Raw genomic sequence first — 114,513 nt, 5'->3', positions numbered from 1 at the left:
TGTAATTAATATGATATCAACATGCGCAAGTTTACTGTTTGAATAATAAATAAAGTTTTTAATATTTGTATTAGTTCTAAATCTTGCCCAATGCTAAACTAAATCGATAATTATTATCCCCTAGCTATATATGGGCTTAACGAAATCGACAATAGTTTTGGGCTTGTCTACATAAGTGATTGATTAAAATAAATGAAAAATAAAATTCAAAAAAATCGACCAATAGAATTATAACAATTTTTCTGAGAAGCTCTATATTAATGTCATGTCAGCAGAATTCACTAAAGTGACTTCTCTTTTAATGTATAGGAGGACTAGGTGTTTTGCCCGCGATGCGGGCTTAAACATTTTCATAAATTTTTGAAAAGTTCTTTGTATACTATATTAGTTATATTGCGTTTTCCAAAAAGAATTCTTGCGATCAATTTAGTATCATCTATGCATTGACTACTCTCAAATATATAAATATATATATTTCTGAACAATTAAATATTAAAATATATTAGTGGTATAATTTAAAGTTGGGTCTCTAGTCAAAAAACAAAACTTGTTTCCAATTTATGTAAAAAAATATTATTTTTTTGAATGAGCAAAGATTTAAGGATGGTTACTGTTTTAAAAACATTAACTTGTTATTTCTGAACAATTAAATATTAAAATATTTTAGTGGTATAATTTGGGTCTCTAGTCAAAAAACAAATCTTGTTTCCATTTTATGTAAAGAATATTTTTTTTTGTGAATGAGCAAAGATTTAAGGATGGTTATTGGCAAATAAATGTTTGAGAACTTTAATTTTTTTTTTGAGATTCTACTGCTATATTAGTTTAAGGATTTTTGAAATATTACTAATTAATTGTTATTGATTCGAAGATTTTCAAATTTCATCAAAATTCTTTATTTATTTATGATAATAGTTTTTCATTCTATTTTAACAAAATTTAACATTATTAAAATATAGTTTATCTTTTTTATTCATAAGATACAACTTTCAAAATATTTTGGCAATTAAAATAATGGATGTAAGATTTAAAATCCACTATGTAATTTTTTATCTGAATATCACAACAAAAAATTACATAGCGGTAGAGTATAGGTTTTTTTAGCTTTAAGTTTTGAGATTATTTTTTAGTTTAGGGTTTAGGGTTAGAAAGGTTTAGGGTTAGGTAGGGTTTTTAGGGTTAGGCAGGGTTTAGGATAAGGTAGGGTTTAGGGTTAGAGAGGGTTTAGGGTTATCTAGAGTTTAGGGTTAAAAAGGGTTTAGGGTAGATAGGGTTTAGGATTAGGTAGGATTTACGGTTAGGTAGGATTGGTAGGGTTTAGGGCTAGGTAGGGTTTAGGGTTAGGTAGGGTTTAGGGTTACATAGGGTTTATGGTAGGTAGGGTTTAGGATTAGGTAGGGTGTGGGGTTATGTAAGGTTTAGTGTTAGTAGGGTTTAGGGTTAGTAGGGTTTAGGGTTAGGTAGGGTTTATGGCTAGAAAGGGTTTAGGGTTAGAAATGTTTTAGGGTTAGGTAGGGTTTAGGTTTAGGGTTTAGGGTTTGGCAGGTTTAGGGTTGGTCAGGTTTAGGGTTAAAAGGGGTTTAGTGTTAGGTAGGGTTTAAGGTTAGAAAGGGTTTAGGGTAGGTTGGGTTTAGGGTTAGGTAGGGTTTAGGGTTAGGTAGGGTTTAGAATTAGGTAGGGTTTAAGGTTAGGTAGGATTTAGGGTTAGGTAGGGCTTAGGGTTAGAAAGGGTTTAGGGTTAGTAGGGTTTAAAGTTAGTAGGGTTTAGGGTTAGTAGGGTTGAGGGTTAGTTAGGGTTTAGGGCTAGAAAGGTTTTAGGTTAGGTAGGGTTTAGGTTAGGTAGGGTTAGTAGGGTTTAAGGTTATGTAGGGTTAGGGTTAGGTAGGGTTTAGGGTTAGTAGGGTTTAGGGTTAGGTAGAGTTTAGGGTAGGTAGGGTTTAGGGTTAGGTTTTAAGTAGGGTTTTAGGGTTAGGTAGGGTTTAGTGTTAAATAGGGTTTAGGGTTAGGTAGGGTTTACGTTTAGGGTTTAGGTAGTTTGAAGGGTTTAGGGATTAGGGTTAGGTTTATGTAGGGTTTAGGGTTAGATAGGGTTAAGGTCTAGGCTTAGGTAGGGTCTAGGGTTAGGTAGGATTTAATGTTTAGGTAGTAGGAAAGGTTTAGCGTTTGGTTTAGGTTGGGTTTAAGGTTTAGTTTAGAATAATGCTTAGGATTATAGGGTTTATGATTTGTTTGTTTTTTTGTTTATGCATTTAATGCTGAGTTTTTCGGATAAAATTTTATATTAATATTGTTGATTTATAATTTTTCTTTAAATGTTAAAAAATTTTAACGTGATTTTTAATGTCCTTAAAACAAAGTATGTATTTTTTATTAAGTTTTTTTGTGACAATAAGTTGAATATTTCTTAGACCACAAATCATAAATATTCGTAGTCTTATACATTTTGTTCTTCAAGTTATTGTTACTTTTATTTCTATTTATACATTTCTCTTAATATTTATGTATGCATCCATAATATTTTTTAAAAATGATTTTTCATTAACTAATGTATTTATTGTAGTTTTAAATATATTATTGTTTTTGTGCACTTGATTAAATTTTTTTGGCGTTGGTGGTATTTGAAGTGGTTGAGAACTTGAATAGATATTTACTTTCATAAAGTTTTTGGTGTATGTTTAAAAATAAAAATTTATAAAAGCTTTTAAATCATATGAATATAATATTCAACACATTACTCTTGACTATTTATATACTTAAAATTCTGAAGTAGGTAATTGCAAATTTGCTGAACTCATAGATTCGTTGCTACTTTATAAATTATCACAGGATGAGGTACATATGGTAAAAATTTCTTTGATGATAATATAACGTTCATATCGTAATGTGTGTTTTTTTTTGTTATATCTACTATGTATTAACAAATAATTAACACATTCAATAATATTAAAAAGTAAAAAGCCCTATCAATTGTTCATAGTATAAGCCCAAAATTAAACTCAAGTCTAGCCAAGGAAATAAAAACCAGAGACACGTGTCGGCCTCCCTAAGAGTGACTTTCCACGTGGATAGCTTACGAGAGAGGCAAACATATTTTTATATATATAGATTCATTACTAAAATAAATCTTAAAATAACTCAATATTATATTTTTAATTATATAATTAAAAATATTTTTTGATTAATATTTAATTATATAATTTATGTTTTTAACGTTTTACTAAAATACTTTTTCATATAACAATACAATATATATTTATATTATCTTTTTAATTATAATTTTTAGATTTTGGATAATTCAATATTCTATTTTTAATTATATAATTAATAATTTTATTTAATTAATATTTAGTTATAGAATTTATGTTTTTAACTTTCTACTTAAAGACTTTTTCATATAACAATACAATATATACAGAAGTTATCTCTTTTTAAATTATATTTTCAGATTTTGGATAATTCTTACTATTCTTAATACTAATCAATTATCTAATCAAAATCAATTAAAATTTCGTTCTTATTTTTTAATTTATTTATACATTTTATTCATTAAGGATTAAACGATATTAACCACTCTAACTTTCAACGTGAGAACTCCATTGCGAAAATTTACTTCGCAAATAATAGTTTTAAATTATATAATTAAAAAAATGGTTTGATTGATATTTAATTATATAATTTATATTTTTAACGTTTTACTAAAATACTTTTTCAGATAACAATACAATATATATATATATAGAAATTATCTTTCTAAATTCTATTTTTTGATTTTGGATAATTCAATATTCTATTTTTAATTATATAATTAATAATTTTATTTAATTAATATTTAGTTATAGAATTTATGTTTTAAACTTTTTACTTAAAGATTTTTTCAGATAACAATACAATATATACAGAAGTTATCTCTTTTTTAAATTATATTTTCAGATTTTGGATAATTCTTACTATTCTTAATAATAATCAATTATCTAATCAAAATCAATTAAAATTTCATTTATATTTTTTAATTTATTTATACATTTTAATCCTTAAGGGTATAAACGATATTGACCACTCTAACTTTCAACGTGAGAGCTTCATTGCAAAAATTTATTTCGCAAATAATAATATAGATTGTACAACATCATCTTATCCTAATCAAAATGTATATTGTTTGGTGCAAAATCAAAATATTTAGTATTTTGAAATTTAACTAAGAGATTTTTTTTGTTGAAAATTTTTCTTTTTTTTACCTAAGGGTATGACTGGTTTCCCTGCTACCACCCGCATACGCAGCTTTCGCGGTTGGTAACGGTTGTTGGTGTTTTGCAATAATCGCTCAAACCGCTCTAAATCTCATAAATTCAAAAGTTGGTTACAAATAGCGTTTGCGGTTGCGGGAGGATAAATTTTTTTTCTTTAAAAAAAATATAAATACAAAAATAAAAATATTCAATAAAATTTTTAAATTCGAATTATAAAAATATAAAAATATATTAATTAATATTATAAATTTTAAAATAAAAATATTTTCTATAATTTTTAAAAATTTAAAACTATAACTTTCTAAATATAATTTTTATATTTATTATAATATTATGATTTTTGATATTTTTATAATTATAGAAAATGTAAATATTATTAATTTATTATTTAACCGCTATTGCATTTGGTAGTTCACCCGTCATAAGTATTCGCAAATGCATCAATTTCTAACCGCATAATCAATCGTATAAATTTTTTAAACCCGTTAGAAACCACAACCACATGCATCCACAAATTCTCACAACCATAACCATTGCGTTTAAACCAGTCAGACCCTAAGTGGTGGTTAACGACAAAACGAGGGTCCAGCCACTGCTGCATATCAACCCACCGCTCTTGAGTTAGCAATATACCAAAGTGGCTTTCTGTTTTTTTTTCATTCATTTATGTGAACGTTTTTGGGAATATCATTTTTAGGAACTTATGAAACAAAATGAAAAATTCACGACTAATTTATTTCCCCCTTTCGTAGAAGAAAACAACAACAAAAACTTAAGAAGTCATGTTATTTTTTAATTGGATTTGTGAATGGTGGTGGTAAATTATATTTCAAAAGAAATACTAATCACGTTAATGCGTTCCTGTAATTAAACTTAAACGTATACTAGAGTAGAGGACGTTCAATGGGGAAACCACTAAAGATAGCAAAGTGTTTTAAGTTTGTGTTTGCCGACGCGCATTACGATACGAGTTACCTTATTACGTTTTGGGATCAACTGGTTTGCCAGAAAAAAATTGGGTCAGATTTTAGTGGTATATATATACCAAAGGACAAATCTTATGAAATTTGAATTCTTATTAGCTTTTGGTTCCAAACTCTGCTGTGGACCATGAAATCCTCCATTCAGTTGGACCATAGCACTATGAACTTCAGGACAGACTGCCTCCAGGTAGTCAACCTCCTGGAAGAAGACAAAGTAGACAAATGGCCATCCTTACTGGCTGAATTCGATGAGTTTCATCTTATTCTTTCTTTGTTTAATTTTTGCTCCATATCTTTTATTTCCCGTTCTTTGAACTTCCGAGCCGACTACCTTGCAAAAGGAGCTAGGTCTCGAGGTCTTATTTTCTCTCATGTAAACACTCAACTTCCAAGTTGGATGGCTCATGAGGCCAACCTCTTGGTAGTTTCTTAATAAAATATGAAGCTTTCGATTTCGATGTCAAAAAAAAAAAATATTAGCTTTTGGTGAACAATGTTTAAACCGATTACATCAAACTGGAGCCAAACAAATAAAATCCAAAACTGGTTTACTATTAAAAACCCAAAACTGAATCTACACAAAACCTAGAAGAGAATGACTTGAGTTCTATGTTGAAAAAAAAATCAAACCTTACCACCTCAACATATTCGAAATGGTTGCATTATTTTAGAAGAAAAACAAAATTTACCACTTTGTTAAAAAAACATACAAATTGGCCTTTTCCATTTGTTTTTGGGCATATCCGGTTTAAGGTGTTTAAAAAAATTAGACCGGTTTAAATGGTTCTAGCCAAATTAAAATTTTAAAGTTGGATACGGAAGGAATTAAATGGATTAAAAGTTCATTTATAAATATATATCTTAAACTTAAACTGTCATTTACATTGTAAAACAAAAGTGTTGAGCTGTACTAATATGTATTTACTTAAATACTTTCATCTTTGTAAAAGTATATTTCCTGTTGAACAAAAAAAAAAGGTATATTTCCATTCAACTTATTTGTTGACAAAAATGCCAACCAGATATTTTTTATTTGCCATTTTAGTATTTTCCTATTGTTTGGATAATTCCAAAAGACAATGTACGTTCTCTATATACGTTTTCGGTTACAATAGAAAGTATCTTTAAAAAGGAAATTTGCTTTTGCTATAAGATAAAACAAATTCGATTCACTCCAAAATCTCACTATCTATAGAAACGGTATAGCCACAGCTTTTTCTTTTTGTTTTTTTTTGCTTCTATAGATCTCAAAAACTTAAAAATAAAAAAAAGAACAAGAAAACATACTAGCTAATATCGTTTATCAACTTAAAATTAAATAAAGGTTTAAATATGAATTATTATTTTTTTTTGCTAAATTTTTTTTTTCTTCGAATCTTAGATTAAATATGAATTATTATATATACATGGCAAAAATTTCTTTTTTTGTCAACCATGGCAAAGATAATATCAAAAGATGGACAGTATATAATCTTTAGGATATCAAACCCTTAAACCAAAAAAAATAAAATAATCTTTAGGATATCAGTGTTGAATACGACTTAATTATCATGTTGCCAAAAATACAAAATAGGACAATTTAATTTAGTCGTACACTTTATTAAACTTTCTGTTGACTATGACCAAAACAGTTGATTAAATATTTTACAGTGATATACTCTACATTAAATATTTTCGTGAAACACGGTCAACCTTTTTAAGAAAATAGAAATTACATTTTTACCAAAAAAAAAAAAATAGAAATTACATTTCCTTGTGAATTAATTAAAAAAAACTAACACCGTGATAATCATGAACCGAAGCAAGAATAAAATAAAAGAGAAGAAAGAAGGCAAACCAAACAAGGCGTTATAAAAGGAGGAAGAAAGTTCCAAAATAAGGAAGAAGCAAATTAGCAAAGCCACCAAAAATGGAAAACTGCTACTTATAGTAACTCCATCTTTTTAAATGCAATACCCTAATTTTGGTAATACTTTTCTTTTCCTTCCTTAGCCCCTCCCTCCCTCCTCCTTTCCCAATTGTCATCATATAATCAAAATCAAAACTCCTTTATATATATAATAATAAATACACAAAATCTCTAAAAAGAAAAAAGCAAAGGGCTTTACTAACTTCCCTCTCTCTCTGTTTTCGATTGATTGTTTTCAGAGATGGGGAGAGGAAGGATAGAGATAAAGAAGATTGAGAATGTGAACAGTCGCCAAGTCACTTTCTCCAAGAGACGCAACGGGCTGATGAAGAAGGCCAACGAGCTTTCGATCCTCTGCGACGCGGAGGTCGCCGTCATCGTCTTCTCCAGCACCGGCAAGGCTTACGATTTCTCCAGCGGAAGGTAAAAAGACGAGTCTTTTGTTGTTTTGTGTTCATTTGAGATTCGTGAAAAGGTTTTGGCTTTATGGGTTTTGGTGTCTAAAGAAATCGATTTGTTCTTAGGGTTTTGTGTTTTGTCTGAGAAAGATCTGAGATCGAGAATAAAGAAGCAATCTTTAGAGGTTTTTGGTTGAAACTGAGAGTTTTTTTTTGTTTTGTTTGGTTTCAAATGTGTTCAAGTATGGAGCACATTCTGTCTAGATATGGGTACAGTGCTGTTACGGCTGGTCATAGACAAAGAGAAGAACAACAACAGCTTCTACTTTGTTCTTCTCAAGATAATGGTGATGTGGTATGTGTATCTATCTATAAGCAGTGATAAGCTTTTTGTTATCCCTTCCTTGACGTACATTGATTCCTTTGTTGCAGTTGCGGACAGATGAACCTTTGAGGAGCGAACTTGAGAGGCTACAGCTTGCTATTGAGTATGTCTCTCTCTCTCTCTTGTAAAGACGTGTGTTTGTTTCTTGTGTTAAAGCTTCTGCCTTTTCATTTTTTGGTTGATTGTTTTTAGGAGACTGAAGGGTAAGGAGCTTGAGGGTATGAGTTTCTCGGATCTTATTTCTCTTGAACACCAGTTGAGTGATAGCTTGCATAGCGTCAAGGATCGAAAGGTAAAGAATAGCTTTTATTCACAATCCATCTGTGAATCATCTCTGACTTGCAAAGTTTTTGTTTTGATTCAGACACAACTCTTGCTCAACCAGGTAGAAAGATCTCGGTTACAGGTAAAGAACAAGGCTTCTCTAATTGTATCATTCATCAAGTCTTACTCAATGTTACTTACATCTCACGATCTTTGTTTCATTTGCTTATAATCAACCAGGAGAAGAGAGCTCTGGAAGAGAACCAAATCTTGCGTAAACAGGTAAAGACTTACTTTAAATCCTTACACTAACTTAGTATGATCCCAAACTATATCTCTACTGAGTTCAAAGCTAATGTACCTTCAGATAGACATGTTGGCGATGTCAGGACCAAAACCATTGAGTGAAATACCGCAATTCTCTAGCCCGCAAGCAGAGCCTGAGAGCTCTTCATCAGACGATGATGACGAAAATGACAACGAGGAGCACCCTTCCGACACTTCCTTGCAGCTGGGGTAAGCTGCAAACACAAACCCTACCTTGTGTTACAAGCTTTTCCTCTTCTGTTGAGAACTCTGAGAATTATATACTGAAAACTTGTGTGTTTTGGCTTTTCTTAGGTTGTCTTCATCAGCGTATTTTGCAAAGAGAAAGAAGCCAAAGATCGAACCACCCTGCGATAACTCTGGAAGTCAAGTGGCGTCTGACTGATTGAGATATCAATCATTCTTTCTAATTATGGTGTTTAGTAGAGGTTTTATTGTGCATTCTCCTTTTGTTTCATGCTGCCTGGTCTTTTGGTGTACATTCGTATCAAGTAGAGTTTATTTTTTTAGGGTAATCAAACATTAGTTACTCTGGTTAAAGTTTCTAACAGAGAAGAAACAAATCACATTAAACATGAAGATGAGAATGATTTAAGGAGACGACCATTCAAAACGTGCGTCCAGTTTTTGATTTCACTTCTACAACAAGGGTAAATGGTCCTAAACAAGGTTGCTTGATTATAAATAGTCTCAGACGAAGTTCGAAGCCTAGCCCAATATGTCCGGTCAGTTACATAGTGGGCGAAACAATGTGTTTTCTTCTTTTTTTTTAGCTTTTGGGCTTTTAAAACTCGATTTTAGCTCAAATGTGTGAAGGCCACCGACAAATCTAGACAGCTTGATGGTTTAAAAACAGTCTGGACAGGCTGCACAGACCCATGCAATAAATAAAACTAATGAAAGTTTCTGATTTTTATTGAAAGGAATAGATCACCAGAGGGTTTTTACAAGCGGCCAAAAAGTACCAAGTTGATTTATTTCCTGTCAGTAAGTACTCAAGTCGTAATCTACCAACTTTTAATGGGCAGTAAAATTTTGGTTAGATTAAAGCAGTGGACTAGTGTAGTTGAAAGCTTTCACTTGTTTTTCCATAAAGATTAATGGGCTATATTCTAGGAAATTTGATACTTTATCAGCTTTTTAGTTTATAGTTAGTAGCTGATAAGCTAATGGTATGACTAGACGACATAAAATTTGGTAATTATACATTTAAAAGAAATAATTGTGGAAAGAAACAGAATCATAAAGAACAAAATCTGCAGAAGAAGAGATACCACGTGTGCAGTAGCATCGTCAGAAGGTTCCAATTATAAAATTAGATACACCACCGTCAGCATTCAACACACCCACACACACACTTGTTCTCATGGAGTCGGAAACAAAAGTCAAATCATCATTTAATGGGCCTAGTTTTTGATTTATATACAGTTAATAATAAGTTGCTCAAAAAAAATATGGCAATCGTTAATAATAGCAAACGTTAATATGGACATTCATTAAAGGGTAAAATATCCCTAATATCCTTGGTTTAAAATTAAATAAATAAATAAAAATAAATAAAATAAAAATAAAAAAAAATGAAAAAAAAATAATTTTTTTTATAGTTTCAGATTATATATTTTCAGATTCGAAATTTTTATAATTTTTTTTTGAAATTTTTTTTTGAAATTTTTTTTTATTTTTTTTCAAATTTTCTTTTTATAATTTAAAAATACTTTTTGAAACTGTTTCTAAAATTTTTATTTTTTATTTTAGTATTTACTTTTTATAAAATTTTAAATCCTAATTTCAAAACCCGACCCCTTAACTCTAAACCCTAAAATTTGGATTAATTAACCCAAGGGGTATAAGTGTATATTTACCTCTTTAATGAAACCTATTTTTGTGACTTTGAGCCTTGAGTGTTACTTTGCGAACAAAAATTTGGTTTGGTGCTATCCTAGTCTTTTTCTCAAAAAAAAGTTAATAATAATAGAAGAAGGCGAAAACCCCGTACTGTACTCATTACTCTCCTCATAGTTGTACCGTCCGATCACGGATCCTAGCTGTAATCAAGGGGGCAGATTTAATGAACTGGGCCTAACACCCTTCCAAGTACTTTTTCAATCACGTATCTCATTTTTTTGTATTTTCCTTTCTTGTATTTTGCCATTTCAGGAGGAGGATTATAATCCAAAATTCTTAATAGCTGATTGGCATAATTTGTTTTCAGCAACACAAATCAGCTTCTTTCGAAACATTTTTTCTGTTTGAAAAATTCACTCAGCTCCATAAATTAGTCACCATTTAACACAAAGATGTACGTCAATACTCCATTCAATCAGTTTCATTACTCCCATTCAGTTGTTGCATTCAGCTAACTATTTTGTCCTTCAATTCTTAAATGCATTATAATTGTCTAACTGAAGATTAGAAGTCCATAAGTGAAAATCATGGTTTTGATAACAAATCGCTTCGAAAGTCCTAGTAAAATGCCTTTCAAATAGTAATGTAATGGTTAAACCTGTGAAGGTAATTGCCTAAACTTTTCAATGTCTTCGGACTGAGTGAGAACGGTCAAACTTTTGGGCTGCAGCATCTGAAACCGAAGACTGTTACACGGTGAGCTACATGGTGACGTCTTAGCAGCGTCCATATTCACTTCGATCTCTAATCTATACCATTTCGGTGGGACCAGGATACTCGGTTAGCAAAATTTTTTTTTGTTTTTAAGAATATTATGCACACCCTTTAATGACGTGGTAATCAAATTGATTTTATTGATAACACAAAATCACATAAGAGACTCTTTTTCTAAAGGCTCGATACAATTAACCAAGGACGTCTGTCTCGTGATTCATGAAAATGAGTTATTTTATCTGCCAATAAACATGTGATCGTATTCATCATAGCTCATAACATTTACTAACCGTATAATAATTTATTATGAAATTATTAAATATCAGGGTTTCCAAATCAGATTAATCAACATCTCCTGTTTATCCAACCCACAATTTTGTTTGTTTCCAAACAAGTATCTGACCCCGAGGACCCGACCCGGCACATCGTTATCTTTGTTGCCAACAAATAACAATAAATAAAGGGACCGATAAATAAATTATAAACAGATTAATTTAAAAAAAAAAACTGTTAAAAAGGCAAATTCGAGAAGAAAGCCAAAAGAGAAAGCGAATGCTCTTTCCTCACCACTAACCAGAGAAACTCGCAGTGATAGAGAAAAGAGAGAGAGAGAGGGAATGGGATTGATATCATCAACGAAAGAGACGAAGAACAGTGGAAGAGGAATGGGATTCCTCTTCGTCTTCTTCCCTGACCACAACAACGACGACTCTCCTTCTCCTTCTCCTTCTCCGGCAACGACTCTCTTCCGCTCCAGATCTTCCCGTCTCCTCCTCTCCATAGCCCAATCCACAATCTCCATCTGCATCCTCCTCCTTCTCCTCACCCTCTTTCTCTTCACTCTCTCCACCTTCGAACCTTCCTCCGGCTTCCCCGCCGTTTCTCCCCGTCGGTTCCTCCTCACTCGCGACGTCGCCGGAGGAGCTCGAGGTTTTATCAACCGTCGCAACCGCTATGCTCTCCAGGGGATGGGTACTTTGTTTCTGAGAGGAACCAAGAGCATGCACGATCTGATCGTCGCTCACATCCCCTCCGATACGACGGAGGACGATCTCCGCCTCTTCGTGCGGTTGCTTCACCGCTCCGGAGTCACTTCCCGATCCGACGTCGTTTTGCTATTCAACTCTCAGAGATTCAATAAATTGATCGAAGAAGAGAACATCTCGTTCTCGAAACTAGTTAATCTGTACCGGAACTCGAATCAAACCGAAACCGACTCGGTTTGGGGATTTAATCTAACCCGGTTTACGAAGAACCAATTAACGAAGAAGGACACGTCTGAGCCTATCTGGGGGAAGAAAACACACCGAGCTAATAATAACGAGTCAGACGAGTTGACTCACGGCTCCGTAGTGGGCTTCGACGTGGCCGAGCTGGACCCGGAGAACTCGCTGTCCGGGTTCATGGACCACGTCCCGGTAGCCTTGCGGAGATGGGCCTGTTACCCAATGCTCCTCGGAAGACTCAGACGCAGCTTCAAGCACGTGATGCTCGTTGACGCGAAGATATCGTTAATCCTCGGTGACCCGTTAACCCGGGTTCGTAACCGGAGCCCCGAGTCAGTCCTCTTCTTCTCGGCCTCTAAACACAGCAGTAACAAGATTAACCCGGCGGTTATCATCGGTGGAGCGAAAGGGATCAGGAGGTTGTCGAGCGCCATGCACACCGAGATCGTGAGAGCGATGATGCAGCAGCAGCAGCAGCACAAGAGAAAGAGCTCTGTGTCGGAATCGGGAGTGCTGAGTCAGCTCGTTGGGAATGTTCATATGAGGAAGGGCTTTGAGGTGGTTGGTCCGAGTGAGGTGATTGCGGAAGCGAGTTCGACGAGAAACTCCGCGGCGTTGTCGTTAAAAAGTCGTGATATAGTACAACGCGGTAATAGTAATCATTTCGACATTACGGCGACTATTATGAAACGTATTTGTTCGTCTGAGTTAGATTCTTCTGTGTATAGTTACTGTTAGTTAGCATTATTATATTTTTGGATTTTTTAAAATAGTATAAAACAAAAATAGAGAGATTTTTCGTTTATAGATTTTTTTGTATACATTGGATAATTAGACAAGAATTGTATAATATATAAAGAGATGTCCAACTCTAATAGTACGAGGCCTTTTGGGATGGAAACCAAAAGTAAATCCATGCGGGCTTGCCAATTAGGCCCAAAGTGGACAATATCGTACTAATCGGATAATATAGAGTTGGACACGGGATTTCACAATCCCAACAATTGGTATCAGAGCAGTTGACGAGAAATCTGCAAGAAGACCGAAATACCCTTCGAGAGATGAATGGTATTCTATGAGTTAGGAATGAGAGGTGTGTGGCAGAAATCAAGTCAGAAGATCCTGGAAGTCAGTTGTGGAACACGAGATGAATGTGATCCTTAGTTTGAAGGAGAGAATGTGATATAACAAACTAAGTCCCACATTGGATAATTAGACAAGAATTGTCTAATATATAAAGAGATGTCCAACTCTAATAGTACGAGGCCTTTTGGGATGGAAACCAAAAGTAAATCCATGCGGGCTTGCCAATTAGGCCCAAAGTGGACAATATCGTACTAATCGGATAATATAGAGTTGGACACGGGATTTCACAATCCCAACAGTTTATTTATGTCCACGTTCTGTATTCATTATTGATTTGGTATTCTTCCGATAATCATATAAAAACAGGGAAATAAGAGTATTAATGCACCATTTTCATTATTTATACTAAGGATATATTCGTATCTTTTTTTTTGTCAAGGATGTATACATATATATCTTGTGTCTAATTATCTTTGTTAGTGGTATGTATGAATAAAGATTACTGTTAACCTGATAATCATAGATTAATGTTGTTAGAAGCTTCAAATTAGGGTTATCTTCAGTCAAAAAAAATTTTGTGGTTATCTTCTGAAACGATACATTTAAAATTTTAAAGTTACAGACGGCAATACTTTAATGAGAATTTCCTTTACTGCTAAGAATTCATTTACATTTTCAGAAAATGCCATAATCTTTTGGAAAAGGTTGAAAACTGTTACAAAAAATGAGAATCGATTCCTAGAACTTATCTATAAACTTTTCTTATATTTTTTTACAATAGTGCTCTACAGTGTTTCTCTTTACCTAATTAGAAACCGGAGATACTGCATAATAGTGAAGATTTAGGAAAATAATTTTAAAGCCGAACTTTAGTGACATACCACGATAACCTATGACTCCGCCGATTAATCAGCATAGGAAAGGAGGCTTTAAGAAAACAATTAAGGTTATGATGATATCACATGTTCATAATTAGAAATTTTAATTATTTTATTAAGTAGCATGTGATTATTTGGGTCTTTTGAGCTGGTTAAAGTCAATTTTGGCCACCACTTTTACTTTTGAGTTGTCTTAACAAGAATTTTTTTTTGGAAAACGTCTTTCTTCTTCGATTATTGAAACTATTATGTAACAATACAATAATGCCATCACGATTGGAATCGGATTTTGTCAATATCGCGCCAATTATCATTCAAGGCTCAAAAGGTGGCATGAAAAAGAAAGCTCATAATCTAATCACTTGATTCGGTTGAAACTTTATATCTCCGCTCTACTCATTACAATCACTGGTTACTACTATATCATTTTTAGTACATTAGTGATATAATTATGTACTACAATGGTCAAAACTTCGCTCAATTGGTTTGTCTAATTAAAACAAACAGTTTAGTTGAACTATTGACATTTTTCTTTCTGTGTTTACTGTGTAAAACTCCGTTGAATGTTTTATCATTTATATAGCTAGTTATATTAAGCTTATAACGTTTTATTGAGTCACAACATTATTACAACATATATCAGTAATTGTTTAGGATATAGATGAAGTCAGTATCTTTATATTCCCACACACCGTAAAAGCGTGAGGTTGTGAAAAGATATGAACAACAAAAGAGAACAAAGGAGAAAATTTAAATAAAACGATAAGGTGGGGGTGACAAACCTTTGTGGGTGTAAAATGTGGGGTGACAGACTTATAAAACTCATTTAATGATTCATGAAGAATTTGGCCGATAAAAGTTGATTTTCTTAAAAGTAATGCTTAGGTTATGATAATGTTATATGACCCATTCCTACTAAATTAATAGGAGTTCTATATTATATGCATGCAAGTTTGTTTATTCTATAGTATGCTCTTTGCAGAAAAATCGCCTCAACAAGAAACTTGAGATTTTCAATTGTATGTTAATATATAAAGAAAAGAAACAATGAGGGTTTCTTATTTATTATTTCCTTTCAGTTTCATAGTAACTTCTTAAATCGTACAAACAAAAGTATTTGTTATTGTCAGCATAAAACGAGTAAGCTGGACAAGAAGGAACCGACACTCTTTTCTGCCATACACGTGACACTAGATCATCCGTTATGGACCTTCTAGCGTAAGCAGAGAGTTCGTGCAAGACTATTTTCTGATTTACATGTGGGTTGCTGATTTGGATTTTTATTTATTTGTTATTATGTCGGATTGGAAGATTTTTATTTATTTGTTATTATGTCGGATTTTTAGATCAATGCTAAAATAATAAACACGCACACGCTTATAAAAGTTTCAACTCAGTAATTTACAAGTTGCAAAAAGGGAATTTCTTTTATCAATTTAGTTTTATTGTTTTATAAAAACAAATCTAGTTAACCATAAATGATATTAATGCGATTCTGACGTAGAGTATGGTTCAAAAGGTTAAGTTTGCGTAGTTACTGCTTACTAGTGACTTTAAATGCAGTGGGTATATAGGCAAAAAAAGGAGCAAAATTCGAAAAAATCGAGAAGGAAAGTCCCAAACATACGTAGGTGAGTGGCAGCGATATTGTCTCCAAGAGATTAGTATTTCATGAGTTAAGAATCAAACACTGATACATTTGTTCATGAGTTTACATGAAGACATTGATCATTAATAATCAAATAATGAGAATCCACATAAAAGAATTTACAAACCACCACCACAAGACTATGCTAGGAATACGAAGAATCAAAACACTGAACCCAAACCCACTCATGACAGAGCTGTTTTTGTGAACAATGATGTGGTTATTGTCTTTTTTGAGAATCAAACCCCTTTAGCTCACTTCGATCTGACCGAGTTGGACCCGGAAAACTCGTTATCTGGGTTCATGGACTACGTCCTGGTAACCTTGAGGAGATGGGCTTACCCTATGCTTATGGGAGGAGTCAGACCCAACTTCAAGCAGGGGCGGCTCGATGAATCTATGAGCCATTTGGCAAAATAATTTTAATATCTTTTTTGCATATATTTATAAGTAAATTTAAAAGTTCTAGGGCGTTAGAGCATTAGTGAACCCCATGGAAGGGGTTCACAAAGTATTTTTTTATTATTTTTTGTTTGATTTTTGTTTAAAAAAAAATTAATTAATTAATCGGATTAATCGTGGGTCAGCACGTGTCGTGAAGCCCGCGTTACAGTGATGATCCGGGTTCAGTGCAGTGACCCCATGAACACAAATTCACTTCTTTTGTTTATTTTAATACTTTTTAAAAAAAAAACTGTGTGAACTCCCCATGGAATTCACTGATGCAGATGCTCTTATATCTAATTTTTTTTTGAAAAAAAAAGTGGACTTCCTTTTAGTATTATTTATGGAAAAAATTTTGGATTCCGGAGCCCATGCCTTCTTGCCCCATGGTGTAAGCCAGCCCTGACTTCAAGCACGTGATGCTCCATTGCTCCTTGCACGAAGACTTCATTGTTCCTTGTAAGGCTGGACACTTTTACCCGATACCCGAATCCAAATCCGAACCTGGCCTGAAAAAAAATCATAACCAAAATAGCAAAATACTCAAATGGTATGGAATTAAGAAGATTGAATATCAAAACCCAAACGGATAGCATCTAAACCCGAATAGATATCCCAAGATAACCGAATATATGCATATTTAACCATGTTGTACATGGCTCAAAATCATATGATATACATATAGTTGAGCATAAAGTCATTTATACACTTAATTTGTTTTATGTGAACTTCCTTCACTACTAAGAATTCTTTTACACTGTTTTTCAAAAATGACATAATCTTTTGGACAAAGTTGAAAACTGGTACAAAAGTCAAGAGTCTATTCTGATAACTTGTTTTTTTTAGATAGTGCTCTATAGTGTTTCTCTTTACCTAATTAGAAACCAAAGATAATACATGCATATTAGTAAAGATTTAAATTACTATTTTTCAAGCAGAACTTAAATTGACATACGATGATGTTAACCTGTGACTCCGCCAATTAATTAGTCTAGGAAGGAGGCCTTAAGAAAACAGTTAAGGTTATGATGATATCACATGTATCATAATTAAAATGTTAACTATTTAGTTAAGTATCACACTTTTACTTTTGTCTAACACTAAAACTTTTTGGAAAACGTCTTTGCTTCTTCAATTATTGAAACTATTATTTTAACAAAGACAATAATGCGATCACCAGATTCATCGTTGGAATCGGATTCTATCAATATCTCACCAGTTATCGTTCAAGCCATGACATAACACACAAAAGTTCATTATCTATTCACTTGATTCGGTTGAAAAAATCTCCACTCATTGCAGTCACTGGTTACTGCTATGATAATCTTTTTAGTACATTAGTGATATAATTATGTGTAATGGTCAAACTTTGCCCAATTGATTTAAAACTTATAAATAAACCGTTTGGTTGAATTATATAGTGTAAAACTCCATTGAATGTTTTATTATTTATATAGTTATTAGATGATTTTCCCGTGTTGATATAAATATTTCTAAAGTAAATATACTATAATAATTGATGGAGAAATTTCATGTTTATCATTTTCATGTTACAATTTTTCATTTTACTACCACTAAATGAACATTTTCAAAAATATATTTTTCATTAAGTGGCAAAAAACTTTTATACTCTTGTTCTCTATATACATAATAAATAATTATTTAAATAAATAAAAAGTAAAAAAAAAAATATATTTTTCAAGTTCGAACTTTTTTAAAAAACAATTTGAACTTTTTTTCAAAATTTATTTTTGAAAATCGAAATTATATTTGAAACTATTTTTAAAATTATATTTTAAGTATTTATTTGATTAATTTCTTATTTGCATTTAGGTGGTTGTTATCTTAGATATGTAAATTTATTTTATTAATATTATGTATAACTTAAAATATATTGTGTTTAGAATGAAATAAAAATAAATAAACTTAAGTGTCTTATTCCAAATTACATAAATTAATATAACGATAATATTATGAAGTCTCATGAATATATATAATTTTTACAAAAGAACTAAATTGTAACAGTTAGTTAATATTTTATTTTCATTTTTATTCTGCTTTAAGTTGTCCTATGATTTTTACCCCACAACGTTTCGAGCTGGAGTTCCAAGCAGCATCCACACTGCACACAAGGATCTCTGGGGCGAATGAAGGTGACAGCGACCTTGCTATGTCCTTTGATTTTGCTTTGTGGAAATATATAACAGTGTGCTTTAGAAAATTTCATGCAAGAGAGATGGATTTTGATCAAGCTTCAAAGTATGAAGTACCTCAGGAAGGTCTTTCTTAATCACAGCCTCTAAGGATTTTGACTTGATTGAGTTTTCCTCCTGTTCTTTTTTTGATTCTATGTGAGGTAGAACTCCAACAAATGTCCAGTCTGAAACAGTTTCAGACTTTGTTGTCAATGGGAGGAGTCTCCACAATCTTTTTGTTCTCTCTTAGAGCTGCAACTTCTAATGGCCTATTGCCTTCCTGAAAATCACAGCCATATGAGGGTATGTGTTCATCATTAAAAAGCTAATTGTTACGAGAGTTCCTCGTCTTTCTGATTAGGATCACGTCCAGTTTAAGTAAACAGTTGATTAACACAAGATCTCCAATATCAGCAGCAAGGTGCTCCGCAGTTGCACCACCAGCAAAAATATAAGCTTTGGCACCTGCCTGTAATTAACAAAATAAGAATCAAGCTTGATTTAAGATGGATAGCAACTGAAACAGGACAACACTACAAATTAGGAACATCTAAAAACTTGACCAAAAGTTTTAAGCATGCCACAGAACCACTACCTCGATGGGCTCAACACATAGGAGAATGCTCCCATTCCATAACCCGTTGCCAGTCTTCCGAGATCCAGAGCCACTACTCCCTTTGATAAGGACACCATTTAACACAAAGAGAGAGATACATTATGCAAAAATTGAATACCAGCATATACATTTTGGTTTAGAATCTTGAGTCAGGCCTTAGCAAAGAAGATTGCTAGCCAACCGACGACACAAAAAGCAGAAGAAACTCTCATCGCCTGGATACAACAAATCCACAAGTAGTATAGGCATATATACTATCACAAAGCCAACTCTGATGGAAACTTTCAATTTTTTTCCCTGACACCTTTTCTTCCAACTAAATCAGGTATAGGCCCACTTGTGATAGCACCAATCATTGCACCAAAAGTCAGTAAAGAACCAAAGAGTGAAAACTGCAAATTTTGAGGTGATGGCTAAGCAAAACTTCAATGGCAATAGATGATTCAGTTAAAAAGAATTATGTATAACCTCAGCTATAGTCAGAAAAAGATCATTCCTAATTGCAGCCTGAGCAGGTGAGGAGTATCCCGGCTGCATCAAAACACATTTCAATCCAAAAAAAAAATCAATGGCCTAACAAAGCTATTGAGTTTCCATGGATATGTAAATTCACTTACACAAGAACCAAAAGCTAAAGAACCACAAACTACAACAAAGGTGCTAAGATTAACCATCCACGGCTGCTTCGGCTTTGATTCAGCCATATCCTTGTCCACCAATGGTTCCCTGACTTCTCTGCTGCCATCACTTGTGTTTCACATCTTCATGATTATATATGTCTTCCTTCTGGAGTTTTTGGTCTCCACAACTTTCCTCAAAACTGCAAAGAGACGAAACTTGAAGCAAGATTTGAGTAAGAAGGCAGAAGAAAACAATAGCTTCTTATAGTTGATAGTGACGATTTAGGCAAGAAAGCTTTGTGGTACCAAAGAGACAAAAGCTCTGTTTTATGTATTTTTCTTGGCATTATATTTTAGGGGGTAGATTAGTTTCCTCCTCTATAGCTAAGGACAGCGTTAAGCTAGTTGAGAGGGGATGAAACCAAATTGAGGTAAATATAAAACGAATATTCTGTATAAAAAGAACATCATCCTAATGCTTTTTGGTAAACTCACTTACAAAAGGATGTTTAAATAAAATTGGATACGGCAAGTGTATTCAGACACATGCAAGATGCAAGTGGCAGTCATGACCTCCTCTGGATGGATCTTCGACTACAAATTTCTATGCTTCATGGAATTGATCGTCGTAGGTCTGTGAAATTAGTGGATCGTGATCCTTTCTTCTTCTTCTCTACCCTGGCTATTTTCTCTGTCTTCACCATCTATGTCTCGCTCTATCGTTTCGTTTCCACAGAAATTATATAACATATAAAAAAACGAAAATCAGAAATCAATCATCATAAATAACAAAAAAAAAATTTATAGAGGTGGGGTCCACAAAAATGCACACGTGGACCCCTTTAAAAAAGAGCAAAGACTTAAATATTATAATATACTAGGGTCGGCCCGCCCTACGGGCAGAATATTAGTTAATTTAATATTCACTAAATGCTCGAGTTGAAATTTGTTTTAAGATTCAAGAATTTGGTTATCTGTTATGTGTTACTTATTAGTATGCGGTGGTATAGTTGTTTTTCGATTATTCTTACTTTGGTATTGTATCAAATTAACTAATTGTCCAACTCATAATTATAGATGTACAAATGTGGATTTGTGATAAAGTTTGATAACAATACTGGTTTTTTTTAATTCTTATTCATAGTGGAGTGTGCATGTGTCAGAAAGAGGTCTATATCAACGTTTATGTTTTTGCGTATGGATTTTAAATATATATTATTTTGTATAATGCATACTTGCTCTATAACATTTGCTTGTAGACTAAAAAAACGGTTTTCTATATTTTTAAAAGAGAAAATATTTAGTCTAGAATATAACATGGATATATGTATTGACTATATATAGAAGTTGAGTGTTATTTTAAAATGATATATGTATAGAGGTTTTTTAACCATTATTTCACTAGCACCAAACATTTATAACTGCAAATACCTTCTTTTAAAAGCAAAACTAATAAAAGCGTGTACAAAAAATGTATTTTGATATATATTATATGCATCAAGTTATAAAGGTTGGAAACATTGCAAAACTGTTTGGAGCAAAGTTTTTAACTTCACGATCTTCATCTTGACGTCAGTTCAGTGCCGGCCCTGGCCACAATCAGAAGAAGCATGAACTTCCAGCCAACACGATAATAAGTATTTTCGCGGCCACATATTTATAAAAAATGACTTTAGCCTAGTGGTTCTAAGAGAAATTACTAGTGCTGGAGGTGCTGGGTTCAATTATCCCTGACAACTTTTTGTTTTATTTTGATCCCAAATATAAAATGGGACACGTGTCACTCTCATAACGCACGACTTGATGACGTGGCATCACAGGAGGGAGGCGAACATAATTTTATACTAGATTCTAACCCGCACTTTTGTGCGGGATTACTTGTATTGGTATTTATAATTTATGTTTTTTTTTGTTAATTATTTTATGATTTTATGATATTTTATAAACTTCGATTTGCGGTAAATTGTATTTTTTGGGTTTTGTTTTGATTCCAATTCAGTTGTGGATTTTGATTTTTAGTTTAAAAAATATAGTAATAATCTGGTTATTTATAAATTTGAATTTGGTTTGAACTTTGTTATTTTAGTTTTTGGTTCGGTTCATCTAACTTTGCAATTATACTTTTTTATAGTGATCCATGCGCGTGCACGGATTAATTGTTATTTATATAAAGAATATATGATGTTTGTTATGTATTAAGTTATAGTAGTAGTCTTCATTTGGTTTTGATTTTCGGAACCACTAAATTTTAAAAATATAAAATATCATCAAAATTAGGGAATACCGAAGCATAAATTTAAAATATTTTAATATATTATCTTCGATATTTTTATTAATATCAAATGTTTGGTTTCAACGAAAGGTGATAATTTAAAAATATATTAAATGCACAGATTTATGGATATATTTGTTTCAAAGATATGTTCTATATTTTAAATAATAGATTTGAATTTTGAATACATTAAAATCTATCTAAAACTATATAAAATAATATTGTTGAAATCTGTATTTTATAGCATGGGAATAACACGTTGATGTTGTGTTTGGGTATAAAATAGAGATTTGGGTATAAAATATGCGACACATTTAAGAAGAAGAAGTCGATGTTATGTTGTAATCTAAACTACTACATATGAGATGGTGTTCATACAAAAATAAACCACAAATCAAACATTTAACAATTTTTAGATATTGATTTTTGAGTTCATAATCCATCTTTGGAAGTTGATCAGACTGATAAGTAACCAAACGTGGAGACAACAATAACTATCCCCTAATCTATCTATTAGATGAGATTTTAATAAGTTCGATTGATTTCTTTCAAATGAATCCAAACGGTATTTGTTTGTTTCGGATTTAAAAAGCTGGTTTGTTACTCAAATATTAATCCAAACCATAATTGGTTTAATTTAAATATACCAGTTACCATATAAAACTGTATAAGTAATGTGTTTTATATTAGTCACAACATATTTAATAAGTCCAAATTAAAAACATGCCATGGTAGAATTCAAATAGAACCCTCAATTAATAGATTAGATATATAGATATATAGACTAGGTAAAAATCCGCGCCTTGCGCCTTGCGCGGAATGAACATTATATATAAAAATAATTTTATATATTATATGTTATTACATATTCTGAAATAATAAATATATACTGAATAATTAAAAGAATGAACATTATATATAAAAATAATTTTATATATTATATGTTATTACATATTCTGAAATAATAAATATATACTGAATAATTAAAAGACACTAACTGTTACATATATAATTGAACCATGGATCACAAAATTTGAATGTGAGATTTTTAACAGTTTTAGTAATTTATAGTCATTTTTAAAAATTTAAAATATAACATATACAAAAAGTCTAATTTTTTATTATATGATTATTGTGGTTGTTTAATTTATTTTAATAGTTTAAAATTAAACAAATATGATAGAAGATATACTAATTTTTTATTACATGTTTCGAGTGGGTTTGAAACGTAAGTTGTCATCTCATATTTAATTCCGTTGAGACGTTCAGTCTGTTGGTTTGCTCGAGATGTGAGTTTTCGTAAAAGTTATTTCTTCTTACGAATTTTTGGGAACATTAAGATATGAACGGAGAGACATGTTTTAGGATCTCGTATCATTTTTTAAATATCATATTCTTGAGATGTTAGAGACCAATGTGATGGGTTTAGGGCAAGACCTAGGTTTACTCTCGATTTTAGGTTTGTGCGGTGACTAACCGGCTATCGATTTTCCTGTTGTGATTTCTAACTGCCTTGTACCGATTTAAAGTCCGCGATTCTCGGCTTATATGACTTGTGTGGCACGAATCGAGCATCTTTCCAGAGATAATTTTTAAGCCAACTGGAAATGCAAGACCAAAATTTCGGATTTTTTTTTGGTAGCGCGCTTTTATTGTTGTGTTGGGTGTTCGAGGATAAAGAGAGTGATCGGGTAGCGATTGTTTAAGACGGCTGGCGTGTTCGTTGGGACCAATCGACAAATGGGGTGTAAATATTTGTAGGGTTTTTATGGTCGTGTTCGGACAATTGTTTGCAGAGTGTTGAATTTTAACTTGGCGACATCTCGCAGTTGCTTTGAAGACTATACATATATTTTAGGTGCTGAAGAATGATTGCTTTGGGATTTGGGCCGGATAAGATCGCTGACAAGAGTCTAATGTTTGTAGACTTTTTAAGCGTGTCCTGAGACTTTTTGCGTTAATTGGAGCGTAAATGTTCAATAAAAGAAAAAATGGGTATGATACTAAAGTTGTTTTTTTTAACAAACTCGATTACAATGATGTGCATCTCTTCAAACGTGGGAGTATACGAGTATACGTACCCATTCTTCCCCCCCCCCCTTTTTAGAGAGGGGGATAGCTGAACTCGTCTTTTGACGAGCTGCCTACCTCTTTCGAGGATCAAGCCATCTCGTAGTTCTGTTTTTATGCCGCGAGTATTCTTACTCAGCGGTTGTCGCCGTACTGACCGCCTTGATCGTGGTGACCGTGGCAGGATCAATGTTTTTGTCCGGGTTTTCCGGTTGAGTCGTAGTGTCGACTTCGGAATCGTGCTGAGTTTTGATGTTCGAAGCGTTCGCGTCCTTATATGAAGTGTTTTCGGCCGAAGGTTGAGCTAACTTCGTGCGCTTGCGTGTTGCCATTGCGGAAGTCGCGATTTGCCTTAACTTATGCTCCACGAGGAAGCAAAGCCGCGACTATTTTTGACAACCCAAGGTTGCTGCGACTCCTCTCTGGGTCGGGAATTTGAAGCCGAGGTGGTATGTAGATGGAACGGTTTTCATGGCGTTGAGCCATGGGGTTCCCATGATCACATTGTAGATGGCAGAATTATCGACCACCGCAAAATCGACGATTTTTGTGATCTCCCTGGCCATGACTGGTTTTTCGGGGGAAGTATCGATGACTCTCGGATCGATCCAGTCATGGCAAAGGAAATCATGAAAATCGTCGAGTTCGCGGTGGTCGATCATCCTGCTATCTACAACATGATCATGGGAACCCCATAGCTCAACGCCATGCAAGAAGCCGTCCCGTCAACATACCACCTCGGCGTCAAATTAACTAGATGAGTTGTGGATTAACTCACTAGAACACTTATGACGCAGGGTTGAAAGAATAAGTTTAAAGAACGCTTTGTATAGCATTTGCGAAACTCTCAAATTATTTTGTTGATTCAAGTCTGTAAAAAGACATCAACGTTTCTTTTTAATTTTTTGTTCTCGAAACATGTGGGGGATTGTTGGGTATGTTTCTACTATTGGGATTTATTAATTATGAAATTGGGCTTTGTCGTTTCAAGCTTTGTTTTCATCGTTTAAGTTAATTGTTTTGATAAGAAAATGTTTTATAAGAAATAGAAGAAGTCAAAGCTTGCGGCTGAATTTTCTAAACGGCTTCCAAAATCTTTGTTAACGGAACTTGATTGTGGGAGAGATGGGATGGGATCTCTCCTGAGCATTACGATCTTTTGACTATCAAGAGAGAAGTTTGGAGCTTGAAAGAGAATACACAATTTCATCATCTCTTCTTCTTTCTCTAAGTTTCTGGTTTCTGAATTCTTTAAAGTATTACTTCTAACAAATTTCCAACTCAGAACGGAGTCGTGGCCATCTGGAGATGTCAAAAACAGTCATGACTATGTTTCCTCGCGGAGCATAAGTTAAGGCAAATCGCAACTTCCGCAACAGCAAATCGCAAGCGCACGAAGATAACTCAAACTTCGGCGGAAAACACTTCAAACAACTTCTATTGACGTGAACGCTTCAAACGTCAAAATTTAACACGACTCCGAAGCCGACACCACCGAACGCTCGGATGAAATGCTAACCCAGCCACGGTCACCACGATCAAGGTGGTCACGGCGACAACCGCCGAGCGACAACCGCCGAGCGACAACCGCCGAGTAAGAACACTCGCGGCATAAAACAGAACTATAGCTTGATCCTCAGAAGGGGTACGTAGGCAGCTCGTCCCCCTCTCCAAAAAAGGGGGGGGGGAGTGGAGTGGGTACGTATACTCGCACAGGTACGTATACTCGCACATTAAAAAAGGATGCACCATTGTAACCGAGTTTTTCATAGATTTTGAAAACATTTGAAAGTCTCAGGACACGCTTAGAAAATCTATACACGTTAAGACACTTGTCAAGCGGCCTAATCCGGCCCAAAATCGCAAAACAATCTTTCTTCAGCACCGAAAATACTTGTATAGTCTTCGAAACAACTGCGTCTAAGTTAAAATTCGAGACGATGCGAACAAATTATCCAAACGCGACCATAACAACCCGACACCTAGTTCGTCGATTGGCCCCGACGAACACGCCAGCCGTTTTAAACAAACGCAACTCGATCACTCTTTGGTCCTCGAACGTCCAACACAAGGACGAAAGCGCGCTACAAAAAAAAATCCGAAATTTTGGTTGACTTAAAAATTATCTCTGGAAAGATGCTCGATTCGTACCATACAAGTCATATAAGACGAGAACCTATCGCGGACTTTAAATCGGTACGAATCAGAATCGATCGCAATAGGAAAATCGATAGCCGACTAGTCACCGCACAAACCTTAAACCAAGAGTAAACATAGGTCTTGCCATAAACCCCTCGCATTGGTCTCAGACATCTCAAGACATGATATCTAAACAATACGAGATCCTAAACTATGTCTCTCTGTTCACACCTCAACGTTCCCGAAAATCGTAAAAATAAATTATTCTTGCGAGAAAATCACGAACGAACCGACAGACTGAACATCTCAATGAAATTAAATATGAGACGGCAACTCATGTTTACTTTAAACCTACTTAAAACAATTCGAAATAAACATCCATTATATATAAAGACCGCGTAAGCGGTAGGGATTCGAAGCCACCAACGGCCAGTCTCGGTAAATGATAAAGCCAGAACATGCTCATGCAATGTCTCGAAATAAAAGCCACACTCTGCAGAAAAAAGACCGATAAAAGCCATACTCGGCCACAAACGCAAGATATATAAACAACCTCGTCCCTCTGGACGTTCACTCAACCCCTCAAGGTTCAAAGTAAAAGTTCCCGACAACGAAGCTCCAAACGCATCCTCGCAATTACCGGGAAACTCGGTCGTGACCTCTTCGGTATCGGGAGAAACCGGGATGAGATCCCAGAATCCTTGGATCATCCCATCGATCGGGGGGAGTGAGCATGTTCCTTCATGCCGCCCTCCATTAACCTCATCTCCTTCTCAAAAACGTAGTCATCCGCCTGCGTTTTCCAAAGACTCCCAACCGAACCGCGACACTCACGGTAATCGCCTACCTAGGTGAAAGCATTCTTGAGGTTCTCGTACTCGATCTGGAATTGAGAGGCGCGAGTCTTCATCACCTCGACGATCTCCCTCTTACCCTTCCGTTCCGCCTTACGAACATCCCTCGCATGATCACGAGCGAGTTGTGCATCTCGCTCCAAAATCTCGCCTTGCATGCGAGCAAGATCCCTTTCCGCTTTCTCCGCTTTGAAGCGATAGACCATGGCCTCTCTATGGCTCGCCTCAATGGCCGAGCCAAGTAAGTTCAGGCCCTGCAGAACCAATTAACACGTTACAAGCGGAAAAAGGTATACTTAAAGACAGTCGCCAAAATTCTTGAGAACTAACCCTGTTGATACGAGACCCTTCGGCGACGACTTTCGGCCTCCCCGATTCGTTCGTAGGCGGAGGAGCATCGAAGCCTGAGGGTAGACCAGCAAAGAAATCATCAAAGTCTAGAATAGGGACCTCGCTCGTACCGCTTCCATCGCCGTAAGCAAGGTCCAAATCCCACTTAGGAAGCATATAATCGTCCACTGAAAACTCTATGTCGCCAAGATCAATATCTTTCCCCTTCGAAGAATTCAACCCCGTTGCAACCGTGGGAGCAGCATCGGGATCGGAGCCGCTTCCTGTCTCCGCGACCGAAGCAAGACCGGGTTGCGCAAACCTCAACGCGTTTCAAACTCCCTTCAGCGTAAAGGAAGTCTAGAAAACGGACTGTTCCTAAGATTATATCCTCAGGAAACAGAGCAAGCGGGTTGATGAAGGGACGATCATTCGGCAACCTCCGGAACAATGGGATACAGCTCTTTTCGACAGACGCAACGTCTATACGAACAAAGAAGAAAAAGTTCGTCCATAAGTTGAAGTTGGAAACAAACCCCTTGACCATTGACATGAAGACATGAAGTTCCGAGGGACCAGCCTATACTCCGGAAACGGAGCAAGCGGGTTTTTAATGATCTTCAACCTGAAAACCGCGCTTCGAAATGGTCGACAGGATCAGAACTCCGATGAGGTACACTAATCTCGTCCGAACTCCGAAGAGGGTTCAGTTGACTTATCGCCAACTCAAAACGATCCAACACGCAGACGATAATCTCGAGAATCGGGAACCACAAGCGGCAGCGCACTACGAATGCTTCGTAACAAGTAAAGTAACCCTCTGGGGACTACTACAAGCGGCAGCGCAGAACTTTCCTTGACGAGGAATCCGAAATTCCACCACATCCGAAATCTGATAGAACGACCGCATGGTCTCGAGAATCTCGAGAAATTCGCTTTTACTCCTACTTGGTGCGTCTTCTTCGACCAGGAAACGACTTCTCTTTGGGAGGTGTGATTGAACCATAACACGCAACCCACCATGCCTCATTCTCGGCCGGGTCTACCGAATGAGGCACAAATTCTACCTTCGGCACAAGGAGCTCTTCGTGAACGTTTGCGGACGAGGATCCTTTCTTTGCAGTCATTTTCTTACTCGACATTTCGTATTTTCTTTTGAGAATCAAGAAGAAAAGAATAGAGAGAAAAAAATAATTTTTTTCAAATGAACTATCTATAAGAATAAGCAACTGAAAAGATTATGAAGACTCCGAAGTTACCAACGGATTATAGGCATGAGAAATTACTATTTACTTGCGGATTTTCAAACACGAACTTCGCCTAAATACACTAATCTCGTCCGAACTCTCCAAAAGCGGTAGGGATTCAAAGCCATCAACAGCCAGTCCCGGTAAAATGATAAAACTGCCAAAACAGGCTCATACAATCTCTCGAAATAAAGGCCACTTGCGGCCACATCCCTCTCAGATCCAAAGTAAAAGTCCCCGGACAATTCTCTTTGGGAGGTGTGATTGAACCATAACATGCAGTCCACCATGCCTCATTCTCGGCCGGGTCTACCGAATGAGTCACAAATTCTACCTTCGGCACAAGGAGCTCTTTGTGAACGTTTGCGGACGAGGATGCCGAACGCATCCGCAGGACGATATACTTCCTCGAACGCATCCGCAGGACGATCCACTTCCTCGTCACCATCGGGAAACCAGGTCGCGACCTCTTCAGTATCAAGGGAAACTGGGAAGGAATATCCAGAATCCTTGGATCCTCGCGTCGATCGAGGGAATGAGCGCCTCAGCGTGAGCATGTTCGTTCATGCCGCTCTTCATCAAACTCATTTCCTTCTCGAAAACGTAGTCGTCAGCTCGCGTCCTCCAAAGACTTCTCGAACCACTACACTCACGGAAATCGCCCACCGAGGTAAATGCGTCCTTGAGGTTCCCATACTCGACCTGGAACTGAGAGGCACGATTCTTCATCACCTCGACGATCTCCCTCTTGCCCTTCCTTTCCGCCTTGCGGATAGCCCTCGCATGATCACGAGCAAGTTGTGCATCTCGCTCCAACATCTCGCCTTGCACGCGAGCGAGATCTCGTTCTGCTTTCTCCGCTTTAAAGAGATAGACCATGTCTTCCCGACTATGGATCAATGGCCGAGCCAACCAAGTTAAGACCTTACGAAACTGATTAACACGTTACAAGCGGAAAAAGAAACACCTAGGCAATCGCCAAAATTTTCAAAAAAAATATAACCCCTTGATAATGCGAGACCCTTCCGCGACGACTTTCGGCCTCCCTGATTCATTCATAGGCGGAGGAACATCGAAGCCGTAAGCAAGGTCTGGATCCCATCGCGGAAGCATATAATCGTCCATCGAAAACTCTATGTCACCATCCTTCCCCTTCGAAGAGTTCCACCCCGTAGTAACAGTGGGAGCAGCGTTGGGACTCTGATCATCGGGCTCAAAGTCGCTCCCCGTTTCCACAGGACCTGGACGCACAAACCTCAATGCCTTCCGAAGCGAGGCCTTCCGAACTCGCTTCGGCGTAAAAGAAGTCCAGAAAAACGGACCATTCCTGAGAAGATCACTCACTTCGATGATATCCTCGGGGAACAGAGCAAGCGGGTTGATGAAGGGACAGTCATTCGGCAACCTCCAGAACAGCGGGATACAACTCTCTTCGACAGACGCAGCGTCTATACGAATAAAGAAAAAAAACTTCTTCCACGAGTTGAAGTTGGAGATGAACCTCTTAACCACCGGACATAAAGCTCCGAGGGACCAGTCTATACTTGTCCGTATCCTTGACGAGCTGTAGCCTCAAAAGTGTTTCAAAGTGATCGACAGAAAGGGAGAGACCATGCTCGTAGCTCAGGATCAGGATTCTAATGAGATGCTGAATGACAAGGGGATTCAGCTGGCTTATCGCCACCTCGAAACAGTCCAACACGCGGACGATGATTTTGAGAATCGGGAACCACAAGCGACAACGCACTACGAACGCTTCGTCGCAAGTAAAGTAACCCTCCGGGGGGCTAGTCCCAACGCACTATTAGTGCGCTCCCCTCGATGGGGAACTCGCAATTCCACCGTGTCCGGAATATGGTAGAATGACCGCATGATCTCGAGAAACTCATCGGTACTCCTGCTTGGAGCCCCTTCTCGATTGCACGATGGGTCAGGACCGGGAACGACTTCTCTTTGGGAGCAGTGATCGAACCGTAATGCGCAACCCACCATGCTTCATTCTCTGCGGGATCTACCGAGTGAGGCACAAACTCTATCTTCTGAACAATGAGCTCATGAGAGCGCTTGCGGACGAAGACCCTTTCCTTGAAATCTTTTTCTTACTCAATATTTTATAATCCTCTTTTGGGAAACTAGAAGAAAATGATAGAGAGGAAAAGATTTCAAGGAAAGGGTCTTTGTCTGCAAGCGCTCATGAGGAGCTCCTTGTTCTGAAGATAGAGTTTGTGCCTCACTTGGTAGATCCCGCCGAGAATGAAGCATGGTGGGTTGCGCATTACGGTTCGATCACTTCTCCCAAAGAGAAGTCGTTCCGGTCCTGACCCATCGTGCAGTCGAGGAAGGGGCTCCAAGCAGGAGTACCAATGAGTTTCTCGAGATCATGCGGTCGTTCTACCATATTCCAGACACGCTGGAATTCCGGGTTCCCCATCGAGGGGAGCGCGCTAATAGCCCCCCAGAGGATTACTTTACTTACGAAGCGTTTGTAGTGCATTGTCGCTTGTGGTTCCCAATTCCCAAAATCATTGTCCGCGTGTTGGACCGTTTCGAGGTGGCGATAAGCCAGCTGAATCCCCTTGCCATTCAGCATCTCATTGGAATCCCGATCCTGAGCTACGAGCATGGTCTCTCCCTTTCCGTCGATCACTTTGAAGCACTTTTGAGGCTACAGCTCGTCAAGGATACAGACAAGTATAGGCTGGTCCCTCGGAACTTTATGTTGGTGGTTCATCTCCAACTTAAACTCGTGGAAAAAGTTTTTCTTCTTTGTTCGTATAGACGCTGCGTCTGTCGAAGAGAGTTGTATCCCATTGTTCTGGAGGTTACCGAATGATCGTCCCTTCATCAACCCGCTTGCTCTGTTCCCCGAGGATATCATCGAAGTGAGGGATCTTCTCAAGAACGATCCGTTTTTCTGGATTTCTTTTATTTTGAAGCGAGTTCGGAAGGCGTTGAGGTTTGTGCGTTCAGGTCCTGTGGAAACGGGGAGCGACTCCGAGCCCGATGATCGGAGTCCCGATGCTGCCCCCACTGTTGCGACGGGGTGGAACTCTTCCAAGGGGAAGGATATTGATCTTGGTGACATCGAGTTTTCGATAGACGATTCTATGCTTCCGGGATGGGATCCAGACCTTGCTTACGGCGACGGAAACGGTACTAGCGAGGTTCTTATTCTGGACTTTGATGATTTCTTCGCTGGTCTTCTCTCCGGCTTCGATGCTCCTCCGCCTATGAATGAATCAGAGAGGCCGAAAGTCGTCGCGGAAGGGTCTCGCATTATCAACGGGGTTAGATTTTTTCAAAAATTTTGGCGATTGCCTAGGTGTTTTTTTTTCCGCTTGTAACGTGTTAATCGGTTTCGCAGGGCCTTAACTTGCTTGGCTCGGCCATTGAGGCGATCCGTAGGGAAGCCATGGTCTATCGCTTTAAAGCGGAGAAAGCGGAACGAGATCTCGCTCGCGTGCAAGGCGAGATGTTGGAGCGAGATGCGCAACTTGCTCGTGATCATGCGAGGGCTATCCGCAAGGCGGAAAGGAAAGGCAAGAGGGAAATCGTCGAGGTGATGAAGACTCGTGCCTCTCAGTTCCAGGTGGAGTATGGGAACCTCAAGGACGCCTTTATCTCGGTGGGCGATTTTTGTGAGTGTTGTGGTTCAGTCAGAAGTCTTTGGAGGATGCGAGCCGACGACTACGTTTTCGAGAAGGAAATGAGTTTGATGAAGAACGGCATGAACGAACATGCTCACGCTGAGGCGCTCATTACATCGATCGACGGGAGGATCCAAGAATTCTGGGATTCCATCCTGGTTTCCCCTGATACTGAAGAGGTCGCGACCGGGTTTCCCGATGGTGGCGAGGAAGTGGATCGTCCTGCGGATGCGTTCGGCGCTTCGTTGTCTGGGGACTTTTACTTTGGGTCTTGAGAGGTGGAGTGATCATTGAGAGGGAGGTGTTTGTTTATCTGTTCTACGTTTGTGGCCGCATGTGGCCTTTATTTCGAGAGATTGTATGGGCCTGTTTTGGCCGTTTTATTTTTTTACCGGGACTGGCCGTTGGTGGCTTTGAATCCCTACCGCGTAAGCGGTTTTTATATATATGATGAATATTTTATTTCGAATTGTTTTGAGTAAGTTCGAATTAAATATGAGTTGTCGTCTCATATTTAACTCCGTTGAGACGTTCAATCTGTCGGTTCTTTCGTGACTTTTCGTAAAAATTACTTATTCTTACGATTTTCGGGAACGTTGAGATCTGAACAGAGAGACATGATTTAGGATCTCGTATCATTTAGATATCATGTCTTGAGATGCCTGAGACCAATACGATGGGTTTAGGGCAAGACCTAGGTTTACTTTTGGTTTAAGGTTTGTGCGGTGACTAGCCGGCTATCGTTTTTCCTGTTGCGATTTCTTCCTGATTCGTACCGATTTAAAGTCCGCGATAGGTTCTCGGCTTATACGACTTGTATGGTATGAATCGAGCATCTTCTCAGAGACAATTTTTAAGCCAACTGGAAGTGCTAAACCAAAATTTCGGATTTTTGTTGTAGCGCGCTTTCGTCCTTGCGTTGGACGTTTGAAGATGAAAAGAGTGATCGAGTTGCGTTTGTTTAAGACGGCTGGAGTGTTCGTCGGGGCCAATCGACGAACGGGGTTCAAGGTTTTGGTGGTCGTGTTCAGACAATTTGTTATTGTTCTCTTTTTCGATTTCTTATTTTATTATTGTTCTCGTTTCGTGTTCTGATTGCTTGGCGTGTGATATTAGCAGATATCCGGGATCTCTGGAAAACTAGGGTTCTCCTACTTTTCTAATTTAAACGGAAATCGACAGTGGGAATTTCGGTTTCCACAGTGAAAATATTTAAAATTTAGTGTTATATCTGAAAATATTTTGTATGGTTAGTAATAATACTTTTATTTTCTAGTTTACTTCAAATATGAAAAACTTCAAAAATTAGCATAAGTGACAAGATGTTTTAGCTTGTTTTTTTTTTCAAGATTTTTTTCCAAAATGAAAATATTTTGTTATTAATAGCTTTAGTTAAATCCAAAATGTGCAAAATGGGTCAAATGTTTTGTACGGTTATTAATACCATTATTTGTGATAATATTTATAATTTAGTGTTAAATCTGAAAATATTTTTTATGGCTAATCATACCTTTACTAGTGAAAATATTTAGATTTTAATTTAAACATCCGAAAATAAAAAGTGAAAGAAAAACAGTTATCATAAAAGAAAAGAAACAACCTGTGTGACGTTTTCCAAAGTCTTTATATCTTCTTGGGCCAAGACTTCAATCTCGAAGAAACTTCATCATCTTTCTTTGACAGAGATGCTTTCCTCGTATCGAAAGGTTCTGAGATAAAGCGAAGAGAGATTAAGCTCCAAAAAAAAAAAAAAAAAAAAAAAAAAGAGATTAAGCTCCTCTCTGTAATACATTCCGCAAAGCTTTGCTCGAGAATAAACAACAGTAATTATAAAGAAATTAAGGAAGACTCTCACCAATCACCATCACCAATCACCAGGGACTTGGAGACAAGCCAGAAACAAATGTTGCTCTCTCTCTCTCTGAACACATATCATTGTAGCTTCGTCCTTAGTTCTTTAACTTGCTCTCTTCCTACTACTACCAGTCAACAACCAGAAACGCATACAAAGAGATCGAGTTCAATTAAATCGATGAAGAAACACGATCTAATTTCAAAATCGAAATAGGAGTAAGAGATGGTTGGTACCAGAAAACAGAACCGTGGCGATGACGAGAGGGGAGAGAGCGGGTTAGCAAGCGGTATCTCCGTGGCGAAGAGTTTCAGACGAATATGTTTTTGAGTTGCGCACGGTGAAGACATGAATCATCTTCTCTCTGCACTTGTTGGTTCCTATCGGTTTCTCTTCTTTAACCTCCTCCATGGAGAAAATCATATAGAGTGAAAGACAGAGAGTTAAATAGATTATGATTTGAAAACAAAAAGGGCATTGATGACAACGGTCATATTTTGTATTACTGTGTAACGGTCGTATTTTGTATTACCGTGTAACGGTCTTATTTTTCTAATTGGTACAATTTTTTTTTTTTTTGCGAGTGACAACTACATTTCCGTTTGTCAAATAAGTAAAAAGAAGAAATTGATCCGTTACAAACTTACAACAGTCATATTTTCTTTAATGAGTAATAATTTATTTATCAAGGTAAAAAACAATTAGAGTGACTAAACCATAATTATGCCTTAATGGGCTTATTCGCTGCCCGTAGAGAGAGAATCATACCATCCCGCCAGTGGCAGAAACCTTCCTTCAAAAGCAAGCAAATCTAGAAGATGACGGAGATCGAATCCATCTCATGAATATCAAGATGTGAAGAAGCCCTCTCTCACGCCTCTGTTTCGGAGAGTAATCTTTTGGCTCTTCTCTAGATCTGCATTAGTTCGATTAACTAGCATGAATGAGAATCTCTAGATCTTACCTGTTCACAATACTGTTTTTGCGATTCTGGAATTTGAAAAATTTGAATATACCCAGACGCCATGAGAACACCGTTCTCAGGTCATATGGGGATCTTCCAATCTCGAGCTAACACAATTGTTGTGACTTGTAGTTCTATGTGTATATACTCTCCTTCACTCTCAACTACATTATACAAACACACTTGTTACACATTATCCATGAATCATGTGGCTTATTATTTAAATAACCAATATACTTTCGAGGCTCTTGTGCATGCTGAAGTCTAGTTGAAGATAGTTGTAAGCTTATAGTACTACTGATCAAATCAACCTGAGATCATGAAGCAGGTTGTTGAAGATGGAGAAAGTGATGGGGTTTGGCACAGGAGGAATAATTGATCATAGGCATGGCATTTGACCCAGATCCAAAGACTCGGACCGGAACCAACCCGAAAATACAGGTTGGGGTCCGGATCCGGGTCCTGGTCCATGCAAAAGTACTTGTTGGGTCTTTTTTTTTGGATCTGCGGGTCTCGGTTCGGGTCCGGGTCCTAACTTGGGATCCGATCGGATATCCGAAGCAGAGGCGGACCTACATGGAGAGTAGGGGTGTCAGCTGACACCCCTTAAATAATAAAGAGTGTCTTTGTAAGCCATTTACAGTTATCTATCTTAGCGCAGATGGTAAAAATCTCTTTCTTTGACACCCCTTAAATCCGCAACCCAAGTTCGATAGTCTTGGTTTGCACCCTTTTCTGATTTTATTTGTTTCTTTTTGTAACAGGCCAAAAGCCCAATATGTTTTCTACATTTTTATTTGGACCCAAATTAATATTTGGGTTGCACAGCTCACTTTAGTTATTGTTTTTATATATTTACGTGGGTTTCTAAGCCAAAATTGAAGATTTTTCTTTTTTTTTTTAACCAGAAGATTTGTATTTTTTTTAGTTAACAGTTTGACAATCCAATATTATATGTAATCAATATTTAATAAAAAAATTAATTTAAACAATTATTATTAAAATATATTAAAATTAATAAATAATTTATTTATGACACGGGTAAAATATATTTCTGGGTCCGCCACTGATCCGAAGTACCAAACAATTACTGTATATATGGGTGACTGGGTATTTTTGGTGTTTTAGATATATTTTTAAGTTTTAGGTTTGGGTTTTCGGGTATAATTTCATGTTTCGGATAAAATTTTAGATTTTCAGAAAATATAATTCCGGTATACAGGTATCTTTTGGGTTTTTGGGTCTGATTTTGGATAAAATTTTGGGTATTTTAGAGTTTTCGTGTATTTTTTGAGTTTTCGGGTCTAGTTCGGGTATTTCGGATCCTTTTCGAATCCTAAATATCCGAACCGACCCGAATTCAAAATATACCTGAAAATTACTAATATTTTACGAGTATTAGAATTATGGATCCAAACCGATCCGAACTGACCCAGACCATACAAGACCTGATTCGGAACCGACCCAAAAAATTATAGATACCTATATAGGTCTAAATTTCCAAGACCTGAAAGAACCGGATCCGACAAGAATCGACCCGAGGACCCGGATGTCCATGCCTAAATAATGAAACTCAACTTCCATTTTCTTCACTATGGCATGGAATATTTTGTTGTAATTATATATGCAGGGCCGCTAATTATATGAGCATAGGCCCTCAATTTTTTTAAAAAAGTCCCCAAATTTTCTTAAATTTGATTTTTCAATGAATTTTTTATAAAAGTCGTCTAAGGCCTCCAAAATCTAAGGGTCGGTCATGTATATATGTAAAGAAAAAAATGAGATAATTTGATAGAATAATCGTACAAATTGTTTGAAACTTGAAATCTACACACAATTTCCATGAGAAAACTAAGACGTTGCTGGAAGCAGGTATACACACAATATCACATCCCTTTGCAACCTTATGATTATATAGAGAAAATCTAAATTGTATGGCATGGTTAAGGAAGTGAAAACTAAGTATATACAATATAACCTCTTTAAATTAATACTCTATAAATTAATATACACTAAAAATCTCTATAAAATAATATAATTTTATAGTCCCAAATTGAATTTTTGGTTCAATTAGTATATCAATAAATTAATAAAAACATATAGTTTTGGTGTAGTCCCAACATTATTAATTTATAGAGGTTTCACTGTATATATATATGGCCTAGAACGCTACATCGATAAGCGGCTCTGTTTCTACTTACCCAGAAATAAGTAAAAGAAATTAGAGCCAAGGTTAGTTAATGACTAATCTTATAAATCCCATTTAAATTTCTTTGGTGACAAATCTAGTAAATGTGATATGCAAGAAGTTTATTTTAGATCTCAATAATAATGAGAAAATGATCAATTTAAATTGGCAAGTGAGTATAAATCATAAGTATCAAATTGATTTGCTTACTTAAAGAAAAAAAAATGGCGGACGAGCTAGTTTACCTTATAAGTAATTCAAATTTCATAATTTAAGAGTAAGCAATCTGAAAGTTTAAATATGTTTTAAATGCCATGATCATGAAGCAATATATAACATTATGCATTTAAAAAAGAATTAGCTAGATTGACCTCAAATTTTAAGCTAGGGACCTAGACAACCCAATAAACACACATACAAAAAGGGTTAATTTGTGTAATAACCAATTTTGGGAGCAAAATTAAAAATATAGTATTGATTTTGACATTATTAGATCTCGTAGCATTTGTGCATTTTTTCCCAATTTTGTCTTTCGTTTGAACCGGTTGCCAATAATAAAGAAAAAAATAGTGATCGATAAATTGCGGCGGTAGTGGTTAACGCAACGATGATAGTGGTTATCGCAACAGCGGTGACGGTAACTATGAAGATGATGAATACAGTAAGAGTGAATACAGATGAAACAAAGGCCATTAATCCAAGAGAAGCAGTCATCTTTCATGCAAAGATTACTACGACTGTGATGGTGGTCATGCTATGCTATGACTGCGGTGATTGGAAAAAGAGATAATGTTATGGAAGAAGATAAAAATAAATAGAATAAATCATGTTAAATGGTATAGCTCACAATAATGAAATTATAAAATAGTTTTAATATATTATACTACTATATATGCCCAAAATTAACAAATAACATAAAACATAATTTTTATAAACCCAAACTTTCCATAAACTAAACTCAAAACACTAATCACTAAACCCTAAAAAGAATTGTAAACCCTAATTCAAATATCAAAATATGCACATAATACATAATATGAAACATTATCAAATAGAATAATAACAAACAAAATAACATAGTACATATTTTTAAATTTTGAAGTATTTATGATTGCAAGAAGGAGATAATGCTTACCCACTTTCCATAAAATAAATACAAAACACTAATCACTAAATCATAAAAGGAAATATAAACCCTAACCTAAATATCAAAATATGTATGTAGTACATAATATGAAGCATATTAAATAAAATAGTAATAAACAAAATAGCATAATACATATTATCCAAATATCATAGTACAACCGAGAACTTAAGATACAAATGAGAGCGACCGTAACATCGTCGTGATCCGGAGATTTCATGGCTATGGTGATGGTGGTTTACTGATGAATGTGAATATGAATATGAATGAGGTGAAAATAATTATGAAAAATAGATATTGATTAGAAAAATAGATAGTGTGTAAAGAGACGATAAATACAAAACACACTGAAAAATTAGTGATGATCGTATTGTAATAGTGTCAGAGAAGAAGGTGGTAAAAATGAAATCAGATTGCTGGTAGTTGATAATAGAAGAAGAAGAAAAAGTATTTTCATTTTTCATTGATTGGTTACTACAAGTATTATAGTATATATTACATTAATAATAGAAGTACTTTTTTTTAGTTAGATATTTAATTATGGTTAATTATAATTTTCCTCCAAAAAATCAGTTGACAATAGTATATTTTTTGTAATTATAAGTTGATAGTGGAAACATGATATATGTTTTATTGCTAGTTATAATTTGACAATATTACTCCTAATAAAAACCCTACGTTACTGATTTGAATTCCAATTGTCTTAAAAGCAAGTCCAAAAAGTAGATGATATTAGTCCATCCATCGAGAATCTTTTAAGTAAACGCTTACTTTTCAAGCCACTTATTGCGGTTTCAAAAACACGCTTTTTGTCAACTATTAATTTCCTATTGAAACGTGGAATAAATTTGCTAACTAACCAATAAAATTTTTGAGAAGGAAGTTGTCAAGAAAGGCTAAACCGGTTCCTTAAAACCAAAAAACGGTAAATTTACATCTCAGAATAATATTTTCAGTTTCCCCTAATTTCGACCCTATACTTTATAGATTTATTTGCAGTCCCAAATTTTTTCCAAGAAGTTGAAATTAAGTACCCTAATAATTTAATATTTATCTGGTTTTTAAAAAGTGTTACTGTATATCTATAACAGATAAAATCTAAGATTAATATTTTTTCCATTTCAAATTAAACGTCTAGATAAATTTTTTAATTATATATCATAGTTTTTCACTAATTTATCTTTTATATAAATTAAAAATTATAAAAATTTATAATCAAATAAAAATAAAATTAAAGATTTAACTATTTTCAGTTTGTGTAAAAATATTTAAAGACAGCTAATTTAAACCCGAAGTAGTTAACTGCATTAGTCTCATTGTCTGGAAAAAATAACAGAAAAAAACGAAATAAAAACAGACTTTAGGGGCACATATGAAACAGAATAAAGATAGCGGATACTTCGTTCGCTTTTCCTACAACCTATAAATTTGACGCAACTTGGGAACGAAATCTTCATCATCATTTGTCTACATCTCTTCTCTCTCTTCACGAGAAAGAGAACAAGAAAAAATAAAAAAATAAAGATAAAAAGATCATTCAAGAATGGGGAAATACACGGAGATGTTGGATGCAGGGGTGAGAATAGCGGCGAGGTTTCATTCTCACTGTCCTCAGACGGCGCGTCTCTATTACCATCCTCCTTCCGACAGCCATCATCACCATCATGGTGTCACGGATTTAATGGGAGGTGGAGTTTTGGGTGGGTCGGGTCAAGATTCTACCGGGTTGGTTGGTGAGTTAGGAGGATCCGGAACTGCTTCTGGTTGCGGCCTCAAGGCTTCTCAAGGTCAAGGGTCTGAAGATGCCAGGGATCTCTTGTTATTCTCTGTTGTTTGATTGATTTATCACAAAAAAATAATATAAATATTATAGAATTATTATAACTTTTTTGGTTGAAGAAGAGATTTGATGAGCCAATGTTTTGATATTTTCAAGTTTTTTTTTCTGTTGTTTTATTATTGCAAAAAATGTTCTTATGAATTTTGTGATACATTGTAACAATCTCTGGATTCCAAAAAATTATTGGATGTTAATGAGAATTTGATTATTATTTTCTTTGTTTTACTTGTGTTTCTTGATTTTTTTCTTCTGGAGGCCTGGGGCTAACAATGATCTACCGATTCTGTATAATAGAGTCAACAACATGTTCATAAGCTGTCGGAATCTCTAACATATGAACAAGGGTAAGTTATATGCTATGATGATTGATGATACATGTGCTGTTTTGTATTAAAACGAAACGATAGAAGACAATATAATTAAAAAGAAGTTATGTTCTATGATGAATAAATGTTTTTTTTTGAACATATATGATGAATACATGTTTTGTTTTGTATTAAAACGAAACGATTCTAAAACTCTGTTTTTGAATGATAGATGATAAAGACTGTTTTGTTTACATACAATATTGTTTTGGTATATGAGTGTTTGTTCATGCATATGACCTTCTCAGAGTTTTAGCTGGCTCCATCCTTTCAACGACCCATAAAGTGGCTGAGACTTTCTGAAACCAACAATGTCTTCAATCTCTATGAATGGTGATGCAACTTCGTCTTTGTCAGACGCCATTTCCTTCAAATGTTGGCTTCCATAAACGCATATGCTCATCGATTTCTTCTTTGGTGCGTCTACTTTTATGTATGTGTCAAAGAAATCTATCAGTTCTTCCTTCTTTAGCTCTCTTAGTGCAGCCACCTAACCACAAAACAAAACCCTCAAGAAGTTCTGTCAATGGCTCCAAGACTTTGTTGGTAGACTAACAAATTTGGCGTTTGTAAGTCACAAGTTCTCATTTAAGAGCAGCTAATGTCTATTACCTCTTCATCTTTTCGGTTGAACTTGAATGTCCCGTTTTTAACCTCTCGCCAATAAAACGAAGATTCCTCGTTCAAGTTCTTGTGTTTCTCAAGCTTCATGTCTATCAACGCTGTTACATTGCTCTGAGTAAAAAGCATGTCAGTTAAAATCTTATAGTGTGGGAGGGACACCTCTCTTTACCACAATGTTTCTCTTAAGCAAATCTATATAGTATCTGGTTGGGCTATCTCACCTTGAATTCCTCATCGCTTAAATTGTAAAGTTTACTCTCAAGATCCTTGAGTAGTGACTCAACCCTTGAATCAATATGTCCAGGACCCTATTAACGGTAAACTCAAAAAGTCAAGTAAGTATATATGCATTAAATATACAAAGTTTTGAGTGATAGAGAGGCGATAAAAGTTGGTACCTTAACTGAAGACTGGATAATGAACTGTACACCATAGACACCAGAGTGGTTGCTGTGTTACAGAAAATGTGGTTACGCATAAAACATAATATTCACACACACAGAGAAACCAATGCACACCTCTGATTAAGTGAAGTGATGTAACCAAGTTGCTCCACTGATCTAAGCTGGTGAAATGTAGCTTGCTTTGCAATGAGACGGAAAAGCTGAAGTTTGATATTCATTGCAAATTCATCTTGATGAACCTGTTCATAACAAAGAATTTTTAAGTAACATGATCTACAAGAGAAACTTTATAAGCCATGCAAGGCTAACTATACCTGAATATAATGCACTAGGGCAGAGTTTTCATCACTAGGGTTTGAGCCTTCTTGATGGTAGAAGCACTTTATTCTTTTCCCTAGCTCTACAACCCTATTTGTCATGCTCTGGGATGGAAATATCGGACGAGAAATAGGTCTTGGATCGTTAAAAAGAACATCTTCAATATGCTTGACCATGGACTCAGCTTCATTTTTCTCAACGTTTCCTGAAAAATAGTTGTATATATATAATTGACACCACAATGTGTACAAGAACGTAAAAACAAAAGGACTAGAGACCAAAGAATCATACAGGAGATTAAGATTGGTACCTGATATGTAGCACTCAACAAATGTCCTTGATAACAACATGGGAACGAAGTTGACTAAGTCGTCAGCTTCCAAATGAGTAAGAGCATCTAGTTTCTCTGTCCAAGGCCAAGTGCGATCTTGTAACACCATTGAGCAGTAACTCATTGCTTGCTCATATGGTTGTTTGAATTTGATATTTTGGTATGTCTTGGTGATTGTTTCCTATTAAGGAAGCAACAAAATATGGATTCAGTGAACATGGTAACAAGGGTTATTGGATGCATCATGCTTTGAGGAAACTTTATAAGTGCTAATGAAGAAAAAAGGACAAGGTTACCTTGATAACAGAAAACCTGTCAGGTTTAACTTCGAATTTTGCAATCTTTTGCATGATAGCTTCCAACAAGATCCTCAATTTGTGGTTAAAGCCAACAAGATAGAGCTAGAGATGAGAAACACTTTAGTCAAACATGAAACTCATTAAGCAAAGGCAAGGAGACGTCATAATTCTTTAATAAACACACCTCGAAACCATTGCCCGAAAGACTTAATCCATAGTAAAGACCAGCAGCCCGAGCATAATAAGCTGAAACATAGAAGTAATGATGACATAATAGTTTTCATTTTTCTATGATATAAACAAAAAAAAAACTAGAAGTCTCATAACTTTACTCTTGTTGAAACAATTAAACTAGGAGGTCTATCTATAAATCTTACCATATTCATTCAAACAGTCCACTAGCAACCAAACAAAAATCTTTGAAAGAACTACAGCATCAGGAGAAGTTTTTGAAAGGGGGCAGTTGAAATCTATCTTAACATACGCCTTCGGTATGAAGAACTTTGTATCAGGCTTGTACCACATTCTTGAGAATGATGTCTTTCTCAACAAAACAGGAAAGATGTCCTGTTCCAGAAATTTGTTAAACAACATGAACATGCTTCATACACTAAAACATTATACGACATTTGTAATAAGTAACTAGAGTGATGGAACTAAACCTTATCTTTAACATCCTTTAGTGAAAAATCTGTTGGAATAAAGACATTAGGTACTGGTAGATGCAGCTTTACATCAGGGGCAGACTGCACCCATTCCTGTAATTGTTAAGCACAAGTATAGATTGAACTACTTCCTCCGTAGTAGTAGTAAAATATTCAATCAAACAAATAACAAATTTGAGCACATGAAAGAAACTGATATATCAAAAGCCAACCTGAATGGTGAACTCGGTTATATTCTCAAAAGAATAAGCAGTGTTGTACCATGGCTCAGTCTCGTCAGTTTGTCCTTCAAATTTCTTTGATCTCCAAAATATTCTACAAATATAATGGCATTAGATTCTGCAACACAACTAGCCTTCGGATTTACAATGCTTGAATGTAATTCTAACATAATACATTCAGGTCTAAGCGCTGCATAACTAAAACCGGCCAAAGAAAACGCTAGGTCATTGTTTTCTTGTGAAAGAAGCATTCCAACAAAAGAGACTTACCTAACATTGCTTGGAGAAAGCTCATTTAGAACCTTTTGTACAAAATCTGGATTAAATCTTGAAGGTAGTGATGATCCAACGAGCCAATGCTTGGTTGGGTATATCTAAAGCACATTTGCAAAAGGAAGTATAACATTTTTGTTCACTATAAAGGCCACACATATATCAACCAGAACTAGATATATAAGAGGCTTAAATGAGACCAAAAGAATGAGAAGTCATTGAACAACTAAAAAGATACTATTACCTTCATGTTTCTGGAAATAGCCATTGCATAAGAAAATGGGTCTCTTTTGGCTTGATAATGAAATTCTGCCTCACAAATTGCAGATAGCTTCAACAACAGAAAAATAAAAAAAAATTATCAAACTCTTTAAGGACAGTGAATGAAGAGGAGTATTAGCAAGATTAATTATACGAATACCTCATCAAAAATCCACTGGGAAACACCAGACTGTTGTAAATGCTTAATGTGTCTGAACAACAACCCTAAAATATCTTGCATATGCTCTGTTAACCAAGCAAGACACAAAATCAAAACCAAATCCAGATAATATCAGGTACTGAGTAAAAACATCAGGCAAAGTGGTAGCATCTGTCTTTCTTTTTGTAACAACAAAGTGGTAGAACATAAGAAAGTTGTTCCAAATTTTTGTAGAAATATCTTTAGAAAACAAGGAAGAATACAAAACCCTACCATGGCCAGCATCAGTAAGATCAACTGAGACATCGAAGAAAGAATATTCCATAGTCAAGTCTGATTCACCGGCATTCAGTCCAGTTGCCCAACCTGCAAGTATTAGGAAAAACCATAAGCAAGACTACTATATAGAGAGAAGACAACCCATCTTTAAGATTTTCTTGGCTATTAGCAGCAATAGCTTATCCTCCAATAGATGGTAGGATTTCATTTTGAGAATCAAAAACAAAGAGCTGAACACTAGAACTGTTTTCAGTTTATTACCTCTTTCGGATAGAATATGTACTAAAACATTTATCAGTTTGGCACCAAAGTAAACCTACCTAAGGTTTTTAACGCATGAAACAAACTTCCTTCGCCTTCATGACCAATTAGATGACCAAGGTAGCTGCATGGTGCTTCTTCATAATGATGGATGCTAGGTGTTACTGGCCATGAAACGGTAAGCTTGTGACCTTGCTTTATAGGTACAGCCTTCACAAGAACCTAGAACCAATGAAAAAAGCACCATCAAAGATACCATGTAAGAAGCATTATGGTAGCTGAAATAAATGTTGAACAGAAATAAAGAACAAAAACCTGCAAATGGTCCGGAGTACACGGCTGACCAGGATATATAGGGATACTCTTGTTGGTGTTTCGAATTTCCTGGAACGTCTCTTCCACTAGACCTTGAGTTTTATCAAGGTTTTCTGAAGACATCCAGAGCAAAAAAAGGTACAATGGCTATATATGTTACTACATTTTTATAATCAGAAATTAAAGAAACTTGAGGTTTGGGTTAGCTTTAACACCTACCCTTTCCATAAACAACCAGATGCATGATACTGGCGGAATAGTGCTTGTCATAGAACTTAAACAGTTCATTCCTTGTATCAATTCCTTTTGCTTCGGGCCATACGTGAAGAGTCTCCATGTTCCCTAAGAAATCATATTACTTTCTTAGCAAAATAGATACTGGTGTGTTAGCAAAATAGTTAACACACCAATCAAGAATAGGTCGGAGATGAACCTGTGCTAAACTTGTGATATGGATGGTCTTCTCTACTTAGATGCTTCTTTAACTGTGTGAACCAAAAAGGAGTACAAAACACTCAGCGTCAGATGCTAGATATACATCAACATGCTTGTGGGTTTGTGCAGGGCTTCTTAGATATGAGTACTATTACAAGTTCAAAAAAAATCCTCATTGTTCATTCTTATGCACCTTCCTTTCCATAGGTAATCAGTAAGATCAGTGCTAATTAATAACTAAATGGATACCTGATCCAATCGCCGAGAATCAGACAACAAGTTTTTCTGATACTCTGCATTACAGAGAACTCGTTAGAATACAAATTGTAACATGAAAGTCGTTATCAAGAAAATCAAGAAGCTAACCAGAGTCGACAGCGTTGATCTCCCTCATTGTGGCATCAGCCGACATCAGTGGTTTGATAAAGAACTGTGCAAACCTGGTTAGTAAATAACAAGGAAGTATAAGAATCCAACACTGTAAGTAGTACACAAAACAGGAAAAAAAAAATAATAATTGTACGTCTTACCTGTCCAAAGCCTCATCAAAAGAGTCTGTGTTGATATCGAAATGGTAGTTTGTGTTTTCACGGGATGTATAAGCATTTCTACTCCCACCATGCTACAGAAAAAAAAATTCCAATAAGCATATCCCAAAATACCGATGCAAGAACATCAAACTATGTTCAAGATTGTATTTAAGAACTGGAGAAGAACAATATTACGTACCTCAGTGACATACTTGGAGTAACTATCTTCCTCTGGATATTTTTCACTTGCATAAAACAGCATATGCTCTAGACAATGTCACCAACATTAAAACTCAACTTCTTCTTTTACATGAAAGAGTAGATAAATAACTGTCTATATAAACTCAACTTTATTATGTTAGAATGAAAGCAACAGAGCAATGAAACAGTTAAAAAGAAAAAACAGATTTCAGCATCAAAGTGATCGTTTTAAGAAACTTGGGTTGGTCGTTTAGATGTTGTAATGAGCAGAAAAAAACAAGTCTCCGTTCACTTAAAAACGTGGTTAGCCACTTCTAACGTCTTTTATAACCAGTTTCAAATGAATTTTTCTATTTACTTGTAACCAAAACCTATTTTCTTACGAGATATTGAATTATATTCTATTTCTCAATCTCATTTTCTCTATTCTTCTGCAATATCATAGTGATTGAATCTTTATACGAAGAAAAGCATTTAACGTACCAAGGAAATGAGCTAGCCCATCCAGTCCTTCGGGGTCAGAGAACGATCCGACGCTAACGTTCATTGAAGCAGCACACTAAGAGCACGCACGTACACAGACAATAAACTTCTTTTCTTTTGTTCTTTAAGCAGCAAAACGAGAACATGAATCGATCTTACCTTGTCAGTCTCTGGATCGCTGATTAACAAAACCTCAAGAGAGTTCTTGAGAACAATCCTCCGATATTCTCTCTTGTCCGTACGTGGCTTCAATATCTCGACACCTTTATCCGCGGGTACCGCCTCCATGTTCTCCGTTCCAGCCACCATCGCCTCTTGAGTGATTGGGAGTAGTTGAGTCTACGCTTAAGTCTTCGCTCTTGTAAGTCCAACTTTTTTATTTTTCTAAACTGTAAGACAAGGAAGCTGAGAAGAAAATGGCTAGTGGGTTTATAGTCTACGTCTGATTAAAATATCAGTGGTCTATCTTTCCCCTCACGTCATAGATATCCAACGACGATTACTTGTTATAGTTAAAAGTCTTCTTTCGTATACGTCCAACGTCTTTAATTTCTTTTTTTATACTCCCTCCGTTCTACGAAAATTGTAACATAGTGCAAGACACTGATGATATTTCTAGAGTCTACCTTAGGCTATTATTTCAACGGCCATAACGCAGCGCCAAAACTTAGCGCACGTGGTAGATGGCAACGCCACCGTTGATTTTGTTAAAGGTGGTAGTTCAATATGATATCCACCGGTTTATTGATAGTATAATTAGTACCCAATGTAAATCCAATTTTACACACGATTTCTAATATATTTCCTATACCAGAAACCCTGAACAGACCAAACGAAAACATATCTCAAAGAATGTGACTTTTCTGATTACTTTTTTTTTTAAATGGCTGGTGCAATAGTAAAATGACCACCGTTAGGGTATGATTAACCACAGTCTCTTAACCGGAGTTCTTAACTAATAATTTGATATTTTTGTTTTTACACTTTTCGGCTAAGATACGACTCTTATATCTCTTATTTAATAGACGGTTCTTAATTTTTCTTCATTAAAATCTAAAAAACCAAGAACCATCTCTTAGCCGAAGCTAAGAACCCCAGTTAAAAGACTAGGGTTAATCATGATCTTAGATTTTAGAGCATTAAACAATTTAACAATTTAATAAGTATTTTAATAAAAGTAGTAGTTTTAAAATTGTTTTTCTTTTAGATTTCAATCTAATTTCACTTGGTTATACTCAAAATTATGAGTGGACAAAATATACATAAAATTGATATAAGCCTATTGTCCGTTTTGCTAGATATTCATAATTTTACGAATAAAATCAAATATTAATATCTAATACCCCGTAAAATGAATCGAATCAACAATATTAGAATTTAAAAATCGAATATCCAATACGATCTGCTGTATATATATATCACATCTAAATAATTATATATATTATGTAATTAATATTATCTATGCAAGTTTTATAATATTATTATTCACTAAATTCATTATTTAAAAATATATTATTTTTTATTTTGTAATGAAACATACATTTTTATTTATTTTACTAATCGAACCAAGTATCTGTTTGAAATAAATATTTTAACGGATAATCGGTTAAAAGATATTTATGGTAGCAAAACAATAATAAGATTGGTAATCCAAACAAAACGAAGGACAAATAACTACAAAACCTCAGATATCCCATTCGTACCCAATCTTACTCAGAACCGGTATAGATTATACAGTTCGCACAAATATGTAATCACCTCACTTGCATACTTCTATGCTTTAGATGTACCTCAGATTCCTTATCAATATGCGTCAAAAGATATATCGATCACGAAAACCTCTTGCTCCATTTCCGTCAAACCCTCTTGTTGGGTTTAGAAGCCAATACTCTCTTAACTCATGCTCAAATATTTATGTAATCTGCCGATCCTTTTTTTTTATTAGTTCACCAGATTCTTTTTCCAATTTCTTTTTTTTTTCTGGTAAAAATTAGATATTTTGTACTGGAAAAAATTATTGAGCTGACACATTGATATATTAAAAATATATATAAGAAGAGGCACATATAAAACAAGATGAACAAACCCCACCATTGATATCACCTGACAAGAGTTTGCAGTCAAATAAAGACAAAGGCTAAATCTAACTCAGTTACTAGTGAGTTCATAGATAAAATGAATCTAAATCTAAATCTATGTATATGTACATGTAGTTATATTTTGTAATAATAAATGAATCTCCAAATTTTAGCAAATATATATATACTAGGTGATTTTTCCGTACTCATGGGTATAAATGTTTTTAAAATAAATATACTATAATAATTGATTGCTATTTAGTTTTAATTTTAAATTAATTAATAATTTGTATGCATCATTTATATTTATAATATTATATTACTTTAATAATACATATGATTTTCTATATGTTATATTTAATCGGTTTTATTGTTTTTACAGTCAATTTAGTTATCATTTGCGTAATTTGGATTGCATCTCTTAATTCAACTATAATATTTTTTATTCTAAATATATTAAAATTTTGATTAATTTCTTATTTGTATTTAGGTGGTTGTTGTCTTAAATATGTAAATATATTTTATGAAGATTATGTATAACTTTAAATATTTTGTGCTTACAATAAAAAAAATTAAAATAAACTAAAGTGTCTGATTCTAGTTTATATAAATTAATATAACGATAATATTCTGAAGTCTCATGTATATATATAAATTTTAGAAAAGAACTAAATTGTAACAGTTTTTTAATATTTCATTTTCATTTTAATATGTTTTGAGTTGTTCTATGATTTATATTTATAAAATAAATTACTTTTCTTATAAAATTATATTTTTTTATCGTAGTTAAATCTATGATTTTAGATATAAGTTAGATTAGTCGAATCACTCATGTTGTGAGTATATTGAGTTATTGTTATTCTTTCAAATTCAAATGATATATTTTTATTTTTATTATAACAAGTCAAATCAAATCACTTTTATTTATCGTTTAAACGTGCATGTATTTTCATAATATTTATCAAATTATTGATGTTTTTTAAAATATATTATAAAATGAAGTGATGCTCAATAGGAAGTTACATACATAAGTAGGTGATACATTTCTGGAAGCTCATGAACACATATTAATATTTACAATAATTAAAATATTCTATAAATTCTAAATAACTTTATGCCTTTGATTTATTGAATGGAAACTAAAATTTATTTTAAAAAATATTGAAAATGAGAATTCAGATTTGCTTTGGTATTTTGATTATGGTTATATTAAGTTCCACAAACACAAAATTTAAAAGAACATTTAATATTAAGAAAACAAATAATTTTAATAATGATAAAATATAATATATCTTTTTTGCAACTATTTGATTTATTTTTTTTTGTTTTTAATATCTCTTAAAAATAAGCAGTAAACAAAGTTGTAATTTTATTTGAAAATAATATTATATAAGTAAAATATAATTTATCGATATTGTTTTTTATGTAATTGGAAGCTATTATAGTCAACAAAATATATGAAAAATAAATAAAAAAACTTCAATAATACTAATTATAAACTATTTTTAGTCAATTAAACATATATCAATTTATTTTTCTCAATTATTTTGTGTAATCTTCTAAGAAAATAGATAGATATATAAAAAATACTTCTATTAGTTTGATTTTTTTTTGTATTGTTTAAAATTATGTTTTGAAAGAAATGTTATTTCTTTTTCTAATATCAAGATTATCTGTGTAATTTTGTTTTTAATAAAATCACATTATATACAAATTTATGTTTTTCATCTAAGAAAATATAGATATATATAGAGTATTTTATTACTTCAAAACTATATTTTATGTTATTTAAAAATATTTTTTAAATGTAATATTACTATTTTGTGAACTTTGCTTTTTTTGAAATCATATTATATACACATATATTTTCGTTTTCAATATTTCTTTTAACTTTATAAAAAAATTCCTTTTTATTATATATATATATATATATATATATATATGTTTTTGGAAATTTTTAAAAGGAAACTAAATAAAAAAATAAATAATAGTATTTAATATTTTTAATTCATTAAAGGTATCAGTGTAATCAACCATCGTGAGAGTTAATATGAGAGCGACACATAGGAAACTGACTTCTCAAATAATATTATATATATATATATATATATATATATATATATATATATATATATATATATATATATATATATATAAATCTCTGTATATATAGTTAAACCAAAAATATATTTTCTAGAAAAATAAAAATTAATAAAAATATTTTAAATATAAAAATAATCTATTTTTGTGGAACAATAATAAATTTTAAAAAGTTTATTTTCAAAAACGGAAGGAATATATAGTTAAACCAAGGATATATATACTTTTACTGTATTCACGATGATCACGTTTTATTTTGTAAGAATAAATAATGCTCAAATTTGAGTCAAAGGGGGCTTGACAAGAAGCAGACGAGAAGTGGCAGAGAGGGTAATTAATGTGTGATGGGACAACAAATAAATTACCTCTTGGTTTTACCAAATGCATGTGATTTTGGTTTTTACACACACCGAAAACAAGTTGGGAATTGCAAAATTTAACTTTATCACATACTTAGTCTTGTTTTCTTATTTTTTTTTAATTTTTGGATTATCCAATTATATAATTTGATGACGTTGAAATGAATCATGTGACGTGAATATTTGTTTTAAGCCAGTGCATGAGAATCAATTGAGTACATATAGAAAATCCTACATGAAATAAAAGGATATAATTATTATGACAATCTATACTATTAGAGCATCTCCAAGGGGACTCTATTTTTTCCTCTATAATTTACACTAAAATAGAGTAACTCTATTATAGAGTTAAATTTGCTCCAATGGTTCAATCTATAATAGAGTTACTCTATAATAGAGTGAAATATAGAGTAATCTTATTTTTTTACTCCAAATATAGAGTGAAAAACAAGAATATTCTATATTTCACTCTATTATAGAGTAACTCTATTATAGAGTGAACCATTGGAGCAAATCCAACTCTATAATAGAGTTATTCTATTTTAGAGTGAAATATAGAGAAAATTATAGAGTACCATTAGAGATGGTCTTAAAGCATGATCCTATTGTTTTTTTAACCTTAGCATGTCCTTTTCTTTACTAACATTGTATATTTCATTAAGGGCAATCAAGTAATATTAATAACACATCTATATTGGGTCATTTTTTTGGATCCAACCCACATCAGATTTCTCTTGGGTCATTTGGGTCGATTAAGAAATCATATCTAATTCTCACATTTTTTTTCTTTGGGCCATTGAGTCCAAATTCAAATTTTTTTTTTCAACTATTCTTAATTTTTTTTTTTCTTAATATAATTTAAGCATTTATAAAATAATTGAATTTTTTCATTGAAAAGTATAAATCTTTATTAAAAGTATATAATTTTTTTTATTAAAATATTAACCACATAATAAATTAATTTATCAGAGTTATACCAACTTAATTAGTTAAAGAAATAAAGTTTAATTTTTTAAACATAAATAGTCATTTAAAATGAAATACGATAAATAAAGATAAAAGTTTAAGTCTATTATAAAATAAAACATAAATATATGAAAATATGACATTTACTAAATATTTGTCAATTGAAAAAAATAAAAAATAAACCCGCGCTTTGAAAACGCGGATCAAAATCTAGTTAAAAGTTTAAAACCATAAGTCTGTAATGCTTTATTTTATTATAAAGTCAGATCTGTATAACTACTTAGGTGTGATTGAAAATCACATAGCAGGAAGATGCAGACCAGACCCATCCAGGCGAATGCAGGAAGATGGTGTTTCACAGATGGTTCATGGAAGGATAAGGACCTGTATTCAGAGCAAGGCTGGTTTAGCACTCTCCTGGGTTTTGATGGATTGTTAGGGGCAAGAAATGTACGGGCATGTCTCTCCCCTCTTCATTCGGAGATGGAGGCATTAATATGGACAATGGAATGTATGAAAAATTTAAGACAATTTCAGGTTACGTTTGCAACGGATTGTTCTTAATTGGTGAAGATGGTTTCAGAACCAGAAGAATGACCAGCATTTGAAAGCTACCTGGAAGACATTAAGCTTCTCAGAAGAAGTTTCTTTTTTTTTTTTTTTAAAAAAAAAAAAAAAAATCGTCTTTCGTCTTACATATGGATGCAGAGTTACCACCTTGGTTTACAGAGTTAATATGAATCTGTGAATATTTGCTGTCAGAAAAAAAAAAAATCACATAGCTATAACTTTTCTAGGGAGAATTAATTTTTCACTCAGCTCTACTTATTTTTGCCAATCAGATGAAAATAACTTTTATCTCTCTTATTCTTATTCTGCAAACTGATTTTGATTGATGAAACCGAAGAACATACCAGAATGAAAATCTAAATCCGGCGGAAACAATTTAACATCTCCGAAAGCATAGCCCATTAATTTAAATAGAGGTATATACTTAACTTTATTACTCACTGTTTTGGAAGTGAGAAGCAAATTACGCTAAACTTTTTTTTTTTTTTTTGTCTTTATTACTCTACTAGTTTTTCTCCTAATTACTGTACATGACTTATGGCTCAGTTACTCTATAATTAACCAGTCCACACCCTTAGGTAACAACACTCTCCACTTCCAAGTATTGAACCCTTACCTCCGCAAGCTCACCTGAAACTATTTCCCTCTCACTTACTCTCATGTTCGGAGTCACGACAAAACTGGATGATCTAATGGGTACCACAACCACGCCAACCACAATATACGTGGACCCACCTCCCCAAGACCAGCCGAGTCATAGCTCGGACCACCGTTCAATAGAAACACTCGTTGTCGTGTTAGCCGTCATCACCATTTTATCCGTTTTAGCAAGCATCTTCGCTCGGCTCTGCGGCGGCCGTCATTTATCTAACGCCGGAGACCACGACATCGAAGGTTGGGTCGAGAGAAAGTGCCGTAGCTGCATTGATGCTGGCGTCCCCACGGTCGCCGCACCTCCTCCTCCAGCGACGGAAGCAACAGTGGAGGAGCAGGGTAAGGCAGCAGCCGCGGAAGAGCAAAGCAAGAAGTGAAGTAAGAAAATGGGTATTCTTCGATTAAGCTCTTAACATTATGTAATCTCATTAACTTTTAAGATGTCATTTTGTATGTACCTTATTCTACAAACATTGATTTGAGATTTTTCTCTAATGTTTAATGATAAGTATTTGAAAAAACACACACAAAAAAAAGAAAGCAAAAGTTCTTGTCAACTTTTATGTTTAAACCCGTTGAGATTAGAGACCAACGGCATTATAGAAAGAAAAAAAGACATTAGTATCATATTGGATTATAATTATATACATCAAAAGTTTATTCAGTAGACCTTTATAGGAAAGTAGGCCACAAAGCAAGAAGTCACTGAAAACTAGTTATTTTGGTTAATTTTGGTATTTAACAGCTTATTTTATATAATAAGTATAGGAAACACACACTATAAATTAACATTTTAGTTTCAGTTTTTGAGGGACATAGGCACAAACTCGGGGCATGTGACTTGGTGTATAGACAACTATTTAATTTGTAGGTTTCTGTGGTAATTTTTATTTACCAAACTTTTTGTGGGACCTGACTTTAACGAAATTATTACTTTGAAATAATCAAACCACTTTACTGAAATTTTGATTATATTTTCACTATAAGTTTTTAACGAATATTTAAAATAATCTTATTCACTCCGTTCATGAAAAGTTGACAAACAATCAAACACTATTGATTATGTATATACACTAGACAACTGAAGATGCCGATGGATGGAATGACTAATCTTATCGCTTTCTCTACTCTTTCTCTTGTTCATGTAATTATATGGGCCTTGAAGTTTGGGCTTAAAATATTGTAAAATCTGTCACCAGTTGTAACGGCCAATAGGCCTTGATTAATGATATGATAGTTGACAAAAAAAAATGTATATACACTAGACAACAAATCTTTCGACTATTGTATATATATTAACCATATATTAGTTCTTTAATATTCTACATATCTCAAGAATCAAATATGTAAATACATAGTATATGTATCTATGTAAATTACATAATTTGATAATTAGTTAAGGGTATTGAGGGGAAACGGTGCCTTGATCCTTAACATTGACGACATTTTTGCAAGAAGCTGTTCCTCCTTTGATGTTCACGTTCTCAAGCACTATACCTTGGCATGTATATTTCTCACTGCAGTTAAACATTATCGCCACATCCGTTGCGCTCGTACCACTGATGTTCCGGTATACCACATTGTTCACTTGCACCGCAGATTCCTAATCAACATATTTCGCATTTCAAGCCGAGTGAGGCTAGCTTAAAAAAATGATTAATGAATCAGAAACTTGGCCAAATAAAATTAATCAATCAATTACTTGTTGCTCGCATTTTTCCTTGTCACACTAGTTCTGGTCGATTATGATCGGGTTCTTGACATTGTCCATACGAATGATTTGTAATTTAATGTTCTTGGCAGTTCCTGACCCTCCCTGAAATCAATAAGGGAGTCGTTATATATTGACAATTTCAAGTTCCATTATAGAGACTTATACATTTGTGAAAAAACAATAAAAACGAAAAGCAAACCAATTACCTGGTAAGTCATAATTCTTACTCCATTGTCAGTTTCAGAGAGCTTAGCACCATCCACATTTATTCCCGAGACATAAGCTTTGGAATTGTCATCCCCCAAGCTCCCAATGGTTCTCATATAAAAAAATTAAGGTCCATATGTTGTATATATATCCACTTTATTTATTTGTAACAACTATATATCAAGTTAAGATATATATATATTATTAAATCTGACTTTTTTTCTGGTAAAAATGTTAAGATTTTGTTACCAATTTTAGTTTTTGACAGAATTATAGAGAAAACAAAAAACAGATAATTAAAATACAACTAAACTAACTAGACATAAGCACTAACTGAACAAGCAAGGGATAATACAACTAGCTAACTAGTCCACACAGAGGACCCATCAGAGTCGGAACAAGTCGCTTGCCGCAAAAAGATGAACCGCAGTGAATACGAGATCCTGAACCTGGTAAAAGTTGGCGTACCCGATGAACATGTCTTTAAGATAAGGTCCATCTAAGAACAGCTCGCTAATGACCTTCGAATCCAAATCCAACACGCACAAACCGCTAGACCAGAGACTAAACACACCCACGAGACAGCCGAGCTTTATTCAACAGGCTGCGATGGAGACAAATCTGAAACGAGATCTTCGGATCCTGCCAAAAGAAAGGGAATAATCTGCTGAGCAAGCCAAGAGGCCGACCAAGCACTGGGATGACCATTCCCTAACCAGGAGACCCCGCCGTCCACACCACCGACAGACCCAACCGGAGCTACAAGACAACGACCTGATCCAAAACAAAGAACCTGCTCCGGTCTTTAAGCGCTTCACAAACACCCTTGTTAGAGCATGGCGAACATGAAGCGGAACCAACAAAAGCCCTAACCACTCACAAAGAGAGTAGAGCACACTCGACCAGATTCATGAGAGAGGAAGCAAAAGGAGAGCAACCTCGGTGACGGAGACAAGCAAGCCATAGACGACAAACCCTAACCACGCCACAGAAAATGCAGACACAAGCCCACATAAGAAACGATAGCCACACGACCATCCAAACCATGTGCACGAACCGACAGATAACCGTACATGTCGTCTCCCTTGAGCAGAGCAGACCGCATGAAGACACCAAAACCCTAGCGCCGGGAAGACGAAGAGCAAAACGCCCCTCTCCACACGAAGATAAACTTCGGATTCAGACCATAGAGACCAAGGAGAGAGCAACCTACTAAACACACGTCTCCACCGCACAAACACCCCACCAGATCTGAAAAAGGAGAAAACCAGATCAAAGAGAGGAATTTACCCTAAAATCCGACTACGCACACCCACTCGCCACACCGCCTCACCGAATCTCAAGAACGGAGGCCACCAGCCTCGGATCTGCAACTGCTCCGGGATATACAACCCCCAGAAGCCCAAGCATATCAACGGCGCAGACAGGGAAGGATGAAACGGAAAAAATTGGTTTTGTTTGATATCAAAAGACTACATTTGCTCTATCTCACATTACTGCATCTGAGGTCTAGTTTAGTGGTATTAAGGGAGCCTCGTTTTGGAAGAAGTGGCCTCTTTGATGGCATTGAAGAGGGCGGAATCAGAGCTGCTTGCTTATTCTTACAGCTCTCATGAAATCAATGCAAGACAAAGTTAAAGCCTCCTCTTTCTGTCTTTTTTCAAACTTGTGGCAAACTTGTGGTGTTGCGCTGTGAATGAAATGGACATGCATTGGTTTGTCTATATATATGGTTTTGATCCAGAATCTGATTTGTCTCTTTCTCATCAACAGCTAAACAAAAAAAGAGGTCCATACTCATAACCGCATGCTTGACATAATGGTATTTCCCAACTTTTTCTGCTTCTTCTGGCTCAGAGAGATGCAGCCATTGTTTCTCAACATTTTGCAATGTAGCAGGGTAATGATATGGATTTATCAATGTAGGGTAAAATCTCCCTTAGCCTAGCTTCACTATGTGTCTCTCATCTCTTTCTTGCAGGTGTTTGAGACCAAAAATAAGCTGAAGAATGCTGACACATGATCCCAATCCATGATATTTTCATTATATCTCTCTTTGCTCTTATTATCCTCCCAATTGAAGGCCAAATATTAGTATGAAAGTTTCATTTGATGGATTTTAAACTGCTTTTACTCCTTCGATGAATAAGGGAAATTAATTGATGCTATATACAATCCTAACACAATCTGAAACAGGGATTTCAAACATATAAAATTGCATTGAAAAGAAAGCAAATGTAGAGAAACAACATGGCTTTTGTATGCATTAAATCATGAGAAAACTACAATTGGAGTTTGAACTAATTGTAAACACTAAAAACATTTGCCCTTAGGCACAACCATGAAGTAGAGAGATTATTATCAGCACTCCAAAAATATCTGGTGCAGAGATCAAAAACGACTCTTCATCATCAAAAGTAATCTTCAAACCCCTCTGCCTTATCACTGTCATAGTTCTCTTTTCCTGCAATATTATTGTTTTACAAGATGAGAAGAAGGATGATTCCATTAACAATGAATTCCTTCTGCAAACTTTTTATTATATTAAGGATTTAAGGTGAATAAAGTAGGCAAGTGTTTTGACTTGGAAAAACAATTTAATTTGTTGTGTTCTCTATAAGTACCTATTTCGTTTAATAGGAAATGGGATTTATAGCTCCCATCATAATTATGCAGTTAGATAATAGATTAGATAATGCATGTTTATTTTTAACTGATATTAAATATTATTAAATTTTAAATTTTTGTTATAATTTGTTTACAAGTAAACAAATTATTTGTAATTTGGCTTAACTATTTTTAACTTTAAAAATGAATAATTTAATTTCAATAAAAATGTTATTTTTAATATTTTTAAATTACTATTACATCTAATGACTACATTTATTTTAATATCTAAGTAAACAAATTCTAGTAAATATAGTTTTTTTAATATAAGATACATTCAACTGAAAAACCAGTTTGTTAATTAATGTAATAAATTAACCGTTTGTTGTTCAACTTAGATATTTTAAATAAATTGATAATTTAAAATTTAAAAAATTTTATTTTCTTTATACTGTTTACGAGTTTTTGTTAAAAAGGTCAAACATTTAATAATGTCTTAATTTTGTATTTGTTAACACACTCTCAATTAATTTTGACAAAACATATTTCTATAAATTATATATTCTCTATCATGGAAATATTGATATATTTGTAAATATTTATTGATTTACTTTTAGTAATATTATGATGATATATGAGTTATTATCATATTTTTAGAAAATTTATCAAATATATAAATTATATAAATGCAACTGTTTATATCACAATTAACTTTATGTCATGTCATATTTTTATAAGTCTATCTCATTTTTATTTTTTAGAAAATCATTTTCCATAAATAATGTTTAGAGGATATCATATGTTATATTTTGAGAACATATATAAGCTGGGTAATATTGTGCACTGCTTTCACAAGACAAGACAAGACAAAGTAAGTAACGACACTTGTTTTCCAGCACATGTAAAAATATACAGAGAGTACAGAGAGGTCGGCATGTCCTGTGAAGACGTCTTGATGTAACTTGAATTCATCAATAATTTTACCTCCCATGTTTGTGAATATGATCTATAGCATCTTCTACAATTTCAACCATAAGACTTAGATATATAAATTGAGAACCGGATCATTTAATTATACTACAATGTATGAGACACCAAGAAACAATAAAATAATCACGTTTTATACGTATAAAATCATCACTTTTGTGATCAGATTACCAATTTCATTAATAGAAATTTAATACAACGATAAATGCTTAATGTATATACATATGTTTTTTGTAAACAAAATTAATACAAATATATGTAATTTCAGCAGAGTAAAAAAAAAATCAAATGACCATGCCGTAATCTATGATATGGAGTATGGGCTAGTTGAGTATGGAGTATGGAAGGAAAGAATTCCTTGCCAGCTTATGTGTATTCGACTGCATTTCATCCGTTTTAATATTAATCCAACAGATGACAAAAAAAAGAGAGCATGGGCTAGAAAATGCGATCATACGTGTATTAATTTTACAATAACTAAAATTAATACATTTAAGGGGATAATAATGATCACATTTTCAGCAGAGTTCAATTAACTAGCCCATATTCCATGGTGATGATTGGTTCGACTGTGGTTTTAAAAATTCTATAGATAAATTGGTTGTAGATGTAAAGTTGTTATTGTAGATTTTTTCTACAGATTTTATTGTAGTTAAATTTGTTGTAGCTGTAAGTTATAGGCTGTAGATATTTAAAAATAAAATATATGAAATATGTGTTGTATATATAAAATTATTATTTTATATGAATTAAAATAATTTATATTAATGTTTTTTTTTATAAATTATCAAAATTTATTGTAATTTAAAATGTGATATGTAAATAATATTTATATTATTTAAATATCTTAATAATTAAAAAACACTCAATTTAAAATTGAAATATTTATAAAAGTTTTTATTATGATTATATAATTTATTTGATATTATAGATATTTTTTTTATTTTACAGATTTTACAGCCTATAAAAAGATGTTGTAGCATTTTTGCCTAAAATACATAAAAACGTTTGGCTTTATATTTTTGTTGTAGCTTTAAAAATAAAGCTAAAGCATGATTGGTAATACTAAATAAAAATTTGATGTAGACTTTAATTTTTAAAAGTAAAGATACAACATGACTGATAAAATTTAGTGATTACTGCATGGTCATATGTAGATTTTTTTTTGGTTGTCATGTCATACAACGAAATTGACGGATACCAATAAGAATTATGATTGTTGGGAACTTGTCAACGTAACAAAAATCAAATGCTTGGCAACTTCGCATCCACAAGGAGACCAAGTCCTAGTCCACGACGTTGTCTCATACACATTCATGCAGTAGCGGCCTCAGTGCCGGTCCTGAGATATTTCGGGTCCAATACGAAACCAAAAATATAGGCCTTATCTAATAAATTAAAATTTTAAATTATTAAAATTCTAATTTACATTTAAGAATTACAATATCCTTAAAATTTATAAAAGTATCAATTCTGAAAATTATCTTTCAATTTCATTTTATATAAGAGAATGAAAAAAAAAACATTTATCATGTTATATGTTCAAAACACGTCCTAGAACTGATTTTTCCTTTCATATGCTAATAATAAAAACAGAAAATGCAAACCCAAAAAACCTATACAATTTGTAGACCCCATGCAAATGTTTCTTAGGTATCTGCTCAAGCCCGGGTCTGAGCGGCCTTGAAGGGAAAAGCTATGAAAGCATGTGTTTCCTGCCTTTTTTACAATAACTAAAATTTTAGTCACTAATTTTACAAAATTCTCTTGCAGCTTAGGTGGTTAATGACTAACAAAATATTTCGAGAGTTAAGGGTTCAGAGCGCTAAATCATTTACATCAGTTTTTATTATCTTTATAATGTTTTGGGTTTCCGGTCCAAAAATTTTCAAGACCACACCTGCATTCATCTTGTGTCACACATCATATTTTGGTTTACAAACAAAAGAAAAGCAATCAACCAAACAGAAATGGATTCTTTTCTGGATCACTATGTAACAAGTTTAGTTTAATTTTCTCTAAGGTAATATTGTTGTCTTCTTCCAAGTTCCATGTCCTAGAGTTTCATTCGTAGTACTCAAACCTGAATTTATAGCTGGACCGAATCTGGCGTCAACATCATCAGCTACCATATTCAAAAGCATATACATAACAAAATTTTAGCGAAACCTAATCTTTTAAGTGTAAGTAGTAAGTATATATACTGCTTTCGGCTTCCAATACTTCACCAACCACATCCTCTTTATACCTTTGCGTATGCATAATTGAATCGTAATTTATAATTCTTTTTTTTTTTTACTAAATTATGGCTGCTGGCTGCTGCATATTATTAGGTGTACTTATTTATGTCGATAAAATATAGGGCAATTGTCAATAATAGCACCTTTTGAAGTTTATGTCCCAAAAATAGCACTAGAAGGAGAAAGTCACAAAAATAGGTTTCATTAAAGGGGTAATTTACCCTTATACCCTTGTTATAAGAATAAAAAAAAACATTTCATTTCCTTCGATCGCGAATCCTGTCGTCTCCTCTCTGGAATCTTCAAACCCTCACCGGCACTGTCGTCTCCGACTCGGGAATCGTCGTCTCCGGCTCAGGAATCATATTCTCCGACTCGGGAATCGTCGTCTCCGGCTCGGGAATCATCTTCTCCGGCTCGCTAGTCATCTTCTTCGGCTCGCTAATCATTTTCTTCGGCTCGCCAATCATCTTCTCCCGCTCGCTAATCATCTTCTCCGGCTCGCTAATCATCTTCTCCGGCTATCTAATCATCAGCGTCACACTCTCTACTCTCAAAATCGGACACAAATCACTATGTAGCTTTTTAAAATTAGGTTTTTTGAATTAAAATTTGGGAAGCTTGCGTTTTGATTTTGATTTGTTTGTTACTCTTTCTTATTAACCAGCGAAGCAAATGAAAGACTTTTGAATTGTGGGAACACAAAGTTGTTGGAGCATAATTCATCTCTTTGAGGTATGTTGCAGATTCAACCTTCTGTGTGTTTGTACAAATTTATAAAATAAAAGTTTGTTGTCTCTTGCTGCATCTATTGAATGTTTTTAGAAGATTTCCAGAAAGCATTTGTTGCTGCATCTATTAAATGTTGAAAATTGAAACTCGGATGGTAACACATTTTGAAACTTTTTTGCTTGGAGTCTTGTTTTGATTAGGAATGTTGATATTTTTGATAGGGTCTTGAATTTGCTTATGAGTCTTTTGTTGCTTGTGAAACTGTCTAGTGTTTATAAGAATTTCAGGAAGCATTTGTTGTGTTATTTCAGGAAAGCCTTCCAGAAAAGTTTGAAATTTTTTTTTTCCTTGTTTACGCAGGATAGAAACAAGATGGGAGATTCAGTACCTCTAAAACTAGCACTGCCAGAGCTGAAGTATCCTATTGGTTCACAGCCAAAGGAAAAGTCAGCAATCAACCAATACTCTGGTTCAGATTATATCTCTATTGTCAAAAGCATCCTAAAACCAGATGAGATGATAAGAGTCCGAGGATCATTTCTGGGACCTGTAATGAAGCTCAGTGAGAGAGGATTGAAGTTATCAGCAAAGATAGTCTACGCCATTCTCACTAGAAGCATCGTTTCTGTCAAGGAGAATGAAGCCTGGTTCCATTTCGGTGCGCAGCCAATGAGGTTCTCTATAAGAGAATTTCATATGATGACAGGCTTGAAATGTAGTGGTGCATTAGAAGGACCACGAAGGGAAACCGAGAGATTTAATTGGGAATTGCTAAAGGGGCGTAGTCATAAGTTAAGTGACGTGGTGGACCAGCTCAGAAACACAAGAGAAGATGCTTCTGAGGAGAGAATATGCCTCGCAATGCTCATCCTGGTAGAGAGCATATTATTGCGGAAGAGCAAAGGAGGGAGTTTTCCTTTGGAATATGCGAAAAATGCACAGGATATGACATATCCATGGGGAAAAGAGGCTTACATTGTGCTCCTGAAGTCAATTCAAAACGCTGTCGCGAATCATTTGGAGAATAAATCCAAATTTGAGTTGCAAGGTTATCCTCTAGTATTCCTTCTTTGGATACTAGAGTCGATTCCTTTGCTAAGGGATAAGTTCAGTAAGTGTGTACCAACAGTTGAGGTTCCTGGGCCGACTTACTTGTGTGAAAAATACACTGAGGTAGAGAATCCATCACTTGATAGGGTTTTACAGGTTGAAGCTGATACAAAGGTAAGCTTTTCCAAGTATATGTTTCTCAGTTTATTTGGCTTCTTCTTTTTAATATGTTTCTCATTGGTCTTTTTTTAAATACTCTCAGCTGAAGGTCCATTGCATACTACCTTCTATTCCTCATGATCCAGAAGATGATATCTCCATTGAAGACAAATATAGTGACGAGCTGGAAACAGTGAAAGATGTAACAAAGAAAGGGTACAAGATTACAGCCGATGACTGGGAAAATAGGTGTGTAGACACATTTGACACATTGGATGCTCTTATTCAAATGATGGCAAATAAGGAGACTGGCCAAGCTTCTACTCCGATTGATGAGGATTCAGTAAATGAAAAAGTGAACAGGATCATCACGGTAATGGAGGAGAATCTGAAGAGCATGAAGGATCGAATGTCATTACTAGAAGAAGAAAACATACATCTTAGAGCTCGTGTGTCAGAGTTGGAAGGAAACAACAATGTTTTTCCCACTAACGTGACACAAAAGGTAAATTCTCAAAACATGTTCTTTTACATTTGCATTTTCAAGTATTTTTTTGAAGATCTTGTACATATTCTTGAATGCCTTCCTAATATTTGACAAACAGCGATCCAGTGAGACACCTTTATCTCCAATGTCTCACACGCAACCATCGAGTGAGACACCTTTATCTCCAATGTCTCAACAGCCTAATTTGACACATGAGGTATGTAACCAATAAATATTGTTGAGTTTTGAAGTAATATTTGGAAAGCTTTTGTACTTCTTGAATGCATTCCTGATTTTTGCAGGAGACAATGATTGAATCAGCTGCATCTCCAAAGTCTCAACAAAATGAGGTATATGCTCAAAAATTTTTAAGAAAATATTTGGAAATTCTTGTACAAAATCCTGAATGCCTTCCTGATTTTTGCAGGATTACACGCAACAATCGAGTGAGACGCCTTTATCTCCAATGTCTCAACAGCCTAATTTGACACATAAGGTATGTAACCAATAAAATATTGTTGAGTTTTGAAGTAATATTTGGAAGCTTTTGTACATATTCTTGAATGCATTCTTGATTTTTGCAGGAGACAATGAATGAATCAGATGATGAAACTCTTGCCCTTGATACTCAAGTATTCTCTCCTAATCTGACAAAAGAGGTATATGCTCAATGATATTGTTTTCACAGTTGGAGTTTACAAATTAGTTTTGGGTGATTTACATATATAGACCTTTCTAATTTTTGGCAGAAGAAACACAAACCTCTACTGATGAAACGCCACCCAACTAATCAAGAAGAAGGAAAACCAGATGATGAGGTAATATTTACTCTAGAAATTATAATTGAATGTATTCATGATGGCCTTTCCTGATATTTTTTGCAGATTGTGATTGAGTCACCTGCTGCTCAGACTCAAGTTTTGCAAAAAGAAACACTGGAAATGAATGAGACACCTTCTTCTCCAATATCTCCAAAGAGTATTGAGGCTCAAGTTTTTACTCCAATTCAGAAACAACAGGTAAATGTTCAAAAAATCTTGGAGATTTCAAGTAATGTTTGAAAGCTTTTGTACGTGTTTTTGATCCCATACCTGACTTTTTTTTTGTTTTTTTTGCAGACAGTAACAGAGGAAACGTATGAGGCTACACAGCCATTGACTGAGATCATTTCAGCAAACAATAAAAAGGTAAGCATAGAAATGTCTTTCATAAGTACAACTTGAATTTTAAATTGTAGAAACTTCTTCATAACTACCTCTTTTATTTTACTGTTATTACAGGAGGATACGCATGCTGTGCATCACACACCTTCCTCTCCATTGTCTTCACTAATTGCACTAGTTATTGAAGAAAATAAGAATGCTTTGGTAAGAAGAAATATTTAAAATGTTTATGTAATATTTTTCTATTCAACTAACTCTTACCATTTACTTTTGTCTTATAGAGTGAGACAGAAACTGCGACCCAATATTTTTCTACAAGTGAAGGAGAGCATACACAATCAAGCAGAAAGAATCAAGCAGAAGAATATCTCAAGGATACTACAGAACCTACTACTGAGCTAGTTTCCACAGATGTTTCGAAGACACAGCCTCTTACTCAGCAAACACAGCACCTTCAGACAAGTGAGGGAGATCAATCCGATGAGACACCATCAGAGCAGAATCAAGCAGAAGAATATCTCAAGGATACTACAGAACCTACTACTGAGCTAGTTTCCACAGATGTTTCGAAGACACAGCCTCTTACTCCGCAAACACAGCACCTTCAGACAAGTGAGGGAGATCAATCCGATGAGACACCATCAGAGCAGAATCAAGCAGAAGAAAATCTCAAGGATACTACAGAACCTACTACTGAGCTAGTTTCCACATATGTTTCGAAGATGCCGCCTATTACTCAGCAAACAGAGCATCTTCAGACAAGTGCTATAGATTTTTCAGAAACAAACGAGGTATGCATCGAGTATATTTGATCTTTAATTATTATTCTAACAATTTAAAACCGCTGATGTTACTGAATCTTCATTTTTAATAGGTTGAAGTAAGCAGGCGTATAGCTCACTTTCAAATAGGCGCAGAGGTTGAGATTTTGTCTACTGATGACGAAATATGGTATCCAGGAAAGGTTGTTGATCTTAAACTGTGTGAAGGACTAGAGGAGCTGACAGTTGAGTACACGACACTCTTCACATACCAACATAATAGACTTCAGAAACTTCAGGATACTATCACGGCTGACAAAATACGTCCTGCAACACCAACTAGTGACCAAAAATCCTTTGAGATGATGGATAAGGTAGAAGCCTTTTACAACAATGGCTGGAGCAGCGGACAAATTAGCATGGTACTTGGTGATAACACATACTCGGTGTGTCTCTATACTTCTATGGAAACTATTCTATTCAAACATTCAGATTTGCGAATTCATAGAGAATGGAAAGATGGAGTCTGGAAGATGGCAGATAAGGTAAATCATAACTAGAATTATACTTCACGTGAATTGTTTGATATACATACATTTTAGTTTCAGGAATGGTTTCCAGAAATTCCGATTGCAACAAATTTGATAATATTTTGCTTGGTGTCTATTGTTTGATTAAAGGTGAAGCCTGATAAGAAAAGGAAAGCTGCTGCCTCATCACAAAATTCAGGAATGGATAATGTTTTCCTAAGAAGGAGCGAGAGGGTGACTAAACGATCTAGAGACACAAAAACTCCATTCAAGTCTGACAGAAATCCGGCTTTAACTGTAATACCTGAGATTATACCTGCAGTTGATCCGTTTTCAACTCCTGCGGAACATAAGCTTTCAAGGCTTCAAAATTGGATGACATTAAAGCCCGGCATGCATGAAACGTAAGCATGTTTCTGTCCTTGTCTATATATTCTTATATTTATGTATAAGAGGTTTGGTAAATTCCTTTGAATCTTTAATCGACTGCAGGTCCCTATCAATCAATGATAATAAGATAAGGAAATCTTTCTTTCAAAGCATGGAAAATGCAAAAAAGGACCTTAAGAAAGAGGTAATTTGTTTACATATGTTCTTGCCTTGAGCTTTTTTTTTTAAAAAAAATTCAGGAAGGATTTGTTTAGTTTCAGGAATTATATAGTAACAAATTAGATAATGTTTGCCTTTTTTTTTGCAGCACATTGATGGAGCCTTTGCAATGCTAAATTGCAGAAGAAATGAGAATGCTGCTTGGTTCCACAACTACAAGATTCCAAAGGCGTGCTTCCTACCTATGGAGTTCTTGCATTGCTTGCTCTCTGATGATTTGGCTTACAAGAAAGAAAAGGTCAAAGGTAAAAAGATTTTCAACGATATATTTAAAGATACTGTGAGAGGGAAGGTATATCCAGAGAAGACATGGGGAGAAGATGTTGATGTTGTGTATGGGATTACTCTTGGAAAAAAAAGCAATGTCTGGATTGGGATGGAAATTCATTTGAAGAAGAAAAGAATCACAGTATATGATTGTTTTCAAAAGGAAAGCAACAGCATTGATATTCCTCAAGTGAAAAAGTTGGCAGGTATGTATAAACAATTTGTATTTGATGTATTCAACTGTTTCTTGGTTTGAAATATTCAACTGATTCTATCTTGATATTGATTTTTAAATATGACAGTGTTGATTACTAATCTGCTGGTGGAATCTTCTGGTGATGAGGTAGATAAAGTGAAGATGATTCCATTTGAGATTGAGCACGCACAAGGTTTACCCAAGACAAAACATCATTTCAACTGTGGGATATTTCTTGTCAAGATTCTGGAGTGCCAGTCATTGAAGATAGGAGACATGACAAAGATTAATGATGACAATGCATTGGAGCTAAGGAGAACCTTGTCTTGTGAGATATTCAACCAATTTGTGGATGAGAGCTTTGGGAAATGAGAATAATGCATGAAAACATTTTTTGTTTTAGTTAAGACTCGGTTTTAGTTATGACTGTTTATTTTGTTATGTTGTTGGCGTCTGGTTACATAAGAAAGATTGGAAGGATATCAAGTATTTTTTTTGGGTATCATATATCTTGGAAGGTTAAAATAATGTTTTTGGATGGGTTTCCAGAAAAAAAGTTAAGTGTTTCAAATGTAAAAAAGAATGAAATGAGATTATATACTAAGGATTGGACATGTATATGGTAAGCTTAAAATTGTGATGTTTACAGACAACAAAAATTTAGAACCACAAAGGATCGAACCCAGAGGGAGAGAGTTTGCGTATTTGGATAGTGTGGGAGTTTAGCCACTAGGCCAAGAAGAATCATCTGTTAATGGATTACATTTAATTTTATTTAACTCCAAACTGTAACACAAAAAAAAATTAAAATTGATTTTGAATCCACCACATATCGAACCCGGGGATAGAGAGACTTTTGAGTTATGAAATGCCTTGGTTTAACCGCTGGTCTGAGGAGAATCATCTGTTAAAGAATATTACATAAGCATACTTAAACCAATTAATATAGGATAGGTTTCCAAAACAATACATTTCGATTGAAAAAAGACAAAACTCTTGCCGTCTCAACACTCTCGCCGTTTCAAACTTCTCGAATCTCACTCGTCTCCGCCTCTCGAATCTCTCTCTCATCTCCATATCTCTCGATCTCCGACGAAAACCCATCTCCAGAACTCTCTCTCTCTCTCGATCTTTTACGCGAGCTCTCTCTATTCTCCGAGAAAAACCATTTCTAGAGCTCTATCTCTTTAAGGTATGTTGCAGATTCAACCTTATGTGTGTTTTCTTTCTGAGAGATTGGTCTCCTGGTTTTTGCTTGTGTATAGACTTGCTCGTTTTAACCTAATATGATTGGTAGAATTCTAGTTCATGTGAAAGCATGTGTATAGACTCAGGAAGGATTTGTATTGTTTCAGGAAACCCTTCCTGAAAATTGGATTTTAATTAATTTAGACAAATAAAATTTTTCTTGTTTACGCAGGATAGAAACAAGATGGGAGATCCATTACCATTAAGACTAGCACTGCCTGAGCTGAGGTATCCGATTGGATCAGAGCCAGAGAAGACGATATCGATAAACCAACACTCGATAGTTGCTTATATCAAAACTGTTAAGGAAATTCTAGGAAATGATGAGTTCAACAGAATAAGAGGGACGTTTTTGGGACCGGTGATCAAGCTTGGAGAGAGGTCTTTGAAATTATCAGCTAAGATAGTGCACGCAGTTCTCACCAAAAGCATCAAGACAGTGAAGAGACACGAAGCATGGTTCCATTTTGGTGCTCAGCCAATGAGGTTCTCTATAAGAGAATTCCACATGGTGACTGGTTTGAAATGTAGTGGTGAAGCAAGAGAACCACGAGAGGAAACCGAGAAATTTAAGTGGGACTTCCTAAAAGGGCGTACTCATACAGTAAAGGACGTGGAGAAGCAGCTCAGAAACACAAGAGAAGATGCTTCTGATGAGAGATTCTGCCTTGCAATGCTCCTCCTGATTGAGAGCATACTACTACAGAAGAGCCTTCTCGACGGTGGCACAACTTTTACTTTGGATTATGTGAAAATAGCGCAGGATATGGATGTCTTGATGACATACCCATGGGGGAGAACAGCTTATAATTTGCTGTTAAAATCACTTCAGAGAGCTGTCGACAAAAGCCTCGACAAAAACAATTATGATTTGCAAGGATTCCCTATGGCATTTCTTATATGGATACTTGAGTCAGTACCTTTGCTACAGTATGCATTCAGTCAAGTTGTTCCTATTCTGAGCGTTCAACCGTCTACCCCAATATTTTTGTGTGAGAAGTACCTTCAAATAGCTTCTCCACAGCTGATAGATGTTCTCCTAATTGAAATCAAAGATCATGTAAGTTTTTACATTATTTTTTTCTTGTTTCTGTTTTGCCTTATGATTCTCCATTTAAAAGCTAATTATTTTTATGGTTTCAGCTTAAGGTCACATGCATCCTACCTCCTATTTCTAATGATCCAGAAGCTGATGTTTGCATGGAAGACGAAGCTAATAAAGATCTGGATGACATGGCCGATTTATCCAAGAGAGGTTATAAGTTTAAAATTAGAGATTGGCGAAACATGTCAGTAGACCTATACGGTGCTAATGAACAAATAAGAAGAGCATCTTTACTGTTTGGGAATGGAGGGATGAGTCAAGCTTCTTCTTCGTATCAGGAGGAGTCTTTGGAATCAAAGATCAACAGAATCAGCGAGATGGTGGGAGATAATTTAAGGATCATGAACGATCGTTTGTGTTTGATTGAAAAAGACAGGAAACAGATTAAAGAACGTGTGACAAAACTAGAGAAACTACAAAGAGTTACTTCATATGAAACCCCAAACAATGAGGTAACTTTTTTTTCGGAAATTAAAATTAATGTTTATCTAGTTCTTGATTCAGTTTTTTTTTGAGTTGTCAAGTAATTTTGGAAGATGTTATACATATTTAGGATTGCCTTCCTAATTTTTGTTGTACTTGCACAGACTGACACAACTCCATTTCATGAGACGGCTTCCAGACAAGGTGAAGCCAATGCAGATCAAGCAGATGAACAACTTAACAATGAGGCAAGTATAATTTTGAAAACTGTTGGTATTTATAAAATTATGAATTTGGTTGTACTTAAATTAATTTTTGGAAGTTCTTGTACGAGTTCATAATCCCATTCCTGACTTCAGGATACACGAGAGCCTATGAATGAGATCACGAAAGAGACACCTGGTTCTCCAATAGCTCAACAGAATATTGAGACTCCAGTCCTTACTCCAATTCAGACGCAGCAGGTACCTTCTTTAAAAAATTGGACTTTTCAAGTAATTTTTGGAAGCCCTTGTACGTGTTCATTCAACCATTCCTGAATTCAGGAGACTCACGAGCTTATGAATGAGATCATTTCACCAAACATTTCCGACACACAGCCAAATACCCGAGCTCGCAGAAATCTTTTAACAGAGCAAAATAAGGTATTACTTTCATTAAAACCTTTAATAAATACACAGCAACTATCAAAATGACTGGATATCCTTGAATCTAAACCATCACAGGATGTAGAAAGCAGAGTTCAAAATCCCTTTGAGATCGGAGCAAATGTGGAGATTTCATCACAAGATGACAATACTTGTCATAAATGGTATCCAGGAAATGTGTTGGCAACATATTTGGTTGATGGGGTTGAGATGGTGAAAGTTGAGTACTTCGTCCCGTCTCTGGACGAAAAGAAGAGGAAAAGGAGTGTTGAGACACGTGTATCAATTGACAGAATACGTCCTCAACCACCACCTGAGAGATCTGGAGCGAAGAAAAGTTATGAGCTAATGCAGGACGTGGAGGCGTTCGACAATGGTGCCTGGTGCGCTGGAAAAGTTAAAGTCATTTTGTTTGATGGCTCGTGTTTTGTCTCTTTGAACAATTCTAAAGAACAAATTTACTTCCACCATTCTGAGATGCGAAAACCAAGAAAATGGGTAGATGGTGTTTGGGAGATGACAAAAAAGGTAAAACAAATGCCTTGGATCACTTGAATTGAAAAATAATGTCATTTGTTTAATATCTCGGTATTGATTTTCAGATGGAAGAAGAGCAGACGCAGAGTGTGAATCCAAGTGAAGGAGATGGTGATAAAAAGGTATGAAATATTTATACATCATACTAGGAATTAAGATATAAATGTATCTGAATTTTTGTCATTCAAAAAGGGGAAGGCGAAGGCTGTCGCTTGTAAGAAAAATGAAGCAGCTGGTCCATCAGAAGATGGTGTTGGGAAAATGGCAAAAGAGGTAATAAAAATGAATAAGATCCACTTGAATTGAAGTTCAGGTCAATAGTTTGATATATCGGTTTTGTTTCACAGATGGAAGTAAAGCAGGGTAAGAGTGTGAAACCAAGTCAAGACGATCATGCAAAAAAGGTATAAAAAATATTTTTACTTCATATTAGGAAGGCATTCAAGTATAAAGATAAAAACGATCCTGAATTTTTGTCTTTATTTTTAATTAAAGGGGAAGCCTGATGTTGGTAAGAAGAAGAAAGCAAATGCTCAGCCAGTAGATATGCTTCCTTTTCTACAGCGAGAAGAGAAGAGGCCAATACGACCTAGAAACCCTCCTATACCTGTAACACCTGAGGTAATCCTTCCAATTGATCCATTTGTGACACCTGAATTTCCTCGGTTTTCAAGGCTTGCACACTGGATGGATCTACGGGGCATATATCGTGTGTAAGCAACTTTTTGTCCTCGCATAAATATTCCTAATTTATTTTGTAAAAGTTTCGATTGATACTAGTTAATTTTATCAACTACAGACCGTTTTATATCAATGGAAAAGAAATTGAAAAAGAGTTCTTTCAAAAAATGGACGATGCAGAAAACAATCTCAACAAAGAGGTAATCAACACTCTGTTCTGTCTTCTATTTGATTGTGTCATATGTTTAGGAAGAGGTTGAGTTGAGCTATGCTAGATGTCCATGTTATAGCAGTTCTATATGAAGTTTCTAACTATATTGTTACATTGGCAGCACATAAATGTTGCATTTGAAATGCTAAATTGTAAGAGGGTTGAGCAAGGTGCTTGGTTCCGCAACAACAATCTTCCAGCAGCATGCTTTGTACCAGTCAAATTCTTAGAAGTGGTTGGGTACGCTTATGAATCTGTCAGGAAGCCACATAAGAAAAAACAAACGTTATTGGAGGGCTGTGTAGGCGAACTTGTGAAAGGTTTAATACATCCAAAGAAGGTATGGCTGGAAGATGTTGATGTTATATATGGTGTCATTGAAGATAAGTTGAGCTATCACTATATTGGGGTGGAGATACAATTGATGGACAACACAATCACACTCTTCCATTGTGGTCTTCCAAAAGCAAATATCAAACGTGCTCTTAATCAAATCCAAGAACTGGCAGGTAAAAACTCTTTACATATTCATTTTGTTGTCTGTTGCTGCTTGTGCTTGTGATGCATTTTTACATATTCATTTTGTTGTCTGTTGGTGATTGATTTATTGTATAATTTTGGGTATTTATGACAGTGTTGATTAGTGCCATAAAGATGGAACTTCTTGGTGAAGAGGTTAATTTCGAAGATATCAGTCCATTTGAAGTTAAGTTTGCAAAAGGGCTTCCAAAGACAAAATTTCCATACAACTGTGGTATTTTTGTTGTGAAGATGCTGGAATGCAGGTCACTGGGATTGAAGAGCATGGCTAATATAAATGATGAAACTGCGATGGACTTATGAAGCAAGCTATGTTGTGAGATCTTCGACCAGTTTATGGATAAAGATTTCCAGGAAGGTCAAAGGAAGTGAAAATGTCATATTTGTTCTACTCTGTTTTCTACTCTGTTTTCTACTTTGATATTAATTATCCCTAACGTTTAAGTTTAAGTTTGTAATGAATCCCTAACGTTTTTTTCATTTAGATTGTTATTGAAAAATTTTTAGGATGTATTGATGAATTGTCAAATGCTTATGGTACTTTTAGGATGGGTTTCCAGAAAAAGAGTGAGAAAGCAAAATGCACCAAAGCCTAGCAAATTCCTTTAAAGTTTAAAAAAAAATGAAAAAGAATGTGATCCGATGTTGATTGAACTCGTGAACTCTCGGAAGATGAATAAAAGTGTGCAGCCGCTGTGCCAAGGGTGTTATACTTGCCAAAAGCTATAATAAAACGAAAATAACTTTTGAATATGTAATTAAAAACAGAAAAAAGTGTAAGTATACACAACGGGGATCGAACACGGCTTATTGTGTGATAAGGGTACACTAAGAGTAGAACGGATTGCCACTAGGCTACGGTGGATATTCGATAACAGAGTAAATGTGAACTTATTTATTCACAGACGATAGATTTATATAATCTGGATATCATTTTAGGTATTCAGGATAGCTTTCCAAAAACAAATTCCTTTAAAGTTTACAAAAAAAAAATGAAAAAGAATGTGATCTGATGTTGATTGAACTCGTGAACTCTCGAAAGAAGAATCAAAGTGTGCAGCCGTTGTACCAAGGGTGTTATACTTGCCAAAAGCTATAATAAAACGAAAATAACTTTTGAATATTTAATTAAAAACAGAAAAAAATGTGAGTATACACAACGGGGATCGAACACGGCTTATTGTGTGATAAGGGTACACTAAGAGTAGAAGGGCTTGCCACTAGGCTACGGTGGATATTCGATAACAGAGTAAATGTGAACTTATTTATTCACAGACGATAGATTTATATAATCTGGATATCATTTTATGTATTCAGGATGGCTTTCCAAAAACAAATAAGCAAATCAGATAACCAAGTTACAAGAACACTAGGCCAAACCATTACAAAATAGTGAAAAACATTGAACAATTTTTTATTTAGGTTGTTAATTGAAGAAACAACACAAGAGAAACAAAAGTACTTATTCATTTAAAATAAAAACTGAAAATCAAACATAATGTGGTCCTTAAAAACATAAAAAGAGAAGATGATAACATGAAATTACTCATGACACAGCCAACTTTCGCCAAGTTTATCCCAATCAGGGACTTTGACCTTCACATCAGCAAGCATTCCTTCCGCTTCCGAGTGCTCTTCTTTGAGTTTCTCCAACTCAGCAGTTAAATCAAATTTTCCATCAGCTTTGATAATATCTTCAAGCAACTCGATTTGGACAGCAATTGAATTTGCTTTGCTGGATGCCAGATTCCAATCATTCTCAGATAGCCTGTATTCGTTGGACAAACGAAGAAGAGCCCTGTAATGTACCACAGTTTCCTTCTTCCCCTTATTGAAACCTTCGGCGGCATCACATCCGTAAACCTCCTCTATGGGACGCTTCATCATCTTCTTTGAACTTCCTTCCATTGAAACTTTGTCCTGCAACAAAATCGAAACTAAGATGTTACGATAAAATAGAAATAGAAAAAAGTTCATGAATTGAATGGAAAATGAGAAAATCGAAAACTAACTTGTATTGCAAAAGGATAAATCAGACGAAATGAAGTGAGTGAATAAAAGGTCTGATATCGTCCCTTATATTTATAGAACTAAAAGGAACTCTTCGATTATTGAAGTCAGTTAAAATAAACTCTTGATTATTGTGGAACTCTTCGATTTTTGAAGTCAGTTACTGAAATAACCAATCATATAACAGCCAATCTTGACGAAAAGAAACTCTTCGGTTACTGAGTTACATGATGTCGTTTGGAAGAGACTCTTCGATTCCTGAGATATATGTTTGAACAAAAAAAAAAATCAACCATTAATCGTAGGAGAGTCGAACCCGGGTCGAACAAATGTTTCGGTATCATAGGTTTCGTGGTTTAGCCGCTAGGCTGAGGAGAATCATCTGTTAGTTGCTTCCACATAATTGAATTTAGCCATACAATTTATAGTAAAATACATTGGAAAGATCTTAGATAGTTCAGGATGGGCTTCCAGAGTATGCATGAATAATATACATGAATGTTAGTGTGCTTCTTTCTTAAACTAGAAAAAAATGAAATGAGATCAAAACTAAGGATTAATATCTACACATTTGGAAAATTTGATAATGTGATTTGCAAATTTTGGAGGAAAAAAAAATATATATACACATCTCATAGGATTCGAACCTGAAGATGACTAGGAGGAAAGAGGGAACTAAGGTGTAGTAGCCACTAGGCCAAGTTAATTTCAGTCATTACATGTTGTAAGTAAAGTAATATATTCTCTTTTATTTTTATTCAACTTAAATTTTTTTAAAAACTCTGATTAGTAGGGGAATCGAACCCGGGTCGAGTCAAGCGTTACAATTTCGACAGATAGGTGTTTTAGCCGCTAGACCGAGGAGAATCATCTGTTACACTTTTCCACATAATTATTCTTAACAGAAAATGTTGTATTATAAACCTTGGAAATGAACTCGGTATTTCTGGATGGGATTCCAGAATAGTTGAATATTACTGTGTTTTTTTCTAGCAAAGAAGTTTAAACTAAAAATTGAAATGAGTTCAAAAGATAATGTTGTATATTACAAAAGTTGGAAGAAATCATACTTATTCAGGATAGGGTTCCAAAAGAAAAAATGTATATGGTCTTGTGCATATCATGTAACCATCAAATAGCCAACATCCAAATAATAATCGATAAAAATGTAAAAATGTAGAACTTCATCCTATAGGCCTCTGGCATGTGATCTTGTTGTGCCCTCCTGTGCCACATCTGCTGCACTTGTGGGACTGAGATTTAGATCCAGGAACCCCAAACTCGCCAACGGATCTCTTTCTCTTTGTAGGAGGGCGTCCACTTTTCTTTTTGGTAGCTGGAGGTGGGCAAGACAGTTCATCAATATTCTCTGGATAGGTGGACGTTGACAACTCTCCACCAGGATGTATGCTTTCAGCATAAGCTTTAGCCCACGTTTCTGTCAAGTGAGAAGCATCAACAAAACGGTTTTCATCTCTCTTGATATGCTTAGCAGCAGCGATGGCATGGATGCAGGGGATCTTGTCAATGTCGAAAACATTACATGTGCAATGCCGCTTCTCCAAGTCAACAACAAACTTCATTGTTTCATCCTTCACCTCAAACTCGCTTCGATCAACTTGATACACATTCAACAACATTGCGGCCCCTAACCTAGATACCAATTTCTGCACAACTTTTGGAGTAACCAGGTGCTTATGTTTCGCAGCCGCTTCGCGTCGCTCAAAAAACCAAGTGGTCATCGTCAATCTGATAGTTTCAAGGAGAGAGATAATGGGCAACTCACGAGGCATCTTCAACATAGAATTGAGAGACTCTGCAATGTTGGTAGTCATGATATTATACCTGTTCGCAGGCGCATAGCTTCGTGCCCACTTCCTAAAATCAGACTCTTCCAGATACTTAGCCAATTCAGGACATTTATCCTTTATGTCCTTGAAGATTAACCAGAACTCGTGACACGTATAGGCATCAGCAGCGCTTTCCACCAGAGGTAGCAACCCAGTCTTCGCATATGTAGGAGTGATGTTGCGGAGCAGATGGATCCTGCAAATTCCATGGTGAGATAAGGGATATACATCCTCCAACGCTGAAGAAATGGAGTTAGCCCTGTCTGATACAAAAACAAGATCCGAAGCGTCCGGGATCTTCTGGCTCAAACCTCTAAAGAACCATTTCCAAGAGGCGCCGTTTTCTGCGTCAACCACTGCAAAGGCGAGAGGATATAGATGATAATTCCCATCTTGAGCACAAGCTGCCAATAAAGTCCCATTGAATTTTCCCTTCAGAAATGTACCATCTACTGCAATAACTCTCCTCATCAATGAGAATCCCCTTATCGATGGACCAAAAGCCACAAATGCATACTTGAACTTTCCTGCAGCATCAACATGTTGATAAGTCAAGGAACCAGGGTTTGTTTCTGTGATTTTATACAACCACCTAGACAAATTGTAATAGCTGTCTTCAGGAGTCCCTCTAACCAAAATCTGAGCTTCTTCTCTCACTCTCCAAGCTTGTTTGTAATTGATGTGAACACCATGCAGCATCCTGACCTGTTCAATGATCTGTTTCGGTTTGAGACCTTCCTTTTTTTCTCCATAATTGCTGGAAATCAAAGAACCCAACAACTTTGCAGATGCTTGTCTGTGGTTGGCTTTCCTGTGTGTTGTATCGCATGTATGCTCATGAACATACTTTTTAACAACGAAAAAATCTGAAACAGGTAGCTTGATAGCACGCATCCTCCACGTGCAATTTTCATCAACACAACTCAAAAGCACTCTTGACTTGTTAGAAGAGACAGTCTTGTACTCAAACTTCCACTCTAAAGCCCATTTCTTCATCCTCAACATCAACTCTCTCTTTGTCTTAAAATAGCTATTCACCTTAATATCGCCAGCTACTCTCGTGTTTGGTGAAAGTCCAATATGGACAGGGCTAAAATCCGGAAGAGCATTCAGAGGAACTGTAGAAACACCTTCATATAGAAGACTCTGCAAAAGTCAAGTAGTTCTCTAAGGCATAATACTTGATTATGAAGCATATCATGCAAACACAAACAGAAAAAGGGAATTAGGGACAATGTACCTGTTTTTCACTCTGCACAGTAGAAAGAATCACTGGATTGGCATTCAATGGAACAGTAGAAGCAAATGTATCAGAAGCTTGAATGTTACAGCTAGCTGAATCAGTACTAAAATCCGGAAGATCATTCAGAGGAACTGTAGAAACACCTTCATATAGAAAACTCTGCAAAAGTCAAGTAGTTCTGTAAGGCATAATACTTGATTATGAAGCATATCATGCAAACACAAACAGAAAAAGGGAATTAAGGACAATGTACCTGTTTTTCACTCTGCACAGTAGAAAGAAGCGCTGGATTGGCATTCAATGGAACAGTAGAAGCAAATGTATCAGAAGCTTGAGTGTTACAGCTAGCTGGATCAGTACTAACCTGCAAAAGTCAAGTAGTTCTGTAAGGCATAATACTTGGTTATGAAGCATATCCTGAAAAGTCTAAGTAAGAAAAAAATCATACAAACCTTAACACACAAACGACAGGTTCCATCAAATGCTCTAGTCTTGGAAATGAAAGTTCTGAGCTGACGAGTATTACCTATCGAGAGTGGGGGGAAACTTTCAATAATACATTTCTTATCCAATGAAAAACCATAACTCAAACTGATTTCTTCCTCTTTAACACTAAAATCTTCAGAGACAATCTTCATCAAATCTTCATACAGTAGATCTTCTTCTATGGAAATGATTGATGCATTCCTCTTCAAATCAACAAGAAACTCCCACTGGAGAGATTCTTTTGAGATCCATTGTCCACAGATGCACAAAACTTCCATTGTTCTACAAAATCAACTTCAATTCATCAACAAATGAATAATATATAACAAAACCTAGATAATGTATAACAAAATGAAATGATTCAAACCTTAATCAAAATCAGACACACGAGAGAGAGAATGAGATGAATAGACGTAGAAACGACAGATCAATTGAGAAACGACGACGACGATAAATAAACGGAGAGACGACGACGACGGATCAACGGAGAGGCGAAGACGACGACGGAGAGACGACGACGACGGAGAGACGACGACGACAACGACGGAGAGACGACGACGACAACGCCGGAGAGACGACGACGAAGAAAGACAGCGATGAGGAGAAGAAGAAGCGATGAAACGAGGATGGCCACAATTGATTTCAAATTTGTTTTTTAAATTAGTTAAAGAAGAGGGCATAAGGGTAAATTGCCCCTTTAATGAAACCTATTTTTGTGACTTCTGATCCTGAGTGCTAGTTTGGGGAGGAAAACTTGGTTTAGTGTTCTTTGTGTCATTTTCTCTAAAATATAACCCAGCTTATAAATACTTTCAATTATTTGGATTATTAAAGTACACTAATATTATTGGTTCTACTTTTATATCATTAGAATACTTTAGCCAAAAAGAGCAGCAGTTCGAACTTAAGTCTGACCAAACTCGATTGACACGCCATATAGCCCATGGGTTGCACACGTCTTGACAAATATATAGATTCTAAAGGTGTTTAATGTCGATCATGGATAATATTCTTTACGCAAATAGTCATAGTGGACTCGTCTTTGTACAAAGTATTGAGGTATTGAAGTATTAATGAGAATCATGTTTTGATGTCCTTATCCACTTTTCAATATTCAACATTGGAGAGTTAATGGTTTGGTCAAAATCATGTCATGTTTGAATGGAAATTTGAATTTTGGGTGACAAAATCTCATGTTTCTAACCAATCCCATATGGCCTTGTGGTCCTAGTCTAACATTATTGGTCCAGTTTCACATTTCACGTCATTAGATTAAATGTTACCATCTTCTCTACGTTAACTCATTGTAGTACTTTTTGTTAGTCGCTTGAAAATTCTTCCTAAGTCTACTGCTTTTGGCTTGTCTCCGGAAGAAGGTTTTAAAACTTTAAGGTTACTTAAAGCCAAACTCTTAAAACTGCAAGATTCATGCATCAAATTTTGTTTTTAACTTTTACTCAAAAAATGTTTTTAAACTAAAATACCAGCTATATTGAAGAAAAATGGAATAATTGGTGGAGTGATTTGTAGTCATATTTCTCTGTAAGAAAAAAAACATCTATCTGAATTTATTTATATTATTAAAACTAAAGTACATTTTGGTAATGTTTAGAAACATGGATACCATTATAAATAAGAATTGTTTGGAAACATGAATAGTAGTATAAAAATTAATATTGAGTATTTTTAGTAAATTCATTAATTATATTAGCTTCGCAATACATCACATCATTAACTATATTTACCTTAACAATACATCAAATAATTATACTATCATAAAAAAATAGTGAAGATTTTTATTTATTAGTTAATCAACATTTTTGTGAAAATTATAAAAATCAAAAATGTAAAATAACCGGGTTTTGCATATGGTTAATTGTTCGGTTTAATCTGTTTTACTAAAAACTTTTTTTTATCTTAGTTCCAATCAGTGAAAAGTTACGTAGCCAAACACATAATTCAAAAGCATATTTTATGTGAACAAAATAATAACGTAAATCAAAATAATTAAAAAATATTACATTTATTGTCACTTAATGTTTCGCTCCATATAACTATTTTACTAAATAAAAAATTCTTTGTACTTTTCTTAGCCAAACATATAATTTTTTTTTAATTTATTTACAGAATCAATGAGGTATTGACATTCGGGTACTCATTCAGGTATAAGTTATTTCTTTTGGGATCAATTTCTTGGGATTTGAAATTAGTTCTCACTTAAATTTATGTGTGGGATTCAAGTTGGGTTCTCCTAGATCTGAATGATTTTGATTCTCATGTATAAGAACATAAAAATATCTAAATAATCAATGTATCTGAAATTAGTTCCGATATTTGTACCAAAAATAATCTTATTACCCGATTCAGTCTGGATCTTTTGAATACAATTATTTATACGGCAACACATCTAATATATATCACTAATCATGAAAAGTAAATATTAATGTATAAAAACGTAAAAATCAACCACGCGGGTCAAGCTGTTCTTAAAACAATGTTTTCTCCACATTAACGGTTGCTATTTTCAAATAAAACCACATTAAAGACCTTAGTCTTTCAATTAAAACACTATAAAGCCGTAGACCTAGCTAAAGTTTCCTATTAAAATAAAATAAAGTTTTATATGGAAAGATTTCATAGAGCTAGTTAATGAATCTGAAATTTGATTTTGCGTTCATAGAATATAAGTTATCTGGAAATCATATTTGTAGAGTCTTTATCCTTTGTAATTCTGTTGTGAAGCTTGACCAAACATGAGAGTCCTTAATTATAGCGATCAAATCTTTGAAATCCGTCCCAAAGCTCTGACATGTCAAATGCTAGAGCATATTCTCGATCGCCCATCGTATTGCTTCTACTTCTGAATACAAAAGCAAACTCTAGCTCTAGATAATTTTGTGTCCTCGTAAATTGAACTAAATTTAGTTTATTTGTTTATTTAAGACAAAATGTATTACTCAGAGTCTAAACATCAATCTTTCAAATACAAATAAAAAGTCTTAATAAAATCTTTTTTTAATAAGGAGAAAGTATAATTATATTCAAAGTTAGCACAAGCTAATAAAAATGTAAACATTAATTGAATAATAATAATAATAATTACCTAATTTCTTATAAAAAAAAAAGAAGGATCGTGTATAGCTTTCCTCACACCCTCCATCCTGTCTCCAAGTTGTCTTGGGACTTATGCACATATATATATTCTTCCCCATAGCTGATTGAGAATTTTCCAGAGCCATATTCGATTGCCAAAAAAAAAAAGAAGAAAAAACTGAAATCTTTTTTCTCAATTCGATCCAAAAAGCCTTCGTCTTTCCTCAGCTTGTTCATATCCGAGGTAGGATTTTTTTTGTTCCTTCTGGGTTTGGTCTCTTTCGTTTCATAGATCGTTTTGTTTATGTAGTTTCCAAAGTTTTGTCTTTTTACTTTTATGATTCTGCGACTGCATTTTGGGTTTTGAATGTTTCTGCAGAAAACACGAAAAGGTCTAATCTTTTTGATTTAGACAAAAGTTGTTTTGCTCTGTCTTTTTTTTTTTTTTGGTCTGCAGCCTCTTGTTTTGTTCTGTCTTTAGTTTGTTTTTGATCTCTTAATGTTGTGATTGTGCCATAGCTCAGGCTCTTCTTGGAAAGCATAGAAAAAGCCTCTATGGTGAGCCTCTTTTGGCGCGATTCACTTCGTTGCTATTCATTGTTTTGCTTGGGATGATTTTGGTTTCTTGTTAATAGGGAGGACCACCAGCTTTATTTGTGGATCATCTGGAGAATGGACACACCAATGGCTGTCTTCTAAAATCCCAAGATACATCAGTTCAAATTGGAGATAGATCCGTAAGCCTCTCAGTTTCATGTTTTTGGAATGTGAAATTGATTCAACATTATCAGCCTTTGGTTTGATCTCTTTTTTTCAGTTTGTGATTGGTGGAAGTCATGAAGAGAACCCATTGTTCCTTGGAGTTCAGATTCATGACAAAATCACTAACAAGTGGTATGTGTTCTATTGGTTTCTTCTTCCATTAATGTGGATTCTTAAAGGATTTGAGGGTGTGTGTTTCAGGTCTAGTCCTACTGTTCTTGGAACAGGCCCTATGCCCTGCAAGGCTTACTCTGCCATTGTTCTTAAACAAGGACGGATTCTAGTTATCAAAAAAGATTCAGCTTCTGATGACTCTATATGGTTCCTGGAGGTTAGTCCTTAGTCACACCTCAATGTTGCTACCATTAGAACTTTAGAGAGTCTTATTCTCATCATGTCTGAGCATTGATATGTAGGTGGACAGTCCTTTTGTCCGGGAACAAAGGAAACTCTTAGGAAAAGAGGTTGTTGCTTGGAGCAAAGGAGTGAGAGGAAACGCAGAGAAGCCTATAGTCATAAGCGGTCCTTCAGGAGTTGGCAAAGGAACGCTTATAACAATGCTCATGAAAGAGTTTCCTTCCATGTTTGGTTTCTCTGTGAGCCACACGACTCGTTCTCCGAGGTGTATGGAGAATAACGGTGTTCACTACCATTTCACTGATAAAACTGTGATGGAGAAAGAGATTAATGACGGGAAGTTTCTTGAGTTTGCTTCTGTTCATGGTAATCTATACGGAACCAGTATTGAATCTGTTGAGGTTGTAACAGATTCAGGAAAGGTAATACAAAGAGCATCATCTCTTGTGTGTTCTCCTTCATGCTGCTGATTTTTAAATTGATCATTGTAGAGATGCATACTTGACATTGATGTTCAAGGAGCGAGGTCTGTGAAGGCGAGTTCTCTTGATGCCATGTTTATATTTGTATGCCCTCCTTCAATGAAGGAGCTTGAAGATAGGCTTCGTGCTCGGTAAAAACTCATACTTATACCATATAAGTTGTTGTAGTTGAAAGAGATTGTATTCTCAAGTTTCAAATGCTGTGAAAAACCAGAGGAACTGAAACAGAGGAGCAGATCCAGAAGCGGCTTAGAAACGCTGAAGCGGAGATCAGAGCAGGGAAGTCTTCAGGCATTTTTGGTCATATATTGTATAATGACAACCTTGAGGAATGTTACAAGAGCCTTAAGGTGACTTAGCCTGACTATTGTTTTGAAAAGAATCTTCTTAAAGCAGTTTGGTGATGAATAACAATGGCTTTCTCTGTTTCAGGATCTCTTGGGGATAAATGATGACGCTCCGGTGAATGGCTTAGAAGGTAATAAAACCAAAACTGAACACTAATGAGGTTGGAAAGTTAGCTTAATGGATTTTCTTTGTGATTATTTGATGAAAAGCAGTAGAAGGGATCAATCTTCCAAAGGAGCATACAGCAACAAAGATGGAAGATAAGATTCTGATTCAAGAAACAGGAGAAGCAACCAAGAACAACATGTTAGCTCCTGATTTGTTCTCTCTATTAGAGTTTTTTTTGTTGTTGTTAATGAAAGGTCTTTTGGTGAAGCAGGATCGTGTTGGATTTATCTTCAATTAACGGAGGAGCACCGGGAAGAACAAGAGGGATAGGTCTGGACACGGTGAACTCCAGCTAACAAAAAGTCTTTTGTTCTTTCTCCGCTGAAAGCTAAATAGGGAAACATTGCTTGTTGTTTTTATTCTTTGGTTTACTGAAAAGATTTCAAGGCTTTTTTGCGGTTGAAAGGTTTAGTAGATAGGCATTGATGATGATGATTATTATGATGATGATGATGATTCGAAAGAAAGACATGATCTCTTTTGAGAGATGATGGAGTGATATTTTTTTAGTTCTTTTTACTGATATAAAGTTTTTGTTAACTCTCAAAAATCTTCTTTTTGGTATTATTAGGATATATACTAGATAAATAATCAGAAGGTTGAAGCGCTGCAATGGTTTTTTTATTGAGATTCCTCATCACTAGTGTTTAGTATTGGTACACGACTCAAAGACAGTTAGTGACAGTTTACATTTGAAAATCAACCAATCAAGTAGCTGAAAAGCATCTCAATAAGAGAAGAAGATAGCAACATGTGGGACTTTGGAATTAAAATGGGTCCTCGAAAGATCGCAACTTGGATAGATTCGTCGGTCCAAAAGTCGGTGGAAGTGTGAATGAAGGAAGGTTCGTTGTACTCTACCCGAGCGTTGCTTTACTTGAAGAAGACAACACCCATGATCCATTCCTGCTCCACCACACACTTGTCAAGTGATACTCTGTGATCTGTAATACCAAATAGACATGTGTGGCTCTCAAACGCAGTTAAAAGTATCTTTCTTGGGCTAACCCAACAACATTTCATCTTGGTTAGTTTGAACCAGAGATATAGTTTAGTACTACTGTACTGAGAAGGTTAATTTTGGGAGGCCCAAGCCTTCAAGATGTTGTAACCACTTTAGTCCTCTCAGTTTTTTTTTCTCTCCTCTCCTTATCTATCTCCCTCCACATGAGAGCTACTTAAAACCAGGAACTTACCAAAGCATAAAAGATCTACTTAAAAAATGTTCATGGTTGCATTCTTCTGAGCAAGAGATAGGACTATAGGTTGGCATATATATAAACAGAACCAGAAAAATATCATAGTTTTTTAGAACAGCTTATTGTCTCCAAAATATATAAACTTTTCAAGACCAATGATAACAAACCACAAGAGCTGCCAAAAAAATTGTCTTTCTAAGACTCAAAAACAACAATCATGATTGTCATCTTGACCACAAAAAGCATTGGCATTCTCATAGTTTATAACATCACATTTCATCCTGTGATCATAGTTCCAGCTCCTTCATCAGACATGATCTCATGAAGCAGAGAATGCTGCCTCCTCCCATCAATAATACTCGCCGTCTTCACTCCCTGAGCAAGTGACCTTATACAACACTTCACCTTCGGAATCATCCCACCACCAACCTTCCCATCTTCAATCATCCTCTTCACTCCCTTTATATCAATCTCCTTCACCAAGCTCCCCACATCCTCCTTATCCTCCAAGATCCCCGCCACGTCAGTCAACAGAATCAGCTTCTCAGCCCCAAGCGCCGCCGCCAGCTCCCCCGCCACCGTATCCGCATTAATATTATAAGCCTGACCAGCTTCATCCGCCGCAACAGAGGCAATCACCGGAATGTAACCGGAATCTACTAAGGGACGCAGCACGCTCGGATCAACCCTCGCCACTTCTCCGACAAAACCTAACTGATCCGAGTTAGGAACCGGTCGGGCAGTGAGAAGACGACCGTCGTGTCCCGACAGCCCCACGGCGGTGGCTCCGGCGGCGTTGATCAAAGAAACGAGATTTTTGTTCACTTTTCCGACGAGGACCATGGAGACGATCTCCATCGTGGTGGCGTCGGTGACTCGGAGTCCGTCGCGGAACTCGGCCGGGATGTTGAGCTGTTTGAGGTAGCGGTTGATGTCGGGACCTCCGCCGTGGACGAGGATGGGGCGGAGACCGACGCACGCGAGGAGGACGAGGTCGCTCACGACGGAGGCTTTGAGCTCGGGCGAAGTCATGGCCGCGCCGCCGTATTTCACGACGATGGTTTTTCCTCGGAATTTTTGGATGAAGGGTAGGGATTCGGAGAGGATCTCGAATCTGTAGTCCGGCGAAGGTGTGTCTGAAGGCGGTGGTGAAACGGCGGCGTTTATGGATAGACGGTGATGATTGTTGCGAGGTGGGAAGCGGAGGGATGGAGGTTTGGGGGTTAGGGGTTTGAGAGGATTGGAAATGGAGGAGGAGGAAGAGAAGGATTTAGGCGGCGTGTTGGATGTGACGGTGGCCATATCTGAGTGAATCTTATCGGAGGAGGCGGCGGAGATAATACTGAAGCGAGAGAGTCTCTCAGGTTTAGTTACAAATTAGTTAAAATCTTCAATGTATGTTTGTCGCAGGCAAACAGTAATGAACCAATAGTTACTCGCCACGTGGAATTTAGACTCGAGCTCTGTCTCATTTAATAAATATTATATATATGCATATTAATATTATTTTTAAATAAATTATATACCATATAAAATACATAAGTATTTTAATTTCGAATTTATTTGAAATTTTTTTATAAACATTTTGAACAATTATTGACAACTTAGTATTTAGATTTTAAACTTTGCATTGAATGTATTTAAAATTATAAATTACTAAAACTATTAAACATCTCATAATTTTTTTATTATTATCATTGATTTAAAATTTTTGTTATAAAGAAATACAAACGATCAAAAATAATATGAGTATAAAATACTTTTAACAGATGTCAAAATTAAAAATGTACTATATATATGTTAATATAATTTAAACTTAATTTTATAACATATATAATAGAAAAAGTGTTTGTCTAGATAAATAAAATTTATTTAAGTATTAGTACCAATTTAATTATATACGTAATAGTTACTAAATTTTTAATTATTTAATATATATTTATTATTTCATAATATGTAAACAATATATAATACTTAAAAATAATTTATATAAAATATTCATTTCGCGCAAGGCGTGGATCTTAACCTAGTTATACTATTACAAACTATGAGAAATATTACAAAATGATTATACAGCCGACAATTCTATCCATCTTATAAAGATTCACGCCTGACTGCATCATCCTGAACCGTCTTATGAGATTCATGCTTGACGGTACTCCTTGCACCATGCCGAAGATCTCTTGTATGCTTTTGTCCATAAATCTGAATAATTCATCTTTACTAGGATTCGAAATTCATGCATCCTGGTGTAGAAACATTAATGAACACTTACTCAAACCAATGAACTAAAGAGACTTCCACATCCAAAGAACTTATTTAAAAAAAAAACTTAAAATTTGAAATAGTTTGATCTGAATATCTGAATTAATATCTAAAAGTATTCAAAATTTAAATAACTACCTCTAACATATAATTTCATATTTATTACGATCTCATATAAAAGTATATGAATCCAAAGTAGCCACATGCATTTCAATTTTTTGGTTTGGTTAATTTATTTTCAATTTTTTGGTTTTAAAGATAATAAGTTTCGTTTGGTTATTTATGAAGTATCTGATAACAAATTTGAAAATTGGCTAATATCCGAATAATTTTTAGGTATTCAGCTATTGTTTCAGGTAGTTTCGTAAATTTAGATCAATTTTATGCATAATTCAGATTTTGCAAATAAAAATATCGGATAGTTCAGCTTCTAGATAAAATATCGGGTAACTCATCTTCTAGATAAAATATCGGATAATTTAGAATTTGAAATATTTTACATAAAATATTTTCATAATTCAGTTTTGGGATAATTCAATTTATAAATAGTATTGTTAGGATATTTGGCTATTGCAAAACTATGTATAATTAATATTTACATAAAAGTTGTGTTGCATGGAAACGTACGTGGTTGTGCGTTTCTCGCTGTGAAAACGGAATCGGGAGCGGAGCGGAAGCGCTCGGAATCGCACGGAATCACGATTCCAAAATTAAAGAGTTTGGAAGCATGATTGAAGTATATAATTCTAAAGTGGGAGCATCAGAAGTGTAAATCGGAAGCGTTAGAGAAGATGGTGTTATTGTAAACATCAGTTGCTTACTCTGTTCGTCTCATAAACACAGCTTACAAAGTTTAAATTTGTTGTGTTGCCAACTTAGTCCATTCTATAAATATAAAACCCAAATTCAATTTTTTAAAACAAAGAACTGTAATTGCTGCGAACTAAAAAGTCTCGTTACATAACTTCTAAGAAAATGTAACTTCATATAGCTATGTTTTCTTTATAGTAATCTAACTAGTAACTATAATTTTCTTTTTGTTCACTTGTTTTTTTTGTTTGTATTATTCAACTATTTAATTGCTGTGGGTCAATTGATTAATTGATGTGCTCTGTTTTCTTTTTCAGTCTAAAAACCATATATATGTCATATAAATTTGATAGATATTGACATATTGTTATATGTTTCTTTGTAATTATACATACTTATTTTTATTTTCGAGTTATCATATATGCATGAACTGTAACTAAATTTTCACTATGAAAAGTATTTATATTTAACATAATTTTATTATGGTGTTTAATAATATATATATATATATATTATATATGCTTCCAACACGTATCTGTTTCTTAAATATTTAAAAAAACTCACTTTTGCGCTTCCTAACGCTTCTGCTTCCACGTACCCGTTTCGAATTCCATGTAATCTCTATCTCTAAGTATTATTGAAAATTTTCTGACGAATTCTGGACGGGTAACTCTAGCGATCCATATCATCAAAAATTCTTTGAAATATATTGTTAGGAATCAATAAAAAATCCGATGATTTCTGACATAAAACATTTTCAACAAAATAGATCTGATATAATTTTTGTCTGGAATAAGAGATAACAAACTAAGTCTCACATTGGAGAATTAGACAAGGAGTGTCTAATATATAAAGAGATGTCCAACTCTAATTAGTACGAGGCCTTTTGGAGAAAGTCCAAAAGTAAATCTATACGGGCTTGCCAATTAGGTCCAAAGTGGACAATATTGTACTAATTGGGATAATATAGAGTTGAACATGAGATTTCACAATTCCAATAATTGGTATCAGAGCGATTGACGAAAAATCTGCAAGAAGACCAAAATACCCTTCGAGTAGGAACGGGACCCATCGAGTTAGGATTGGGAGGTGTGTGGTAGAGATCAAGTCAAAAGATTTTGGAAGTCAGTTGTGGGACACGAGATAAATGTGATCATTAGTTTGAGGGAGAGAATGTGAGATAACAAACTAAGTCTCACATTGGAAAATTAGATAAAGAGTGTCTAATATATAAAAAGATGTTCAACTCTAATTAGTACGGGGTCTTTTGGGATGGAAACCCAAAGTAAATCCATGCGGACCAGTCTTCTAAACCCAAAATAGACAATATCGTACTAATCGAATAATAGAGAGTTGGACACAAAATTTAACAATTCCAACACGGAATCTCTTAAAAATAGTTTGACGGATTTCCAGCGAGTACATCCATCAAGAATCAACTGTTCTGGTAGTGACTGAACTGTTGAAGTAAGCTTGAGAGAAGCTTGAGCGAGAAGTAATCCTAATCCCATCCGAGATAAGAAGATAAGAGTTAAATAGATTTAGGAGTTATCTATATCTATAAGTACTAAAGAGATTAGGATTACTAATTAATATATATAGAGATATCATGAGATGATATAATGTGTGAGAGTTTTATGAGTTTGAGAGCTTGAGGTTTTGAGTTAGTTTCCTCAAGGGATTAATAAGAAGAGTTCTTATTTGAGTTAATAACTTGTGTTCTTGTGAGTTCGATATCGTGATTCTGAAACCAGTCAAACAATAATTGGTATCAGAGCTTACGATGGGGGATCTGATCGTGTCATCAACAAAACCGAAAGAGAGTGGATCTTCAATCAAGTGTCCTATATTAAATTCAACAAACTATACCGTATGGGCCATGAAGATGAAGCTCCTACTGAAAGTTCACAAAGTATGGGAGATAATAGAGACCGAGATGGTCGATGATGAGAAGAACAATATGGCGATGGCGTTACTCTTTCAATCCATACCTGAGGCGCTCGTACTTCAGGTCGGAGACCTAGATACAGCAAAGAAGGCTTGGGAGGCAATCAAAACAAGGCACATGGGAGCAGAACGGGTGAAAGAAGCGAGGCTTCAAACACTAATGGCCGAGTTTGATCGTCTCAAGATGAAAGAGACTGAGACAATTGATGATTTTACCGGGAAACTCTCTGAAATTTCGTCAAAATCGGCAGCTCTTGGAGAAGAGATAGAGGAACCAAAACTTGTCAAGAAGTTCTTGAAGAGTCTCCCGCGAAAGAAGTACATTCACATAGTAGCTGCGCTGGAACAAGTACTGGACCTCAAGACTACGAGTTTTGAAGACATCATAGGTCGTTTAAAAGCGTATGAAGAGCGTGTGGCCGAGGAAGAAGAAACAGAGGAGGATCAAAGCAAGTTGATGTTTGCCAATAATGAATCCCAAGTTTCCTGTAGTTTCAACAATAATAACAACAACTATCGAGGTAGAGGACGAGGAGGACGGACTCCCTTCAGAGGTCGGGGCCGTGGAAGATACAATGAGTATAGATACAATGAGAATAGATACAATGAAGTAAGAGATGCTTCTCGGATAACATGTTATCGGTGCGATAAAATAGGACACTTTGTGGCTGACTGTCCAGACAGGTTGCTTAAGCTACAAGAAACTCAAGAGGATGAGAAAGATCAGACACAAGAAGCTGATGAGCTTATGATGCATGAAGTTGTTTTCTTAAACGAGGGAAAAATCATACCAAGCAACTACGAAGTAAACAAAGAGGAAGAAAGTACTTGGTATCTTGATAATGGGGCAAGCAACCATATGAGTGGAGATAGGAGATATTTTTCTTGTATTGATGATTCCATTACAGGAAAAGTACGTTTCGGTGATGACTCGCGCATCGACATCAAAGGAAAAGGGACAATAGAGTTCATGGATAGGAATGGAGAAGCAAGAAAAATAACAGACGTGTATTTCATTCCCGAGTTAAAGAGCAACATCATCAGCTTGGGGCAAGCCACCGAGTCTGGATGCGACGTAAGAATGAGAGGAGAACTTCTGATAATGCGTGATCGAGATGGCAACCTAATCGCAAAAGCAGTCAGATCAAAGAACAGGTTATATAAGGTACGAATGGGCTTAAAGAAGACAATGTGTTATCTCTCCACAACAACGAGTGAATCAAGCAGATGGCATGCGAGGCTCGGTCACATAAACATGGAGACAATGAAGTCAATGATACAACGTGAACTGGTTGCAGGAGCTCCACATATTAATATCGAGAAGAAGATCTGTGGCTCGTGTTTACTTGGAAAGCAAGCGAGACAAACGTTTCCAAGTGCAACATCATATCGAGCAACAAAAGTTCTAGAACTCATTCATGGTGATCTCTGTGGGCCTATAACTCCAGCCACACGAGCAGGGAACAAGTACATATTTGTGTTAATAGACGATCACTCAAGATACATGTGGACAGCTCTACTCAAAAGCAAAAGCGATGCATTCAACAAATTCAGAAACTTCAAGAAATTAGTAGAGCAAGAGGCAAAAACACATATACAAACGTTCAGAACAGATCGAGGAGGAGAGTTTGTTTCACATGAGTTTAACTCTTTTTGTGATGAGACAGGTATCAAGAGACATCTTACAGCCCCATACAGTCCACAGCAAAATGGCGTTGTCGAAAGGCGAAATAGAACTTTGATGGAGATGACAAGAAGCATAATGAAGCATATGGCCATTCCAAACTACCTGTGGGGAGAGGCGACAAGGCACTCTACTTATCTTATTAATAGGATAGCTACAAGAGTGGTTAAAGATCTCACTCCATATGAAGCATATCACGGGAGAAAGCCAAATATCAGTCATCTCAGGATCTTTGGTTGCATAGGGTACGCAAAGGTTGATGGGAAGCTACTAAAGAAACTGGATGATAGGTCACGCTTATTGGTTCATCTCGGGACTGAACCAGGCTCAAAGGCCTATAGAATGTTTGATCCAAAGACACAGAAGATTGTGGTGAGTCGAGATGTAGTTTTTGACGAATCAAAAGGGTGGAACTGGATCACAAAACAAGAGAATCAAGGTGACGCTGGAGGCTTTGAGATAATAGTTGGAGATTTCGGGAATCATGGGATACAAAACGTAAAGTCTGATGAGCTTCAGACTAAAACAGAGGAAACAGAGGAACTGTTAGAAGAGGAAGACGAGACTGAAAGCGAGGAAGATAAAGAGGAGTCGCAAACCACTCTGAGACGATCTCAGAGGGTTACTTCAGCTCCTAAGTACCTAGATGATTATGTACTATTTGCTGAAGAAGAAGGAGAGATACTGCTTATGTGTCTGAATGATGAACCGCGAACGTTCGAAGAAGCTAAGAGTTCCAAAGAGTGGGTGCGAGCATGTGAAGACGAGATTGACTCTATCACACGTCTAGAGTCTTGGAGTCTTGTTGATCTTCCTCCAGGAGCCAAACCAATAGGATTAAAGTGGATTTTCAAAATCAAGAGGAACTCTGATGGAAGCATCAACAAATACAAATCTCGTCTTGTTGCAAAGGGATATGTTCAACGGTATGGGATAGATTATGAGGAAGTTTTCGCGCCTGTAGCCCGCATAGAGACAATACGTTTCCTCATCAATCTTGCTGCAACTAATGGCTGGGAAATACATCATCTGGATGTCAAAACAGCGTTTCTTCATGGTGAGCTAAAGGAAACCGTTTATGTAATGCAGCCAGAAGGTTTTGAGGTTAAAGGAAGTGAAGAAAAGGTTTATAAGTTGAAGAAAGCCTTGTACGGCTTGAAACAAGCACCAAGAGCGTGGAATGATAAGTTAAACAAGATCTTATTGGGATTTGAGTTTACAAGATGCCTAAAGGAACCATCCGTGTACAGAAAGGAGACTAGTGAAGGTCTTCTTGTTATTGCAGTATATGTTGACGATCTATTTGTGACAGGAGCTAGCATGATTAGTATAAACACCTTCAAGAAGGAGATGGCAACAAAGTTTGAGATGAGCGATCTCGGACTACTCACCTATTATCTTGGAATCGAAGTAGCACAGCATGAAGGAGGCATCACTTTATGTCAAAAACGATATGCCGTGAAGATATTAGAGGAAGCAGGTATGAAAGAGTGTAATCCCGTCCAGATACCAATGGACTCAGGTCTGAAGCTAGAGAAGTCAGAGAAAGAAAAGGACATTGATCCTACGGGATACAGAAAGATCGTCGGGTGCTTCAGATATCTCTTACATACACGGCCTGATCTTTCTTATTGTGTAGGAGTACTGAGCCGGTACATGCAGTGTCCAAAGGAGTCACATGGGAATGCAATGAAGCAGTGCTTGAGGTATCTAAAAGGAACTACTTCATACGGCTTGACGTTCGAGAAGACAAGACAGAGTGCGTCAAGGCTAATAGGTTATAGCGACAGTAGCCACAATGTAGATCCTGATGATGGAAGAAGCACAACAGGCCATATATTCTACTTCGGAACCAGTCCAATAACGTGGTGCTCTCAGAAACAAGATACAGTGGCTCTGTCATCGTGCGAGGCTGAGTTTATGGCAGGTACTGAAGCGGCAAGGCAAGCTATTTGGCTTCAAGATTTATTGAAAGAGGTCATTGGTGTTCCCGCAGAGAAGACGGTCATTCGAATAGATAATCGATCTGCCATAGCTCTTACAAGAAACCCGGTGTTTCATGGTCGAAGCAAACACATACATACCAGATTTCATTTTATACGGGAGTGTGTTGAGAAAGGTCTTATGGAGGTCGAGCATGTACCCGGCAGTGAGCAGAAAGCCGATATCTTAACGAAAGCTCTAGCACGGATCAAATATAAAGAGATGCGCGAGTTGATTGGTGTCCATGATGTAGGCAAGAGAGATTTCAAGCTTAGGAGGGAGAGTGTTGAAGTAAGCTTGAGAGAAGCTTGAGCGAGAAGTAATCCTAATCCCATCCGAGATAAGAAGATAAGAGTTAAATAGATTTAGGAGTTATCTATATCTATAAGTACTAAAGAGATTAGGATTACTAATTAATATATATAGAGATATCATGAGATGATATAATGTGTGAGAGTTTTATGAGTTTGAGAGCTTGAGGTTTTGAGTTAGTTTCCTCAAGGGATTAATAAGAAGAGTTCTTATTTGAGTTAATAACTTGTGTTCTTGTGAGTTCGATTTCGTGATTCTGAAACCAGTCAAACAATATGAACAACCAACTGGTTAAAAGCCCTTCCTATTCCATTTCGTCTATGCATGGCAAACATTCTTATCAGTGCTTGTCAAAAGCTCCCTGAATCTGCCAACAAGACTTTAGCTCGAAAAGATCTTCTGCCTTTCATTCCCTCGAGGTACATTGGACTGCTTGCACTCATTTCGGATTCGGTTAAATCTATTTGTAACTTGTTTTACTGAATCTGGTGCAGCTCGTATCTACGCATGAGGTTCGAGCAGATTGTATACAGGTCCTGGTCTCGACCATGTACCATCTAAAGTCCACACTTCTCCCTTTTGCATCTTATCTACTGAAACTTGCCTTAAGATTTCTTGAACAAGGATCCGTAAAGATACCCGAATACACAAGTCACAGAAACGATGTTATGAAGTGTCGTTGTCTTTCCACATGAAACTAGTCACGTTATGCTCGTGATATATGGTTTTGTGTAGGAGACGCTGGCTGGTGCAAAACTGATGGCATCACTCATGGCGAGTGAAGACGTGATACTGGAACACATATCAGAAGGATTGCTCGAAGCAAGATCAGTTTTGTCGAAAGCAATTGTCAGATCCTTCTCAAAACGTACGTGAAGTCTGTGATAAGCTATTGGCTTGTATAACCCTTCGTAATATCTTTTCAGAGAAATACCCTATGATAGCACTAAAATAATTTTGGTCACAAAAATATATCACAAAAAGAAAAATGACTAAAATATTTCATTAAAGAGATAAATATACATTTATACCCATAAGGTTAACTAATTCAAACCTTAAGGTGTAGAGTTAAAGGTGTGAGAGTTTGGAATTGAGATTTAAATTTTATAAAATAAAAAATAAATATTAAAAATTTGAAAATAAAAATTTTAAAAATAGTTTCAAAAAGTATTTTCGAATTACAAAAAGAAAATTAAAAAAAATATAAAAAAATTTCAAAATTTTTTTTTTTTAATAAAAAAGTTCAAATTTGAAAACATATAATCTAAAACTATAAATTTATTTTATTTTTATTTTTTTTATATCTAGGGTATTAATGTCATTTTACCTATCAAATAAAATATTTTAGTTCTTTTTCTCCTTATGATCTATTTTTGCTATCAAAATTTGAAAATTGTCTATTTAATAGAATTGCCCATCTTTTTATCCACTAGGATCAGATTCTATACATATATTATGATATATTTTACCTTTTCTCCTTTTTTGTGTGTCACGTGACGAAGAAATTTGTATGTAGATATGTGGCATTTGTAGCAAGCTATGAGCCTAATCTTCTTCTTCTTTTTTTTGTATTTTTTCTCATGGAAAATTAACTTTTTAAGCAAAAAAAAAGTATCATTTAAAATTACACCAAAACAAAAAGTATCAATTTAAAACTTTATTTGATCTAATGTCGTATGACTTGTTTATGTTCTGCTGGAAGTTGCTAGACTGAAATCGAATATAACTGAGCTGAATTAAGCCTACTGCTACATATTTTGTAATACCATAACAAATCTTATTGGTCTCATATTATTGGTCTCGAGTATGAGCATGCGGTCAAATAAAAAGTCGACACTCATATTATGAAGTCATATCTTATTGGTCTCACAAAATCGACACTCATATTAATTATGAAGTGTCGTTTTCTTTCCACATGAAACTAGTCACGCTATGCTTGTGATATATATTGTTTGTGTACTCTTCATAATATGAGTCTCGATTTTATTGGTCTTATTGGTCTCGAGTATGAGCATACGGTCAAATAAAAAATAATTGGTCTAATGTGATGTATAATCACTTTTATTTGACTATTAATAAGTAAATGGATTTCAATAAGCAACGTGTTCATTAGATGTGGGGGGGGGGGGAATGATCATGCGATATAGATGAAGGGAGCGGCGAATAAATCTGAAGAATCTCTAAAAACACTTAAGAGTACATCTTCACGAACGAACACGTGATTCTTATGTGTGTGTTGCTCGTGACTTTGCCTCTCTTTTCTCACTTCACTCCAATTCTCTTCGTAAAGAAGACAACCAAAATGATAGAAAAATTAATTAATAAAATCCAAAAGCTTTAAAGTGTCTCAGGAAAAGAATCATAGGGAAACACCTTTACATTTGTCTTACTATTTATCGCTCTAACTATAGCATATTAGAGGCATATAACCAAATTGAATCCAAATGAACAATTATATTCAAATGTTAGAGAAAACAAGTTGAGTCAAATATTCGTCTCAATCTTTTTTACATAACAATGTGAATGAATTATTTACAAAATTTTAACATTACTTTCCAACATTTGAATAACCACACAATAACAAATTAAAATTTTAATAATTTATTTAAATGATTTGATTGGTATCATGGTTTCATAATGAACAAAGTTTCAATGCAACAGAATTACGCAAATTTAGATGTACTATGTCATTTTTATTCAAGTTTGTCCAATTGAATCAGAACCAATAAAAATGTTTACACTTTTCTTTTGTTTTCATTTGTTTGTAGTTGGATCAGAGCATTCTTTCACACCAAATACATAAAATTGACATTCAATTTTAATGTGATTGAATTAACTAAATATTCTTAGTTCAACTGAATAACATATGCAGAATTTCAATTTTACCACAAGTTTGATACTATTTTTTTTTAAATTTACTTAATAGATAACCATTTTCGAAAATACCTTAAATTTGTTACTAAAAAAAGATTAGATAATTTTTTTTAAGATTAGATATTTAAATCAATACATAGTGACAAGTCAAGTGATGTTTGGAAAAAAAAACTAATATTATATAATGTGATTTTAAAATCCGGATAAGGGTTTGTTAATTAAAAATGTGACTAAAATGATACTTTTTTCAAAAAAAATTTATCCATACATAAGTGAAATTGTATTAAAAGGTGCCAAGATTTAACCGAACAGTTAAAAAAAGGTTTCAAAGGGTAAATATTTCTCTGAAAATGTATGCCTAAGAGCATTTCCAAAAATACTCTCTATTTTAGAATTTACAAAACTCTAAATTTGAAGTTTCAAAATGTTCTTCTCTAAAAGTAAAACTTCAAACCTAACTTCAAAATTATTTGTATTTTACACTATGGTCTTTATTTAATATAAATCCAATTAAGCTTTTATAAATAACTAGCACATATATAAAAATATTCAGATAATATGAATTAATAAAATCTTACACTAAATATATAAAATTGCAAATAGAAACACATAATTCAGTATTAAACTACAAGAAAAATACCACATTATTCGATAAAATTATTTCAGTAATGCTCCATCTTCGGTTATACAAAATATGTTTGGACAATATTTTGGAGGTTCCAGTAAAAATTTACCAGACTATTATTGATGTTGTAATATTTAAATTTGTGTAATAATTATTTTTTCATGTATCTTTTAAAATATTTTTTAATTAAGTTTCTTTTGTAACATTCTTGTTGTCTAATTCTAGTTTTAAAATATTATAATCTTATTTTGAAATTTTTATTTATTTTATATGAAAATTTTGAATTAATTTTTTTTTTTGAAATATTTATGATGTAGAAAAATTTTAAGGATCAAAACGATGAATGAAAAATACTTAAGAATTATAAAATATTATGTATAATTAGTTGTAAGGATCAAAATGAAAAAAAAAAAAACTTCAAAATTTAAAGTTTTAAAGTTTGGAGAGCTAAAACTCTATATCTGAAGTTATAGTGTCTTTTTTAAGATGCTCTAATCGTTTCTAATGGATTGCCAAAGTGGATAATAATCTTTTCCGACAAGAAAAGAAGAAGACATGAGACTTTTCTCTCTCTCTCAAAATAACAGAAGAAAGCAACGGTCACATGCGCGGGTAAACAAAAAATTAACAATTCTCTGTGAAGTGAAGAGAGCCGTGACACTATTTAAACACACTCAGCTCTTTCTAAAGTTTCGCATCATCAATCATCATATCCTCTCTTCTTTCTACTACACTCTCTGCAACACACAAATGGAGAAACCATCCTCAATGAAACAATGGAAGAAAGGTCCTGCTCGTGGCAAAGGCGGTCCACAAAACGCTCTTTGCCGGTACCGTGGAGTCAGGCAAAGAACGTGGGGCAAATGGGTGGCTGAGATCAGAGAGCCCAAGAAGAGGGCAAGACTCTGGCTCGGCTCTTTCGCTACAGCTGAAGAAGCAGCCATGGCTTATGACAAAGCCGCTTTGAAACTCTTTGGCCACGACGCTTATCTCAACTTACCTCATCTTCAGAGGAAACAAGGGCCTTCTGTGAACAATACTCAGAGGTTTAAATGGGTGCCTTCAAAGAAGTTCATCTCTATGTTCCCTTCTCGTGGTTTGCTTAACGTGAATGCTCAGCCTAGTCTTCACATTATCCAGCAAAGACTAGATGAGCTGAAGAGAAACGGACTTCTATCTCAATCCTATTCTTCTAGCCCTTCCTCTGCTAGCTTTCTTGATGAGCAGAAGAAGCCAGAGATGGACCTGAACGAGTTTCTTCAGCAGATGGGGATCTTGAAGGATAAGAGTCAAGCAGAAGCAAGTGAAGTAGCAGTGAGTCATTACACTCCACCATGGAAAGAACAAGAAGAAAGTGGAGGTCCTTTCACAGATCAGAGTTTAAGCTGGGAGACAATGATTGATGAGATGCCAGGAAGTGAAACCTCAGCAATGCATTTCGACTGTAGCAATTTCGGAAGCTATGATGATTTAGAGGATGATCTAGGTTTCCCTTCCATCTGGAACTTCTGTGGAAGCTTAGATGAGTGAGAGTTACTTCTTGTGGATCAGGTTCAGAAGTACACGTGTGGAGTTAGGCTTAGTGTAGTGCTTTTTGGACTAGTGTAACATGATAGCTGCATGGATAGAAAAAGGGATATGCTCAGAGTGCAGTCTAATGAGTCAGTGTACTTCTGAATATGAACGAGTTGTTCTGTTTTTTTTTTTTTAATATATTAATTAAGCATGTTCTTTCCTTTCTCTAACCTTCAGATCAAGAGTAATTAAAAAGTAGTGAAAAGTCAGAGTCGTAAAGAATGTTATGTTTTGTGCATGTAACCATGCACAAAAGCTTACCTACCATGGATAACAAACAGTACATAAATATCTACCTGTAAAACAAGATGTGCCTTCAAATAGACCAGCAGCACAAACTTGCTGTCAAGAAGAGAAAACGACAAATCCGAATAACACATAAAAACGACAAAACCGAATAACACATAAAGACTCATCACATGATGCATTAGTACCCTAATAAAGGTTTCAATGCCAAGACTAATCAGAATCTGAGGGTGGGAGGCATTATCCCCGTGACATTAGTCTTAGAGACTGTCCTATTCGTTTCAGCAAATGTTTAAACAATATCTACACATCTTCTGACTGGCTGAAAAGGATCTTGTATCAATAGAGTAAAGAACAAGCATGAAAGAGTAAACTACAAAAAAATCAACAAAACTCATTCCTTATTAGTTATTACTCTTCAAACAATGCAGCAGATACATTAGTCACTACAAAGCGAGTAATCATCTCAAGTAACTTGATGCTTCATCAAATCTTTAAGTCTGTGGAAGAGCCAAAAAAAAAAGCCTAACCTAAAACTCATTTATATATAAGGGCATCACGACCAGGTCCAATACCAATGTAATGAATGGGCACACCAACTAGTTCTTCAATCCTCTCAACATATTGCTGTGCAGCCTTTGGAAGATCAGCATAGTTTCTTATTGAGGATATGTCAGACTTCCATCCAGGTAACACTTCATACTCCACCTAACATACATTTTCACATTTAAACAAGAGTTTTCAAGACTTTATCAGATACTACAAGAGATCAACACTTACTTGCAGTTCTTCAAGAAGGCGAAGATCACCAGGGAAGGAGTCAACACGAGTGCCATCACTCTTCTTATAAGCCACACCCAGCTGGATGTCTTCCAGGTCGGAAAGTACATCAAGCTTAGTGAGATTAAGCGACGCAAACCCATTGATTTGGCAAGAGAATCTCAGGGCAACAAGGTCAAGCCAGCCACACCGACGAGGACGACCAGTTGTAGTCCCAAACTCCTGTCCAGCCAACCTCAGAAGGTCACCACCTGGTCCCAAATTCTCTGTAGGAAATGGTCCTGAACCAACTCTTGTAGTGTACGCTTTCACCACTCCAATTAGATCACCAACGGCTCTTGGAGCGATACCAAGACCGGTACAGATCCCACCAGCTGATGGACTAGAGGAAGTAACAAAAGGATAAGTACCAAAGTCAATGTCCAGCATTGTAGCTTGACCACCTTCCACCAAAACCTTCCTCTTCTGAGAAATCGCATCATTCATGAAATGAACCGTGTCAGTTATATAAGGCTCTAATCTCTCAGCGTATCTCTTATACGCTTCAACTTCTTCCCTAAGCATCTCTGGAGTATACTTAAACCCTTTAAACCTCGCAGCTGCATCCGCTAGCAAAACTTCAAGCTTCTGAGGCAAAGTGTCCATGTGCCTTAAATCACCAACTCTAATACCATTCCTTATCACTTTACTAGAGTAGCAAGGACCAATGCCTCTCTTGGTCGTACCAATGAATGATTTTGCAAGCTCGGATTCTCTGAGACCATCAACCTCTTGGTGGAAATCAAACAAGAGATGAGCGCGGTCTGAGACCAAGATCCTTCCTTTACAGGAAACGCCGTTGGACTCAAGACCATCAATCTCCTTGAAGAGACCTGGCAAATGCACCACAACTCCGTTGCCAATCACACAAGTGGTGTCCTCGTTGAGTATACCTGAAGGCACAAGATGTAAAGCAAACTTCTTTCCCTCTGAGTTGTATATAGTGTGCCCAGCATTAGCTCCACCCTAATGGTTAAACCACAAAACAAAGAAAGACTTAAACTTTGTAACTGCCCTTGATTCAAAGTTAACAACTTTCAATACAAAACAAATAAAGACTTAAACTTTGCAACTGCCCTTTAAACAACTTTCAATACAAAACAAAGAAAGACTTAAACTTTGCAACTGCCCTCTATACAAAGTTAACAACTTTCAAATTTTCAATACAAAACAAATAAAGACTTTAAACTTTGCAACTGCCCATGAAACAAAGTTAATAACTTTCAATACAAAACAAAGAAAGACTTCAACTTTGCAACTGCCCTTGACACAAAGTTAACAACTTTCAATCCAAAACAAAGAAAGGCTTAAACTTTGTAACTCCTCTCTATACAAAGTTATTAACTTTCAATCCAAAACAAATAAAGACTTGAACTTTGCAACTACCCTCTATACAAAGTTTGCAACTTTCAATACTAATGATTGTGATTCTCTAGGATTAACGAAAGGATCACAAAGAATCTGAGGATAAAGGTGTGAACTTTTTACCTGACAGCGAGCAACGATGTCGAAGTGTTGAGCTAAGATGTCAACGAGCTTGCCTTTGCCTTCATCTCCCCACTGGCAACCTAGCACGCCTGAGACTTGACTCAGTGCACCAATCCGTTCGAGTGGCTCGGTGGTGGTTGAATCAGCTGTAACGCTCAGTGACGCTGAGACGGTTAGACGTTTAGGAGAGCAGGGGAGGAAGCTGCGAGGGTGGTGGGGATGAGGATAACGGCGGTGGTGTGGAACTCCGACAGCGAATCTCGGCTTGGTGTCTAGAGAGAGAGAGGATAGAGACATCTTTGGAGAGAGAGAGAGGATGAAGCAAGGGGTTTCAAGTGTTAGGGTTCGGTTCGCCGGCACTCGACAAGAGCTTGTTCGAACTGTGTTCAGGTGAATTTAAAATGACCGTTGTGTCCTTTGGCTCATCATGGAATATGTTCTCTGAATCAACAAAAGTTGTACCGAACCGGGTAGATTGATGTTCTTAAACTCTTATATAAAAATTAGTGCCTAAAACTGGTATTTCATTAACTTTAACTCATAACTAGCCTGCGAAGTCAGGCTAGCACACAGAACAAAACAGAGAACATCATGTGACTATATATGTTACATGAATTAAGACAAATCATCTTACATAAGGAAATTCCTTGTTATTTGTTCTTTAGATTATCTATTTCCCCTTTCCCTCCAACATGTTGGAGAACATTAACAAATCAGTGAACAAAAATGCAGCTAGAAATATATAACATGAAAAGATTAAATTTATTCTTTACTTCTTTTTTTGATTTTTTCATTTGTTTATATAAAAAAATCAAACTTGGTTAGAGAGATCAACCACCTCACCAATATTCATATGTATATTCAAACTCTATTATTTTATAAAAAATACATCAAAGAACTTCAAATGTAAAAGAAGTAAACGTATTGGTGCAGAAGCAATGAAGAGTCGATAAATCATCTACTTTTTGAATGTCCTCTTGCTATCCAAATGTGGGCTTTGTCGGATATTCCATCGCGTCCAGGACTGTTCTTGAGTACCTCAGTCTATGAAAACTTTGATTTTCTCTTGCTCAGAGCCCCACCAAGAGGAGTTTCGACGCAAAGTCTAAATAAGTTCCCGTGGATTATGTGGTACGTCTGGAAAGTACGGAATGATAAACTCTTTAACAGAGTCAAGGCGTCACTCTTGTATACTCTTCACAAAGCTACTTAAGAATGCGAAGAGTGGATGGTGGCACAACAAGCGATGAAAGTAGGAAAGGCGAAGGAGCGCCCACTCGTATCGAACTAGGAGGAGATGAATAGGTTGCGCAAACCGAGATATCAAGTTGATGCATCTTGGGCTACCAATCAATCTACTTTTGGGGGTGGTCTCATGATGGAATTGCAAGATGGGACCACGATGTCTGGCTCCCTTGGGGGGGGGAAACAAGTCCTTACTCCCCTGCACGCAGAGATGAACTCGCTACTCTGGGCTATGCGATCATCTCTTCACTTGAGGCATGATTCTATGCATTTCGAATCGGATTGCCTGCAAATGGTAAAGCTGATCGAAGAAGAAGATTTTTGACCATCTTTGGTTCATAATGGTAAGAATTTTTTCATACTCGTTTTTTTTATTTACATTGTTTTCCTTGTCTTTTATCCCTCGTGGGTTTAATGCTTGAGCCGATCTCCTTGCGAAAGGAGTTTGTGTGAAAGCTTCTGAATTTTTCTATGTAAATGTTATGGTTCCGTCGGGATTAGCTGTTCAGCCTAACCCAGTTGAACCGGTTCAATAAAGCATGGTGTTCACAGTCAAAAAAAAATTAAACGTTTTAACTTTTAAGTATAATTTGGTTTCTACCAACTTCAAAATATTCTCACATAGAATATATAAATAAAAAATTCTCACAGTTCATGGTTTATTTACACCGCATTAAACAATCCGAACCATGCCAAGTATTTGAACTGAAATAAATGAAATCCACAAAGAAGTGAACTCCAAAAAAACTGAGGAAACTCTGAGAAAGTAAAAGTTTGATTAAATCAAGTATTTATTGGTATTGTAGTGGAGGATTTCTCTGCATATATAGAATTGTAGACTAGAGATCAATTCTTGCTATACGCATGGATACTTTCCCTAGTCACAAAAGGGTCCATCTGATTGATTATAAAAGATAACGGACTTATGAAAAATATAAAACAAATTGAGGGTCTAGACTGAAATAATGAGAGTAACGCCCATTCCGTGTTAAGAAAGTGTTGAAGTGTCATCTCCTTATATAAATCAAATCAATAAATTTGCAAGCTGTCGGGTGTTCAAACTCGCCGTTTAGTTTTACGTAAATCTCGGAACGAGTTTTGCCTTATTGGGAACTTGCTCCGTCGTTGATTCATTCCCTGTCATATTAGTTTACATGGCAATAGCTGCAGCTGTAATAGTGCCTTTAGGCCTTCTCTTCTTCATCTCTGGTCTCCTCATGAACCTCCTTCAGGTGTTAGTTACTCCGCCTCGTGAACCTCTCTTCTGATATTTCTTTACCTTCTCCGTATTGATTCACTGCTTTATATGGCTTCCGTACGCTGAATAGAGCTTCTTCATATTTAGGGTTTAAGTACTGTATCAAGTTCCTTGAGAGTTATGTTGATTCTCTATACTAAGGGGATGTTTGTCTCCATGCCTAGAAGCTTAGAAGAGCCTTGTCTTTATACTTCGTTTGCTACAGTTTGATGTTTATAAATTTTTTTTTTTAATTTCAGGCAATTTGTTATGTACTCGTTAGACCCCTGTCTAAGAACACATACAGAAAAATCAACCGGGTGGTCGCAGAAACTTTGTGGCTTGAGCTTGTCTGGATCGTTGACTGGTGGGCAGGAGTCAAGGTATCTTCTTTTCCCGATTTAGTAACAATACCATTTTTTTTGTTACGGTAGCTTATATAAGTCACGGAACAGATTGAGACCATCCCTTTATTTAATTACTTTGCACATGACCTTGGACTTCCCCTGAGACTTGCTTTTCCTTTTGCCCTAGATCAAAGTGTTTGCTGATGATGAGACCCTCAGTCGAATGGGTAAGTTCCTGCTTATTGGGAATCAAAATATTTTTTATTTTATTTATGTTCTAATCTGTAACTTGACTGTTACTTTTCTTTCAGGAAAAGAACATGCTCTTGTCGTTTGTAATCACCGAAGTGATATCGATTGGCTTGTGGGATGGATTCTGGCTCAGGTACATGATTTAATCTTGGTGTTTCATGCGTCTTGTTTCAAACAATCGTTTTGGCTTGAATGCATAAGTGGGGAATCAACATAGACAATGGGACCATGTATTTTGCTTTCTAGTTTCTAGTTAATATAGATTTCTTAGGTAGCAGGTTACACTTTGGAATGATCCACTGATGAGATAAGAAAGAATATTGCATCATCGTGTCTGCTCTTAAAGAGTCCAGATATGCTGCTTACATCTTGTAATTCATTGTTTCATGTCTTTATTTCGATGCAGAGGTCAGGTTGCCTGGGAAGTGCGTTAGCTGTAACGAAGAAGTCTAACAAGTTTCTTCCAGTATGTGAATTTATTAGTTAACTTTTTTGCTTGCTAGATCTCTTAAAAAAACAGTAGTCTTGAGTTCTATTTCTGAATATCTGCTTTAAGTTAGAAACTCAATAACTGTTGATAAGAAGATAATTGCTTTAGGTTCATACACTTCTTCTCCTTTTTATTCTGTCACATACTCTAAGGTATTCATAAACATAGAACTGTCACACATATACAGGTCATAGGCTGGTCAATGTGGTTCTCAGAGTTTCTGTTTTTGGAAAGAAATTGGGCAAAGGATGAAAGCACAATAAAGGTATGTGTTTATATTTTTCTTGTGCAACTCATTTCGTTTTTGCTTCTGTGTAAAACTCTTATGTTATACCTCATAACCATGAAGATGCAGGATCTTCATTTACAGACCATGAATAATTATATCTGTTTATCTAAATTATAGTCAGGTCTTCAACGCTTGAAAGACTTCCCTCAGCCTTTCTGGCTAGCCCTTTTTGTGGAGGGAACCCGCTTTACAGAGACAAAACTTAAAGCAGCACAAGAATACGCAGCGTCCTCTGAGTTGCCTATCCCTCGTAATGTCTTGATTCCTCGTACCAAAGTAAGTTTGAATGTTCTTGTAGCTGTGGATCTTTTTTATACTTATGCTTTCATCACATCGACTTGGTGATTGATATATTTGTGTTTTCTGCCGTGATAATAAACTTGGCTTGTATTTTTTATTTCAGGGTTTTGTGTCAACTGTAAGTAATATGCGTTCATTTGTCCCAGCCATTTATGATATGACCGTGGCTATTCCAAAAACTTCTCCACCCCCAACAATGCTAAGACTATTCAGAGGACAGCCTTCTGTGGTAAGCAAATAAAAACAAGAATAGGTCTTCGTTAAGTAACATATATTAGCTGCACTCTTCTCACATAGTATTCACTTCATTATTCAACTGAGACGAATATAACACTTTGATGAATGAAATGTCACCTTTGCTTTCATAATGTGTTAGTAGAAATCATAGGGCTCATTTAAACCATTGCTGCTGGTTTCAGGTGCATGTTCACATAAAGTGTCACTCGATGAAAGACTTGCCTGAATCAGATGAGGCAATTGCACAGTGGTGCATAAATCAGTTTGTGGCTAAGGTATAAATATTATTTTACTGATTTTTTCTACTTCTCTGTTGATGGCAACATACTCGGTCAAGATTTTGTAGAGAAAATTTCATTTTGGACACACTCATCTTATCTCGGCTCTGTGGTACAGGATGCACTGTTAGACAAACACATAGCGGCAGACACTTTCCCTGGTCAGCAGGAGCAGAACATTGGCCGTCCCATAAAGTCTCTTGCAGTGAGTTTCCCAAAACATTCTTTTGGATCTATCCATAAAAAAGCTCACAAACCTCTTCATCTTTTTTTCCAGGTGGTTTTATCATGGGCCTGCCTACTAACTCTAGGAGCAATTAAATTCTTACACTGGTCAGATCTCTTTTCCTCATGGAAAGGCATGGCGTTGTCGGCACTTGGTCTAGGTGTCATCACTCTCTGTATGCAGATCCTGATCCGTTCCTCTCAGTCAGAGCGTTGGACCCCAGCCAAGACAAATGACCATCACCACGCAGGATCATTCTCCCAAACAGATGTGGAGAAGGACAAGTAAAAAAAGATGATTCTAACAGATCAAACGACATACACAACAAGAAGCTTGTCAGTTTTGTTATAAGTAACCAAAAAAAAAATATCAAAGTGAAATCCTTTAATATCATCGATTTTTGTCCAGTTATCAGTACTATCTACACTTCTGTAGACCTTAGGATTTTCTGTTTGTTCTTAAGTTCATAGTCCTTGTATAACTGGATAGTTTCTATTATTAGATTTGAATTTGGGATTGATCTTTAGACTTGCTTTATCGAAAACAGCTTATTTTTGCAGCTTATGCAAGTCATATTACTGATAAGTTGAGGAAGATTACGGTAGCAGATATTATAAAGAGTTTGGAAGTGTCTGTAATACCATTCGCAGTTCATATGGGTGAAAGTTACATATGGAAGTGTCTGTAATACCATTCGCAGTTCGTATTCACAAGCTTAAAAATCTCTATAAGCCTGATCATTATCCGAAGCACACTGATATAACTGAAGCAGACTTGCCAGACACAATGACGGTTATGTTTTTGAGGAAGTTGGAAGATGCTAAGCATGCTATAGACACTCACATGAAAATGCTCTGTAGAATCAAAGGGATAAAGGTTGACAAAGAGACCGGTCCAAAATCTGGAAATGAAACAGATAATTATGATGAGGCCGAGGGTATAGAGGCTGATCATCTTGATGCAGATGCACAGAAACGTAAGAAGCAAGAAACAGAAGAGCAGGTTATGAGGAAATTTGTGACGTTGAGAAGGACGAACCATCGTTCACTAGTGGAGTAGATAACCTTGAGATGGATAATGAGGATGAGAGCACAGAAGGTTGGTTTATACACTTTCTTAAAGCTGTTGCCCTTATGACTCTAATGTGTGGTAAGCTTCTAAAGGTTGGTTTATACATTTTCTTACACTCAGGTTGCTCACAGTGCCGTGCCTAGACTATATGGAGCCTTAGGCAATTCTAAAAATTGGGGCCGAAATAAAATTTACTTTTTTTCTAATTGTTGAGTTAGTAAAAAATAATATGAAAATAGTTAATGAAAGTATTTATTAAGATTGTTTACATGTATGCAAAGAATGATGACCCAGAAAATCACACCCATGATAATTAAAAAAGAAGAAGTTAAAACTGTAATTGCAAAGTTATAAAAGTATCCAATATCATAATACCAAATGAATAAGAAGAATATATGAAAGAACTATGAAGAAAAATAAAACATATACAGAAAACAATGAATAAGTGAATATTCAAAAGCTAATATATAAAGTAAGGCCGGTCTGCCCTATAGACGGGATAAATATTTAAAAATAGTTTAAATTGTTAGAGTAAATATTTAATATAAATTTTTATTAATCAAAAATATAAATATTAGTTAAATTTTGTACATGTTTTTTTAATGCCAAATAAAACATGCTATGTTGATAATTAGTTATGCTTTTTTTCTTGGAGTGACATTACATCATCTTTTTCTGAGTATTCATGTTGTTGTACACTTGTACTGGAAGTTATTATCATATAATAACTTATGTGGTGCATTTTATATTTAGTATAGTTGATTATTTATATATATAAGTGAGAAGTTATTAGTATTTTTTAAGTTGTGGTTGAAATGTAAGAGTAAATTGTAGGCTAAATATCTATTATTATGTTTAATATTTATTTTTTTCAAATTATAAGTATTTTGGTTGACAAATACAAATATTAAGAAAAATATCTTTATATATTTAGCATTTAATTAAATATTAAAATAGACCAATGATAAATTATAGGAAAATTATCTCAAATATACATTTTTAAGTTTTTGCCATAAAAAATAGTTCTCAAAGAGAAAACGACCAAAATATACCTTTTTTATATTGAAATTTTTATTTTTTAATTTTATTTTTTAAAATTTGAAACCCTATCCTCAAAAACTCACCCCTTAACTCTAAATCCTAAATGTGGATTAGTTAACCCTATCATAAAAATACATTTTACCCTTTAATAAAATTTGTTTTGATCATTTTCCTCTTTGAAGGCCATTTATATGAATATAAATTAAAAAAGCTATCCTAGCAAATTTCTCTAAACTATATTCTAAATTTGTTTTTCAATTTTGTTTTAATTGATTTACTTTTTATATTGGATTTTGAAAATAACATAAACTGTGAAACAATAAAAAAGTCTTCAAACTATTTAATTAAATAGTAAAAGTGACCAATGGTAAATTATATTACGTTTGTCTTAAATTAATTGTTTTGGTCTTAAATCAAACCTGGAGAACATATTGTTGGAACTTGGAGATAATTTATCTAATTTCTCATAATATGTGAATTAAGAGCATTATAAGGTTTAAATTCAACTCTCTCAAGACATTAACAAAATTATCTTTGCACAACAATAGTAGTGCTTAAAGATTTATATTTAGGACTTTTCGTGGTTAGAAGGTTTGAAAGTATAGATGAAATCTACTTCTCCATATTGTTACTATAAATAAATGTTTTCCTCTCACACTTACCACATAGTAAAATATGTTACATATCCTGTGAAGTAAATCACGGAAGTTCACGTCCAGCATTAGCATACAACATTCACTTTGAGAAACTGTCTAATATTTTTTGCTTTCTCGTGAAATAAGGGCTTACAGTTTCAGAGAGCTCAGAAAACTCAGCAAGAAAGCTGTTAAAGATATCCTGATATTGGTTTAAGCTATATTGCATCACCAACTATTCTTCATACATTGCTTCGATCATCGGTTCTTACAGCAAACTCTCTAATTAACAAAACCAAATCACAACTTGAAGTTTGTCAGGAACCAGAAACCACTCAAATCAAAATGACACCAAAGAGACAACAACAAAAGTTTCATCTATCCTTCTTGTCCGGGATGGCGATGGTTGAATCTGAAAGTTTGAAGTGGTGCCCTAGAGGAGCGTCGACTGTGAAGACTGAAGAGGAAGAAGGATGAATAAGATGGTGAATATATATAATCAGTAACGACAATTTAAATCGTAAAAATATGCAGAGAAGATGGAGAGGCCAACCTTTTCATCAATCAAGAGCATGTCAAGTTGTCAGCTCCATTAGCTCTCCTTTCTTCATATCTCGTGCTTCCATAAACGAAAGAGAGGTGTGGCCACTGTCTGCGGAGAACGTCGAGACTGAATTGGCGGAGAACGGCGAGACTGAATTGAGTGAGGCACTGGTTTTGACGAAATGATCGGCACTATTTATAGGACTAATATCTCTAAGTCCAAAGGAGGTTGAGGTAAGGGAAACTAAATGTGACGTATTGAATGGTGGCTTGAAGGAGTTAGTGGAGAAACTTAATTACCTGATTTCAGTGATGCGTAGAGGCGTTACGAATCTGTAGAGGAAGTCAATGGTCGGTTTAAAATAATCAGAGGTTGAAGAAGCGTCTCAGAGATTTGGAAGAAGAGACTGAAGAGCAGACGTCGCCGAGCCGTCGTAGAAGGAAGGAAAGAGCCCAAACCAAAAGAAAATATCAGTCCAAAATACAAAAGATATACACTACAAGAAAACGTAAGTTTAACGAGGATAATTAACGAGGAAAAATAATCCTCGTAAAAGTACGTTGATTTTACGAGGAAAGTACGTGAAAAAAGAGAAGCATCGTTATTTCGTCGTAAGGTAACGACAAAACAATTTCGTCGTAAAGACGATGTAAATTGACGTGGCTTTTACGAGGAAACACTATTTTCTCGTAAATACCACGTAAACTTCGCGAGTTCTTTACGACGAAATACTTTACGTCAACGGTGTTCGGTCTAACAAATTCGGTGTAGTTGATGTCAACGATGGACGAAGGTACAACAAATTCGAGCCTTTCATCTTAGCTTCACAAGCAGACCAAGTTAGCTTCCTTCCATACCCTCGAATGAGAGATTCGGGTATAAATTGGTTAGCTGTGATCAAAGTTACACCTCGAGGACGAATTATCAGTGGAGAAGAACCACCATTGCAAGAAGAACATATAAATGAAGTCAACGAACCTGACCAAGAAATTGATGACATCCTTCTCATTGATCCGCATAATCACGAGTACGAAGATCTTACCGACGATGCCACAGACGAAGCTGTTGAAGACGACTTTAATGAAAATGAAGATGTTTCTAGTGATGACGAGAATGTTGATGTATCCGATTGATGTATTTGATTTTATGTAGTTTGTTTTATGAATAAGATAATGTGAGAGTTTGATTTATGAATAAGGTAATGTGAAAGTTTATTTTAATTATGAATAAGGACTTGTGGTTTGTGGTTTGGAATATATTATAAATAAGGTTTAAGGTGAAAGAATAGATTGAGGTTCAAGGGTAGATGGGTTTGGGGTTTGGAATATATGAAGTAGAAGATAAGGAAGATGGGGTTTGGGTTTCGGATTTTAGGGATTTAAACGTTATACTCGTTAATTCCTCGTAAGCCAAAAATCGTCGTAAGGTTGTCGTAAGGCCACGAGGAGTTTACGACGAAATTAAAAAAAATAAAGAAAGCGGGGCACGCTAATTCCACGCAAGCCAAAATCGTCGTAAGGTTGTCGTAAGGCTACGAGGAGTTTACGACGAAATTAAAAAAATAAAGAAAGCGGGGCACGCTAATTCCACGTAAGACTCTCTGAGTGAATGAAAATAAGGAATTGTGGTTTGGAATGAAAATAAAGATAGGGTTTGGAATATATGAAGTAGAAGATAAGGAATATGGGGTTTGGGGTTTTGGATTTTAGGGATTTAAACGGAATACTCGTTAATTCCTCGTATGTTAACGTCGAACTTACATCGAATTCCTCGTAAATACCACGTAGGACATATTCGTCGTAAATACCACGTAGGAGAGATTCGTCGTAAATACCACGTAAAGTAAATGATGAACGCGGCCCACTTTAATTCCACGTAGGACGGAATCGTCGTAAACACCTCGTAACCAAAATCGTCGTAAACACCTCGTACCGTAAAAACTAGAAAAAAAAAAGAAAAAGAAGAAATATACTGGATTTACACGTGGCAAGACTTCCACCAATTATATTACTTAAGTCTCACCAACATAAATTCCAATATCTTCTTCTCTTCCTTTTTTCTCAAATATTTATAATTTGAATATGATTGGATTTGAGAGTATGAAGTGAGATAGGGTGTGATTTGGGAGTTTGGGTGTGGGTTGAGAAGGAGAGTTACAGGTATATTTATAGGGAAGCTTTCCTCGGTAATTCCACGTAAGCAAAATCGTCGTAACGTCCTCGTACCTAAAAAACACGGGCCTTTGTAATTCCTCGTAACTTCCTCGTATAATAAAACGCGGGCCTTTGTAATCTCTCGCTGTTTCGTCGTAAAAAAAAACACGGGCCTCTGTAATTTGTCGTAAAATTACGAGGAATTTGCGACGGAATGTAATCTTATATATACACCCCGAGCGCTCACTCTTTCTTTCCTCTCTACTTCCTCTCCACTTCCTCCCTGTTTCGTTGCAATGGTAAGCCTCTCTAATTCCTCTCTAATTTGGTTAGTTTAGGTAGATTAGGTGGTTAGTATAGGGAATTTAGATAAGTTTACGGATCTTATGTTATTTAGTGTTGATTAAGTGGATAATGTTGGAAAATATACTGTTGACGGAAATTTAAAAAATTAAATTTTTTTCTCAGGTTCGAAAAGGTAGACTTACTGCCCATTACAGAGAGATGTTCGGTGAGCCGGGTAGTTACCAACCGACGACTCACATGCCGAGGCGGATGTAACGGCGAGGAGTGATGAATTCTACCGGGCGATTAACGACCCTTAGTTCTTTTTAATTTCGGTTCTTGTATTATGAATTCAAAACTTATTTATATATAAAATATTTTGTTTTTGATTTTTTTAGAATTTTAATTTTATTAATAATTTAAATTATTTAAATTATTTTTTTAATTATATTTTTTTTTATTTCTGTAAAATAACGAAACGAAGTAAATTCGTAGCTATTTTGCGACTTCTTTACGTGGAAGCTTAACGAGGTTTTTACGAGGAAATGTTTACAAGGAAATGACGTGCAAAATTCACGTGGTCTTTACGAGGAAAGCTATCAAGGTATTTACGTTTACTTTACGAGTATTTACTTTCGAGTTAGTTATGTGGCTTTAACGAGGAATGGCTTTCGAGGTATTTACGAGGAAATTTAGCGACGTCCTTACGTGGAAGCTTTACGTGGTCTTTACGACGAAATATTCTTCTTTGCTTTTACGACAAAATTATTTTCTCGCTACGTTACGACGAATTAGCGAGGATATATGCGTTACGACAAACGTATAACGACGAAACGGGTTTCCTCGCTAATTCCTCGTAACACTGCTTTTACGACGAAGTCACGAGGAAAACTGCCCTCGTAAAATTTGTGTTTTCTTGTAGTGATAAGCCTAGCGGTTAAAGCCCAAAAAACTTCAGTTTAAATGAAGCACCGTGTTTTATATATCGGGACAGGTGTTGCGCTCTCCTTACACGAATTGATGACATGACATCCGAACTGGACCCCCCAGTGATTCAGAAAAAATTAGACCAGAAAAAAATGATATAATTAAATTTGTAGAAAAGTATTAATAAACGTAGACATATAAAAATACTTTTAGACCAATTGAATGTAAAAATGGAGCCCTAAAATTAACCATATGAAGAGGGGCCTGAGGCAGTCACCTCTTTTTGTAACACATAGGCATGGCTCTGGTTGCTCAGAAACACAGCGAAGAAGGTTTACATCCAGAAGCTGGGAAGATCAAACGGTGCACAGTGCTTATTGTGGTGATCCTCAAGTGATATGGGAAGAGTTGCACAATCAACTTCTCAATTCTGCTGAATGACGTTTGAAGCATCCACTAAGTTCATATTGTCCAAGCAGATGGAGAAGTGGACATACTAGAAACCCCTCGGCTATAATATGTCTTGGTATGGAGCACAGAGATGAAGTCATCAAGACTTGATTCGTCTGTCAAATCCATAAGTGGAGCCTACTGCCGAATTTTCTCTATGGTTTGAAAGTTATACTATAGACTGTGTTCCCATTAATGGATATAGTATCTACCGACATATTGAGAAAACGTTTGGAGGGAAAGAGCTGCATCTTTAGTGACTTTTTGATCTGATTTGATGTGTGATTACATGCAATAATAATGCTATTAGCCTACTTTTGTATTTGTTTTACCTAATTTATGTTTGGTACCTTTTATTTTCTTAAATAATCTGTATCGGTTTTGGATACAGATCAAAAAGTATTATACCTAAAATTTAATTAATTTTTTTCTCATTCTGCTCTTCACCTTATATATAGTTTCTTATAACAAAAAAAAAAGTGGATACTACAATTTTAGAATTGCATAAGACAAAAGAAATGAATGATTTAAAATTATTTTATATTTGTCTATAGCTACTTATATTTTTATAATAGATTCTAAAATTTATATTAAAATAAACATATTAAATATATAATTAAAAGTAAAATTTAAACAGAAAACCCAGGCGTAGCCCGGACCGACCCTAGTGCCAAATAATTTTAACACTTGTAACACATAAAAAAAAAATTAGTTCAAATTTCATTAAATTGTTCAATAAGCTTTAGTGTGTATGTTAATATATATAGAGGGGGTTTAGCGTGTTGTTAATTAAATGGTAAGATTAAAAAAGACTGTAAATCATTTTTTTTAAAGATAAAAATATTGGGTTTGTTTAAAAATATAAATCTTTATTATTTATTAATAGTATTAAACAAACCTTCTATATTAAAAAATTTTAGGGAAATTTTTATAGGAATTTTTTGATATTCTATAAACAGGATATTCTAATTTAGTGGATTATTTAAATTTTTGTTTGTTTAAATTGCAAATCTGGTTTTATTAATAATTTATAAACTAAATCTTAATTTATAGTTGTGATTATCTTTATTCATATTTAAATAGAATATCCATATTTTAAATAAAATTGAATAAAATATTAAACAAAAGTGATTTAAATTATTCACTTATCTTTAGTTATAACTTAAACACATATCATCTATATTTTAATTTAAAACTAGATCTTTACCTGGACAACCGTGCGGATAATTATTTTA

General features: G+C 35.2%; 14 protein-coding genes and 2 long non-coding RNA genes across 27 annotated transcripts; 10 read left to right on the top strand and 6 right to left on the bottom strand.

Moving 5' to 3' along the window:
• Positions 1-7,186: 7,186 nt before the first annotated feature.
• On the top strand, positions 7,187-9,123 carry LOC111214976 (agamous-like MADS-box protein AGL18). Of its 2 annotated transcripts, XM_022717910.2 has the most exons (8): positions 7,187-7,562; positions 7,781-7,892; positions 7,970-8,025; positions 8,115-8,214; positions 8,287-8,328; positions 8,427-8,468; positions 8,554-8,702; positions 8,808-9,123. In XM_022717910.2, the coding sequence occupies exons 1-8, from the start codon at positions 7,381-7,383 to the stop codon at positions 8,896-8,898; spliced, it is 774 nt and encodes a 257-aa protein (XP_022573631.1). In that variant the 5' UTR covers positions 7,187-7,380; the 3' UTR covers positions 8,899-9,123. The 2 variants fall into 2 exon arrangements, with proteins under 2 accessions (XP_022573631.1, XP_048633875.1); XM_048777918.1 differs by having other exon boundaries at positions 8,115-8,328.
• Positions 9,124-11,418: 2,295 nt separating this feature from the next.
• Positions 11,419-13,163, top strand: LOC106445200. The gene has a single exon (XM_013886715.3). It carries the CDS (start codon positions 11,750-11,752, stop codon positions 13,094-13,096), a length of 1,347 nt encoding a protein of 448 aa, XP_013742169.1. The 5' UTR covers positions 11,419-11,749; the 3' UTR covers positions 13,097-13,163.
• A 3,362-nt stretch (positions 13,164-16,525) lies between these two features.
• Positions 16,526-20,657, bottom strand: LOC106445198 (sugar transporter ERD6-like 7). 8 transcript variants are annotated; one of them, XR_007339151.1, is made up of 7 exons: positions 20,345-20,634; positions 19,843-20,045; positions 19,694-19,756; positions 19,205-19,617; positions 18,685-19,078; positions 18,497-18,600; positions 16,526-16,923 (listed from the first exon to the last, which is right to left on the bottom strand). XR_007339151.1 is itself a non-coding variant. In XM_022717908.2 (5 exons), exons 2-5 carry the CDS (start codon positions 19,927-19,929, stop codon positions 19,000-19,002), a joined length of 309 nt encoding a protein of 102 aa, XP_022573629.1. In that variant the 5' UTR covers positions 19,930-20,061; positions 20,345-20,657; the 3' UTR covers positions 18,685-18,999. The 8 variants fall into 8 exon arrangements, 1 of the variants encoding a protein (XP_022573629.1); XR_001288411.3 differs by having other exon boundaries at positions 19,843-20,061; positions 20,345-20,633; XR_002664107.2 differs by lacking the exon at positions 16,526-16,923 and having other exon boundaries at positions 18,332-18,600; positions 19,205-19,284; positions 19,354-19,617; positions 19,843-20,061; positions 20,345-20,637.
• A 19,336-nt stretch (positions 20,658-39,993) lies between these two features.
• On the top strand, positions 39,994-40,603 carry BNAA04G02380D. The gene has a single exon (XM_013886713.3). It carries the CDS (start codon positions 40,096-40,098, stop codon positions 40,387-40,389), a length of 294 nt encoding a protein of 97 aa, XP_013742167.1. The 5' UTR covers positions 39,994-40,095; the 3' UTR covers positions 40,390-40,603.
• Positions 40,604-40,811: 208 nt separating this feature from the next.
• On the bottom strand, positions 40,812-47,246 carry LOC111214975 (insulin-degrading enzyme-like 2). The gene is made up of 26 exons (XM_022717907.2): positions 46,977-47,246; positions 46,818-46,893; positions 46,333-46,400; positions 46,134-46,225; positions 45,970-46,043; positions 45,853-45,896; positions 45,602-45,653; positions 45,388-45,510; positions 45,169-45,281; positions 44,913-45,075; positions 44,587-44,679; positions 44,314-44,399; positions 44,137-44,223; positions 43,890-43,993; positions 43,611-43,713; positions 43,396-43,491; positions 43,111-43,300; positions 42,918-42,979; positions 42,731-42,835; positions 42,414-42,615; positions 42,100-42,308; positions 41,900-42,024; positions 41,780-41,831; positions 41,603-41,689; positions 41,370-41,492; positions 40,812-41,247 (listed from the first exon to the last, which is right to left on the bottom strand). The coding sequence occupies exons 1-26, from the start codon at positions 47,124-47,126 to the stop codon at positions 41,002-41,004; spliced, it is 2,925 nt and encodes a 974-aa protein (XP_022573628.1). The 5' UTR covers positions 47,127-47,246; the 3' UTR covers positions 40,812-41,001.
• A 5,947-nt stretch (positions 47,247-53,193) lies between these two features.
• LOC106449142 lies at positions 53,194-54,066 on the top strand. Its single transcript, XM_013890945.3, has one exon. The coding sequence runs from the start codon at positions 53,550-53,552 to the stop codon at positions 53,919-53,921; it is 372 nt and encodes a 123-aa protein (XP_013746399.1). The 5' UTR covers positions 53,194-53,549; the 3' UTR covers positions 53,922-54,066.
• A 740-nt stretch (positions 54,067-54,806) lies between these two features.
• LOC106449141 lies at positions 54,807-57,158 on the bottom strand. Its single transcript, XR_001289080.3, has 3 exons — positions 55,465-57,158; positions 55,247-55,360; positions 54,807-55,147 (listed from the first exon to the last, which is right to left on the bottom strand). It is a non-coding gene; the product is annotated as an uncharacterized LOC106449141 (long non-coding RNA).
• Positions 57,150-57,633, top strand: LOC125608076. The gene is made up of 2 exons (XR_007339149.1): positions 57,150-57,365; positions 57,447-57,633. It is a non-coding gene; the product is annotated as an uncharacterized LOC125608076 (long non-coding RNA).
• A 7,199-nt stretch (positions 57,634-64,832) lies between these two features.
• LOC106453951 lies at positions 64,833-73,073 on the top strand. 2 transcript variants are annotated; one of them, XM_048777915.1, is made up of 13 exons: positions 64,834-66,196; positions 66,332-66,585; positions 66,674-66,755; positions 66,879-70,493; positions 70,575-70,673; positions 70,755-71,204; positions 71,279-71,335; positions 71,406-71,486; positions 71,561-71,617; positions 71,709-71,926; positions 72,013-72,094; positions 72,227-72,614; positions 72,740-73,073. In XM_048777915.1, the coding sequence occupies exons 4-13, from the start codon at positions 70,404-70,406 to the stop codon at positions 72,946-72,948; spliced, it is 1,731 nt and encodes a 576-aa protein (XP_048633872.1). In that variant the 5' UTR covers positions 64,834-66,196; positions 66,332-66,585; positions 66,674-66,755; positions 66,879-70,403; the 3' UTR covers positions 72,949-73,073. The 2 variants fall into 2 exon arrangements, with proteins under 2 accessions (XP_048633873.1, XP_048633872.1); XM_048777916.1 differs by having other exon boundaries at positions 64,833-66,585.
• Positions 68,686-70,198, top strand: LOC125608417. The gene is made up of 3 exons (XM_048778893.1): positions 68,686-69,561; positions 69,645-70,058; positions 70,160-70,198. Exons 1-3 carry the CDS (start codon positions 68,686-68,688, stop codon positions 70,196-70,198), a joined length of 1,329 nt encoding a protein of 442 aa, XP_048634850.1.
• Positions 73,074-75,839: 2,766 nt separating the features above from the next.
• LOC125608416 lies at positions 75,840-78,512 on the bottom strand. Its single transcript, XM_048778892.1, has 2 exons — positions 78,201-78,512; positions 75,840-77,651 (listed from the first exon to the last, which is right to left on the bottom strand). The coding sequence occupies exons 1-2, from the start codon at positions 78,510-78,512 to the stop codon at positions 75,840-75,842; spliced, it is 2,124 nt and encodes a 707-aa protein (XP_048634849.1).
• Positions 78,513-81,364: 2,852 nt separating this feature from the next.
• On the top strand, positions 81,365-83,994 carry LOC106382824 (guanylate kinase 2-like). Of its 3 annotated transcripts, none has more exons than XM_013822902.3 (11): positions 81,365-81,571; positions 81,852-81,885; positions 81,963-82,064; positions 82,145-82,221; positions 82,291-82,420; positions 82,506-82,868; positions 82,938-83,059; positions 83,143-83,278; positions 83,361-83,406; positions 83,489-83,582; positions 83,656-83,994. In XM_013822902.3, the coding sequence occupies exons 2-11, from the start codon at positions 81,883-81,885 to the stop codon at positions 83,738-83,740; spliced, it is 1,158 nt and encodes a 385-aa protein (XP_013678356.1). In that variant the 5' UTR covers positions 81,365-81,571; positions 81,852-81,882; the 3' UTR covers positions 83,741-83,994. The 3 variants fall into 3 exon arrangements, with proteins under 3 accessions (XP_013678356.1, XP_048633870.1, XP_048633871.1); XM_048777913.1 differs by having other exon boundaries at positions 81,389-81,571; positions 81,847-81,885; XM_048777914.1 differs by lacking the exon at positions 81,852-81,885 and having other exon boundaries at positions 81,444-81,571.
• A 771-nt stretch (positions 83,995-84,765) lies between these two features.
• LOC106382823 (acetylglutamate kinase, chloroplastic) lies at positions 84,766-86,144 on the bottom strand. The gene is made up of 2 exons (XM_013822900.3): positions 84,902-86,144; positions 84,766-84,871 (listed from the first exon to the last, which is right to left on the bottom strand). Exon 1 carries the CDS (start codon positions 85,943-85,945, stop codon positions 84,920-84,922), a length of 1,026 nt encoding a protein of 341 aa, XP_013678354.2. The 5' UTR covers positions 85,946-86,144; the 3' UTR covers positions 84,766-84,871; positions 84,902-84,919.
• An 11,444-nt stretch (positions 86,145-97,588) lies between these two features.
• Positions 97,589-99,530, top strand: LOC106380148 (dehydration-responsive element-binding protein 2F-like). Its single transcript, XM_013819956.3, has one exon. The coding sequence runs from the start codon at positions 97,699-97,701 to the stop codon at positions 98,671-98,673; it is 975 nt and encodes a 324-aa protein (XP_013675410.2). The 5' UTR covers positions 97,589-97,698; the 3' UTR covers positions 98,674-99,530.
• Positions 99,349-101,710, bottom strand: LOC106382822 (adenylosuccinate synthetase, chloroplastic-like). Its single transcript, XM_013822899.3, has 3 exons — positions 101,272-101,710; positions 99,745-100,749; positions 99,349-99,672 (listed from the first exon to the last, which is right to left on the bottom strand). Exons 1-3 carry the CDS (start codon positions 101,566-101,568, stop codon positions 99,502-99,504), a joined length of 1,473 nt encoding a protein of 490 aa, XP_013678353.1. The 5' UTR covers positions 101,569-101,710; the 3' UTR covers positions 99,349-99,501.
• Positions 101,711-103,179: 1,469 nt separating this feature from the next.
• LOC106380147 (1-acyl-sn-glycerol-3-phosphate acyltransferase 2-like) lies at positions 103,180-106,734 on the top strand. The gene is made up of 11 exons (XM_013819955.3): positions 103,180-103,748; positions 104,014-104,136; positions 104,288-104,327; positions 104,412-104,485; positions 104,759-104,818; positions 105,030-105,107; positions 105,249-105,407; positions 105,535-105,660; positions 105,851-105,943; positions 106,065-106,151; positions 106,224-106,734. The coding sequence occupies exons 1-11, from the start codon at positions 103,671-103,673 to the stop codon at positions 106,458-106,460; spliced, it is 1,155 nt and encodes a 384-aa protein (XP_013675409.1). The 5' UTR covers positions 103,180-103,670; the 3' UTR covers positions 106,461-106,734.
• The last annotated feature ends 7,779 nt before the right edge of the window (positions 106,735-114,513 follow it).

This window comes from Brassica napus, chromosome A4 (genome assembly GCF_020379485.1).
Source record: "Brassica napus cultivar Da-Ae chromosome A4, Da-Ae, whole genome shotgun sequence".
Taxonomy (NCBI): Eukaryota; Viridiplantae; Streptophyta; class Magnoliopsida; order Brassicales; family Brassicaceae; genus Brassica; species Brassica napus.
This window is presented reverse-complemented; position numbering and strand designations above follow the sequence as displayed.

Excerpts from the sequence above, each read along its gene's own strand:
- LOC106453951 (XM_048777916.1), top strand. The coding sequence starts at position 70,404 with ATGAATGAGATCACGAAAGAGACACCTGGTTCTCCAATAGCTCAACAG. Across the intron at positions 70,494-70,574 it reads CTCCAATTCAGACGCAGCAG|GAGACTCACGAGCTTATGAA; the intron begins GTACCTTCTTTA and ends TCCTGAATTCAG. Across the intron at positions 71,618-71,708 it reads AAGACGATCATGCAAAAAAG|GGGAAGCCTGATGTTGGTAA; the intron begins GTATAAAAAATA and ends TTTTAATTAAAG.
- LOC125608417 (XM_048778893.1), top strand. The coding sequence starts at position 68,686 with ATGGGAGATCCATTACCATTAAGACTAGCACTGCCTGAGCTGAGGTAT. Across the intron at positions 69,562-69,644 it reads TAATTGAAATCAAAGATCAT|CTTAAGGTCACATGCATCCT; the intron begins GTAAGTTTTTAC and ends TTATGGTTTCAG. Across the intron at positions 70,059-70,159 it reads ATGAAACCCCAAACAATGAG|GATTGCCTTCCTAATTTTTG; the intron begins GTAACTTTTTTT and ends ATACATATTTAG.
- LOC125608416 (XM_048778892.1), bottom strand. The coding sequence starts at position 78,512 with ATGGAAGTTTTGTGCATCTGTGGACAATGGATCTCAAAAGAATCTCTC. Across the intron at positions 77,652-78,200 it reads CCTGTCGTTTGTGTGTTAAG|AGTCTTCTATATGAAGGTGT; the intron begins GTTTGTATGATT and ends TGACTTTTGCAG.
- BNAA04G02380D (XM_013886713.3), top strand. The coding sequence starts at position 40,096 with ATGGGGAAATACACGGAGATGTTGGATGCAGGGGTGAGAATAGCGGCG.
- LOC111214976 (XM_048777918.1), top strand. The coding sequence starts at position 7,381 with ATGGGGAGAGGAAGGATAGAGATAAAGAAGATTGAGAATGTGAACAGT. Across the intron at positions 7,563-7,780 it reads TACGATTTCTCCAGCGGAAG|TATGGAGCACATTCTGTCTA; the intron begins GTAAAAAGACGA and ends AATGTGTTCAAG. Across the intron at positions 8,703-8,807 it reads GACACTTCCTTGCAGCTGGG|GTTGTCTTCATCAGCGTATT; the intron begins GTAAGCTGCAAA and ends GGCTTTTCTTAG.
- LOC106380147 (XM_013819955.3), top strand. The coding sequence starts at position 103,671 with ATGGCAATAGCTGCAGCTGTAATAGTGCCTTTAGGCCTTCTCTTCTTC. Across the intron at positions 104,486-104,758 it reads TGGGATGGATTCTGGCTCAG|AGGTCAGGTTGCCTGGGAAG; the intron begins GTACATGATTTA and ends ATTTCGATGCAG. Across the intron at positions 105,944-106,064 it reads TAAATCAGTTTGTGGCTAAG|GATGCACTGTTAGACAAACA; the intron begins GTATAAATATTA and ends TCTGTGGTACAG.
- LOC106449142 (XM_013890945.3), top strand. The coding sequence starts at position 53,550 with ATGTTCGGAGTCACGACAAAACTGGATGATCTAATGGGTACCACAACC.
- LOC106445200 (XM_013886715.3), top strand. The coding sequence starts at position 11,750 with ATGGGATTGATATCATCAACGAAAGAGACGAAGAACAGTGGAAGAGGA.
- LOC106382824 (XM_013822902.3), top strand. Across the intron at positions 82,222-82,290 it reads GACAAAATCACTAACAAGTG|GTCTAGTCCTACTGTTCTTG; the intron begins GTATGTGTTCTA and ends TGTGTGTTTCAG. Across the intron at positions 82,869-82,937 it reads TTGTAACAGATTCAGGAAAG|AGATGCATACTTGACATTGA; the intron begins GTAATACAAAGA and ends TGATCATTGTAG.
- LOC106382823 (XM_013822900.3), bottom strand. The coding sequence starts at position 85,945 with ATGGCCACCGTCACATCCAACACGCCGCCTAAATCCTTCTCTTCCTCC.
- LOC111214975 (XM_022717907.2), bottom strand. The coding sequence starts at position 47,126 with ATGGTGGCTGGAACGGAGAACATGGAGGCGGTACCCGCGGATAAAGGT. Across the intron at positions 46,044-46,133 it reads TTTGATGAGGCTTTGGACAG|GTTTGCACAGTTCTTTATCA; the intron begins GTAAGACGTACA and ends TTTACTAACCAG. Across the intron at positions 45,076-45,168 it reads GTACTCCGGACCATTTGCAG|GTTCTTGTGAAGGCTGTACC; the intron begins GTTTTTGTTCTT and ends CATTGGTTCTAG.
- LOC106382822 (XM_013822899.3), bottom strand. The coding sequence starts at position 101,568 with ATGTCTCTATCCTCTCTCTCTCTAGACACCAAGCCGAGATTCGCTGTC. Across the intron at positions 100,750-101,271 it reads ACATCGTTGCTCGCTGTCAG|GGTGGAGCTAATGCTGGGCA; the intron begins GTAAAAAGTTCA and ends TTTAACCATTAG. Across the intron at positions 99,673-99,744 it reads GCCTTCTTGAAGAACTGCAA|GTGGAGTATGAAGTGTTACC; the intron begins GTAAGTGTTGAT and ends AATGTATGTTAG.
- LOC106445198 (XM_022717908.2), bottom strand. The coding sequence starts at position 19,929 with ATGGCTGAATCAAAGCCGAAGCAGCCGTGGATGGTTAATCTTAGCACC. Across the intron at positions 19,757-19,842 it reads CTTTAGCTTTTGGTTCTTGT|CCGGGATACTCCTCACCTGC; the intron begins GTAAGTGAATTT and ends GTTTTGATGCAG. Across the intron at positions 19,285-19,693 it reads TTTTTCTGACTATAGCTGAG|GGAGTAGTGGCTCTGGATCT; the intron begins GTTATACATAAT and ends TCCTTATCAAAG.
- LOC106380148 (XM_013819956.3), top strand. The coding sequence starts at position 97,699 with ATGAGACTTTTCTCTCTCTCTCAAAATAACAGAAGAAAGCAACGGTCA.